Source organism: Eptesicus fuscus, chromosome 4 (genome assembly GCF_027574615.1).
Source record: "Eptesicus fuscus isolate TK198812 chromosome 4, DD_ASM_mEF_20220401, whole genome shotgun sequence".
Classification (NCBI taxonomy): Eukaryota; Metazoa; Chordata; class Mammalia; order Chiroptera; family Vespertilionidae; genus Eptesicus; species Eptesicus fuscus.
In genome coordinates this window covers 95,750,857-95,895,035 of record NC_072476.1, presented here as the reverse complement: position 1 = coordinate 95,895,035, position 144,179 = coordinate 95,750,857, and positions in this window count along the sequence as shown.

Below are 144,179 nucleotides of genomic sequence, written 5' to 3'. Positions count from 1 at the left end.
ACAGAGCCTTGCTTTGTGCTCACAGTAGGCTAGGGTGCATTTTCATGGAACAGCACAGGTAAGAACCTTAGAAGTCACTTACATAAAGTGCATTCTGTCTCTAGGACCTCAAGATGCTAAGGATATTGCCCAAGACACATGAGGATTAGGACCTGGATGTCCTACAAGATTATTAAATGTTTTCCCTTGTGTTATATAGTTTTATGAAAGTGGAATTGGCTAGTCAGGAATGGGAGTGGGGAATAAAAATGTATGTTTTTACAAACTGGTTTACTAAGCTCAGGTGCTGATGACAGTATGACGAAAGAACTCAACACAACATGAATAAATTGTGCTAAAAACTATAAATCCACCTGAAGTGCACTTTTAGGGAAACTGATACTTTAGTAAGCAATCTTTTCAAGCTTTTCAGAAAAAATTGCATCCATTCTTGCCCTGGCTAGTTTGGCTCAGTGGATGGAGCGTCAGCCTGTGGACTGAAGGGTCCTGGGTTCGATTGTAGTCGAGGGCACATGCCGGTTGCAGGCTTGTGCGGCAGGCGGCCAATCGATGATTCTTTCTCATCATTGATGTCTCTTTTTCTCTCCTTTCCTCTCTGAAATCAATAAAAATATAAAGAAAGTATCCATTCTTTATAATCATGCAAGCAGCATTAGCGACTATACATACTTTAGAGCTTCTTATAAAAATTTTGAAAGTTATTTTCACAAAATATTTCATCAAGAAATATTCACTTAAAATCAGGACACACAGGACACTGAAAAAATGTTTAGTCTTTTATTAAAAAGATGACAGCACAAATGTCAAATAATCATGTAAAAGAAAATAATGAAGGCTCTGAGCAGTTTGTTTCATATGAAAGTCATAGCTCTGCATAAGGATAAAAATGGAAACTGGGACATATTAAAGAATTGAATTCAAAACCTTGGGAAAAATCAGTGCATAATTTGAGCAACTCTTTCTATTTTGAGTTAGCTGATGTATCTCAACAATCATCTGTGGTGGTTGTGTTTAAGTTAAAAGGCATACCCATTCTCAGCTATCACTACAAAAATGCCAAATTATGAAATAACATTGATCCTGACCTGAATAAATGTCACACAGAAAATCTCTGCAATTGGAAATTAAAGGATTCAGCTTTAAAACTTGAGATTTGCTAAATGACTCTTCAACCGAGCGCAGCAGCAGCCGAATGGCTTTCCTCTCTCTGGAACAATCTGTGAGTGTACCTGTCGGCCATGCTTTCTTTTATCAGATACTGTTGCTAGGGCAACCACCTCCTTTGTGCAGGCCCAGGATAGCTGCTTCTTTTTGGAAACGGACTCTGGGCTGGTTGCCAGATTTTCAATGCTCAAATTCAAGACTCTTCTGTAACGTACTTAACCCTTTCCTTGGCCTGAGAAAAGATAGAGTATAAAAGCTTTTTCTTTCTTTCTTTTTTTATCCCCCAAAGGAAGCAGAAACTATCACATGGTTAAAATCTAAAATTATTCTTTCTCTGGGACATATGTTGTGTCCACAAGGCAAATAAATATGATTGATTTTTAAAAAAAATAATTAAAAGGGAGACAAACATTATTGATGTTTTTCAGAACATTAGGCTTCAGAACGGCTATGCTTTTAGTTTGGTTTATAGTCCTTGATTCTAATCCAATGCAGGGGAAAAATCAGTTCACACTAATAAGAGGCAATAGCTTTTTAAGATACTGTGTTCTTTACTGTTTTCTACTGAAATGCAAAATGTACCATTATTACAAAAGGAAAAAAATAAAAGCTTCCAAACCCAGTTTCCTTATAATCATTTGAACAAACCATATTTCTTAATAGTTTAAATTCCTCCTATCCTTTCTGCCGTTTTTTTTTTTAATGTTTTTATTGATTTTAGAGAGGAAGAGAGATATGAAAGTTCAGTGACTCAAGTCTATCAATAAGGTAGGCTCTCCCAGCAGGTCTTTGGAAGGCACACCTCCATTGGGGACTTTCTGTAGGTTTCTTAATTTTCGGAATAATAGATGTAAAGTTGTAAAGCATTTTGGTGGGAGTGTTGTCTGTAGAGTGTCTTAAAGGAACGTTGGTGATCATTCTCCTTTGTTATTTTCAGAAGTCCTAGACTGTTCTTATGTTCTTGAATTTAATAATTATTATTCACCAATTTCATTTCTTTATTCTTGAGAATGTTTGCAAGAAAGTCTTTATTTTATTAGTATTTTTAAAAATTTGTTTGTATCTGATAAGGGGTTAATATCCAAGATTAATGAAGAACTTATACAACTTAATACCAAGAAGACAAACAATCCAATTAAAAAAGGGGCAAAGGATCTGAATAGACATTTCTCCAAAGAGGCCATTCAGATGGCCAATAGACATATGAAAAGATGCTCAATGTCACTAATTAGAGAAATGCAAATTAAAACCACAATGAGATATCACCTCACGCCTGTCAAAATGGCTATTATTAATCAATCAACAAACAACAAATATTGACAAGGATGTACACTATTGGTGGGAATGCAGACTGATACAGCCACTGTGAAAAACAGTATAGAGTGTCCTCAAAAAATTAAAAATGGGACTACCTTTTGACCCAGCAATCCCACCTCTGGGAATATACCCAAAGAAACCTGAAACACTGATTCAAAAGAATACATGTACCCCTATGTTCATTGAAGCATTATTTATAATAGCCAAGATCTGGAAACAGCCCAAGTGCCCATCAGTAAATGAGTGGATACAAAAGCTATGGTACATTTACACAATGGGATACTATGCAGCTATAAAAAAGAAGGATCTCTTACCCTTTGTGACAGCATGGATGGACCTGGAAATTATTATGCTAAGTGAAATAATCCAGTCAGAGAAAGACAAATACCCTATAAGCTCACTTATATGTGGAACCTAATCAACAAATAATTTAACAACAACAACAAAAAAGAAACAGAAGCATAAATACATAGAACAGACTGACAGCTCTCAGGAATTGAGGAGCTGGTGAATAAAGTGAAGGGATTAAGAAAAAAATATATGTGACACATAGACACTAATCATAGTATCTTGATAGCCAGAGGGAAAGGGGGTGAGGGAGTTGGAAGTGGGTAAATGGGGACAGAAAGATGATTGACTTTGGTGATGAGCACAAGCTACAGTATGCAGGTGATGTTTTATTGAGTTGTACACTTGAAACCTGTATGGTTTTATTAACCAATGTCACTCAATAAATTCCATTAAAAAATAGGTAGCCCTGGCCGGGTGGCTCAGTTGGTTGGAGCATCATCCTATACACCAAAAGGCTGCAGATTCAATTCCAGGTAGGGCACATAACTAGGTCAGGTTTCATCTCTGGTCAGGGTGCCTAAGGGAGGTAACTAATTGATGTTTCTCACATCAGTGTTTCTCTCTTTCTCCCTCCCTCTCTCTCCACAAAATCAATAAAAAAATACCTTTGGGTGAGGATTAAAAAACATAAAAAATAAAAATAATAAAGGTTTTATAAATACTATTATCATGTTAGAATAAAAATAATGGTGACACCTAAGAATCCATTTGTGGATTTCATCTATGAATACTTATGTAAAACTAGAGGCCCAGTTCACTAAATTCGTGAACTTGGGGGGCGAAGGGAAGGTGTCTCTCAGCCTGGATTGCGAGAGGGTGCAGATCAGGCCGAGGGACCCACTGGTGCACGATTGGGGGCGGGGAGGGATGCTGGAGGTTGGCCAGCTGGGGAGGGACCGCAGGAGGGCTCCAAGGAGTGTCCAGACCATCTCGCTCAGTCCCAATCGGCCAGACCCCAACTGCAAGCTAACCTACCAGTCGGAGCGTCTGCTCCCTGGTGGTCAGTGCACATCATAGAGAGCAGTTGAGAGGCCTTAGCATATCATTAGCATATTACGCTTTGATTGGTTGAATGGACAAACGGACGACTGGGCACTTAGCATATTAGGCTTTTATTATATAGGATATTAATTTATATTTCACTTTTATTGTTGTGCCATTCAACTTTCTTTGGGAGAAGACGGACTACATGTGCTTGAATAGTTTTTTTTTTTCCCATTCAATAAGAGACTAACAATATATCGCAGAAGAAAGAAAGAAATGTATGCATTTATTATGTATTTTATTACTTAAATGGAATGTTTTAATACTTCAGCACTTACATTTTTAAATTCTTTGAATTTTTTTAATCCCTTTGTCAGAGTATATTGCTTTTGATTTATGGATGCAATTTGTTCTCAACTTCCTCTGAAAATACTAACATTCTCTCTACTTTCCTGTATTAACCCTATTTCATTAGAATAATTTATTGTCTTTGAGCTTCTTTTCAGGATATTGAGTGTTGTCCAACATCACATAATCTGACAATTGTACCAATTTTTGAAATCCCTGACATAGATCCATATGTTGCAGCTGGTGTGGACTTCTTCCATACAGCCCTGAGCTAAGAGTCTGTGTAGCTGTGTCAACAGGTAAATATGTGTGTCTTCTCTCTATTACAAATGCAACTTGCATTGCTACAGGCATATCTTTTAGCTCTACCAATACTTTGTGTTTGCCATTCATTTTGGTTTTCTTCACTATGGGAAAATCAGACACAATACATTGAGAAGCCATTCCCTTCCTGGCTGTGAGAGCATTGTCAAGGTTCTTCGGCTTGCTCCCAGTGTCTTCTTTCTACACCAACCAAACATCCATCTTCTGAGGGTGAGGAGATGTGTCTGTTTCTGGCCTAAGTTTTAGTTGTCAGTGGTAAGAGCTGTAGGGAAGGATTTACTACATAAATTAAAGTTTCTGGAGATTTTACAGCTGTGTTGAGTCATTTTATCCTGCATGTGTAGTGTGGCTGGAGGTTAGCTGGAGAGCTATTTATTTTTCTCTCTCTCCTAACACCAATAATTGAAGTCTGCTTTGGCAAAATTCCCACATTTCTTTAGTGATCAGCCCAACCAAAATTCAAACATGGTGTGAATGCGATAGTCAGGGGTGTCTAGAATTGAGACAGTTCTTGAAATTACTCTGTAGTCTTACCCATGGCCTCCCTGTCACCTCCTTTGCCAGCCTTGATTTGGGTTATTTTGTTGAAAGACATATTACACTCAATCTTTAGGATAATTTTGTTCCACTTGAGTGCAGTAATGAGTAATATCCACTTGCTATCATCAAGTAATTCTGTAATTTCTTGTCCATTGTTAGTATCTGTCTCTGTACAATGTCTTTTTTTATTCCATGTAATCATTTGTTGAAATCTAAAATTAGAAAAGAAAAAAAGTATCTATACCAACATGTCATCAAGAAAGTATGTCTAAGATCTGTGGGTTCACAGTGATAGGGAGCAAGTGATTTGTTAGGCATCTCACTGAAATGGGTGGGATTAGTGGTCCTATTGTTCTGAGGCCTTGTTGTTGTTGTTGTTTATTAGTCTCATAAATGGAATTATATGTAAATATATTCTATATTTTCTACAGTTACACAACTCCATACTGGAAGATTCCAATTTATCCAAAAACTAATGTATTTCTCTTTTATTGTTCCAAAAAGTCTTTTCCATCTTTTTGATTATCAGGTAATAACTTGGTCTTATCTTCTATGTTTGGGTAGCTGAAATTTTACTTAGCTGTATTTTGCAGAATGTGGAAATTGAGGCTCATAATATTTAAGGAATTCTTAAGATACATAGTGAGAAAATGCTAGAATCCAAATAGTCTTTCTCTGATAAAGTCATGCTTCTTCCACATATAATTACCTGTTTAAATATGAATGAAAATAATTTAACAAAGACTTTAATGACTATCTAATCTTGCAATATACCAATTTGACCAGAGAGACTTGCAAAAGTAAACATGTCATGCATCTGAAATGTATACAATTATAGGGTTGAAAAAAGAAGCGATGAAGATATAAATTATCTATATCATTGAACTCATTGACAGAGATGATAATTATTATAAACAACAAAGACAACAACAGAAATATCCACAGCAAGACCAATGTTTTACAATTAAGGTAGTGTCTTTCCTATGTTATAGAATAGAAGTTGGCTCAGGCATGACAACCTACAAAGATTTCCTGGAGCATTCTGCAGAATTTAATCTCTAGAAATTATCTCTTGTCTTGTGTCCTTATGGATGCTTCCTGGGCTCCTGATGGCTCCTTGGCTCCCGTTCTTGCTGATGGCATTTGGCATCTGCCCTCCTTGGCTCTGGATTTCCTTGACCTCTGGCTGCTCCTGCCTAACCCTGTGAACTGGGTCTTTACCAGGAACTGAGGCTGCTGCTCACTTGCTGCTTTTTAGTACTGACTCTGCAAATTCCTGGTCTAAATTCCACTTAACCTGGCAATAGGTGTCAGTGGGGAAATATGTAGGCAAAGCAAATGGAGGGTTACATAACTACCCAAACAACTCTGGTCAAATTCAGTTCAGGCAGAAATATTCATTTTGTTTTGGGTGAGGTACATAAAAATGAATCTTTTGATCAGAGCTCTTACTTTAATACTTTCAGGGTTTGATATGCCATGCAATAAAGGGGCCCCAGTTTTGCCTTTTTGAGCATGCAATTATTATTATTTTTATTATTATCTCAATTTTATTTATTTATTTATTTATTGTCTAAAATTTTACGTATGTCTCCTTCCTCCCCTCCCCCCAGCCATTCCCACACCAGACAAGCCCCCACTGCCCCAGTGTCTGTGTCCATTGGTTATGCTAATATGCATGCATACAAGCCCTTTGGTTGCTCTCTAGCCCCCCCTCCCCTGCCATTTGGAGCATGCGATTATTGTCTAATGCACTGAGTAGAGACAATTAAAATATAATCTGAAACCAAAATATTCAGGAAAGAGCTAAAAAATAGTAAGTTTCAATTGGTATCATTCTGGACATAAGGCCATCTACAACAGTGATGTAGTTTCAAAATTTTAAAATTTCCCTGTTGTATTTAGATGGTTCCGGGACACAGATTCAAAATTCGAGTGGACACATTTAGCTCCATGTTATTCAAGCCTCTGGGTTAGAGTAAGATTTTTTTTCCTCTCTCTCTCTCTCTCTCTGCCTCTCTTTCTACTTTTCTCCATCCTTCACTCTCTTCCTCCTTCCTTTCCTCTCTTTCTGTTTCTCTGTCTCTGTTTCTCTTTTAAGCTGAGCATATTTATTGTAGACAGTTGTTAGGAGGAACTTGATTTACAATGGCTACCTATAATGAATGTCTTCAGAGAAGTGTCTTATGTAAAACAGGGTTGCTAAAATGGGAGGATTTTGTCTACTAATTTCTTTTTCCCCCACTACCCCCACCCCCTTCCCTCAGTAACCACCCTCCCTACACCCTACTATTGTCTGTGTCTGAGTTTGAGTTTTGTATCCCATTTATGAGTGAAATCATATGCTTTTCAGGTTTTTTTTTCTGACTTAGTTCACTTAGCATAATATTCCCAAGGTCTACCCATGTTGTCAGAAATGGTAGTATTTCATCCTTTCTTATGGGAGTAGTATTCCATTGTGTAGATGTACCACATCTTCTTTATATAATCCTCTTCCAAAGGACACTTTGGTTGTCTCCATGTCTTGGCCACCATGAATAATGCTGCAATGAACATAGGGGTGCATATATCTTTGCAAATAAATGTTTTTGAATAAATATTTTCTACCAAAAAGACTCAAATACTGATTTCTCAAAGATGGTTCTAGAGCAATATTATGGAGAAAAAGATCCTGTCTCTGAAATGAAGACTATTATATCACAAAGTATAAGTTTCCATGAGAAACAAAATATAAAGAACTCAAGAAACCTTATAAAGGTTCCTGTTGCTCTTTACAATCACGTGCACTTTTTTTAAAAAAAAGTACATTCTAAAAGGTGAATACTAGTATTGAATTACAGTTTTAATTTGTATTTTTGTAATGACCAAATAGGAAAACATTAATGACTAATTAGTTGAATATTTTTTTTCATGTTATTTGCCATCTTTATTTTTTTCTCTGGTGTTTATTCAAATCTTTTGCCTAAATTCTTTATATAATCTGTACACACAGGCCTTATCAGATATTTGTTTTGCAAATAATTCCCCCCAGTTTTTGCCTTGTCTTTTCATTTCTTAGTAGTATCATTCAAAGAGCAAGTTTTGACTGACTCCAATTTATATATATATTTTTAATGATTGGTGCTTTGCTTTTCAGATTTAAAAAAATCATTGCTTAACCTAAAGTTATGTGGATTTTCTTCCATGTTCTCTTTTAGATGTTTTATAATTTTAGAATTAGGTTTATAAAATATTTCAATCACTTTAGAAAACAATCTTGCAGTTTCTGATAAGTCAAACATATCTTTACCATGTGATCAAGCAGTTTCACTTCTAGGCATTTACTCAAAAGAAATGAAAACACATGTCTGTAAAAAGCCCAATGCATGAATGTTTATAGCAGCTTTTTTCATAATTACCAAAAATTGGAAACAGCCCCAATACCCATCAATTGATGAAGAGATGAATTATGGTGTACTTATATAAGGCAATAAAAGGGAAAACTACTAATGCCTGCAATGACAGGAGGTAGGTCAAAAGCACTATGTTAAGGGAAAGGGGCACAGAAGCTACATGGTTTATCATTCTATTTACATGACATTGTAGAAAATGCAAAAACTATAGGGAGCATAATTATATCATCAGAAACCAAGGACTAAGGAGGGGGGAAAGGGTTTGATTACAAAGTGGTATAAAAGAAATTTTTGGAGATATGGAAATGACCTCTATTTTAATTTTGTCAGAGGTTATGTGACTATGTTGTTCAAAACCCTTTGAGCTGCATATCTAAAAAAAGTGAACTTTAGTAAATGTAAATTATACTTGGAAAAACCCGAGAAAGTAAAATTTCTTTCATGGTTCAAACTTTTACATAATTATTTTCAAATGAAAAATTTTGAGTCTGTTTATGAATCCATTCTTCCCCCCCCCCCCTTTTATTTATTTATTTATTATGAATGAACTAGTTTTCCCCAGGAAGTGATAGAACCCAGCCATCAATTCCTGGCTCTTGTCGAGGTGTTAATAGGTTATTACAGGAATTTTCTACATTCTTATTAAAAACAGTGTTTTTGTCAGTGTCTCAGGCTAGAAAAATCAGACACCTGTTAGCCTTTTTATGTATTCCTAACAAGTTATCTGTGTAATTATTGCTGCCTCTGTGGTCATTGAATTAATTTGAGTTCTTTCTTTTCCCCTTCCTCTCATTGTCCTAGCCTAGGTTTTCATACTATTCATCTTGGAACAATGCATTTGGCTTTCAATTGCTTTTCCAGTCCTTAGGCACCAGCTCTTCCAATTCATATTGAATACAATGACCCGATAAATCTTAAAATGAAGACTTTATCAAACGGACTAAACATCATTATTACTTCTTCCATTTGTCTTTAAATGTTTTTGGTAATAGGGCTCACTTTGTACCAAGGTTGCAAACAGAATGTTCTCCAAAGAACAGGAGCTAATATGGCTCATGTTCATTTTTTAAATTTTTATTTTGAAAAAGAATTGGGATTAAGAAGGATGTTTTACAATCATTCTTCTCTTGATCACCAACCATGACCAAGACCCATCTCATATCAGGGAAGCCTGAAGAAAGAAGGTAATCATTATGGGGAAGATTTAGATTATTTTGCACCTTTTCAGAAATAAGGAATAAGTGAAAATCTTTAAACTTTCTTCACCTGCAGAATTTGACCTGCCTTTCTGACACGTCACTGTGGTTCAGTGTTTGAGGTGCCACTGTTGAAACCTATACTTTAGCTAATACATTATTTTCTCCTTTCTGGGAAAGCAAGCCTATAATGTGTTTAATGGCTCAGGTGCAATAGCAGGAGAAGTTTACTAATAAGAATTTGGAAAAAAGTCCAGCCTGTGTGTCTCAGTGGTTGCACATCGACCTATAAACGAGGAAGTCATGGTTAGATTCCCAGTCAGGGCACATGCCTGGGTTGTTGGTTCTATCCCTACTGTGGGGTGTGCAGGAGGTAGCCGATCAATGATTCTCTCATCATTGATGTTTCTCTTTCTCCCTCTCTCTTCATCTCTGAAATCAATAAAAATATATTTCAAAAAATAATTTGGAAAAAGAAGTAGGAGAGAGAGGCTGGCATCGTTTTCAGTGCCAGCATGTAAACTGTCTACCTGGAGGGCATTCTGTCTCCTGCCAATCACGCGAATTCTCCCACCTGTCAATCACCCAAATACCTAGACTTTGCCAAATCAAGGAACTCATATAATCCATGCTAGAGGCATGTCTTGTTCTTGTTTTTAGCAGTATGAAGCTCCACAAAGTATTGTTGGAGTGATTGAAATATAGCAACATGCTGCTTGAAGACACTAAAACCAAATAAGCATTTTCTTGTTTGTTTTTTTTCCTAATGGCTAACCAAATTCTTTCTAGTGTATTAATTTGTATATAGGAGACTCTGAGGTAAGGTGATGTTTTTATTATTTAGGAATCCTGTAGAAAATAAAATAATCATTAGACTTTACTTAATACCATGATTTTTCTTTCATCGACCTTAGGTACTTTCACAAACTCACACACACACATACAATGTGTGTTTTGTTCATGGGAAAACTTTTACATCTTGAATTTCTTAAATACAGAATATTTGAGCTATAAAGAATTTATTCAGCTTTAAATATTCCAGTCTAAGTTTTTAATAAACTTTAATCATTTACAAGGTAATATTTCATGGTCTTCCTTTTTTACAGTTTAATAGGTACAAGGGAGGTATCTACTTTCTTATTTCACACATAGACTTTTGAAGAATAACCAGTAAATGTTTAAGTACAGAGACCTGTAGGTAATGGCTAAGTTCTGAGTGGCTTTTCTATTTACACGGAGATTTAAGATATTATGGGGCTGAAAACTGGTAGAATGGCCAAGAAAGAACATGCTATCAGAGGTAAATGGAACTTGGAGAACAAGAGAGACCAACAGAGCCATGAGCCTCATGCTTCCTACATGCTATCCTATATAATAAAGAGGGAATATGCAAATTGACCATCACTCCACCACAAAGATAGTGGTGCCCACAGTGAAGCGGGGGGGTGGGTTTCCATAACACAAGATGGCTGTGCCCACAGTGGAGGCCGAGTTCCCGTAACAAGCCTTAATGAGCAATCAGCAGGGACCTGAGGCTGCATCCCCCTGGCCCCATGCGGCTTGACAGGGGACCTCAGGCTGGGCCCCACACCCAGCAGGGCTTGACAGAGGACCCACACTGGTGCTGGGCTGAAGGACCTCAGGCTGCTCCCCCCACCCCGCTGCCAGGACGGGGGACCTCAGACCATGCCCCCCTGCCTGGCAAGGCTTGACAGGGTGTCTCAAGGTACACCCCACAGCCCCAGTGCTGGGCTGGTGGACCTCAGGCCGTGCCCCCCGCCCAGCCCTGAAGCTGTGCCCCTTCCCAATGGGGCTTGACAGGGGACCTGAGGCTGTGCCCCCTTCCCGGTGCTGGGCTGGGGAACCTGAGGCTGCACCCCCCCCGCCCGGCGGGGCTTGATGGGGGACCTCAAGGTGTGCCCCTGCCCCGGCCCAGGCTGGGGGACCTCAGGCCATGCCCTCTGCCCCAGCACTGGGCCAGGATACCTGAGGCTGCGTCCCCGCCCTCACCCAGCAAGGCTTGACAAGGGTGGGACCGGCTGGGTCTGGATCTAGCCCAATGGGGGGGGGCGGCCGGGTCTGGGTCTTGTATGATTTTGAGGCACACGTGGGTGGGCGGGGACTTGACTCTGGGTTCCATGGTGTGCCCCAGACTCTGACAGGAGAAAGATTTTCATATACATTTTACTAATTTTCTTTCATCGCTGACACTTCTATTATAGAGAAAGAGCAAATAGCAATATTAAAATATTTAGTCAAATTAATCCCCTTTTAATGTGCACGAATTTTGTGCACCGGGCCACTAGTGAGTAATAAAGTCCTTGGTTTTGGTCCCAGGAGTTTCCTGCCTTTGGTCAGCTTCCATGACACTGTAGCTGCTAACTTGTTGTAAGGCAGGTAGAGTAAATCTCAGGCCCTTCACAGTTCTTGGCAGACTTTTGATGGGATAAACAGGACCACAGAATGTGGCATTATATCAGGGAAAAGAAAGTTTAAGGAACCTATGACAAAGTCTCTTTAGTCAGTTTCTTTGTAACCCAACACCCAATCACTTATTTTTCTACTTCCTGTTTTTTAAATGGCCAAGAAAATTTGGTCTAAAGAAGATCCAGGCAAATAAAAAAACAGAGAGTGTTTGTGTAGGTTCAGAAGGTTTTCCTAGGGTGGGACAACTCCCAAGCATAGATAGAATGCCAAACATGAAAATTCCTAATGGAAAGAGATGTGGGCTTTTGTTTAATAAACTCCTTGCCCATATTCTATTATTAGCCCTCTTTTTAAATGGAGAGGCAAATATAGCTTTGTAAATAATTTATCTTTATATGGTAATCATCAGTGCATTTGATATAGTCTCCTTTAAAGTTAAGTAGTATATTTTGTTTATTTGTCCTTTCAAGTTTGGCTTAATTAACCTTCAATAATTGATTTCTTCCATACAATGTTTATTCTATCCATCCTGTTTTGGATTGATCAGTGAGTCTCCATAGACTTTAGAGCAATTATACTATTTACAATGAAGTGGAATTATTTGGACTGGGTTTCATTGTTGAAGTTACAAAAATGATTTACTTACAAGGTGGAGTCTATGCTCAATTCTTCTGACCCTGTTATATTCTACCAACTTCCTTCTTCCAAGAGTTTGACTCTCAGTAATTTTCTTTAATTACATGACTCATGACACACATCACACTTTGAAAAGAATTGGTTGAATTCATAATCTATTGTTTAAGAAAGAATAGCTTTTTATACATACTCCCTTGATATAAAATATTTACTTTAATTTTAAATGAAATGAAATATTAGCCACTTTAAAATTTTAATACTTTTGTTGTTATTGTTTAAATTCTTTGCTGTCATCATAGTCCACCAACTTTTTATACAACTCTCTTACCTCCTTTTCACTACTCTAATTATTATAAGCACTGTTTGCAATAGATTAGTAACATTTTGTGCTAAAACAAAAGGTCTAATTGAAATGAATTTTACAAAACTCATCAGGATTCTAAAAACAGAGGTCATAGTATTCGTTGGAACATTTAATTTGCACTCGGATGTCGAGTGTGACTCGACAAGGTTAGCATTAGAATAAAGGAATCGAGAAAAAAGCAAGCGAATGCAAAGGGTTATAATTCCTTGAGTGATCAGGTGCATAATGTTCTGGAAAGATTTTCTAAAATCCCTAATCAATAAAATGGTTCCTCGGTCATTCTTTGAATGAACATTTTAGAATTCTCAACTAAGACCTCTTTATAGTATATGTTAATATTTGTCATTCATTGAAAATGATAAGAATGTTTACTCTGCTATGCAACATGTTACCTATCACATCCTATAATCAGGTTTCATCAATACCTTAAATGACAGTGAAATGTGGTTATGAAATCATTTCATTACCCAATTAATTTTAAGGGGAAATTTTGTTAGTTGATTCTGAAACTCCGCTGGTGAGGTTTGTACCTTTTCTCTCAGCACTCAGTGATTTCATTACCATGTATAAAGATGTAGGTATAAATATTTTATGTAGCTGTATCCCTTGGTTCTATTATTGCAATGGCCAATATTTATTATTTATTTAGTCGATTGTATTTTTTATTAATGTGCTTGCATATTGGCTCCAGGGATATGCTGTGAAGAAACAAAATAAGCTAGTAATTCTGAGAACTATCTTATTTCAGAGTTGCCTAATTAAAACCAATTTTGAATACAGAAACAGAAATTAGTGATTACAACAGGATGTAATGTGTGTGACCTTGGTGGGCACTCAAGATTGCTGGGGAACAGAAGAGGGCCAAGGACTCAGAGAAGATTTCTAGATAGTACCATTTCAGCCTTTGTTAACACTGCTGAAGTTGTTGATGAACTTTGAAAAAGAAATATAAATAATGCAGAGTCATATAAAGTCAGAAAGGAAAGAATGAAATGTGATGTGGTTCCCTGGATTGGATCTTAGAGAGGAAAAGGAATATTAACAAAAAAGATGAAATTTATATAAACTTTGGAGTTTAGTTAATATTAGTTATACTAGAGGCCCGGTGCACAAAATTCGTGCACAGGGGTGTGTGTTCCTCAGCCCAGCCTGCACTGGGACCCTTCAAGGGATGTTTAAACGGGCAGTCGGACATTCCTCTCATAATCCAGGACTGCTGGCTCTCAACTGCTCACCTGCCTGCCTTCCTGATTGCCCCTAACCACTTCTGCCTGCCTGCCTGATCACCCCCTAACCACTGCCCTGCCAGCCTGATTGATGCCTAACTGCTCCCCTGCCAGCCTGATTGCCCCTAACTTCCCTCCCTTGCCAGCCTGGTCACCCCTAACTGCCCTCCCCTGCCGGCCTGGTCAACCCCAACTGCCCTCCTCTGCAGGCCTGGTCATCCCTAACTGCCCTCCCCTGCCAACCTCATCACCCCTAACTGCTCTCCCCTGCTGGTCTGGCCCCCCCCAACTTCCCTCCCCTGCAGGCCTGGTCACCCCTAACTGCCCTGTCCTGCAGGACTGGTCACCCCCAACTGCCCTTTCCTGCAGGCCTGGTCCCCCGCAACTGCCCTCCCTTGCAGGCTTGGTCCCCCCCACAACTGCTCTCCCCTGCAGGCCTGGGTCCCCCCCAACTTCCCTTCCCTGCAGGCTTGATTGCCCCAACTGCCCTCCCTTGCAGGTCTGGTCCCTCCCAACTGCCCTCCCCTGCTGGCCATCTTGTGGTGGCCATCTTGTGTCCACATGGGGACAGCCATCTTTGACCACATGGGGGCAGCCATCTTGTGTGTTGGAGTGATAGTCAATTTGCATATTACCCTTTTATTAGATAGGATATCAATGTTGGTTATTTTAGTTCTGATAAACGTATTAGGAAAATTTAAGATGTTAACAATGGAGGAAATGGGTAAGGGGTGTCCAGAAACTTTCTGTATTACTTTTATAAATTTTCTAAAAATTTAAAATTATTCCAAACTAAAACACTTATTTTTAAAAAAGTGAAAAACCCCTCTTTTCTTTTGCTGATAGTATGATCATACTAACATACTTCCCTCCTTCCCTCCAACAATATAGGATAGACTTTCAGGTCAATACACATAAATCTACTTCATTTTAAAAATGCCTACAAGTCATTCCATAATGCTGACTTACATATTTTAAAGTTATTTTATTGAGTTAACTCCATCTTTTTATCTTAACAAATAATGCTGCAAAGGTCATCTTTTCAAATATATTCTTGTATGCAAACCTTGTGTATAAAATGAATGTTTAAAATTGCCAAAAGTAAGAATATTAACATTTTAAATGTCAAACTATTCTTCAAATGGTTGTTCAAATTTACAAATCTAACAATAGTGTATAAAATGTTTTTTTAGTCATACTTTTACCAACTGAATATTATTTTTTTAAAAAGATTGTCATTCTATTAAAAAACAGGTGGTATTTCTATTATGTCATGATAGATGAATAAATGTTAGCCATGCAGCTGGAGGCCAGGGAGGTGGGGAATGGGTTAGATGAAATCATGGGCAAATGTATGGAAGCACAGAGCAAATACTGTTCTCAAGAAATGTTTTATATATAAATATATCTATATATATATCTATAGATATATATCTATCTATCTATATATATATAGATATATATGTTTTTTAAAATTAATTAATTAATTAATTTATTTTTTTTTTCAGAAAAGCCGGAGTTTTAGCATGGAGTTGAGGGTCAATGTGAGGTTTGGCATTATAAACTGTTTGTATCCATATAAAGGTGACTACATTTTGAAAGGTTGGAAATCATTAAAGATCATCATAAAGGAAGAAAACACTCAGATTTTCAATTTAGAAAGACATCTGTGAATGCAGTTTAGGAGTCTGGCTTTAATAGGGCTAGCTAGAAAAGGGGTAATCAGTTAAGAGATTCTTAATATGATATGATAAATATTAGCACTTAGGCCAAGAATGTTCCTTTGAGAGAAGCAGAAACTACATGACTTAGAGGCTGATTAGATATGAAGGTTAAGAGAAATGGAGTAGACTAAGATAAATGTCAGGGTTATTTTTGCTGTCAGTGGCAAAATTAGAGACTGCATGGGGCAAAGCAGATTTTGGAAAGAGATGGTACATTTTGTCTTAAACATGTTCCATGAGAAGCTTGTAGGAATCAAAACTGAAAAATGCAATGGAAAAGGGGAGATTTCAAGCTCAATTCTGGCCAGCAGACACACATTTTAAAGTTGTCAATATGTAGGCGAAAGCTGACATTTGGGCTGGGTAGTTCTTTGTGGGTTGGGGTGAGAGGTTGTCCTATACATTGTAGGATGATTAGCTACATCCCTGGCATCAACCAACTAGGAATCAGTAGCATAGCCCAAGTTGTTACAGCAAAAAAAAAATGTCTTCAGATATTGTCAAATGCCCCTTGGGAGTAAAATAAATTTGCCCAGTTGAGAACCACAGGACTATGTAAAGTGAGAAGAGAAGAAAGGTGATAGTGGATTTCTAGGAAACATTGGCATGAAAATAAGTCAGTGAGGTGCATAGGAGAAGTGGTAGGCAGGCAGAAATAGAATAACAACAAAAATGGCACCATGAAAGACTGGAGACGGGATGCATCAAGAAGAAGGAACTAGACATTGATGTCAAATACTGATGAAATGTCAAGTCAGTTAAAGACTTAAATTGTCAACTATATTTGGTAATTTCAAGGTCACTGGTGACAATAAAAAGAGTAGAATTTTGGATGTCAGCTTTGCCACCTGGAATCAGTTGTTCTCAAAATCCAATAAAATATTAGTTTTTGAGTGATGGCTATCACATTGCTTTTCTTAGGGTTTTACTGACAATGTGTTAACTGTTTTCATCCACACTCAGTCTGGGTATTTTCTTTGGAGAAATACTTAAACTTTTCTACATTTTTCTCTCCTGGCCCTATTTTTGGATTACACTTTTAATAACCAAATATTATTCTTATTTTAAGGCAACAGCTCTCAGTTTTTACTTTTATTGTGATCCCTTCATTCTAAAATGTCCAGGGTTTGTGTATTGGCACTAATTAGAGTGGTAGAATCTTTTGTCCAAGTTGCTATACTCTTATGGAATGTGGTCCTATATTTAAAAGCACTAATCATTTGTTATGGGTTACATTGTATTCCTGCCCCCGCCCCATTCCTATGTTAGAGTTCTAACTCCCAGTACCTCATTCATATTGTGACATGGAAATAGGGTCATTGCAAATGTAATTTGTTAACATGAGATCATACTGAAGTAGGGTGAGACCCTAAACCAAAATGAGTGGTGTCTTTATAAAAAGGAGAAATTTTCACATGTGCATACGTAGACATACAGACATAGACAGACAGACAGACACACACATGTGTCACTAGATGAACATAAAGTTAGGAATGGGGATGATATAGCTTTAATCCAAAAAATAAGATTCCTAGAAACCCACACGAATCTAGGAGAGAATCATGGAACAGATTTTTTTCTTACATTTAAAAGCAGAAAGCAATCCTGCCAATACCTTGATTTCAGACTTCTAGCCTCTAGAACCTTGAGACAATACATTTCTGTTTTTAAGCCATCCAATTTGTAGTCTTTTTAAAATGGCAGTGAGCAAACTAATATATCATTATAAATGATACTAGGGGCCCAGTGCATGAAGATTCGTGAACTGGGGGTTGAGGGGGCAGGGATTGGGGCTGGGGGGGGGGTTCCTCAGCCCGACCTGCACCCACTCCAACCTGGGAGCCCTCAGGGGAGCCTCTCCAATCCAGGAGTTTCTGTCTGTCTTTGCAATCATATGAGCGAATTGTCTGAGACCGCAACCCAGTTTGGTTTGTTGCTCACAGAATAATAGAGGCTTTTTTTTTTTTCTTTGCTTCATTGGTGGAGATTTCCTGGAATTTTTAGGATATCTTCCCTTTAATTTTTCCTAGACACTCTGATTTTACTTATGTCTCTCACCTTTGCTTTTCCTCCATCCCCCACCGCAACAGTAACTTGCTCCAGGCTCACTTTGCTCTAGAGTCTAAGAGATCTGTCTGCCACCAGAACTACGATTCCCAGCATTCCTGGTGCTCCCCGCACTCTGGGTTTTTTCTTCCTGCTCTGTCTCTGTCCCATGGCCTCCCGCTCTGCCAAGTCCTCCAAACCGCCAGCTCCCCCTCTCTGCTCTCCACCTGGTGCCTGTGTATGCAAATTAACCCACCATATTTGTCCTGATTGGCTGGTGAGCGTAGCAGAGGTCCGGTCAATTTACATGTTTCTCTTTTATTATATAGGATGATTATAAATTCACCCCTGTGGTTATTTAATATCTTATTCTGCATATACAAACAAAAGTTTTCTGAGAGCAGAGGTTATATCTGTTTTATTCACAATCATATTCCTTGTGCTTACCACAGTGCATGACATATAATAGACACACAATAAAAAGTGATTAATTGAGCCTTGGCCAGTATGTCTCAGTTGGTTGAGCATCCTCCCATGCACCAGAAGGCCACGGGTTCAATTCCCAGTCAGGACCTATGCGGGAGGCAATCAATGGATGTGCTTCTCTAACATTGATGTTTCTCTCTCTCTCTCTCTCTCTCTCTCTCTCTCTCTCTCTCTCTCTCTTCCCTTCCTTTCTCTCTAAAATCAATAAAAAGTGATTATTTGAATAAAAATTCCATTCCTTAACAAAGATTTACTACTATAATTGATTGGGAGAATTTTATATATCATTTATCCATAAAATTTTCTGGTTGCAAATTTCAGAGTATCCTTGGAGGTGGAACAGGCTGGGTTTCTCACTGTGCTCTGGGACTGCCTAGTTCTTGACTAGGTGTAGGAAAGAATTCAAGAGTGAGAGTGAAATCAAGTTTTATTTAAGTAGAGAAAAAGATGCCAGGACACAGATTCCTGGACACATGATCAGGGGGTGAGCTTGGACAAGCTGCCATTGCCTGATGCCCCCCTGGTTGCAAGTCCCACAGAATGCAGCTGTGAAAGATGTGAAAGTACATGTCCCAGTGAACATGGGCGAACTCATGACTGGGGTGGTCAGTCAGTTCTTGGGATTTTATGTGTTCCCATGGGAGGATGGTTTCTAAACTTTGTGACACCAAATTGTGTCTTTGCCTTCTGATTGAGAGAGGGTCTTGTTAGTAATATGGTCCTTGAGATGCAGAAAGGAAGGAAGACTCTTAGTTGAGTGGGATGGATACATATAATGATAGAGGTCCTTTATTTTCACATAGGCTAAATTTATTCATTTTTAGCCATAGCAACAGAATATGTGCAAAAGTCTGAGATAGTAGTGTGTGGAATGTGATGACAGCACCATATGGGAAATGCGTGGTATCTAGATGAATTGCTGTATTTTAATGTTTAATTTAAGAAGTTCTGATTTCAACAGTAAGAGTAGAAGATTAAAAAAATAGAGCTAAAGGGATAAATATAGAATAGGACTACATGATAATAAAAAATTCTAGTTGTGCGATTACCCATTATTATATATTTATATATAATTCTTTCACATAAAACAATATTTCAACCCTCTCATTCAACTAATCTGTATGATGAATATACATTGTCATTTAACATGTGAGGGATCTGTTCCATTTGTCTCAAATTTCAAAGTATTCATTTTGAATAATTGTCTTATTGTTGAGTTTATTTTAAGGATACCCTTTGTTAGCTATTTTAATCTTATATAGATATATTTAAATAATGATGTAATAGAGTTTGTGCCATAGATTGATTTATATAAATTGAAACATCTGAATTAGCATAAGGAGTAAGGCAAGTCAGAGTTCTGAGGAATATATCTCATTTTTTCCCCTTTTTAATTAAATTTATGGGGGTGATACTGGTTAAAAAAATTATACAGGTTTCAGGTGCACAAGTCCACAACACATGATTTGTACCCTGTATTATATTCACCACCCCAAGTCAAGTCTCCTTCCATCATCATTTACGCCCCCTGTATCCTCCTCCACTTCCCTCCACACCATGTCCCCAGGCAATCACCACAATGTTGTCCTTGTCCATGAGTTTCCTCTCTCTTTTTTCCTTTTTGCTCAATTTCTCCACCCTCCACCCCAATAGCTGTCAATGTTTGGTGCCACTAACATTAAATCGATAAAATAAATTTGATTATAAAATATTTTTTCTAAATACATGCTATCATTTTTTGAAACATAATATTTTATTCAGGAGTGTAGTTCACATGTATTTTCCAGATTTCTGTGTTAAATAAGTGCAATTCTTCCCTCATCATCCCAACACATCTGTGTTATTATGACATCATTTGGTAAAAACACATTTAAGCAATGTCTATAATAACATAGTTTAATTTTCCATTACTATATTATTTCAAATATGGGAAATGCAAATAAATTATATTGTATACATTTAGAAAAAGAATGAGAAAGTAGTTTTAATAAGTACACACACACACACACACACACACACTCACTAACACATACACATACACACACATCAGATCTCATGAAATCATTGAATCAAATCATAGTGCTTTGGAAGCTAATTTTGATCAGTTTAAGTTAACTATAATTTTTGAGTTTACAGAACAATTCTTTAGAGATATCAGTTTATGAAAATTAAAATAATCTCTAATCTTCTAAGAATAATTAAAAACAAATTTAACCACTCAAAGTTTTTTTGAACCTCATAAAACCTTGCATAATAATATATATCTTAAATACACATAAAACTAACCGAGAAGTTAAATTTTCTCTACTTCTAAGTAATAGGTTAAGTATTAATAGGAGATGCTGAAAGATGAAAAATCTTTAAAACACAACACATTTACACTCTTAAGTATTACTAAGTATTTTCTATTATTTTAAGAGTTAGTATGGAAAAATAAACCATTATGTTAAAAAATGTTATCCTGTAATTTTAAAAAGGTGAATATTAGAAAGATGCACAATTACTTAGATAATCAGGTTACACATTTTATGGGCTTAACATATAAAACTACCAGGGAAAAGTAACAAATAAAGTGAAATGTCTCCTTTATAACACCAAACAGTCCATCTTTTATTTGTATCATTTTAGGGCCAGAGACTAATAGTACCAATGAAATGAGCATTACTGATGTTGGTCATCAAAACAAAGAAAACATGCAAACCAAATGAAACCAGATTGCTCTCCGATTGTCTTCCAGTTAACCTTGACCACTTTAAGTTGAAAATTCAGAATTATGGCTTCAGGTTTCACGGAAAGGCCTCAGAAATGGTAAATAAAATTGAACTTTTCTATATTTTTATACTGAATCTGTTGATTACACAGTATAATAATATGCCATAAAACTCACGGTACCAAATTATATCAAATTAATGGCTTTTAAAGAAAAAATTATATCAAATTAATGGAAAACTACAATAATTAGTAAATAAATAATACAAGAATAAACTCTGTGTTTCATGTACTCACAACTGTAAACCTGCGTTTGCCCACCCCATTAGGTAGGAAAGAATATACTGGGACCCTTTGGAACCATCTATTCATCTACTTGGCTTCTCCTGAGCCCATAGCAGATCGTGTCACTTTGCCCAAGTGCCTATCATTTATTGAGAGGACGAGACCAATAGTCTCTAAACAGCTATTCCCAAGATTTATACTTTTGAAAATATTTTTGAAATGGATTTAGGTGGATCCAAGCAAGGCATGGAGGCAAGGAAGTGAATGGAGGCCCTGACGTAAAATTATCAGTATGTTTAAGGGAAAGAGGCATCCAGTGTGTTAGATTAGGTGAGAATATTAGGAGAGAGAAGAAAGGAGTGTTTCTGATCAAGTCCTGCTGGGAATGATTTGCACCTGGGAAACTGTCTTATGTGAGAATTGAAACAGCAGGTAGTCACAGTTGTGATAATACTGGGAGCTCAGTCCAGTTGCCTCATTGCCCTCCTCCATGTCCGGTCTCTGCTATGGACTGGTTCTTTCTTCTCTTAAAGATGGCTCCCAGAAGTTGTCCTTCATACCTTCCTGTATGTGGGATACTCGAAAGAGCTTATCCTCTGGAGCCTGGCTATATTACAAGGAATCTTTTCCATTCTTTTTCAATGAGAAACTGGTCAGCCCACTCTGGGCAGTTGAAGAATTATTAAGATATGCCAGGAGAAGCTGCCACTCAGCACAAGTTAGCTACTGGAGCAGGGGATTTTTCTTTAGCTACAATGCTTATTATAGGAGCTGTTGGTCAACAATAAATAAAGATGTTTAATTTTTAATATACCAGAAACAAGTTATTAATGTAAAACAAGAGAGAATATTTAGAATTGAGAAGGGCAGGAATGGAACAATCATGTCATTAGATGACTATTTAATATAAGTGTAACATAAGATTTTAATCATTTGAAGTTATTCAACTTTGCAAAAGTATAAATAAAATATACTCTCTCTAGTATTAAATGAACGCTTTGGAATTTTGATATCTTCATACTGGGATTTGGTTTGTAATAGTTTAAATTTCATTTATAGCCTTCAAATATTTATCCCTCAATTTGATACCAGCAATTTGTCAATGTTCCAAAACTTACTATGTCCTGAAATGGTTCTTTATTTCCCTTTGAGAAGAAGGTAAACTAAATTCTTTTATTTTAAAAATGTTCCTTATCAATACTAAACAAGAAGTATGATTAACAATCATGATTTTTATCTGATGCATATACTTATAAAAATGTATTAAATTTACATTAAAAATATGAGGAATTTTTAATAAGCTTTCCTTTTTTACATATGAAATTTAGAATGTTAGACAGATCACACTGAAAAAATATATGCAGCAAAAATATTTTCATGGCTAGTCATTACATAATTAGCATTTAGATATATAAAAATTTGTCATCTCCTCATGATGGCTAAATTGATAATGCATTGTCATTGACCTCATGATGAAATGTTTGTTCTCTCAATAAAACTATTAGGCAAAATTGATTCTAAACAATAATAAATACTAAATAGAGGCAAAGAAATGACTTAATAGCATATCAGTAAATAAATACATATATCTATTTTGTATTTTTTTCTAATTCATAGCATTCACTTTCTTTGTAGAAAACTTGCTTACATCTGTTCTATATTTGAGTTGTTTGCTCAGTGTGAGTAACTGTTCTGGGGAGTCTGGTTTGCCATTACCCTAAGGAGTGGGTATGATTAGCCAAGCATGAGAAAACATGAAGGTGGATATTGAGATGAACAAATAAAATGTAGACCGGAAAAGGGGAGGGTCTTTGTCCAGGAAGCAAACACCAGTATTTCATTAATTTGAAAGCTTTGGCTCTTTAAAAGTCTTCAGAGGTTATAAGAAAATAACCTCTTTGGCACAGCTTCTGTCAGATACACCTCTATTTAAAGCAATGCTGCTGAATAATGAACTTGTGTTTCACTTCATCCATTTGAAATTATAGTTGGTCAACAATTTCAGTACCTATTGTAATATTATTTTCCCTTGATCCTTTTCCCTCCCAAATAATCTTAACTAATAATCTGAAATTAACTTATTATTATCAGTTTTTTAAAAATATATTTCTATTTATTACAGAGAGGAAGGGAGAGGGGGAAAGAGATAGAAACATCAAAGATGAGATAGAATCATTGATTGGCTGCCTCCTGCATGTCCCCTACTGGGGATCGAGCTTACAACCCAGACATGTGCCCTTGGCCAGAATTGAACCCAGGACCCTTCAGTCCACAGGCCAACGCTCTATCCCCTGAGCCAAACCGGTTAGGGTTCATTGTCAGTGTTGATAATTATAACCAGTTTCATTTCTCCTAGGGATATTTGAATTTTACAGAAATCAAAACTTATATACTAATACTAATTCATTAATGCTAGTCTAGTGGATTTTCTTTTGAGCAGTGTTCTTTCTTAGTATTATGGGTAGAATGAGGTATGCGTTTTGAATTGTTTATGAAAAAATGATAATAGATTACCCTGGGTATGTTTTCTTTTCTCCTCTTTACTTCCTCTTGCATGTGACTGTACACACAGCTGCGAAGAGTTAGGAGATAGTTTGTAGACCATTTACTAGGTAAATGAGCCTCTGTTGCAGTTAAAGACCTTGGCCTTATAAGACATCTTCTACAGAAACAAATTGGTGGACTTAGACATAAATTGGGACATAGATATTTGGAGAGGTGTTCTTCAGAGGAATGGAGTTCCTCAAAATTAACAAACACTGCACTACTGGGTACAAAATCATACTTTTTTTTACCACTGTATCTCCTGAAATCAATCTCGGGTTCAGTCAAGCCACTGTTGGGTGTGCTTCTTTGATGAAATATTCTTCCTCTGTCCAGAAGGTTTGAGGTGACGTGACAGCTGTGCTCTGTATCAACACTGAGATGGAAGTTGGAAACTCATGTGTCTAGCTGATAGCAGTCACATGTCCATTGGCAAAGTTTAGGAAAGTGCTATTGATTGTAGAGTTCCCCAACACATCTGACAGAAAACCTGCTCATATTGGTACTTTTTGCCTTAAAGATTCTTGAGAATTTTCACAAATGCCTAACTTCATTTACTGATAGAGAGCTATATGGAAACTCAGAATTAATACTTTAGGAACAAAAGGTCAAGATGTGTTCTTTGTTTAAAATTTGTCTGGGCTGTTGAGCAAAGGGTTTTGGTCTTTCTCAATGTTTGAAACCTGTCGTTTAGGAACAAAGCTAGATTTTTGGCTTCTTTGAGGACAAGTTTGCAGTTCTGCTAAGCAATACAGTATTCTGGTTCTATCAGGAGGAGGGCTGATGCATGCTCACCCATCTGATGCTTCTTTTCTAACAGCAATGAAATTGGTATGCAACTTTACCAAAGGACTGATTCCAGGAGAACGTTGGTGGCATGTTGGATGATGAACTGGTTATTGTGATGAATATCTCAGTCTGAATTCCTGGAGCTTTATGTAAGGGTAAATGCCAAGCCAGAACAATGGTAAAGATTAGTCTTCCTAGCTCAGCAACAGCTTCCAAAGGCATAGAGATGTGGGCTCATATCTATATAACTTTGGGGAAACTGTTCTCTGTTTTGTCATCCCTAAACTTAGGTAGAAAGCTCACCTTTTTTGAAGGTAACCAATGATAATATTTAATGAGTTTATGAATGAGAGGTGTGGCTTGCAAATATGTAATGAGGCATATAAATATTAAGTGCAATTAAGGAGTCAGTACAATCCTCAATAAAATTTAGATACTAAAATTAAATCCCTAGTTAGAATTTTTACATTTGAAATACAGTCATGCTGCTATGCATTCCTAAAAAAAACTCTACAGTTGGGCATTACAAAAGAGTATTATAGTTACCAAAGCACAAGGTCTTGAAGCCATGTTCTTATAAACAATTACATTATAAATCGGGAATATGATATGTCAGAATCATGTGGTTTATAATAATATGGCAGTACTGATGTTAGGATTTCATCACAGTTAACCCAGGGAAAGAATATTTTGTTTAGGATCATCAACATGTGGGCAGTTTAAAATAAGAACTTCTCAGTGGCATGCAAATCATGGTTTTGTAACCGGTAACACAATCAGACTAAAATAAGTTTTGATAAAACCGCATTCTGTAAGGGGACTTGTGCTTGATTTTTTCCTCATTCTGGACACTGGAATCTTGATTTCAATGGTTAGTGAGGTTCCACCCATTCTAAAGCAATACAGGAGCAGGATGAATTTAAATTGCTTACATATAATCCAATAGAAATGCTGTATTCAACGTACTTGATTATCAGAAATATGTATGCGATTGGTATGACACACATTACCACATCACAGTGCAAGTATGAACATACCTCTGTGTTTTCAAAATTAAAAGAGGTTATTTTTCAGATTAGGAGGCAGCCTGGCATCTTTCTAGATAAATTCCCTCACTGGCTGGATTGTTAGGGTACCACAGAGACTTATTCAGTATCATTCCAGCTTCTCAATTGCATTTAAAGTCAAACTAGAGAGTTCCCTCAGTGCACAAGGGAGACCAGGTGTTTGCCTGTCTGTGCTTTTATTGCTGCCATGACCTGTCTCTCCTGCAGGCTGTCCCCATGCCATCCAGGATTGGGACAACATGCTCAGGCTGGCACAGACCCTGCCTGCCTGGAAGGTGGAGAGGCTCATGCTTGGGTTTCTCGGGTCTGTTCATTGGTTAATACTCACATGTTCAGACATTTTCCCACAGCATGGTTTCTTAGCCAGGATGGCCCATGCAGCCTGCGCTCCCAACCACAGCTGCTCCTGTTCCCAGAGCAGCCTTGGCGTGCGACTTGAGTCACCAGCCCTGACCTCTCCTCCCTCACGCCAAAGTTCCCTTTGGGGGAACTTTGATGTCCCTTTCTGCCACCGTGGATGGGGCAATCTCAATCTATCAGAGGGAGTTCTCATTTTGAATGATATGTTATTAAATCTTGGCCTTCATTCAGGAGCCATAACAAAACCCTCAGTTCTTTATAAAAACCGAATTTTCCATTTCTAAGTCTAATTTTTAAGCATAAATTAAAGATGTAACTCTTGGCTATTTTTATCTCTTGGATCCCATTAAGAAGATTTTGAGAGATGGGGTGGTGGTGGTGACAGGGATAGAAGATCATGAGGGGAAATTTCCTGGCATATAAGGAAAGCCACGATCACTTGAATCATTAGTGATACAATTTTCTAAGGGTAGAAAAGGAAAAGATTCTGTTTTAAAATAACAGAAGCCCAGGAAATCTCAGCTAAGAAACTGGAAATAACTTGTCAATATTTTTTTCTTCTTTATGCTCTAAATTCATTTTTAGTAACAGTGGAAATCATTTGAAATGAAATACAAGACTTAAAGCAAATGAAACGGCAGTGAGTGCCAGCAGTAAATTGCAAGAAGAAACACAATTCAGTGGGTTCTTCAGAAATCCTGTGTCTTGGGACTGAATGTTGAAAGTTTAATTTTTATTTAAAAAATTTTATAATTATGAAGCTCTCCATTGATATTAAATTTAGTTCCATTGTAATATGTTCATTTGTTCTCTTAATAGCACAAGTTTCACCTCAAACAGACCTGAGCTTAGATCGAATACTTTAATTTCCTGAGATATTTTTCCCTTAGATGTAAAGTGAAAAAAACAAAACCTTATATTTTATGTATGAGAATTAAAGATAGAGTATCTTACGCTGAACCTTTCCTATGTGCTAGGCGTTTAATACATGGCAGCAACCCTGATAATTAGCATAATCATTTGTTTTCATCTTTGAGGTATTTGTTGTTTGTAACATGCTTCTAAACAGAGTTTTAAAGTTAAAGTGTCCAAAGTTTTACAAAACAAAATGTTTTCCAATAACATAATCCTAATCACAATGGAGAATTCATGGGGCAATAAATAAAGATGTTTTTAGTCTATGTGATAGGCTAGAGGGTGAATTGAAGTGGGATCACTTTGGGAGTCAGTGTTTATAATGAAGCTGAGGAGTTGGTCATAGGGAAATGTTGAGGGAGACAGAGTTTGCTAGGAAAGTGCCAACAATTAGGGAGAACTTTGGTGTCTGTCATCTTCTTTAGTTTCTTTGAGATCTCTATTGCCTGCCGTCCAGACCTCTCCTTGTGTCTTTTTTCTTGAAGCTAAATATAAACACTTTTTCTTGAAGTCTATCCTTGGTCAATTGTACTTTCATCTAATGGACTTCTATTCAATCTCCCCTGTTGGGCATTTTAACAACCATTTTGCAAATGTTTATTTGACACCTTCTGAATAATCAACATTGTTCAGAGTCCTAGGAATACACACGCAAATAAAACTTGGTTCTTGATCTCAAAGAAGTTTACCCGGTAGAAGAGACATCAAGGCAACAAGTAATCTTACCATAATGACATAATTTCTTAGGGTGACAATGATTGGGGGAGGGAGTCAGAAAATGTTTCCTAGAGGAAAGTGAGGTTATGCTTAGACTTTATGAATGAAAACTTTGCAAGTAGAACAAATGTACAGCTGAAGTTCCTAAAATAAGGAACACATGAACAAAATTACATTAGCAGATGTGTATGGAAAACTGTAAATAATTTGTAAAGTACAGGGTTGTGAGTGGCAGAAGTTAAAGCTAGAGAGATGCACAGATGCTAGATGAGGAGAATCTTGGGTATAAGCTAAACATTACTTTGATTTTTGTCTTAAAGACAATGGGAAGCTCCTGGAAGAACAGAGTGAGGAATGGTATTTTATTTTAGAGTTCATAAGAAGTGAGTGGCAGTCATTTACAATAGAAACTTTGATCTATACTACAGACACTGAGAATTCAGAAAGACCTTGACAAATATAGAAAGAATTATTCAAAGTTTGGATTAAATCTATCACGTGTATCTCATCCAAGAGAGAAGAGCCTATGGCAAGTGTTGAAATTAGGGAATGCAAAACCAAGAAAGTAAGGGGAAGGCAGACAAGGGGAAGAACAAATATCAGGGTCTGACAGCAAACTGGCCATTGTTTGGTATCAAGTAAAACTGACAACTGGATGCCCTATCTAGTTTGGCTCAGTGAATAGAGCGTTGGCCTGTGGACTGAAGGGTCCCGGGTTTGATTCTGGTCAAGGGCATGTACCTTGGTTGTAGGCTTCTCCCTGGCCTGGGCCCTGATTGGGGCTTGTGCAGGAGGCAACCAATGGATGTGTTTCTCTCACATCTATATTTCTCTCTGTCTTTCCTTCTCTCTTCCACTCTCTCTAAAAATCAATGGGAAAAATATCCTCAGGTGAGGATTACAAACAACAACTAAAAAAATCCCTGACAATTGAATCCTGTGGAAGTATCTTAGGAACCACATCTCAGGTCAGTCCACCTAGAGGTCAAGGGAGAAGAATTTATTCAGTCACTACTGTCTCTCTTGCAGTCTTTCATTTTGCATTTGAAGTCAAGACTCTATGGATGCTTTTACATCTGCAAACCACAGGGAAGACCTTGGGCAGGAAGTGGGATGTTGGTATGAGGTAATGCACTCTTAGGTTATACTTACACGAAGTTAGTCAGAGCTCATACTGACTGGGTCACTTCTGTTGTGGCCTGCTGGAGGTGGTTGTGGTCAACATCCCTAGAGACTGCTGAGATTGAGAAGAATCTGTGGACTCTGACACAGTCACCCTGTAGTCAATGAGTTTGGGACAATCACACTGAGGCAGAGATGTGAAGGAGCACATTTGCCATCAAAGGCTACGTGGATGTGATTTTCATAAGAGAAGGTGGGACTGACATAAACATATCTCTGAGATTTGTATTATCTGCTGAGTTCTTTCAAATTGGCTAATTGTTGGTAGGCTTATCTAGGAGTGATACTGATGGTCAACTCATGATGCTCTTTCATCAGATGTTTTAAATGTATTTTTTAATTGATTTCAGGGAGGAAGGGAGAGGGAGAGAGAGATAGAAACATCAGTGATGAGAAACATTGATTGGCTGCCTCCTGTATACTCCCCACTGGGGATCAAGCCTGCAACCCTGGCATGTACCCTGACCTGGAAATTGAACCATGACCTCTTGGTTCATGTGTTGATTCTCAACTACTGAGCTATGATGGCAGGGCTCATCAGATGTTTTAATACAAGAATTTCAACACTCTTGAATAGAGATTGGCTTGAGTAAGCATGATTTATATTATTTAGTCCTCTCACAGTATCAGATAAAGCCTCAGTGTGTTCAGAGAAGGAGGAAGAAAACAATTGGGAAGGACCCTATAACATAACAAGAATATTCAAGAAACTTTCTCCTTACCTTCCCCACAAGTCTTGTGGTCATTTGCATAGATGATGGGTAGTAGTAGAATTCATAGAGTACCAAAGTTTTAAAAATTATTACTAAGTAGAGGGAATTGATTAAAGATGAGAAAACAATTAATAAATTTACAGTAAAGGGTTAGATTAGAATATGAACACATTGTGGACCAGTAGTTTTATTGCTAGCTTTACCCAGTGGCCAGATAAGTTTCTATTGAATGAGTACAAAAAATGTTTTGCATAAATGTTAAAGGCACTCTTTAAAATTAAATGCCCATTGCATTTTGAAGTTATTTATTACAAGTTCTTACAATCTAATATATTTTTAAAGTATGATACTTTGTAAAACATTGTGTAATATAAAGTGAGCATTCTCGTGATCTGTCCACAATGTGTTAAAATCTATCCTAACATCTTTGCTTTTCTCTTTTTCTGTAGAGTACTTGGTAGCCTAAATTCAGAAGTAGAGTCAGTATTACGCTGTTAATGGTTATAACATCAACAAACATAAATCAAAACACCTGCAAGTTTGATGAGATTCCTTGTAGGAAGAAATCAAGGTAATCATCAATGGGGTCTAAGCTCAGTGAGGCATGAGGTGATGGCAGAAGGGAAATGGTAGAAGAGATAAAAAGGAAGAATAAATTTAAAATCTCTCTCCCTCACATTTAAATCCAAACTGTGTTTTGAAGGTGGGCATTTTTCCCTTCCATAGCCTGAAGAATTATCTAAAAATCCAGCACTGGTCCTGGTTAATTGACTCAGAGATTTATTCCAGGTGGCTACAGCTCTCACCATCTGCTTTGAATACTCTCTCCAGTCTGGTCTCCCGGATTCCTCTGCCACTGGCATCATTACTTGGAAGCTTTCTCTCTGCCGGGGCCAACAGATTGATTACCTATTTGGACAGTCTTCTGTTCTTTGGACAATAGCCATAACGTGCTGCTTCTCAAATTACTCTGACGGCAAGTATGACCAATGGTGAGTGGTGGCCTTCCTTCCAACTTCCCTCTCAGGACATTGACTGTACCTGAGTGGGGGGTGGTGATATAGAGAAATCATGGCATGTTCTTATGTTAAGCACATTTTGTGTCCAAATTTCTCATGAAAACAAGACATAATTAAAGCATTGGCAATACTTTATAATACCCAGGTATATATAAGGTTAAAGTATGAATGCTAGAAGCAATAACATTAAGCATTTATGATACTTTATAATCAACACAGTTATTTGGTGCTATGAAAATGTAGCTGTTTTTAGAAGATAACTTACAGGCCTTTAATATTCCATATTTTTAAAAATTTGGGCTATTTTCTTGAGTTTTTCTACTTATTAAATTATCATTATACCTTCTATAATGTAGGAGCATGCCTGGATAGAATCATCATTATTTGGGAAATCTGTTGGTTTTGGGGTAAATTTGAAAGTAGAAAACAATTACACTTTGATCGCTGTAGTTTCTTTGAGGGGCCAGTTGCAGACCTGGTTCTGGCTACTTTTTAGGGAAAAATAATTTATTTGTATTACCAGAACTTTCATCCAATAAAGAAATTCCATGAGCATGTTAGTACTTTTATTGCAATTTAATTCATACTGTGGATACCATTCTTCATTTATCACAGATGTTTGAATAACCATTATTTTATGATGGAAGCAGTACTGCACTTGGAGCCAGTCAGAAACATCTGGAATTTGTTTCTTCCTCTGCCAATAATTCATGCCATCACCTTGAGAGATTATGTCGTCATCAGGCCTTTAGTTTCTACCTCTGCAAATCTGGTCTATTGCTCTCATTCTTAAAGTAGACATAGTCATTTGCATTAGATGCAGTCTAAAGTTAATTGACTTTATTTTAGTTTCACAACAATGTTAAATATACATAACATTTACATAGTAATTCTTCTCCTGTAGCTTTTCTTCAAGGATGTTTAAGCAAAGAGAAACTTTTAATAGCTACATGCATGCCAACACTTATATTTCAAAGTGATTTCTGGCTTTTGTTATATGTGTAAAAGTGATGAAAATTTTATATGTTACCAGCATGTATTAGAAGCAAATGGTGAAACAAATTCCAGTGCTATTTATCATTATTTATAAAAAAATTAGGATTGAACACAGAACTTTTCAAACTATATTCTTTCAAATTCCATTCAGATGTGGCCATTGCCTCATAAATGAGAGGACAACTTTCATTAAGCCAGCATTGTTGTTGAAATCTATTTTAAGACAACATTTATTTATTTCCATTTCATCAATAATTTCCATTTTGCAATAACTTTTGCAAAAAGACAAAATCATCCTCTTTAGTTAAAATGCTTGAATTTTTATTTTTGGGAACTACATTATGAAATGAAATAGTACAGTTACTCTTCTCAAATTGCTTTATCCTCATTGAAAATTTTCTAATAAAACACTGGTCATTACTATGGTAATCCCAGTAATATGTGGGTTCATTTAGGTGTTCTGGTATTTCTATGCTATCTGATGGGCTGAAGATAAACTGTCCTTTTAAATCACCACATAAATTCTGTCTTTGGTTATAACTCAACAAGAAAAAGACAAACAACCCAATTAAAAAATGGGCAAAGAATGTGAATAGACCTTTCTCTACAGAAGATGCTCAACATCATTAGTCACAAGGGAAATGTGAATTAAAACCACAATGTGATGCCATTTGACATCCACTGGGGTGACTAAAATGAAAAAGACAGAAAAATAACAAATGTTAGCAAGAATGTGAAAAAGTTGAAATCCTCATAAATGCTGATGAAATTTTAAAATGATGCACCACTTTAGAAAGCATTTTAACAATTCTCTAAAATGTTTAAATTTAGCATGGAGTCACCATATGACTCAGCAATTCTACTCCTAGGTACATTCCCAAGAACAATGAAAATATGTGTTCACAAAAACTTGGGCATTAATGATCCGAGTGGTATTACTCATAATGACCAAAAGGTGGGGGCAACTAAAATATCCATTAACTGATGTATAAATGAACAAAATGTGGTATACAATGAAATATTATTCAGCAATAAGAAAAAATGATGTCCTGATATATATTACAACATGGATGAACATCAAAAAACATTATGCTACAAGTAAGAAGCTGGTTATAAAACACCACATATGATCCCATTTATATGAATAGTACAAGCAAATCTGTAGAGCAGAAAATAGATTAGTGGTTTCTCAGGGCAAAGAACAGGGAGGAATGTAGACTTATTACTAATGGCTACTATATTTCTTTTTGGGGGTGATGAAACATTCTAAAATTAGATATCCATGATGATTGAACAACCTTGAGAATATACTAAAAAACATAAACATGTATATTGTGGAAGGATACATTTTATGTTTGCAAATTATTATAGTTCATAAACAACAATAGAGTAGAATGAAAGCAGAGGAATCTTAAATCATGTCCATGACTTTGTGGGAGAATTGTTGTCAGTGATGAGGGAGTCTCAGAATTCATGGCTAACCTGGGATTTCCATGGTTACATAATGAGAAGAATTTTGAAGTTGTTCTATGTAATGTTTTGAGTGTCCTGAGAAGATAGAGGGTGGTTTTTCAGAAGGAAAGCGAGACTGAATAAAAGCTGGCAGTTTTCAATTTTCTAAGTGACAGTTCTGAGAACACTTAAACAAGAAGATCTCTAGGAAGTGATTTTAAAGTCTATATCCTAAAATAGAAATTTCTAAAATAATCGAATCTTTTCCAGGAGAGATAAAGAAAAATACTAATGATTAGCTGCCAAACAAGGTGAAAGCAACCAAACTAGTAGTAAGGGTAATGGATCGTATACGAGTAGAATGTCCTCTCCCTCTTTCCTTCCCCCTTGTCAAAGGGAGCGAGGACCCTTTCTGTGTCCAGCTTTGCTTACCTAACCATGAAACTCAGAATACATATGTTTGTATCTGTGTGTGTCAGGGTTGGAGTGGAGCAAATGGTATCTATAGAACTCCATGCTGATGTACATATCAGTGTTAATCTTTTGAAGAAATGGGTTCAGAACATATTTCAGAATATAGTATCAGTTCCCACAATCCTACAAAAAATACCTGTCATTGTGTAATGGACATTATATCGGGAGAAGTATAATGTGAATAAACAAGCAAATTACTAAAGAATAAATTCATAATAAAAATAGTCTATTAAACAGTCTAAAGCATTCCCGGTAACATTTTGTCTGTGGTTAAGACCAATGGCTAAAACAACATATTGGGTTAACACATCTTCTAGAAAAAAAATGACTAAATTTATCTCAGTATTAAAAATCTACCTACTCTTTGTTCATGCATCCCTGGACTCTGATGTCATTATTGTGCAAGAGAGGGAGAGGGAAAAAGGAAAATAATGGGTAGATGGAGTGAAGACTCCTTTAATAAGTTCCTCTCTATGGCTATCTATCTAAGTAAAGCATTCTCTAAATCTATCTTGAAAGAAATTTCTCTGGTTTTGAAGAAGTAGAACAGAGGAGGAAACATTGCTAGTCTGGATATAAAGATTCTGTTATTATGTACCCAGTGTTTCCTTTCCTAGCATATTAAGTAAGCAATGAAGCAGAGTCACAAAATTTTGGACTAGATAAACCTACAACAACTTAGAATACATTTGTTTTAGGAATATGATTAAATTATTTCATGAAGTTCTGATAACTCTAGGACAAAAATCCTTATATATGTTATGTGTTTTTATGAGAACAGTAAGATTCATTAATCGTGTTAATTTTATGAGGCCAGATTTGTTCTAACTTTGCAAGGTTTTTGTTAAAAAATACTAATTTGCCCTAGTCAGTTTGACTATGTGGAGAGAGCACAGGCCTGCAGACCAAAGGGTCCCAGGTTCGATTCCGGTCAAAGGCACATACCTTGGTTGCAGGCTCCTTCCCTGACCTGGCCTTGGTTGGGGCTCATGTAGGAGGCAACCAATCAATGTGTTTCTCTCACTTCGATGTTTCTTTCTGACTTTCCCTCTCCCACTCTCCTTAAAAAAATCAATGGAAAAATATCCTCGGGTGAGGATTAAAAAAAAAAAAAAAGCTAATTTGTCAAATTTTCTGGGCCCTTGGTTTTAAATAAAAACTAAATAGTGGGTTTTCCTGCCAGCCTTAAAATAGCATAGTGCATGATGTCTTCTGGTATCAAGCTCATTTGATACTATTATAATTTTCTACCACTGAGCATAAACTCAATTGAACAAAAATGGAAATGAGTTGTTTAGGACATTCAGTAGTGACATGAAATCACATTTCATCCATTGTCCTTGATTAACTTTATGTAAAGTGTTCAGGCAGAGGTCTTGAAACGTCTCTTTTAGAACTGTGGCAAACCTTTCTAGGGGAGGCAAAGAAACAATTTCCATTTGGGTCATCAATCAATGAATAAGCAGCTTGGTTCCAATTGGAAAGCTGCTACTGCATTGTCGAGCAGAAGCAGTTATTAACCAGTCTCTGAGCAGCATATGTTATTTCCATTACTTTTCTCTCTCCTGATGAGCAGATAAATGGATGGGAAAAAATGAGATGACCAATATAGACAGAGCTGAAGATGATGTATTTGCAAGGCACTAAGGTGTAAATGAAATTCCTAACAGCTTCCATTGTGTTACACAGTAGAGTAAAAACCAAGTCAAATGAACAGAGACTGCTTATGTGTGAATATATGGCACAGTTCATGCTCACTTTGAATTCAGGAAGATTAAGCACAATAGAAAAAGAAGACATAGACCCTAGCCTCAGAGCTCACAGCTGTGAAAAGAGAGTCAACTGAAGGTGAAAGATCGTGGTAGGTATAGTAATAAAAGTAAACCCAGGGTGTTCTGAAGTATCTTAGCAAGGAACCTAACCTGTGATATTAGGGCCAGTGAGATTTCTTAGATTGAGTTTTTAAGACTGCAGGAGGTTGGACAAATGAATAAGAGGAAAATAATATATTTTGTATTTTTATTGATTTCAGAGAGGAAGGGAGAGGAAGAGAGAGATAGAAACATTAATGATGAGAGATAATCACTGATTGGCTGCCCTCCAGCATGTCCCACAATGGGGACTGAGCCCACAACTCAGCATGTGTCCTGACCTGGAATTGAACTGTGAAGTCTTGGTTCATAGGTAGATGCTCAACCACTGAGCTACACCGGCTGGGCTTAAATCTCACACAATTAAAATTGAACTTCTTTTCTTTCCCTGAGAAACTCCTTTTGGTATTTCTCAACAATGAACATTGTCAGCATAAAATAAAGATGGCTGCATTAGTTTAGAGGATGAATATGGCAGAAAACCCAAACTGATGTTGGTTTACCCACCCTAGATTTAACTCTGTCATATACAAAGCCCAGTCAGTAGTTCTGGGCTTGTGTGACAGGTTCATACATTTTTAGAAATAATTCTCTTCCATTTAATTTCTCTGCCACTCCTTAGTTATTTCCCTGGTTAGTATTGTGACAGGTAGTCAGTGAAGTTCCCGATAACACACTGATACCAGGCTCCAGACAGAAGGAAAATAAAGAAGACTACACCCGCTCCTTTAAGATGCTTCCAGTGTGTTGCACATACCACTTCTGTCTGCAGCCCGCTGGCCAGAACTTGGTCACATGCGCATAGTAAGTTTGAAGAAAGCTGGTTAATGTAGCCAGTTTTCTAGTTAGCCATGAGCCAGCTGAACATATGGCTCTAGAGTCATAGAATGAATGCTGGGACACTAGCAGTCCCTACTATGTAGTCCAAGAGCTAGAAATCTGCAAACAATTCTATGTTATTCTCCCACTTTTACTTCTCATCTCCACTCAGTCCCACATATATTGATTCAACTTTCAAATCCTCACATACGTTTATTTTTCTTCTATCCTTACTACAATAGGCTCTTAACCAGATTCTCTATTTATAGATTTGGATCTAACTAATCTATTCACAATATTGAAGATAGATTATTAAAACAAACAACTCCAAAATTTAATGTTAATCTGCTTTAACAAATTGCCATTAACTGTTGGATAATGTCTAAATTTATTAATGCCATTAACCTTTCTCTCCTCTATGATACCCTTGCTCCTTAAAATAAAAACACTCTGTTTCTAGAATGGTAGACTATGACCTGTTAAAAGCCTAATACATTCCTAAGAGGTCAGTGTATTTCCAAAATACTTCTCCAGACCAACTCTGGCTCAATGCTTCTGCTTTTTGGTAGTGGCTTATTTTAAGAATGGATGATCTTCCATTTTGGTGCTGGGTCTAAAACCATACGTGGGACTCCACTATTTTCCTTGATTGAGAGATAAAAAGTAGTTACTAAATGATGGCTGTGTGGGCAAATAAAATCTGGTTTTGGTCAATCATTACTAGTCTAACTCACCAGGCACTGTTTTTGCCCCTTTGACACTAATTCCCCAGGTTTAGCTTATTTCTCTCAGGTTTGGGTTTGGAATTTCCTTCACTTGCTAACCATCCGGATTCCTTCCTCTGGCATGCTGACCCGAGCTCCTTGCCCATATCTACAGTTTTCATTCTGCTACTGTGACACCATGTTCAGTTGTAATAAGAAACTTGCTCTCCCTGTTCCATACCAGTTGAAATTCTGAATGTCTCTCTGACAAGCTTGATGTGAATCCCTTGTTTGCTGCACTCGTGTATAGAGGGCATCAGTGGTTTGAGGAATAGAGTAAGTTACACATTAGTATTAGGAGTAAAAGTAAGCACTATCCTAGCAAGACTTTATTTGAAATGTTGGATTCAAAGTCCATAAAGACACCCGGACATTTTGATTCTTATTACTTTTTCTCAATACATGACTTTCCATTTACCAGCATAAAAAAGTTTCTATAGCCTATTTCTCTGATATCTGAGGAATTAGTGCCTACTTGTTATTCCATTCTTTCAAAATTCTGAATTCTATCTAAGAAACATTGGAATGTATATGGCACCAATATTCTGGCCAATGGTTTTAGTCTCAAATGGCTTGGTTATTAATATGGACATATTTCTTACAGATTGTTACTGAGAATCTAGACCTTAGGAATTTGTACTACTAGTATTTATAAAGAACAGATAAAATTACCTTATATATTATTTCATTACCTAGTATATCTTTAATAAATACTACCATTTCTGTAAACTTTATAAAACATCCAGTAGTTAATGTAGTTAACAACTATGATTTTGATGATTTCAAAGAAAAGGAATTGCTTTATATTCTTAAGTGGCTATCACATTTCTTGGCTATATAAAGTCTCACATTCATTCTCATGTTTTAAAAATAACTTTAAAAATTAAAACAGAATGAAAAATGTTTAGAAAGGTTTTGCCATTTATGTTTTTCTTTAAAAAATATATTTGGCATCTTGTACCCATAAGAAATGGAAAATATGTAATGAGAGAAGAATAAGCAACACCATTTTATGAGAAATTAGATGAAAAAGCAAAATTCACAATGCAATGATTAATTTCTTTGAAACGACATATTATAAATTTGTAAAAATAGGATTTTCCATTAATCTTTTTTTACAAAGTTAATCCTTTTGTGTAAGCAGTCCATTACCAGTTTTTTGTTTTGTTTTGTTTTGTTTTTTTGTTTTTTTTTTTTGCTTCCATAGTGGGTTGAGGCTGGTCACCTCTCTCTATGAAAGACCTGATTTTAAGACATTGAAGTTATTTACAATGATGGGGAGAAAATATTTGTTTTAGTATTTCAGAAGGAAACATTTTAAAGGCATTGAGAATAAAGTAATTCTGAATTAGCTAAAAAAGCACTTGAATTTTTAAATAACATTGGCAATTTTTAAAGAACATATGCTATTGTACAATAGTCTCCAATCTATACAGTTAAAGTGCTTATTCATTTTACCAAGTAAAATTGAAATGGATGCCTGATGTTTTCAAATGCTTTAGTCAAGTATAACAAAATATAAATAATATATACACACGATATATATTATACATATGTATACTATGTCTGTAATGAATATACACACTATAATGTCATAGATTAGGTATATACATATATGATATATTTTATTCAGGAATAAGACAAATTTATATTTTATGAGTAGCAAATATCTAAACTGGACATTATAATCTCTGAGCTAAAGCCTAGTACAATTTCTCTAGATAGATTTTGGGTAGCCTAGTTTTACTTGAAATTTAGCCTATTACACACTAAATTTAATTTTTATTCTTCCTAAGTCTATCACTGTCTACATTGTTCTTTGTTTATTGGTTTGACCCAGTCTCTGTCTCTATCATTTTAAATCCCCTTTTCTATTGCAGCCATCATCATCTAAACTCACACTTCCTTACCCCTGGGTATAACCTCCTGCCTGGATTTCTTGCACCCTGCACACCTCCAGCAGTTCAATCATACTTAAATGCACTATTTGCCATTGGGCTCAACTGCCTAAAACTGTCAGTTGACTCCTTTTTTCAATCAGGATGAAATCAGAATTTCTCAGACTAATTTTTGATGCCATCCATAATATCTCAATCATGCGATAATTCTCATCTATGAGGAAATTTGGGCACTGCAAGGTTAAGTAACCTGTCCATGGTCACACAGCTGGTAAGTTCTTAGACAGGATTCAAACTCCAGCAGTTTAATTGCTGAATCATGGTATTACAGTTGTGTTGTGCGCCTCTGTCCTGCTAGGATTGGCTGAGATTCCTCTGGAACGGAGGAAACAGAAAGAATTAGGTTTCTTAAAGCTATTCACAGAGAACTGATCTTTATTATAATTATTCCATATTAATAATGGAATGCAGCAGTTTTTGTTTCTTCTTTTTTCCGCCTTCATTTGGCCACATCACAGACATAATCTTCATCTTGACACTCCATTCTCATCTGCCTCTTAATGCATAACAAATTCTACATAATTATTTGGATGTAGAATCGGTTAGAAAGAGAGTTCCGGTGTTTAAAGAAACCTAAGACACTGAAAGGTCATGGGAAAACAACATATAAAGTCTCCAAACTTTCAAAATAGAAGACAATTTGGTTCTAATCATTGTGGTTTTAGTTCCTTAAACTATTGTGGTTTAAGATTATTTTGCACTAGAGGCCCTTGTAGGAAGATTCCTGCAAGAATAGGGCTTCCTCAGGCCTATTCCTGCAAGAATAGGGCTTCCTGTGGCCGTCTCTGCCGCCCCACCTGCTTCCCTCTCGTCTCTGCTGCCCCGCTTGCTTCTCTGCAGCTTTGCTCCCTTCTGGAGTGCTTGGCTTCCTTCTACGCTGTCTTCAATCTTCACTCTGCGCTTGGATATGCAAATTAACCTTGGTTGGGTTAATTTGCATACTCGCTCCTGATTGGCTGGTGGGCGTGGCTGGTGGGTGTAGCAGAGGTGCGGTCAATTTGCATGTTTCTCTTTTATTATATAGGATTGCTATGCTAATTGAAGAGTTCAAGTGAATTCTGGAATTACTCATTTCTCTTTAATTACTATGGAATATCACAATACTATTTAATTTGGCAATTATATACAATATTTGGGGAGAAAATCTTTTATGGGTATTTAGCACACAGAATGGAATTTATACTTTCACAGGGTGGGGCAAAAGTAGATTTATAGTTGTGAATACACAAAACAGTCAGCTTATTCTTATATTTGTTAATTATTTTATTATTTTCCATACAAACAACTGTAAACCTGCTTTTGCCCCGCCCTGTATATAGCTCTATCTTGAGAATTTATAGTATGTGGATATTATATGGAGTATTTATTTTTTGTTTGTTTGTTTGTTTTAATCCTTACCCCAGCAAATTTTTTCCCACTGATTTCCAGAGAGAGTGAAAGGGAAGCAGGAAAGGGGAGAGAGAGAGAGGACAAACATCTATGTGAGAGAGACACATCCATTGGTTTCTTTTTGCATGTGCTCCCGACAGGGGTCCGGAAGCAAACCTGTAACCCAGGAAGGGACCTTGATCAGGAATCAAACCCATGACCCTTTGGTGCATGGGACAACATTCTACTTCTGAGCCATGCCGGCCAGGATGGATTATTTATTTTTTATGGAATAAATATTACATGGGTTTGGATAAATTTTCTTTCTCCACAGCTATGTAGCTGTGTTTAGAGTGAATATGTTGTTTTCAAATATGAAAAAATTAATATAGAAAAACTAGAAGCCCATTGCATGCCATTTGTGCAGCAGTGGGGGGGGGGGGGTCTCCTCAGCCCGACCTGCACCCTCTCCAATCTGGGAGCCCTCAGGCGATGTCCTGCTGATGGCATAGGCCCGCTCCTTGCAGTCTGGCCTTCCTTTGCAGGAGACGACAGGGCTGATCAGGGGAAGTCGCTGCCCCCATCACCCTGCCGCTGCTGCCTCTACAGGCCGCTGCAGCTGCCAAGGTTTTTTCATCAACACAGACTCCAGTCCCTTCACCACAAAAAAAAAGAGATAATTTTCTTTAGGCATTTTCAAGATGTCTCTTTCATAGGATATGACATTTCTTTCTTTTTTTTTTATCCTCGCCTGAGGATATTTTTCCCATTGATTTTTAGAGAGCATGGAAGAGAGAAGGAAAGACAGAGAGAAACATCAATGTGAGAGGGACACTTCGATTGGTTGCCTCCTGCATGAGCCCTGACCTGGGCCCTGGCCAGGGATGAGCCTGCAACCTAGGTACATGCCCTTGACCAGAATTGAATGTGGACCCTGTGGTTGGCAGGCTGAGGCTCTATCCACTGAGCCAAACCGGCTAAAGCAGGATATGACATTTCTTAGCCCCTCTAGTAGCAGACCTTTGTTTTTCCCTCCAGGAGTGAGGTGGAAAAACCCTAGATCACCTTCTTGGATTCTTATTATGCAAGTTACCAAGAACACTGCAAGTGGTGTACCCGGAGCTAGCTTAGCCAATGAGCTGTCAGAAAAGGTGTTTCCTCTGCATCTCACGCGCAGAGGCAGGACTGCTGGTGTGCCACGGGTGTCCGCTCCAGGCCTGCTCCAGCCGCACCACAGTGGTTGGGGCAGGCCCCCCCTGTGTGTGTGTCTACTCCGAGCCTGCGCCATTTGTGGCTTGCCTCACCGCACACACAGTCCCTTCTAGCCCATCTGCGTGCATAGCCTCCTCTTGAGCTGGTCATGACTGTTATGGTGTCCCAGCTAATTTGCATATTACCTCTTTTTATATATATGGATAGTTTATAATCTTAAGCTTGCTTTTTATTTTGTTCAATGTTCTGGGTACATGACAATTCCTGTGTAATATCTTAAAATACATCCTAAGTCATGTCTGGAATTAGCCCTTTAACCATTTCACTCCCTATTTTTTATTAATGTCATATGGCAGTGATGATGATAGAAGATAAAAACTACAAAACAATTTTGAGCATGCAAAATAGGAGAAAAACAAGGGCTTTTGAAGAATACTGTTCCAAGGACGGGAAAATCTGTAAAATGCTATAATATGTTATAACATTTGAGAATGCCCAAATTAAATATCTTGTTATAACATTGCACTCGTAGTATATAGTCTTCCCCATTTGAACATAAATTTCCCAGGGCAATGGCATGTATTACTACCACCCAGCACAGCAGTTGACACCAAGTGTATACCACATGTTATGGAGTGGACAAATAGGTGAATATTGCTTAAGAAAAGTAACAAATTTGCTATAGTAAGTAGAAATTAAATTTAAATTACTATGGAGCTATTTGTAATTAACTGCATATAATATTTATCATTTATTAGAGATTATTTTATTAATGGTAAAATAATTTGTCAATTTGAGATACAAATTACAATGACAAAGAACTTATACTTTAAAATTAATTTTAAGAGGGACTTTAAAATTAATTTTAAGGTCATGAACTCCAAAAGTTACTTTGAGGTATTTCTTATTTTTGTACTTAATTTGGCTGCTAGTGCATTGAAAGTTTTACAACTCACTCTGGAGTAATAAATGGTCATGATTTCTGGTTACAGGAGATTAGCAGTGCTATAGACTCTGCTACACTTTCCAGGCTCTGGGTTTGGATTTCTACAGTCACAGAATGTCTGGTTGGAGAATAGATTTGGCTTTCTTAAATATTTGCTTTTAATTTATGACACTCTCACTTCCAGGTCATTTCTCATTCACATTATTTTCATTGGAAATAAGTTCATTGAAGAACAAATTAAACTTATGCATTCCAGGTTATTTTCTGATGCATTTATCAGATTGCTTCAAAGTATTTAGTTCATTTGGGGCAGTGGTCGGCAAACTCATTAGTCAACAGAGCCAAATATCAATAGTACAACGACTGAAATTTCTTTTGTGAGCCAAATTTTTTAAACTTAAACTTCTTCTAATGCCACTTCTTCAAAATAGACTTGCCCAGGCCGTGGTATTTTGTGGAAGAGCCACACTCAAGGGGCCAAAGAGCCGCATGTGGCTCACAAGCTGCAGTTTGCCGACCACTGATTTGGGGAGATCAATATGCATTTTTATAATAAAATTAAACAAGGCTCAATGTTAAAGTAATAGTTAATCATTGTTTGGACTGATAACTTCATAAGACTTAAAAATATTTAAAAAATGTGTTAGCTATAGAGTTCCCTATCATTTGTTTCCATATGTGTGATATCAAGCTGGGTTTATTAACTATATATTTTTACATAATGTTATACATTTGCATAAGAACTAGTCCTTGTTTTATAATCTGGACTGCATATGTTCAAAGGGCCTTGGTGATTCAATAAGTCAGTATTGTAAAACCAAATAGTACTATTTTAAATTGTAATTTTTATAATATTTCATTTTTTTTTCATGTGATTCCCTCAACAATATATAGTGTAAGCAAAATATTTGTTAACTTAAAAAGACTAAAACTTAGAGAGGTATAATTACCACTAAAGTTCAAAAAGTTAATAAAAACAAGACTTCCAAATTTAATTCTATCTTCTTTTCAGAATGACTCGTGATCACTGACAATGTGCAATCCATTCAGCTATTGGCTTCCTTAGGACAGAGATGGAATTCCAGCTTGGAGTTGTTAACAGTTATAACTTTCTTTCTTATGCTACATTTTAAAAATTCTGAAATACTAATTTCCCTATAATACAATTCATTAATTCACTTATTGTTCAGAATAAATCCTAATCCTTAAAACTCCAGGGTATTCTGAGTTTGATATTAACCTTTTCTTCCTCTTGCTTTATTTCTGCGTGTAGCCAGACAGGAGTAATTCTTTGTTATTTTCCTGATTGCTTATCTTGGTCCAACCTTTTCTCTTAAGTGCATTTCCTTTTGTTTTATCTCATTGATTTCCTATAAGTTGAAGCATAACTCAAATGTCACTTCCTATAACAAAGCTTTTTCTTATTTTCCAACTCTTGTTCTCATCCACCCCCTCACCCAAGTTATCTTTTCATACTGTGAATTCTGGTAAATTTTTTTTATCTATAGTCTTATGACACTTTCTTGTCCTATCTAATAAAAAGGTAATATGAAAATTGACCATACCTCCGCTACACCCACAAACCACGCCCACAAGCCATGCCCATCATCCAATCAGGAATGAATATGCAAATAAACCCAACCAAGATGGCTGCTGGCCACAGAGAGCAGGAGGTAGGCTTGGGTTTCCCCAGCAATGGAGGAAGCCAAGCTTTCCGCCTGCCCTTGCCGGCCTAGGCCTCCACTCAATGCTACAAAGTTTCAAAGATAGAAGATAAATAAATCCCAACAAAAATGGCAGCAGTCACAGAGCTGGAGAGAGCAGGAGGCTAGGGTTGCCCCCGGCGATGGAGGAAGCCAAGCTTCTGCAGCCCTGGCCAGCCTAGGCTACACTCCAGGCTACAAAGTTTCAATTATAGAATCTAAATAAATCCCAGATACCAGGTCCTCCACTTGGGTTGCCAGGGGGCGTGGCCAGCCTGCAAACCACCACAGGCCCCTTGCCCAGGCTGCCCCACACCCCAAAGGAACCCCTACCCTGATCCAGGACACCCCCACCCTTCAGGGCTAATCAGCTGGCCCCCACCCATGCACCAGGCCTCTATCCTATCTAATAAAAGAGTAATATGAAGATTGACCATTAATCCAACACACAAGACAGCTGCCCCCATGTGGTCAAAGATCCTGCCCCCATGTGGACACAAGATGGCCACCACAAGATGGCCAGCAGGGGAAGGCAGTTGGGAGGGACCAGGCCTGCAAGGGTGGGCAGTTGTGGGTGATCAGGCCAGCAGGAGAGGGCAGTTGGGAGGGACCAGGCCTACAAGGGAGGGCAGTTGGGGGCGATCAAGCCTGCAAGGGAGGGCAGTTAGAGGTGACCAGGCCAACAGAGGAGGGAAGTTGGGGGTGACCCAGCCTGCAGGAAAGGGCAGTTGGGGGGGACCCAGGACTGCAGGGGAGAGCAGTTGTGGGGGGGGGACCAGGCCTGCAGGGGAGGGCAGTTAGGGGCAAACAGGCTGTCAGGGGAGCAGTGAGGCATCAATCAGGCTGACAGGGTAGTGGTTAGGGGGTGATCAGACTGTCAGGCAGAAGCTGTTAGGGGCAATTAGGAAGGCAGGCAGGCGAGTAGTTGGGAGCCAGCAGTCCTGGATTGTGAGAAGGATATCTGACTGCCAATTTTGTCCCGGATCAGGCAGTCAGACATTCCTCGAGGGGTACCAGATTGGAGAGAGAGTGCAGGCTGGGCTGAGGGACACCCCCCTGCCCCATGCATGAATTTCGTGCACCGGGCCTCTAGTTTTTAAATAATAGGCACCTACTTTATGGTTGCCATTTTCTTGCAACCCAAGGTGCCTGCAGGGGTAAGAAAATACAATTTTGATCTCTGAATTTAAGATGATTTAGATCTAATGAGAAGAATGACAAACAAATAAAAGGCTAACATGCAGTGTGGTAGATGCAATAGGATGCTAATAGTAAGAAATGCCAGAGACTATGGGTACTTTGGCATACAATTAGAGATTGAAATATAGACTGGAAAAGGGAGAAAGTTAGAGGTGCAGGAGTTGAGAAGAGAGGGGTCAGTTTCAAGTTACTGATGTGCTACATGTGCCATGATTTAGAGTTGGAGATGTTTCCCAAAGACTCCCCTACACATCTTACCATGATTACAAATTCTCCCATACTAATTTGTAAAGCAGTTTCTCCCTTATTAATTTGAGAACAGTATTCTTATGTGACGGATTCTCCACTGGATTTAATTCTTAACTAGGCTTACTTTAAAAAATACATCAGCCTGGATGGCATGGCTCAGTGGTTAAGTGTTGACCTGTGAACCAGGAGGTCACAGTTCCATTCCTGGTTAGTGCACATGGGGCCTCCAGGAGACAGCCTATCAATGATTCTCTTTCATCATTGATGTTTCTATTTTTCACTCCCTCTCCCTTTCTCTCTGAAATCAATAAAAATATATTTTAAAAATGTATAAAAATCTGATTAAAGTTTTCATATACTGTGATATGGAATAAAATTTAAAAGAACAAGAGCATTTTCTGCAGCTAAAGTTTATAGTGATACTGAGATATAAGCAGATGAGATAGAAAGATGAGACCAAATTACACAGTTACTTTATCACACTATCGAGGAAGCTTCTTGGTATTGGCTGAGACTGTGGGAAACAATTTTGATTTTCAGCATTGACTCAAACTTGTTAGAAGTCAAATAATTTCAATGTTTTTTTTTTCTTCCAATTGGCAATTTTATTCTGTGCTAAATAAAATTTTTCCTGTCACTTCTCAAAATATCACATCCAGGGAAAACTAAATGAATATGCTTCATGAAATTAATATAGTTATAATATTTTCTCCACAGTAAAAATATTTTAAAAAGTCACACATTCACCATACAAGATGATGATTAAGATTACTTGTGGGGCCCTGACCGGGTTGGTTCAGTGGATAGAGCATCGGCCTGCGGACTCAAGGGTCCCATTCCGGTCAAGGGCATGTATCTTGGTTGCGGGCACATACCCAGTGGAATGTGCAGGAGGCAGCTGATCAATATTTCTCTCTCATCGATGTTTCTGGCTCTCTATCCATCTCCCTTCCTCTCTGTAAAAAATGAATAAAAATATATTAAAAAAAGATTACTTGTAGGATGAAGCATAACAAAATGCTGAATTCAGCAGAAAGTGTAAGTCCAAGTAATATATTTAGATATTAAAAATATACCAATGAGAAATTATTTAAACCTGTAGTTAAAATTATACACAAGGAACTGGGAATTTAAAAAAAAACACACACACCCACAAATTTGATTATAGTTCTTTTTCATTCATCATATTTAGTTAACTTTTCTGGACCAGTGCTCTTATCTATACAACAAAAGGATTGAACCAGGTAGGTCAGTGATTCTTTAAAAAACACACAAAATGTATATATGTGTGCAGTGTGTTGTTTCCATTTGAAAATGGGACACTATCTATCTTGTTAGAATTATACACCCAAATATAGCATTCATTTCCAGACTCTGGTCTATTTGAGAAAAATCTAAAAAGTCTCTTCTATCTCCTTCTTTTAATTTCTATAGTTTTATAAATTAGACCACCACAATTTTAAAGATTTTAGATTGTATGAGTATTTTTAAACATTTTGTAATTTTCTTACTTTTTGAATAAATTACATAAATGTACCTTCAATTAATGAACTCAGTGAACTGAAATGGAATTTGAGGACTAATTCCAAATGATCTCTACTTTCAAGCTCTTTAAAATACTGGAGTTATACTAGTTGTAAAGAATTGATCTTTATGATGTCTCAGACACAAGGAAATCCTCAAAATATTATGTCTCATATTTCAGATAATAAAAACTTAAAGCAAAACTCCTTGAAGTTTTTTACTGAGACTTGAAGCATATTCATTTAGGAACCAGAAAATATTTCTTAGTTACATACTATATTACCATCATATAACTAGATATTTAACATATGAAACAATTTTGACAAGTGGAAGGAATTTTTCAGCTTCTACTGTAAGAGTGTACTCAGCCCTAGAAAGTCAGCTATTGCCCAAAGTTGTGCTCATCTATAATAATACAAAGTGTAATATGCTAATTAGACCAGACAGCCAAACGACCTTCTGGACATCATTCTGGGCATCCTTCCGGACGAAGTTGTGGTGGTGGGGGGCAAGGCAGAGGCGGTTAATGGTGATCAGGCAGGCAGGCAAGTGGTTAGAAGTGATCAGGCGGGTAGGCAGAGTGGTTAGGGGCAATCAGGCAGGCAGGCAGAATGGTTAGGGGCAATCAGGCAGGCAGGCAGGCAGGCCAGTGGTTAGGAGCCAGCGGTCCCCGATTGTGAGAGGGATCCCAGATTGTGAGTGGGTGCCGGCCAGGCTGAGGAATGCTCCTCCCCCTCGTGAATTTCGTGCACCAGGCCTCTAGTTGCATACAATGGGATTTGCAGCTATAAGACAGCTATATTATCCTAAAAATATATATTATCAATTCAAGGATATGGCCATTATCCAAACTATGTAAAGGAAATTAAATAATTTGGCTCTTAGAGAACAAATAAAAAATACATTAATCTCATGAAGACTAAAAGCTATAAATGATCCTAGGTAGCCATTATCTTAGTTTCAAATGTATAAATTATTACATACAATAAAAGATCACAGTATGGCTATCCAGATTACTGTATGGCTATGCTATAATGCAAAACATAAAGAATAATACCATTTCATTTTTCCTAACAGAAGGTATATTTAAAAATCAATGTAAATATATAGTGAAATTCTTCAAAATCAAAGTTGATTACTGAAGCTGAAAATGCTTGTCAGTACAAGTGATAACAGCTATTATAACATTAATCCAAGTATATTGCATTCTAATGACCAAATTGATTTATAAATTAGATGTCAATTTTCAAAGCATATGGGCTTTAAAAGACAACTAAATGTGGTGGTTTGAAGCAGCTTGTAGAGCAAGACCAGCTGATTTTGAATCCTGGTTTCAAAGCTACTGTGGTGACACTTGCTAACTGTGTGGTCCTCACAAGCCACTTAAATGCTCATGTCTTCATCTGCTAAAGGGAATGTTTATGGAGGCTAGTTCCTAAGATTATTGTGAAATGTAGATGGGATAATATGTTTGAAGCTCCCAGAACATTGTCTGGTAGATGGTATCGCTATACAATATTTGCTATCATCATCATCATTATTGTTGTTGTTGTTATTATTATTATTATACTAGAGGCCTGGTGCATGAAATTCATGCATGGGGTTCCCCTTAGCCCAGCCTGAACCCTCTCCAATCCAGGACATTCATCTCACAATTTGGGACCACTGGCTCCTAACTGCTGACCGGTCTGCCTGCCTGATCACCCCTAACTGCCCCCCACCCTGCCAGCCTGATCACCCCTAACCGCCTCTGCCTGCTGGCCTGATTGCCCCTAACTGTCCCCCTTGCCGGCCTGGTCACCCCAACTGTCCCCCCTGCCAGCCTGGTCAACCCACGCAGCCCGCTGTTCAGTCGTTACTGTTACTGTGATGGCGTCCCAAACAATTTGCATATTCCTCTATTATTAGTATAGATTTTATCTTGAATAATGAATAGGTTTAAATTTATATTAAAACCACACTTACAATTTAGTTAATGCTTCAACTTTCTTTAGCACCATGGCACAAAATGCTGATTGATACAAATGAAAATAAGATTTGAAGTGGTTTCTCATTTCATTATTAGAAAATGTCAATTGCCTTACATAGTGATTGTCCATAATGATGTCCCCTCTTTTATTCCTTATATTGGTAATTAGCATCTTTTTTTTACGAACAGATAACTAGAGTTTGCACATTTTATTGATCTTTTCAAAGAAGCAGCTTTAAATTTCATTAATTTTTCTCATTTGATCACTTTCTAATTTACTGATCTTTTGCTCTTATCTGTATTAGTCTTTTTCTCTGCTTACTTAGGGTTTTATTTGATCTATCCTTTTCAATTCCTGATATTGGAATCCTAGATAATTGATTTTAGACTTTTCTCATTGGCACTACAGAGATTAGTTACAGTAGGTCCTCAGGTTACGTCGGAGATCTGTTCCTATGGCGCAATGTAACTGACTTTTGCCATAAGTCAGAACCCACCTACATAAGCACCTATGTCACTCACATGGAGCACATACACAGCAGTAATGAAGTGAAACAGTAAAAAAAATTTAAAAGAAAGATAACAATTCCTGACCTTTACTTGTGTTAAATAAATAATAAAAAACACAAAGCACATATGTACATATGTCAAAATGATGGAACTTTTTTTTTTTTTTATAAATAAATGGGAGATAGCGACGTAATCATGAAACGACATATGTCAAGTCCGACATAACCCGAGGACTGCCTGTATTTATATTTCTTCACTTACTCCTCACAGTAACACTGTAAAACATATATAGTTTACCCCGTATCACAGAGGAGGGGACCAATGATGATAAGTTAAATCACTTGCTCAAGCAAACCAAGCCTCTGGGCCAGAGCAAGAATTGGAATCAGTTTTCTCTGACTCAAAAACCGTCAGCTTAACTGCTCTAAAAGGGAGCCCTGCTTAGCATTTATCCTTTGCATCTAAAATTGGCTTTACTTATTGAAAACCTACTTCATTGTGCTAATTAAGTATGCCAATCTTGTTTACATTACCATACAATTTTGTTTACATTTATTCATTTAAAAATAAACAGCTCAAAGGTAAATTTCAGTTTTGTTCTTGTAAAATGTTCAAGGCCAGAATTTTATATCTATTTTCATTAAATTTGATATATTTAAATAGTACAACAGTATTTTATTGAGAGTAGGTGGTTAATTTAAAAAAAATACGAAGTATTGAATTCTTATGTAATTTTTAGCCAATTATAAGACAACCTGATTTATCTGTTGTTATTTGATTAAATCTTAGCACGTGATTTTAGCAATAAATTAATATTTAATAGACTGATTAGAATGTAATTGATATTGTGCTAAATCTTTGTGTCAGGCCTTGCTAATTATGAGTTCAAATAGATCTAGTGCTGGCTTTGGTGTAGTACATCCATTTCTAAGAAGAAAGGTTTTGTTCAAACTAGTGTTTATTAAGGAATCTGTTTACTTTGGTATATATAGGACTTTGGGTGAGCTGTTTTTAAGAATCTCAAAATGCACTCTGTGTTTATTGCTGTGACAAAAGCAGGTAGAAGGGTCAAAGAAGAATGGTGATGTTGAAGTCATAAAGGGGTTAACAGCTCACTGGTGAAATAGTTCTATTCATTTGTCTGTTCATATACATAAGGAGCAGCCTTGCAGACACACAGTGGGTGAGATGATCGTGGTTCTGCAGAGCTGACACAGCACCGTCTTGTGCTCACAGCGTATGAGCAGGCAGCAGATAATAGACCGTGACCTGTGGCTTTCCAGGAGGGGGCCCCAGGGTCCCAGTCTTTATTGTAGAGGATAAGAAATACAACAAAATGCCTGTGTGTGTGTGTGTGTGTGTGTGTGTGTTTTAATTAGTAATTTTAACTTTCCAGTTGGTAAATAAACAATATTTGTATTATGTTAATTACCTATCACAATCTCATCAGAGTTATGCTGGTGTCTTATACCTAAACCTTTAAGCATATTGTAAATAAAATGATGAATTTTAAAGTATTTCTAACTTTAAACATCAGCTTTTAAGAGAAAATGGTATATATAAGATTCTATTCTCCATCTTTATGTGAAAGTCTATTTAATTTTCTATAATATTCACATTTCATGAGAGTACTTACAAACAAGTAGAAATGTGAAAGGTATAGATATTTGTTTCTCATGCACTATACCTCTCTTATTCACCAAGGAAGGAGTGTGTGTCCGTGTGTGTGTGTGTGTGTGTGTGTGTGTGTGTGTGTGTGTGTCCGTGTGTGTGTTTGGACAAGGAAGAAAAGGATTTCATGTGAATGTTAGGATGTGTAGATTTTGTACTAGGTAGGAGTGATGTTCACCCATCTGGCCACTACCTACCTTGATGGACTCCCACCAGCCTCTGTTTGCGTCTCCTGAGCTCATTTAACCTAAAGCATGATGAAGACAGCAAAAAGGGACCAGCTGAGCCTTAAAGCCTTTGTTTAGCCTAATAGACAAGTTCGCATTTTGCAGATGTTGGTTTTCCAAATCAATAATCCTGTTGATGGCATCTCCCAGCAGTAGCTATTAGATGATGTAATTGGGAATTTGATTTGCTTCTTAGATTAAGACAAATCTCATTTGCAGTGTAAAATATCTAGCATCATGAAAATAATGCCTTCTGTTTTGCTTTCTCACCCAAGGGCATTTTATAGAATAGAAGTCAAGGTTATTGTGACAGTCGTCACACTGCAGAAAATTGCAGTCATAGACTACATTTTGAAAGCCTGCTTTTTTCATTTGTTAGGTTATCACAAGCAATAGCCATGCTGGTAGAGGTATATGTAGCTTTGTATTGTGTTAGGAGAAATAGAATCCCTCGATATTACAGCTGCACTTTTGATTTGTCATTTAGTATTTGGAATAAATAGAGGGTGGTATGCCAGTTGCTATGGAAACTAGTTCTACTTTGGAGCAGTGCAAGACTTTTAAGCACATTTGAAATTGCTTCCTTCTTATTATGTTTCAGTACTGAAGAAGGTGCAGTGTGCAATTAAATAGAAATGAAGGTTTAATTAAAAAATTAAATTACATTTTCTGGATAGTCCTTTTTGTGCAATAAGCTTAAGAGAGAGAGAGCATTGCTACCTGCAAGGCTGACTGGACATGTATTTGGGAAAGAGAAAAGGACCACCTTCTTACTGCTTACTGCTGTGTGTGTGTGTGTGTGTGTGTGTGTGTGCGTGCGTGCGTGCGTGTGTGTGTGTGTGTGTGTGTGTATAAGAGAGAAAGAGAGAGTTGTAATGATCCCTTTCGTAGAAGTTCATTACAAAAATGTCAATTCCACCTAAAAAATCTTGGTAAATGTATGCAAGATTATAAGAATATATGTTTGGATTTATTTGTAGATCATGAATTAAGAAAGTTAAGTATGATGCTGAGACAAAAAGACATTAATTGTGCAGATTTTTAAAAGGAATCTTTTGAGAAAAATAAGAGATTGCTATCGCACAAGGTTCTGAAGTATAGACATTACAAAAATAAAAATATATTCATATGAGGTAGCCAACATATGAGGATTTTACAATATAAAAGCTAAAAGCAGGCTATATTAATCGAAGTTTCTAAAATTGAAAACAATTTTTAAAATGTTGACTTAGTCTTCTGTATATGTAATTTGTCCCAGAAATATATAGATATTCAAAGGTTAGTTACACTCATTTATTAAAACCTTACCTTTTTATAGCTCTTTAGAAGAGCTATAAAAGAACATATTTCAGGGTTCTTTCAACACTCTGAGGTAACAAAACAACTATTATCTCAATTTTACATGGAAGTGACTTGCCTACAGTCACCCAAGTAATCATAGACACACCTAGGAATCAATGTCTCCTGATTTCCAGTCCTATGATCTTTCCATTTCTAGAATTATATTGAATCTCCAACTAAATGTACAAAACCTCCTATTTTCTCATGACTTACTGAGGAAGGTATCATCAAATATTTAGGGATACAATTTAAATGATCTTCAGTTATAGAAAGTGTGCGATGAAGTGTGCTTTAAAAATTAAGATTTTTATGTTCTTATAAGCATCTTAACACATATATTTATTTACAGGTTTAAAATGAATTTTTCTGGTCAATTCACATTGTTCAAGCATAGTGGCCATGATTTGACTTGTATGTAATTGAGCTACTGCTACTAAATGGATATCCAGGATTAATATTTTTGCATATATGATGTGTCCACTTAACTAGTGTTATTTACGTTCAGTAGTTGTGGGTTCAATCAATCCCTTACTGGCAATGAGTCCTTGTGGCAATAGAGCCCCATTCTATAAAAGGGTTGTGTGGAGACCAGGAAGAGAGTGCTCCACAATAACAGGAGTGTCATTGATAGTGAGCAGCTGTTGGCCCAGCAGTCCTGGGACTTGCATGAGGCTGCTAGGAATATGTTCACAGCACGGTGAGGCTGGTTCCATGCTGCTAACATGCTGCCTCGCCAAAACCCATCTGGAGAGTGCTGGCTCCATCTGACCCAACACAGAACCTTTCTTAAAGGAGATAGGTACTTTATGCTTTGGTCAAATAAAAATTATGCTGTTCACTGTGTAATCAATGCCTTCATAATATCCCCCACTGAAATTAGCACTTGGGAAGTACTACATGCATTTTTTTGTTTTTGTTGTTGTTGTCAAGTTTTTCCTTTACCACAAATCTGGCTAAGTAGTTAGATTTCAATGGGGAATAAAATGGGATCTGTTGTTAAATTATATCAAGGCCCATCGTTTAAGCTTTGGAATATAAAAATTTAATAAAACATTAGTTCGTGACTGAGATGACAGTCATGTCAAATGTCAACAAGCTGGAATGCCTAGAGTCTAGGATGAAGGGAGCCTGAGCGAGGCAGTGGGCTTTGCACACTGGCACCGACCTCGTGCTCCTGAATTCTCAAAGCTGGTACTCTGGCCTGCAATGGTGACAGCTTCTTCTCCAAGGTTTCACACTGCTGCTAAAATAAATACCACGGAAGCCAACATAGGAATCTAAGTAGGTTGTACTCATTTTTTTATAGTGAGATTTTAATAGTGTAAAATGTTTACAGAAAAGTATACAAATCATAAGTGTACAGTTCAGTTAATTTTATAAAATGAACAACCTGTGTGACCAGCACCATGAACAACATAAAATATTACCGTTACTCCATAAGCTATCCTAGAGCCCCATTCCTATCACTATTAAGCCCAAACTTAGTCAATGTGCTATCTTCTAGCAACATAGATTTGCCAAATTTTGAGCTTTGTATAAATAGAGCCATACAGTACATATTTATTGTGTTTAGTTTTTTTTCACTCAGTGCTACATTGGTAAGATTTATCCATGTTTTTGTGATTAGTTGTAATTTGTTCATTTTTACTGCTGTACAGATGTGAGTATATCCCAATTTATTTAATCATTCTTCTGTAGATGGCTGTTGCTATTTCCAGCTTTGGAATGCAATGGACATTCTAGTACATGTATTCTGGTGAACATATTTACATATCTGTTGGGTACATATCTAATGGATTGGCTTTTACAGATATTGCTGAATTGTTTTCCAAAGAGATTGGACAAATTTGTACTCTCATCAGTGGTGTACAAGAATACAATTGCTTCACATCTTGTCAAAATGTGATTTTGACTATACTTTAATATTAGCCATTTGAATGGATATGCAGTGTATCTTATTGTAGCTTTCATTTTAACTTTCCTGATCACTAGTAAAATAAAGGAATTTTTCATTTGTGTGTTGGCCAGTCAGGTTTTGTTTTGAAGTGTGTGAAATATTTTTCTATTGACTCAATTGCCTTTGTCTTACTGTTTTGTAGGTATTATTTTTATCATCTCATTTTCTTTCTGATATATGTATGTTTTATTAATGTTTCTTTCCACTAGAAATCCTGCCTTTTTACTTTCATAACGTGGTCTTTTTATTTATGGCTATCACTTTAATATTTTTCTATTTAAGAAATCTTTAACATTACTTAAGAAAACCACCCTGTTTTTTTCTAAAAGATATATTGTTTTAACCTTTCACACTTAGATCTACAATTCATCTGGAATTGATTTAGGGCAGGGTAAGTGGTTTGGTAAAAAATTCAGGAGGTTCTCCATTGCATTGTAGTGTCATCTTTGTCATAAATCGAATAATCATGTATGTATGGGTTTGTTTCCGTACTCTCTATTTGGTCCTAATGGACTATTTGTCATTTCAGCAATACCATCCTGCATTTATTATATAAATATTTTATGGGTCTTTCTATGTCGAAGTGTCAGTTTTTTAAATTGTCTCTTGGTTTTTAAGATTGTCCAGACTATCTTGGCTCTTTTCAGTTTATACAAATTTTAGGATTAGATTGCCAATGTCTACAAACAACCTGCTGGAATATTTATTCAGATTGCTCTAATCAATAAGATGAAATTTTTACAGAATTGATTTTTTTACAACCCTTGAACATTTTAATACTTCATTTATTTAAGTGGTGGTACCTCAAAGGATAATTTTTTAAATAAATGATTTGTCAGTTGGATAACCATATGGATAAAAATGAACTTTGACTTCTACACATTAAAGTCTCATACTATACATTAAAGACGATCTTAGCTGAATTAATAAATCTGAATGTTCAAAATGACCTTGAGATAAAAGTCGAGGACAACAGTATTTCTTAAATATGATACTGAAAACACTAAATAAAAGCAAAGGACTGTTACATGGACAGGGAGTTTCTTAGCCTAAGTGAGTGTGTGTGTTTGTGTATGTGTGCTGATGTGGGAGGATGGTGATGGGAAAGAAATAGTAAATTTGCATTAGACTACTTAGGAACATTACTTGCCAACAGTAAAAATTATTTATTTTTATTTTCTCTATAAATATTAAGGGAAATCTCAACTTGCATAAAGTATAGGACAATCATAATAGAGGAATCCAGGTGCTAAGGATTAATAAGGTTAACAAAATAATCATTAGAATAATTTTAGAATAATATTAGAATAATTTTTTTTACCAAAACCTCTTTGAATTAGATATTTGTGCATGCCTGGAATGATACAAGTTTAAATTATCCAGAGAGGTTTTATCTGTATGTCTGATTTTGAGAGAAATATGGGCAGCAGTAAGGAAGTATTTATCTATGAGTATTTAAAAATATTATGAATATTTTTCCCCTATAATTACTAAAAAAGCCTCAAAAAATGCAAATGAATGAATAAATTAGCAAGACGAAGTGAGCATGAAAACTGGTTTAATAACTGTAGCTAACAAACTAATTGTGAATAACTGAAAATGCTTCATTCAGAACTGTTTTCTAGAGTAATTAAGTGTGATTTGCATAATTTCCTTTTAGTAAAAATAGGTCTAAAATATTATGTAAAATGGAAGCAGAAAAGCCCATCTGAATCAAATATTTCATGGAGCAGTTTGAATTACATTTTCATTTTATTCAATTTTATGGAAACTATATCTGAAATAATTTACTCCATTTATTTATCCAGCTAGTCATTAAATTATTCATTCATTCAACAAATATTTTGAACTAGCTCTCTTTCAGATTCCAGCATGTATATTCTTACATAATTGCTAAAATTCAAATTGGCCCTGTTAAAAGGGGTAATAAACAAACATTCTACATGTAACCAACGAATGATTTATTTTATAGTTGGAATTTCAAAGCCTTTAATAGATTAACAGATGTCTACAAATGGTAGGGTTTTTTTGTTTGCTTGTTTGTTATGTAAAATCACAAACACTGAAGAGACAATAAATGGCACAAAAGTATAAGAAATATTTTTCAGAATCTTTTCAGCTTTGACCTCATCTCAGCCAGGAAAAATGAATGAGCGAATCTATTTCTATAGCCAATTTTATTAACAAAAGGCATTTCCTTTTAGACTAACTAGAGCAGAACAATATTCTTAGGATATTAGTTGGAACAGATGACACTTTTTACATTTCCAGGAAAATAGGTTTGTCCTGGCTCCGCATTAGGTGGGACTCTAAAGTATTTTTTCTGATAATATCACTCACTTAATCTAGCGCTGAGCAGAAATGATTAAACTTAGTGCACAGGAAAATGGATGGTTCTTTTTAGACTTTTGTAGAAATCATGGCGTAGTGGGAAATCCTAAAAAGTATCAAGGATGCAATATAATAGTGGATGATTTAACTAGTCTCTAAGTATCTGACCTCTCTTCTCATTCCTGATATGACCTTTTCAGCTGCAGGCAGACAAACTAGTGAAAAAACACAAGCTTGGAATCAGTCACCACATGTACTAGTATTGTCTTTGCTTAGCAATCCATAGTTAATTAAACTCCAATTTTTAAGTTGCCCCATATTTCAAGGCATTATCTGGGCATTTAAAAAATCTTTAATCCACATAAAAACCCCATCTTGAGGTAATTCAAAATGAGATAATTCAACTCCCATTTTGCAGATGAGAAAATTGAATCTTAGATAAATTACCTTGCCCAGGCTTTTGCAGGAAATACACTACAGAGTTGGATTTGGAATTAAGACTGAACTCAAAATAAGTAGGCCACACTTAAGGATAGTTCCAGGTTTAGTAAAACCTGAAGCTGAGAGAACTTTGAGGCCACCTACGAAGAAAAGAGACTACAAAATTAAAAGCACTGAATTAGCTCTGTCACAATGCATTATGACCTCCAGCCCTGCACTTTCAGGTCATGATTCTGGGTGAGTTGGCACAGTGAGCAGTAGGAGTATTACTAGAAGTCACACTCCCTTTGGATGACTAGCAATTAGGCATACAAAGAAGTCACTGCAAAGCATCTCCATATATTTCACTGTACCTTTTAAAAATTTTTATTTTTATTGATTTCAGAGAGGAAGGGAGAGAGAGAGAGAAACATCAATGATGAGAGAGAATCATCGATTGGCTGCCTCCTGCACGCCCCCTAATGGGGATTGAGCCCACAACCCAGATATGTGCCCTTGACTGCAATCAAACTTGGGACCCTTCAGTCCGCAGGCTGACTATCCACTGAGCCAAACAAGCTAGGGCTATCCCACTGTGCCTTGAATGGTTACATACCTTGGTGTGCCCTGGACAATCCTTGTCCTCATGTACTCCTCCAGTGTGTTTATTAATTCTGCCCACTTTAATGATCACTTTCAAGCTCTGTTGCAATCTTTTGCCATTAGAACATAGAGACAGCTGGGTCCAGGGAGCAATGTGAGCCTCTAGGGATTAGAAGGAAGTGACAAGGTGAGATAAATCTTATCTACTAATTGTTTGCCTTCCTTTTCTAGCAATACTGGTTTGGACAGAAAGTGAGAACGGAGGTAAGGCAAAAAAAAACCAACTGATTTTATGAGTTTTGTTTCAAGATAGCTATTAGAGACTGACACTGATCTTCTTGAGGTAGAAATTAGAGTTCTCATTTCTTCTGTGTATTCTCGGTCCTTTGAAATTGTGACTATTTTTTCTGGAAGTATATAGAAATGGAAAGACAGATTCACAGAGAAATTGAGGAATGAGGAAAATCTGCAACAATTGGATGAAAATAATTGATTGAAAAATAAGAATGAGCTAAGAATGTGAGATCCAGCAGGAGTATGCTTTTTGGAATAAGGGGAGCCTGTTAAAGAGATTTAATGCAATAATAATAACTAGCGTTGGCAATGTGTCAGGCACCCCTCTAAGTATTGCCCTTGAATTAATCAATTTAATTCTTACTAAATTTTATGAGATGGGAACAATTCTATAACCCATTCTACAGATGAGGAAGCTGAGTCACAGAGAAGTTAAGAAGTTAAGAAGGCAAGATCACACAGGCAGTAATTGGTAGATCTAATTGACCAAAGATTCTCTGGTTCCAGAATCTATAGTCTTTACTGCATCCCTAACCCTCAGAAAAGAGGCAGATATCTGAGGCCAGGTTTACATTTTACTGTACAAGAGTAAGGCATGCTTCATTTTTAGTGAACCAATACCGGTGGTGCACATGTCAGTTCATGATTTAACCTTCGGGAGATGAAGAGTCGGAGTCCTGCAAACAGATGGTGGAAGAGAACAAGGGATGACCTCCAGATTGTGGTCGGAGAATCCAACCTCTAGATTGTGAATCTCAAATCCAGGGACAGAATCTGAATGACCTTTAGGTATTTAGGTCCTTTGGCCATTTTTTGATTGGATTGTTTGTCTTCCTTTTGTTAAGAGCAAAGAAGAAAGTGCCCTCTTCATGCAGTGGACCTCTGGGGATACCTTTAAGCTTTTTCTTCTCTCAATTCTCCTTAAACTAAGAGCTCAATCATTTTTTATCCCATCCTCTAGAGATGGTTTTTACTTTCTGGTCTACTTTCATTTGAGTGATATGTCTTTTGTTCTTTTGGTTATCTTCCACAGAGTGCACAAACTATAAATGCAATTAGCTCTGGCTCCCAGTCTAAATAAAAGGTTGTTTGTTTTTGTATCCCATGCCCCCACCTCCCCAGCCCCAAATCTAACATGCTTGAGAGAAGAATACACACCTCTTACTAAGGCTCTTACACCAATTTTTAGATATTTTTTGCAGTTGTTCAATATGAGCCATTAACAGCTTAACTTTAGTTTATGAAAAATTTAAGAATTTAATTGAGCTAAAATCAATTAGATTTTATTCTGTCTTCTAGATTGGCAGCATCCAAAATCTAGAAGTTAGAAAGGAGCACTGAGGAACTGTACAAAATGATTTTTATAGTCCAAAGGGAACAGGAACAAGGAAGTTATACTAGGCAACAAAGCAGCTTGGTTTTTGCAAGGTAACTTTTTCTGTTTTTTTTTTTTAGAAAAAAATATTTTTTTAAAGTAATACATATGTCTCCTTTTTCCCCCATTGACCTCTCTCTGGTTACCCCCACCCCCCAGCATAAGTCCTCCATTCCTGCCTCCAGTGTCTGTGTCCATTGGTTATGCTTATATGCATGCATACAAGTCCTTTGGTTGGTCTTTTTTACCCCCCCCTCCTGCCTTCCCTCTGAAGTTTGACAGTCTGTTCAATGCTTCTCTGTCTCTGGTTCTATTTTTGGTCATCAGTTTATGTTGTTCATTATATTCCATAAGTGAGTGATATCATGTGCTATTTATCTTTCTCTGACTGGCTTATTTTGCTTAGTATAATGCTCTCCAGGATCATCCATGCTGTTGCAAATAGTAAGAGTTCTTTCTTTTTTACAGCAGTGTAGTATTCCATTGTGTAGATGTACCACAGTTTTTCAATCCACTCATCTGCTGATGGGCACTTAGGCTGTTTCCAAATCTTAGCTATGGTAAATTGTGCTGCTATGAACATAGGGGTGCATATATGCTTTCTTATAGGTGTTTCTAGTTTCTTGGGATATAGTCCTGGAAGTGGGATTGCTGGGTCAAATGGGTGTTCCCTTTTTAGTTTTTTGAGGAAACTCCATACTGTTCTCCACAGTGGCTGCACCAGTCTGCATTCCCACCAGCAGTGCAAGAGGGTTCCTTTTTCTCTGCATCCTCGCCAGCACTTGTCGTTTGTTGATTGGTTGATGATAGCCACTCTGACAGGAGTGAGATGGTACCACATTGTCATTTTTGATTTGCATCTCTCGGATGATTAGTGACTTTGAGCATGTTTTCATATGTCTCTTGGCCTTCTGTATGTCCTCTTTCAAAAGTGACTACTAGTATTTAGGTCCTTTGCCCATTTTTTGATTGGATTGTTTATCTTCCTTTTGCTAAGATGTAGGAGTTCCCTATACATTTTGGAGATTAGACCCTTATTGGGTATAACATGGCAAATATGTTCTCCCAATTTCTTCTTTAGCGAATGGATGGGCCTATGGATTCCTGATAGACTAGTTTAAGATTCTATTTCTGGAAGATAAACTGTATTTAAGTCTTGGTTTGGTGACCTTAGGTTTAGCATCAGTGACTCAATTTGGAGTTTTTGTCTTTTTTATTTTTTTAACAACATTTTAATAAATACTGAGTTTAAAAAAAATTCCAAGGAGATTCTCCAAAGTGTTACTTAATAACCTACTCCTACAGACTTTAAACCCAGAAATAGCTTATCCCTGTCCTGTTTTTTGGAATGGCAGCTTTCTGTCTCTCCCTCAGGCACCTACCAAGCTGTGCAATGGGACAGTTTTGTTTTGTTAATTTTTTGGTAGCTAGGACAAGACAACAACCCCTGTCAAAGTGAGCAGAAACATTGGCAAGATGACACTTGGAATGACACTCTGGGCCGCAATAGCTCAACAGTATAAATTTAAGCAATTTATGCCCAATTTTATGTGAGCTACACACATATATCCATTGTCCCACTAATAAACAGAAGGACACGTTTTCATACCTTACTAGCTTTTAATTTTATGCAGATGCATTCCTTAACATCCTTAATTTAAATTTTTAATGGCTTACAATATAATTAAAAGCCCCAGTGAGAAAAGTTGAAACTAGGATATGAAACCAACCATTTCTTATTTTCTATACTTTAGGTAACCTCACTCCTTAAGAGCTGACATTTATTATATCCACTCTCCACACACATTCTGTTTATCCCTTATGTAAATTGTATGATTTAAAGCATTCCATGGAGTTGTCAGTGATACCTGTTTGATGATACATCTAAAATGACACATTGGCAAACATTGATTAGTCTCTATGTATTTTACAAAATGAAACTAATCGTTTAACTGAGTGCGTTAGAATGTTAGACTTCTGGGAGTTCATGTTGAATTGTTTAAATGTCTGTCTAATTTTATCATAATACATTTCCTGCAAATAAGTGGCTTTAAAACAGAGTGCATCTCAACATATAGGCAATGTGAGTATGTCTAGTTTTCCCACATATATGGTAAAACTAAGAAAAAAGACTAAGAAAAGATTCTTACACTTTCTATGGTGTACCTTTTTGCCAGTCATCTATAATAATAAAAGTGTAATATGCTAATTAGACAGGACAACTGAACGACTTTCTGGACGTCATTCCAGACGTTCTTCCAGATGACCTTCCGGACAAAGCCACGGTGGCAGGGGCTGAGGCAGAGGTGGCCACAGCAATGGGCGGCAGCCAAGGCAGAGGTGGTTAGGAGTGATCAGGCAGGCAGGTGAGCAGTTAGGGTTGATCAGGCAGGCAGGCAGGCAGAGGCAGTTAGGGGTGATCAGGCAGGCAGGCAGGTGAGCAGTTAGGAGCCAGTGGTCCCGGATTGTGAGAGGGATATCCGACTGCCAGTTTAGGCCCAATTATACTGGCAGTTGGACATTCCCCAAAGGGTCCCGGATTGCGAGAGGGTGCAGGCCAGGCTGAGGGACCTCCGTCCCCCCCCCCCCGCCGCCCCCTCCCCCCCCCTTCCCCCCGTGCAAGAATATTGTGCACCAGGCCTCTAGTATTAACATAAAACTAGTTTAGGGACTTGCAAATTATTCAAAATTTTATTGAAAAAATTTGCTATAACTATACTCACTATGAGAGTTTGACTTTTTCTCCCCCTATCTCCTGTGACTGTAGCCCAGGGAGAAATTCACTTAGTCACATAGCTATTATGTAGCATTTAATGGTACTCACAGATGGCTCTGCCTTGAATTTTGCAGCAGTGAAACCCATTACATGAGAATAAAAGTTTCATTTTGCTAAGTTTTCTCAATATATTCCTGCTAAGTTTGAATATATTCAATCTGAGTATTTTTACATGTGAATAATTCTTAACATTGATAAGACTTGTAACATATGATTAGTTTTTAAGAAACATGGTCTAGACATTTATGATCTACTAGAGGACCAGTGCATGCTTTTGTGCATGGGTGGGGTCCCTTGGCTTGGCCAGTGATCGAGGCCTATTGGGGGGCTGGTTGGCCAGTGGGGGGGTAGGGGGGAAGGGACCACAGGAAGTTGGCTGGCCAGGGGGAGGGACCATGGGAGGTTGGCTGTGGGAGTGCACTGACCACCATGGGGCAGCTCCTGCATTGAGCGTCTGCCTCCTGGTGGTCAGTGTGCATCATAGTGACTGGTCAACCGGTCGTTCCGGTTATTTGGTCATAATAATCGCTTAGGCATATATATATATATATATATATATATATATATATATATATATACATACACACACACACACACACACACACACACACACACACTACCTGATTATAAGGAAATAGTTATATTTGAAGTCTTGTATGGTACCAGTTATCCCATATTCTGCTTGCCAAACTTCTTTTCATTTTCAATTTTATGTGTTGTTTTGTACTATTTAGGGTAGAGACTAAGCTACAGTAATAAAAAGGTTTTTATAAGGAGAGAGAGGAAAAGCAGAACAAAGAAATCAAGGGGAGAGGATGAAAAGTTCTCTGTGTGCAGCCCAGCGCAGTCTATTCTGACGAGGATTGCTAAACTGGTCAAGTAATGGTCTGGCGAGCGTCATCCTGGTTCTGCGTCATCCTGCTTCTGTAGCTGAAAGTCAGCACATCTCCCAGAACTGGGATGACTGAAGGTCAGAGTCTGCATCTTCTGAAATGAGTTCCTAGGATTCTAATGCAAACATGCTCTTTATCTACAAGCTACATAATGGGGGGGGGGGGGGTTAAAATTCCCCACTGTTACACTCACACAAATATGTGTGTCTAATCTTAATACACATAATCTTCCTACATACACCTTTGCATAATAAGGACTGAAAAGTATGTAAAAAATTTAATGCTGTTGGTTTAAATGGAATAAAATGTTTAAAGTAATTTTCTGTCCTGCCAATTGAGCATTTATGGATATATAGATATTTTCTTGCTTCTTCAAAATTTCTGTGAAAACATGATCTATGTTCTGTGAATAAGTTAAGTAAAATAAGGTGAATTCATGTATATTAGAACACATGGGGTATGCTCACCCACTTGGTTGCTATAGCTAAAGAAATTTCTAATTCTGCTGTTGTCAACAACTGCTGTTGCAACTGTTCCCTGCGAATATTAATAATAGTACTACTAGCTATTGCCTGATACTGTTCTTGAGACTTTGTATGTGATGCCCTCTTTCATTCTCATAACCACCCTATCGGGTAAGTAGTATTATTATCCCTGTTTTACAAATGTAGAAACTGAGGCCAGGATTTCTACTAACATTTGGAGCTTGCTCCCTTACCCATCATGCTGGGCCCCCTCCTAGCCCAGGACAGAATTTGGAACTCAAGGACAACTTGTGATTTGGCTGGATGGTTGGTTGGGAAAAGATCCGGTGGGGGTTAGGGTCAAATATAGTCAGAGACTCTCTCTTTCTGTGTGTGTGTGTGTGTGTGTGTGTGTGTGTGTGTGTACACGCACGCGCACGTGTGTAACTTCAATGGGGGAAATGTCAGGAGAATGAGGCAGTTAGAAGTGGGAGCAGAAACTTCTAAAGGATCCTGGAGAGTCAGGACTGAACTGCTGGGATGCATGCAGTGAAGGGTGTGCAAGCATCCAGGGGCAGAGGAGGAGTAAAGGGCCCAGAGACTCAAGCTGATGGCAGAACCTTAGAGAGCAGGTCCCAGGGGTTTGCTGCTGAGACCCCTGGAACTGCCGTGAGTTCCAAGCAGCTCTCAGTTCTAGTCGCCACGTGATCCATGAGGCTGCTGGTCCACATCCTCTGGCATGTGCTTAAAGCCTGTGGCTGGAGGACACTCCAATGAAACGCTGTTCTCTGCTTTGGGAAGCCTGTGGCTCGCACAATCCTACGCTGTGCCTTTGCTCAGACTGGAGGGAACACAGGTCCGGCCATCCAGCCAGTTTGCTGCAGCTCAGAAATGGGCAGAGCTCATCCTGTCCTGAGTGGGAGGGTCCCAAACTGCACTCCGCCTGCAGCTCAGGGGCCGATGTTCTGGGTTTTAATGTGGGCTGAGGAGGAAGAATGAAATCTAAACTATAAGGGCACTATGAAAGCCAAGGAAATGTTCTTGAGATTGCCTTAATTAAAACAGGAGGCATTTTAAAGAATTTTTCAAGAAGTCTTCTCTGAATAGAACAGGGATGACTGAAGGTCGGAGGTTTTAAAACAAACAGCCAAACAAAACAATTTGCATGTATCAGTTTTGTGGCAATGAGAAATAACCTTTAAATGTTGTAAGTTAACTTTTTGGAAGTATATTAGGACTAAATTTTTTTTTTTTTTAGATAAGGAAATACAGGCAGTCCTCGGGTTACGGCGGACTCGACGTTGGATGTTTCTTGGTTACGTCGCCATCTCCCATTTATTTATTAAAAAAAAAAAGTTCCGTCATTTTAACATATGTCCATATGTGCTTTATGTTTTTTATTAATTATTTACCACAAGTAAAGGTCAGGAATTGTTATCTTTCTTTTAAATTTTTTTTTTTTACCGTTTCACTTCATCACTGCTGTGTCTGTGCTCCATGTGGTTGACGAAAGGTGCGTATGTAGGTGGGTTCTGACTTACGGCAACAATCGCGTTAGTGACGTCGCTTTACGTTGCACTGTTGGAACGGATCTCCGATCTCCGACGTAACCCGAGGACCTACTGTATGTATTTCTGAAGATGCATGCTGCGTTAGTAAAAAAATATAACTCAACTATGTGACATTTGATTTAAAAAAGGAAAGAGAAAAAATAGCTGGGATTCAATCAAGTTTGCATATGCTGCTGTCTAGATAGTGTGGATGTGCAAGTGCCAAATATAGATTAGAAGATATAAATGGGATTTTTTCTCCTGACAACAACATACTTCTAATGCATGATATTTAGAGGAGGATATATACAAACCTTCTAGAACTGGTAAGTGAAGGATTGAAATGATTTTCTTTTGGGAAAATATATTTTGACAAATTATATTAAATGACATTTCAAAATGTGCAGGGGTCAGGTTAATCCATTTTATTCTAAAGTTACTATTAGATGAACTGTGAGAAATACAAAGAGAATCTAAATTTGGAAAATATTAGGTTAAGCAAAGGCTTTTTTTCTTAAATTGTGAGATTTCTCTGTGCTTTTAATATAATAAATAGCAGCTCACACTATTGAGTGCTTGCTCTGGGCCAGGCCACTATGCATAGGATCATCTTATGAGGTGGGTATTATTATTAGTAATCCCATTTTAGGGCTAAAATATTTAGACCTAGCAAGGTTATACAATTTTCCCGAGTTTACAGGGATTAACTGCTAAAGAAGTCGTATGAGCCAAAGCAGACCAAAGTGGAAGTCTTAATTCTGAACTACCGGATAATGTATCACTTTTCCTCAGCCAATGCCAACTGGTGTCTCCAATAATAAACTATAGTGTATTATGCTTTCCAAATTTATTGGATCTCAGACTTATATAGTTTTTCCAGAGAATCTTAGAGCCCTTTTCTGTTGCATAATCCATTTTGTAAGTATTCAATTTTTATTGCCTTACCTACAACCTTCAGCTGTTACAGGGCAGGAGAGAGGCTCGTCTCCCCTGGTTGCTGCTGGGGGTGGGTTTCTTGGGGTTCCTCTGGAATTAGCATTTCCAGAGCCCCCCGTGGGAGGATGAGATAGAGTAGGAAGCTTTATTTACGTGGAATTGCACTCCTGGGTTTCCAAAGTCTCATTTCCCTTAGTCCGGTCATAGAAGAAGTGTAACTGGGGTTTTAGTTGAGTTAAAATCAGAGCCAGTGTCCAGAGTTTCTGTTCCATATTTTCATTGTATAATATAGCATCAGGCTAGCCTTGGGCCATATGGTCAAACACCAGGAAGCCTAGAGCAAGCCAGGGGCATACAGCAAGAAGGGTCCCAAATGACCAAACTCCTTTGTTTAGGGGATTATGTATTCCCAAAGGTTCATGCACTTGCAGTGGCCACACCCATTCTAGCTAACCATCCCTTCCCCCAGGTGTGATTGACAGGCAAGTACCTTCCCTATGTCACCCCAAATTTACTGGGCATCCTTCTATCTTCCTTATGTGGTTCCCTGGGAAGTGTGAAATTTCAGCTTCCTGATAAAGTTGCCCAAATGACATGTCTATAATATCTGGCCTTCCCTTTGGTCCTTTCTTATCCTATATAATGAAAGCCTAATATGCAAATTGACTGAATGGCAGAACAACCGGTTGGTGGGGGGTGAGGCCGGTGAGCAGGCAGCACCAGGCCAGCCAAGGCGGATGCCAGCAGGCAGAGGGAGGGGATGGTGATTGGGGGGCGGTGGTGACCAGCTGTGGCAGAGGGGCGATCGAGGGGCAAGGCCGGCGACTCATCAGCTGGTGCTGTCCCTTGATCGATCCACCCGTCGCCTCCCGCAGAGGGAGGCCAGACTGCAGCTTAGGCCCATTCCCCATGGGGAGTGGGCCTAAGCCATCGGTGGACATCCCCCAAGGGTTCCCAGACTGCTAGAGGGTGCAGGCCAGGCTGAGGAATCCTCCCAAGTGCATGAATTTTCGTGCACCGAGCCTCTAGTTTTTAATAACTAGCTAATTATAACAATATTATAGCTACATTATTAAGCCTTCTTTGTTTGTTTTTGATAGTTTGGGGGTTTGGGTTGTTTTCTTCAAAATGAGAGGGAAGCATGGTATGGAACAAAGAAAACAGGAAGGTAGGACATGGGATAATTAGATATAAAAAAAGAAACATTGTGTTGGGTGGAGGGTAGAATATCAATAATGAGTTTGGGTGACACTATAAATCAAAGTGAGCTCTTTCTTATAACTGTTATTTATAAACATTATTATTTAAAAACTATTTATTTTAATAGTTTGTTGTGTAGTTAAATATTGGGGCCCTGAAGCAATTCACTGAAGAAAATCATTTTAAAAGTCAAATAAACAGAAATAGTCTTAAATGAATCATGCTGTTTTAGTCTGATAATCATAAAATAGCAAGAGGACTACAGAGGGTTTTGAATGAACCTCAGTATGGGGTTTGAATAACATGAAGAAAATATCTTCCTTGACCTATTTAAAACATGTATTTTCAACCCTTTCTTTAATCCTACTGCTTCGTCAATCAATAAGCTAGTATAACTCAGTGGGAGCAGAAGTTTGGTAAAATTTAGTACCAGGTTTGTTTAAACTAGAGCCATTTCTCAATTGGACTTGAGAAGAGCAAGGTGGATCCAGTTCAACATAAAAGACCACATAAAGAACACACTAAATTAGTTATTTAGTAGCAGGATAGCAGAGGATATATGCTTTTCATGTACATTTATTTATTCTCAGGTTAAATTATTCATGGTGAATAATTTTATCAGAAATTTGCAAGGAGATGATTTAGGTCTACTCAGTCTTGCTTTATATAAACAATTGACTTTCACCACCTAGTGATATTTCTTTATGTTGGGAGCTGAGATAGTGGGCTTTGAGGAAAAAGTCCTTAAATATCTTCCATATCAACATGACTGCAGGCAGCGTTTCTGATAGGGTTCTAGGGGCCTCAGGATGGCTCACATGTCAGTGCTTCTACATGTTCTGGCCCTCACAGAGAGGCCAAGTGCGGTCACTGGCTAAGTAGAGAGAAGCCTAGAAAGCTAAAATCCTTGGAGAAGTAATTCTTATAGACACAAGAAAATATCTTGGGTTCAAGTTTTGATTTAGTTAAAAGTAGAATAATGAGAATTTCGTAGAGATAGAGGGAATGAAACAGGGGAAGTAGGAGGTACGTTTTGGCCCAGTGTAGGTATGATTTAGAGATTTAAAGTTATGTGAGTTTTTATTTTCTTTACTATTATGACATATTGATGGTGATTTTTTATTTATTATATACACAAGTGCCAGGCAGGTCCCCTAAGAATCATTTTGATTACCACAAACAATGCAAAATGAAACCCATCCCAAGAAATCCTGATTCAACAGATTTGGGATGGGATTTAAGAAGATGAATAATAATAATAATAATAATAATAATAATAATAATAATAAAAACACCTAGAAGGTTATAGTACACAAGCAATAATATCAGACCACATCAAACTGAAATAAATGAGACATGGTGACATAATATAGGCTAAATAAGTCAGTTGACTAGCATTTAAGTCTTAAAAGTAAAAGTGGGTCAATGAAACAGGGTGATAATTTCCCCTAATATAAATTCTCTAAGCAGACAGACAACAGGAACTAAAATTACATGTCTCAATCTTCCTTGCATCTAGAGGTGGCCATGTGACTGAATTATGGCTAGTGGGATTTCAGAGGAAATGCCATATGGCTGACTAGGCAACTTTTTGCTCCCTTCCTTTATCATTCTTCCTTCTCCTTTGGCTGTTTGGACTGTTGTAGATGCCAAATTAAACCATCAGGAAATGGACCAAACTTGTGGATGGTGGCATGGTGAGCTGGAAGGAGTAAGACTTCCTAAGGACATTATAGAGGAGAACACCACACCAGCACTGGCCCAGGTAGGACTTTAAGTAAAAGAGATTCAGACTTTTAAAAATGTTATTTTTAAAAATTTAATTAAATTTATAAGAGTGACATTGGTTAATAAGATTATATAGGTTCTAAGCATACATTTCCATGATACATGATGTGTACGTTGCATTGTCTGTCCACCACCCAAAGTCAAATCATCTTCCCTCACCATATATTTGACCCCCTTTAGCCTTTACTACCCCCACCTCCTTTCCCTCTGGAAACCATCATACTGTTGTCTGTGCCTATGAGTTTCAGTTTTAAATTCCACATGGGAGTGAAATCATATGGTTCTTAGCATTCTGTGACTTACTTTGCTTAGCATAACATTCTCAAGGTCCATCTAGGTTGTTGCAAAAGGCACACAGACCAATGAAATAGAATTGACAGCCTAGAAATAAAACTACATGTATATGGACAAATAATTTTTGACAACGTAGCCAAAAACATACAACGGAGAAAATACAGCCTCTTCAATAAATGGTGCTGGGAAAATGGGAAAGACACATGCAGAAGAATGAAACAAGACTACAGGTTGTCCCCATGTACAAAAATTAATTCAAAATGGATCAACAACCTAAATATAAGATCTGAAACAATAAATTACACAGAAGAAAGCATAGGTACTAAACTTATAGACCCAAAATTATATATCATAATCTCCTGAACCATTTTGATTTTTGTTATAATACCTGAAATATTATCTCAGTTTCTTACTACTACTGAAAAACTTCCTATTATTCACAACTCAGCTCAAATCTCACCTTTTCCACCCTGACCTCTCCTACCTGATGGGATGACTTTTTAAAATAAATGATTTCATTCTGAATTAGATTTTATCTTCTTCAAGAAGTTTAAGTCACATGCCCACATATTAAGTCCAGAGAAAACTGGAAACCAAGTATCTAAAATTTTCAATATTTATAGGAGAGGCATTTTCTGTCTATTGCCCAGACTAATAAAAGGAGGGAGTTTCTTTAACATACATATATTAAACAGTCTTCCAAAGTGACCATAAAGGGTTATAAAATTAAAAAAAAATGCTGCCCAGTTTTAACATGAAAATGATTCAAATAAGACACATTATTAATCATAATAGTTTTCTCCTTTTAAATAAGATAGCAATTTTCATGGTTATATAGAACCACATAACTTCCAATTAAAGCTGGGTAAAGTGAAACGATAATACACCTACTACAAGTAATTTAAAAATTAATATAAATGAATTATTATTTAGGGCATTCTCTCTATACATACATTTATCTCTTTCTCTGGTTATTTAATCAGAGACATTCAAAGAGTATTGTGTTATTTTAAGTCACATCTTCACGTTTGAAAACATGTAATTGAATTTGACCTGCTTTAACAATGAACTATTCTGTAGGCTGTGAAAGGGAGAGTGTAAAATTGACAACTTCCAGAGTTATTATATCTAGTAATATTTCTATATCTGGGATTAAGTAGGTAAAGAAAGAAAAAGAAAAAACAAATCACTTTCATTTTTTAAGGTTTAAAGTTTGAATAGATTTTGAAGTCAGCGAGTTTTATAAAGTTTATGAGGATCTAAAGGGTCAAGAATACATCTTTTTTAAAAAAATTATCTTTATTTTTGAAAGTATTACAGATGTCCCCTTTGTCCCCGCCCCCCTCCCCCTACTAACCCTCTCCACCCTGCAGCCCCGCTCCCAGGCCTTCACCACTCTATTGCCTGTGTCCATGGGCCATGCATATATGCATATGAGTTCTCCAGTTAATCACTTCCTCCCACCTCCCTACCCCTGCCTTCCCTCTGAGATTCCTCAGTCTGTTCCATGCTTCTATGTCTCTGGATCTATTTTGTTCATCAGCTTATTTTGTTCGTTAGATTCCACATATGACTGAGATTATGTGATACTTACCTTTTTCTGTCTGGCTTATTTCACTTAGCATAATGCTCTCCAGGTCCATCCATGCTGTTGTGAATGGTAAGAGTTCTTTATTTTTTTACAACTGTGTAAATGTACCACAGCTTTTTTAAAGGGTACATCTTAAGCTTGGTGTGCTCTGGGAGGTGTGGTAGTTTTATGGACTAAAGGGCAGTGCCTTACATCTTAAGTGACTCTCAGAAAATATTTCTCTCTGGAGATTAATTTTCTGAAACGAAGAAAATTTCTTTTAAGTTCACTATTACCAGTGGCAGCTTGGAGAACAATTCACATTTAAATAGCTGTTTCATAGCACATCATTCTTTGCCAGCTGCATGATCCTGAAAGTCTAATGTGAACCCGGGAAAGAGACTGGTATTATAACATCAAAACACTAATGCACTTTGGATGCCATATTTGATATTTTTATTGAGATGTCGTCAGTTATTACATAAGCTAGATAAAAATATGACAAAGAATGGCAGAGATTGAAAGCTATTTCTATAAAAATTTTGGACCTGTCTATGAATTATCCAAAGTTTAGTTTTTCTCACATTTTTCTCTATAGTAGCAAATTCTGTCCTTCAGAATACAGCAAATACTCGAGTCAGTGTTATTCTGCATTAGATGTATAGCATATTATCTTCCAGATGACTTTAACCTCAACATATTTGAATCATGAGACTTTGCTTTGAAGTTGTTCTTACTCTGTCATTGACTTGGATGATTTACAAAGTTAACTGCATATAAAACTTACAATATATTCTAAATGCAGTATTTTGGAAAACAGAGCTATAATTTATAAATGGAATTTTATTTATTAAGTTGAACCATATGAGATTTGGTTTGATATGTCAAAAAAATGAACAAAATTGACAGTTTTATGTGGTTTAACCAATAGAAATTGAGCTCTTAATTGGAATTAGTTGAGTGAAAAGATAACTCTTTGCCCTTTCATTTCCCTGGTTTCAATACATTTTGGGGCCTTAGGAGAGGATAGTATCTATTTCAACTTGTGTCTTCACAAAATCAGTGAACTGCTTTATAAATTGCTCTGATGGGACTTAGCACACAATAAGAAAAAATTTTAAAAATCCCTTTAAACACTCCAACTTTTGGTTAAAAATTATGCAGTATAAATTCTAGTATCCCAAAACTCTATAATACCTTTTAAAAAGATGTACAACACCTTAGTTTCCAATTTCAGACCTTCACACAGTAGTAACTCTTTTCTCCAGTGCTGCCTGTGTCTTCCTTGTTCCCAGGCTTCTTACTGATTTCCAGGAATCTCTGGCTAATTCTAAACAACTGTGTGTGTGTGTGTGTGTGTGTGTGTGTGTGTGTGTGTGTGTGTTATTTTGACATTTACACATTGTTTTATATCTTTATGGCACTTATAATGAATTTTAGTAGTTTGTATGATTGCTTTAATTGCAAACCCTGCCTCCTTGAAAAGTGTCTTATTTTCTTGTCTCTCTCTTTTTTTTTTTTTTTGGTTTATGATAATACATAGGAAATGTCTTTGCTCATAAGTCATTCAAATATTGGTGTTCATCCATTGGTGAATGGTTCAAGAAAATGAATGACAGGGATCAAAATGTAAAATAATTCACTTGTACTCATTTATTCATAAAAAAAAAGAAATGAAAACCCCAAACTAGTTCTCAAATTTAAATTAATTGAAAAGGAGCAGGCTGCTCCTTTTAGTGCATAGCATTTCATTATCTGATATTATTCCTCATGTCCTGGTTCCTTCTACCCTCCCTAAACTGACCTAGGTCTGGTCATGCTAGTGTTAGGATAGCAGGAAAGTTGCTGGTAATGTCTTGGCAATGAAGAATGGTGGTGCTTTTATTTCAGATCCCCCATGTCCTCAGTTGGAATGTAGCCTTAGGGGAACACGTGTAGATAGGTGAGGCGAAAGGAGACACCCATTCAGCTGGCCAGAGCTTTTGAACAAACCCTGACAATCAATACAGCAGCAGATGCCTCCGCCAGCTTGCCCTGACATGCTATTCCCAGCTCACACATGATTTCATTGACTTGGCAGGGGAAAGGCCTTTTAGGGTTTCTCCAATGTCGTCTACTTTTGTTGCTGTCCAGAGGCAAGACCTAATCAATCAAAAGAGACAGAAGTGTTACATTTCACAAAGGATGTTCTGATGCTTTGCAAATGGAAAATGAAAAGAAAGAGTGCTTTATTTTAATAAGCTCTGTGGCCCCTACCCTCACACCTTATTATCCTGTCTGTTATTATTATTATTATTATTATTTGCCTTTAAGGCATTAATCAGAGAAAAAGATAACCATACAAAAGCTAAGAGTAGAAAAATTAACGAAGTAAAATTTTAAAAGGTGTATGAACATAAAGTTAAAGGAGGAAAGCAGAGAGGAAGAACCACTTCCATCACCAGTCACGAATATTAACTTCAGATTCAGCTGCAAATTTAAGCATCACTACCTGAGTACATTGTATGTACTTGTTATTCAAGTAGGAAATGGCTGCTCAGTTTTCAGTACATCCAGATACATTAAAAATCGCATTTATAGTTTATAAGTTTTAATCTCATTTCTTGGGACATTTTGTGAACTAAGTTTGAATAATATTAATGATTATTGCATCAGGACTATTATTATTATTACATATTTTTTATTATTACATATTATATGTTTTTTTCTATCTCATCCACTGGGAAGTCAGCTTTGTCAGCCAAGACACCATGCCTCCTTTTTCTCACTCTTGCATCAGCAGTGCCCAGTGGGTTAATCAAAGCCCAGTAATAGTTGCTGAGTCCATGATACATGGTCTCATGTAATGTGGTTTGGATTTCTGTGGAATGAACTGAGATAACTCTCACTGAATATATTTTAGGAAGTTCAGTGCTCAGATCTCAGGACAGATCTCAGCCCAAGCGCTGTTTGATCAGCATATTTGAGAATCTGCTCTCTTTTTAAAGACCAGTGGTTTTCAAATATTTATTTGTGGCAATTATTCTTTCAAATAAATTTGAATGAAAAATCCCAATTGAATAAAATGAAAAAACACAGAATATTCTTGTTAGAGTGAGATTTGAATGCCTTTGGGCAGGCTCATTTGCCCTGCCCCTGGCTGTCCTTGAAGTGTCTTTAGAGAAACAAAGGAACCCAAAGCATGTTTGACAGATGAATTTCTTTTGTGAAGCCTGCGCTTTGTCATTTAATTATTAAGGCAGTGGCATGTAATATAATAAGTACACGTAATTAATGTTAAAACATTAATAGATTTATAAACTTCTTGTGAATTCTTTAATTATGTCACATGCCCGCCATATGTTACCATTTTAAGATAAATGCCAAAGATGGGCCTTTTTGAAAAGTACATTTGATTTTAATTTACTGTATCAGTGAGCTAGTTTTTAGGATCAATTTTTATGTATAAATGTTCTTTCTGAAGTTCTGGGGGAGAGAGAATCTTTCCTTGTCTCTTTCTACCTTCGGTGGTCTTAGCATTCCTTGGCTGGCAGCTGCATCACTTCTGTCTCTTCCTGAATCCAGAGGGCTGTCTTCCCTCTGTGTCTACATTTCTGGGTCCAAATTTTCATCTTCTTATAAGTACAGCAGTCATACTGCATGTAGGGTCCCTTCTAATCCAGTATGACCTCATCTTTATTACATTTGCAAAGAACCTAGTATTTCCAAATGGGGTTACATTCAAAGGTTCTGGTGACATGAATTTTGGCTGGGGGAGCACTATTCAATCCAGTACAGAGGTAGTATATAGTCGAATGTGTTTATGGGGTATAATTATGTTTTATAAACACCAATATGAAGCTGTAATTGACAATTCACCTCTAAATTAAAAGTCACAGACCCTAACCCATGAATTGACATCTGTCCAAACCAAAGTCAGACATAATCCAGAGAAAGTAAAGATGGTTTGGGTAGTTTGAGGAAAGATTTTAATGGAAATTGTGCCATAATCTTTATGGAAACTAGGTTAAAAGTGATATGATTTTTTTTATTGCGGATTAGAATCAAAATTATGTTTTTGAATGGCCTGACTCTAGATCAGAGGAGTTTAGTTTTCTTAATCACTGAATGTATCAGAAGGAACACCCCATCCTAATTCTTTAAAAATAAATGGCTAAAAATTTAGTATACATATTTTTGGGACTAAAATATACCCAAGATGTTATATATATAGTTAATAATATTACAATATGAACATTCCTCTTTTTTTGCTGGTGATATCTATCTTTTTGTTCCTATATATTAAAGCCACCATTGAACGTCAAAATAATTGTGTTTTTACTTATGTTCATTAAATAATTATGAATAATTGATTCACATTTTGGGATGGTACAAAATTACATCTTTGAATCTAAGTATATAAAATAGTTTTTTTATGGATAGGTTAAATAATTTTTCCTTTGCAATCCATTAAGTTTTATATCCATAGTTAGTCTATCTGCTTTCCGTTGGTATCAGAAATTTGCTTTTGAAATGTTAAAATATGATATTTCTCTGGGAAAAGTTGACTAATGATCTCCAAAAAAGTTTAATAATGATCTGCTGTGTCTCGTCAGTAGTTTGGCCAGCGAAGGAAAGCAAAGTACTTTGGAACGTAGTGGGAAATAGAGGAATGGCATATCTGGGTTCATTTCAAAGTTGAAATAAAAAAAAATGCCTCTTAGCAGATTCAAAGGCTTGGATTATACCCAAAATATATAGAACACTGAAACTGGAAATGATCTTATAAATCATTATCCAGTCCTTTCATGTAGGAGATAAGGAACCTGAAACGCAAAGAGAATTAATATCATGCTTAAGGCTTCCCAGTGAGGCAGGCATAGCTCTGCTTTACTGCACCCTCAGGACCCCAAAGCATACCCTTTGGCAGTACACATGCTTTCCCCAGCACTCCATATCTGTCAGTGTCCTTGTCTGAAGCACAAGAAGATCTGCAGTATTAGCACAGTGTGTGACATACCAGCAGCTGCAGGTATTATTCAGAGGGGAACAGGGTATGGCTACGAGTGAGGAATCAGGTTTATACAAATGTTTAACTTTCACCCTGTAGAATACCAATCTGTATCTGCTTAGATTATTCTAAATAGCATACAAACAAGAGCCTAAGAGGTTGAATATTTCAAAAACGTGCTTCTGTATCCCATGAATTAGAGTGAATTTATTTAGAATGAAAGTGAAATACTGAAAATTTACTCTCACTTCATGTTCCGGCGCTTCTCAGCCCAGGTGTCTGCCTGGCTTCATTCATAGGCATTTGTCTCCAAATCTTATTTCCTACCTTTGAGACTTTAGGTCACACAAAACTTATTTTATCTCAATTCTTTTTTACTTGCATATTTATTTTTAAACCTGAGCCAAAATGTTTGAGAGACATTTAACTTATTTGATCTATCAGGCTATATTTGTCTTTTATATATGGATTGGCAGAAAAGTCAATGAGAGATAATATAAACTTTTAAGCCAAAATCCTGAAAAACCATGTTCCCAATTTAGTATTTTGCATAATTAGTGACTATAAGTAGAAACTCTGTTCAAAATATGGGTTTGTTTTTAATTTGTGCCAATTATATACACACTCTGAAGGACTGGGGACATGAATGTGGGGTATAAGTGATGGTCCAATTCATATGCAATCCTTGAGCTTTCAGCAGCTGTAAGACTTGAAAGTCCATTTAAGACACTTTCATGTCCCCAGTCCTTCCTCTTTAAATGCCCAGACTCTGGCTTCTTAGCATCTGGAGAGGAGGAGAGTCCAATCCAGTTTGGACTTCCATTCACTGACTGCTGACGGATATTAATTGCCGAGTAGTGGTTCTCAATGGATCTTGACTTGAAGCTTTAGTTGAATTCCATTTTCCAGATACCACCATGGATTCTAGGAAAAATATTGCGATGCTTACAGTACTTTTGCACGGGTATTACATTTTCAATTTGATGTTCTACTGAAGAATGAGCTTCCTGCTAAATTGGTGAATACCATCAAGGTCAATGCTTATATTTCAGCCACCCACAGATATGTAGTACAAGATCAAGGTAGCATGTGTTGGACATCTGTCTCCTCATGGGATTCTGGCTCTAGCCAAGAAAGACCACTGTGTGACTGTTATCTCTTCCAGTTGCAGCAGTCCATCAAGTGAGACAACCCCCATGTAATTTTTAGTTTGGGGGAATGAATACCCTTGTCAGTTTGAGCACCAAATGTTGATAGCCTCATTAGTTAGCTTTTTCAAGTATCACACAGAACCAATTCCAAGGTTAAAAAAAAGGAACAGTTCCAGCATCAAGCACATCATGTACTTAGATCACTGTCTGCCTTTCCCACCTCCTACTCGATGCCAGGATCCATCTCCGAGTGCCATGGTTAGAGCCATCATGTGGATGTCTTATCACAGGTCTCCTTGCTCTCCTTTTCATGGGCCTCGATGGGAGCTGTGACATTCCAATTCAGTAGGTTTCTGTAGTTATGAACCTCTGAGAAAAAGTGTTTGGAACCTTGATGCCTATTGCACCAACTATCCCCCTTATGTAAATAGTTCATTTCCTCCCGGAAGTACTTCACACCTTGGCTGTGCTGCACTTCCCCAGACTGAACACTATACACCTGTAGCTGCATAATGGAGGAGCTATTCAAGAACAACAAAAGAGACCTTCTTTATCTTTAAAGAGTGAAGCCCACAGCTGTTGGTGGAGATGCAAAGTAGATTAATTTCTATTGGATGCCCTAACAGGCATCCTCAAACTACGTCCTGCGGGCCACATGCGGGTGTTTTTGCCGTTTTGTTTTTTTTACTTCAAAATAAGATATGTGCAGTGTGCATAGGAATTTGTTCATAGTTTTTTTTTAAACTATAGTCCGGCCCTCCAACGGTCTGAGGGACAGTGAACTGGCCCCCTGTTTAAAAAGTTTGAGGACCCCTGCCCTAATATATTTGTTTTATTTATTATAAACGTGAAAGCAAGAAATTATTACAACTTGAATTTAATAAACAGGAATCATATGTGAACAAGATAATATCTTTTGAAGATGTGAAAGGTTATCTTTTTTGTTTTTATTGTGTGTTTTTTAACAGGGAAAATAGCAAACTGTCATGGGATGTTTCCTAGGCTTTATTTTTCAGAGCAGTTTTAGGTTTATAGAAAAATGGGGTAGATAGTACAAAGACTTTTCATATACCTGCTTGCTGTTACACACATGTTCTCTGTTACTAACATGTTGTGTTAGAGTGGCACATTTGTTACAATTGATGAATTATACTGATATATAATTATTAACTGAAGTGCATAGTATACATTAGGGTTTACTCTATGTTGTGCATTCTATGGGCTTTGACAAATGTGTGATGACATCTATTTATTATTATAATATTATACAGAAATGATTCATTGCCCTAAAAATTTCCTGTGCTCCACCAGTTCATCTTTCTCCCATCCCCTAAATTCCTAGTAACCACTGATAATTTACTGTCTTCATAGTTTTGCCTTTTTTAGAATTTCGTATAGTGAGAATCATTCAGTATGTAGCCTTAGAGACTAACTTCTTTCATTTAATAGAATGTATTTAAGGTTTTCCCATATCTTTTCATGAGTTAACAGCTCATTTCTTTTTATAGTTGAAGAATGTTCCATGGTTGGGATTTACTACAGTTTGTTCACCTATTGAAGGATATCTTGGTTGCTTTCAGTTTGGGGCAATTATGAATAAAGCTGTTATAAACATTCATGTGCAGGTTTTGTGTGAACTTAAGTTTTCAACTCATTGTGTGAACTTGTTTAAATTTGGATAAATACCTGGAAATGTGTTTGCTGGATTGTATGATAAGAATATATTTAGCTTTGTAAGAAACTGCCCAAATGTCTTCCTAAATGGCTGCACCATTTTTCATTCCCACCAGCAATAAATGAGAGTTCCTGTTACTTTCATGGCTATATTTCACATTTGCAATTCTAATTTAGTAAGGAAATGTTTAATAAATAGCCAACTGTGTACACAGCTGAAGATGAAACATTTTTAGAGGATAGATATCCTATGTTAGGTTCTATTTATTAGTCACAATTTACCCTGTTTCATTTTGAGGAATAAAATTGTATCTTTATAATTCAGTAAGCCTCCTATAACATGTCTCCTGAAATCCATATTGAAATCGTGACCCCCTCCAGAGCAATGCATGCTTTTGGACATTTGGTCTTTGCTGGTATCTTTTATTTCCTATGTTCCACTGCAAATTTGGCTAAAACTAGTTTAACTTCATTCATAAAGGAGCCTTCAAGTTATTTTTATTATGAAATATCCTATTTTTTAAAGTGAGCTTTAAATAAATATTTTATTAATTGAAATGATTTAATTTTAATCTAACTCCATGATTCATAGTTTTATTCTCATATCTCGTACTCAAATATATTGACACTTTTTCAATAAACTTTGGAATTTTCTAACTCACTAATGCTGTCAAAAATATATTTATAATTTCCATGGCTGGTTTGGCTCAGTGTATGATAGAGCATTGGCCTATGGACTGAATGGTCTTGAGTTCAATTATAGTCAGGGCATGTTCCTTAGTTGCAGGCTCCCGGCCCTGGTAGGGGGCATGTGGGAGGCAACCAGTTGATGTGTCTGATGTGTCTCTCTCATATCAGTGTCTCTCCATCTCCTTCTACTCTCTCTAAAATCAATGGAAAAATATCCTGGGGTGAGGATTTTATATATATAGTTTACCATTGCGCACTTTATAAATTGAATTTTTTATTATTGTTTTCCTCACAGAATGGTATTTAAATATGTATCTGCAACTTTAATTAATTTTAAGTTTGAAGCACAAAACTTTAAGTTTCAAGAAAATATTTTCAAAAATGCAAATCATGTAAAAAATGATATGGCCCTAGCCTGTTTGGCTCAGTGGATAGAGTGTTGGCCTGTGGACTTAAGGGTCCCAGGTTCGATTCTCATCAAGGGCACATGCCCAAGTTGTGGGCTTGATCCCCAGTAGGGGGCATGCAGGAGGCAGCCAATCAATGATTCTTTCTCATCATTGATGTTCCTATTTCTCTCTCCCTCTTCCTTCTTCTCTGAAATAAATAATAATAAAAAATGATATGAATAGCATAGCAATTAGAATGACAATAAATCATTAGTTTTCCTATATTAAAATTTGATCTTCCCACTATTCATCATCTACTTTAGGACATCTCTGATATATTATTGCATGGGTGCTCAGAGATATCTACTTTGGGGTCCAGTGGCTGAGGTATGCTGGGACATCCTCTCTTAATAAAAGACACATTATTGCATTGGACACTTCTGCCACCAAGAAAGAAACCTGATGCTTGGTAAGCATGTCTCAGTTCAGAAGGCACCATATTCTGCATTTCTTCACCCATTTACTTAGTGGCAATGAGGTCTGCCAACTTCAAATTGGACTCAATAGGGAAAGAATTCTGAAGCAAATCCAGGCTGTGAGATAGTCATGACTGCTGCTTGAGCCATAAAATCAGGCCAGCTCTCTAGTATTAGAAATATTCATGATGAAAAAAGAGGCTTCTGTGAATGTTACAGCTGGCCCCACCCCAATAGGAGGATCACAACATAGAACCCCTAGGATTCTCAGACAGAACCATATATAATTGGCAACTTAGAAGAGTACACTGTTTGAGAATCAGCTCTTGGTATGCTAGCACATGCTGATACGGATATCTGGCTTATTTGACTATGGGATATCAGATGACTTTGTGGTCAAAGATAGATTCTGTTAGACCAACTAAGTTCTAAAGATGGGTAACCCAAGCAACAAATCATCATAAATGAAAGTGGCACATTTGGAATTGAGCATGAGCAGGACCAGAGGGAATGAGTAAACTACCAAACAGGTGGGCCAGAACTCCATCTGGCCATCCATCCATGATTAAAGAATAATTACACGAATTCTAGCTTGTGAAGACAGCTCGATGGAAACTCATTAGTGAGTAAGAATGAAGGAACCATGAGTTCAGTTTCGAACATTTAAATTTCAGATTCTTGAAATACATCCAGATAAAAGTGTTTATTAGAATGAGAGCTATGAAGGAAAAAAGAGAGTAGGAAAGTGGTTTTCAGGGACTAGGGTGGAGAGGTGAGAAAAATAGAGAGAGGATGATAAAATAATATAACTTTCAGTTATAAGATGAATAAGTCTGAGGATCTAATATATAACATGATGACTACAGTTGATAACACTGTTATTGTATAATTGAAATTTTCTGAGATTAGAAATTAAGTGTTTTTACCAAATGGGAAAAAAAAAGTTAGTATGCATGGTGGATATGTTAATTGCAATGTGTATGTATATCGAATTATCATGGTGTTTACTTTAAATATCTCACAACTTTGTCAATCTCACCTCAATAAAACTGGATAAAAAGAATGTGAGTTATAAGTAGAAATCTGAATTGGGTATATAAACTTGAAAATCCTTGGTATAAAGGAAGCAATTGAAAGCATAGAAGCAAATGAAACAGAATGAAATAGAACATTTCAGCTTCAAGGAACTCTAGTATTTATTGTCTTGGAGGAACAATATTAGCCTGCAAAAGGGACTCAGAATTGCAACCAGGGATGTAGGTGGAAAACTTGAAAAGTAGGGACTGAGCTAAGGGAAGGGGATTTTGTAATAAAGGAAGTTATTAAAAGGATCATATGTTGCTAAAAGATTAAGATGAGAATGAAAATGCCCATTGCATGTAATTCATTTAATAGTGAAACAATTGAACAGATAACAGACTGAATTGGATTGATGTGTGTGTGTGTGTGTGTGTGTGTGTGTGTGTGTGTGTGTGTGTGTGACATGAAATAGAGACAATGAGGATAGTCAACTCTCAAGATATCTGGCTGTAAAGGAGAGGAAAGATATGAACCTGTGTCTTGAAGATTTATGTGAAATTGAGAAAGCACTGATTATTTTGTTTCTTTGCTTGTTTGGTTTTGTTTTAAAGTGAACTTGCTTAAACATTGCAAAATTGCAGTTCACAGGGACTTCTAGCTTTAGTTCAGGAAACAGAAAGCTGGAGGAAACACTGCTCCCACTCAAACAACAGCCAACAACTGCCAGCCCAATATGCACAATCAGCAGATTTACAACTTTTCTTGAACCCCTCAGGGAATTGAGGATGTAGAGGCACCAACTAATCCACAATCTAAGGAAAGACAGTCACCTTGAAGGAGAGACTGGAAGTGATAATTTCTTACATGGGCAGATGCGATCAGGTACTGATAAGAATTCAACTAAACATTTTAATTAATTACGAAGGGTTGAATGTGACCTTGGATACAGAACCACATGTGGTTCAAAGAAACAAAATGAATTAATTCCTACATATAGCCTCTATTTTTTCTAGGAGACACATAAATAAGAGTAAGACTGGTAGTTAAATCATAAATTCTAATATGAAAATGTTTCATTAAACCACATGAAAGCTCTCAATTCTGTCAATGATACTGGGTTTGCAGTATCATTGAAATAGGAATTTTTAGGGGTGAAAAAGACAGGTTTAGGGAATTTTTAAAATTAAGGGGGTCCATGTAAAAAACACAGGGCTACAGAGCTACCAAAGTTATATTTCCATAAGACAAGCAAGCTGGGAGAGGCAGCAGTTACATTTCCATAAGACAAGGGAACTCGAGTAGTGAAAGGTCTATATTTGCAAAATAAAGAAGGAGGGCCTCACATGTCCCATGTGAAGTTTGACCTTTGAGCTCAGGAGTTGCTGTAGTGACCAAATCAAAGTGTAATATTGGCCAGTCAGAGGGGATATCGAGGCACAAAAACTGTAGCCTTTATAAACCGGGGGGGGGGGGGGGGAAATTCAGTGGGACTCTTTCCCCCTCCCCACGTGGGAGTCTGTAGTTCTTCAATAAATGTTCACCTTTGCTATTCCATCTTCCATCTGTGGATTCATTCTTCCACTCTGGCAGACAAAGGATCCTGGGAAGCCATCCTGCCCAGGGGAACACCATGTGTTCCAGTCCAAAAAAATCCCTTATCATCATTTACAAAACTACATTTGTAACAATGCAAAGAGAGGAAGTGTATCTATTAAAAATAAATAAAATGTAAAGTTTTATATAATGATTCTTTTCTAACAGCTACTTTGGTTATATAATTTAATCATTATTACTTTTTTCTGACTTCATTAATTTTTTCAATTGATTGTTTTCCCCCTTGGTGAAGGCAGAGTATAACAAAACATTTCTTTGTGTTTTCTTTTTGTTAATACTCACCCAAGGCTATTTTTCCCCATTGATTTTTAGAGAGAGTGGAAAGAAGAGGGAAAGACAGAGAAACATCAATGTGAGAGAGACACATTGATTGGTTTGCTCTCACACACACCCCAACCAGGGCTGGGGATCAAGCCTGCAGCCAAGGTACATGCACTTGACCAGAATGAAACCTGGGACCCTTCAGTCCCATGGCCAATGCTCTATCCACTGAGCAACACTGGTTAGATCTATAACAAAACATTTCTAACGTAATATTTACAAATGATGTTTAAAATCTCAGAGCTTGAGGCAGACTGTCAGGATTTGTTTCCTAGAAGGGATTAGAATGTGTCATTGTAGTTTCTGGTGACAATTAGGAATGAAGAGTTCACTAAGATGGCAGCAGAGTCTCCAGAAAGTTTATAGAGAATGAGGTAAACCAGTTCATTAGATGCTTCCATCTATAACAGGAAAAGCTGGACTCCAAGTTAAGAAAAGATAATATTGTGGTCTGTGTCTACAAAAAGTGTATCAGGTACACTAAATTATAAAGTGAGTTGATGTTTTAAAAATTACTTAGGATAAAAGTGACTTAAGGATTGCTGAAAAAAAGTCATTTTAAAGAATTAAAAAATGGACATTCCCAACTAATGCTATGACATGCTGGAGGAGTGAGGAAGTCCTCTTCAGTTCCTGTTATCTTACATCTTCATTCTGAAGGAAACATATTTTCATATTTAAAAGGGGAGGATTAATATTGGTCACTGTGATTCAGAAGCCTGCAAACCTTGAGAAGATTGTGTGAGAAACTGGTCTGTTCTGCTCACCAAGATGAACATACCCTTCTTACTGAGACTCAAAAATATGAATTCCAACCAGTATCAGTCTCTTCAAGATTATATTACAAGGACCCTGGAAAATGCAGATATATAGGAGCTTCCTTTATGAGATTATATTTTTCCTTTAGAAATAAGCTAGAGAGGGAAAATACAATTTCTTTACATATTCTCTTAGAAAACTAAACAAAACCTTATTTTTGTCAATAATTAATACCTGCAAAATGTGTTAGTATTCGATGTTGCCAGAGAGAGAATTCACTTCTGTTTCATCAACGTTTAGGGCAGTGGGTGAGTTAGAAATAAACCCCTACTTCTGATGATGTCATAAAAGGTTGAGCCCTTGTTATAGATCAGGGTGGTTAAAATACACATATTCCTTATGGAAATGATTTAACAAAACTTGACACTCTGACTTTGGTGAAAAAGCTAAGGAGGAAAGATCTAAGAGAAGCCATGATTTGTTGTCTTGCATCGGCCACAAACAATGTGACTGACCATCACAGTAACCTGCATCAAAAATTCAGGGAAAAGTTGGTTAGAGGTGAGGTTCTTGATTCCACTGTTGCTTTTTGACTTCACCCCAATAAAGAGCTTTGCTTTAAATGTCTAGACAGTAAGAGTACGAATTGTAAATGCCATGTGGATAAATTAGGGAGGAAAAAGGTCAATAACCGCTACTGTGATTGGCGTTATAGCAAGTTCTGGATTTCCCTAGCTTGTCTACTAGTCCTTAGTCATTCTCAACAGGGCTTGTATTGCCCACCCTGCATTTATAGCATCTGCAATTCAAGACTTGGATCACTTCTCTTATTATTCTGAATCAGAGCCTTTAAGAACAAGTAACTCTGATTTTCAAAAAGAGCAGGAAGGTGGATTTCATAACATTAGATCAGCTGGTATTTTGTGATCTGGAATAAATTTACTGAAGGCATCATTTACTTCATTGATTTCAACCGACTTTGGGTGAGCACCTACTTTTTTTGCCAGACACTCTTCTAATTATGGTGTCTCAGCTTTGATTCAAACACAAAATACCCCGTAGAGCTTGGATCCTAAGCATTAGTGACAAAATATTTTTTTGGAAGTAAAATAAAAGGACAGTAATCACTGAGAAGCCAAATTTTCTTTTATTAAATCAACAGACCAAGGGACTATCAGAGTAGAAAGCAAGTATTTGACAAGGCTTTTTATACATATCTTGTATATAAAGCAGAGAAATAAAAGACTAAAATGTTGTATAGTTGGGATAATATTCAACAATTGCAATTAAAGAAAATGATTTCTGAATAGCAGCCAGAGAGAGATTTTTAGTGACATTTTTAAAGACCTGTTTTAATCAATATTTTATAGCAATTTTTAATGTATTTTATGTTGAAAAAGGGAATAAAAGTGAAATGGCATAAAGCATAAATATAAAAATTGATTAATATGAATGTGAAGAAATCCCTTAGAAAAATTTGGTTTAAAAATAGGTATGTACATATGAGAACCTTCCCACGAGGGCTTCCATCTCTCCCCTTCCAGGTGTGCTATACACTGGCAACTCCCACTTTCCCACTGCTTACAGAATGATAAGCAAAGCCTAGAGCCGTGGTCGGCAAACTGCGGCTCGAGAGCCACATGCGGCTCTTTGGCCCCTTGAGTGTGGCTCTTGCACAGAATACCACGGCCTGGGCGAGTCTATTTTGAAGAAGTGGTGTTAGAAGAAGTTTAAGTTAAAAAAATTTGGCTCTCAAAAGAAATTTCAATTGTTGTACTCTTGACATTTGTCTCTATTGACTAATGAGTTTTCCGACCACTGGCCTAGAGAAATTGAGGAACCACCTTTGGATTGTGGAAAATCAAGGTTGACATTCTGGCCTCTACTACATATCTCAGATATGTTAGATGCAAGAAATAATAGTTATTATACTAATTTACTTAGGGTTGTTATCATTATTATTAATTTTAACATTTTCTTCTTCTCCTCAATATGTATTTATGGACAGAAGTCATTTTTTATCTCTAGTGCTTTCAGTGTTAAAAAATTTGGGGCTTTTAATACATTTTCTGAGTGAATAAATGAATGTGATGATATCCTATTTATAGATGATATAAAGTTTAGAGAAGAGTAGACAGTTTGAATAAAAGAACCTAGTAATAATATAATACCTAGTAGGGTAGCACCAACAGGGTAAACTGTTGTAGGAATTTATGAGTGTCTAGAAATGTTCAAGATCACATGGACCCAATATAGGACAGAGGGCATGTGAGTGACCTGCACAAATGATATACATCGGCATTGAAGATATGCTTAGTCATTTTAGCCATGTGTAATTCCATTAAGAGAAATAAGTGGATTTAAGTGGGGGGAAAGGGTTAAGTTCTTAGAAATACAAAGCATGAAGCATTAGTCTTGGGTTAAACCCCAGATTTTGAGAAATGTTAACTTGCCAAGGACTACATCAAAGTCAAGCATGAGTTATTAGACACAGATGTGAAACAAGAAAGTAGAAGCAGCTGCTCTTGAGTTTGCCTGGCCCAGTCAAGGCTTTGGCAGGGTGACATTTTCCTTTTGTTGGAATTGTATGAAAGGATTCATAGAAGGCAAATAATCCTAATATGTAACGTCTTTATAGATGATTTCTACAAATGGCTTTTCTGTCCTTGATTAAGAGAGCAGGCTGTACATGGGGCAGCATTTGGGAAGTTTGTGAAAACAAGGCTCATGTCCAAATGCAACTAGGATTCTTGCTGAGATTAATTGAGATCATGGACCATTGTGAAGATATTCTTTAAACAAGCTTTTCTTATTGAATTTATTGAGTTAACATTGGTTAAAATTATATAGGTTTCAGGTGTACATCATTTGTATATTGCATTGTGTGTTCACCACTCACGTCAAATCTCCCATCACCATTTATTCCCCCTTTGCCCTCTTCTACCTCCCCTCACTCCCTTTCCCCTCTGATAATCACCATACTGTTGTCTGTGTCAATGAGGGTTATTCCTCTTAGTTGTTTAACCTTTTTCTGATAAGGGATTAACATCCAAAATTTATAAAGGACTTGTAAAACTCAACCAAAAAAATGCAAACAATTCAATTTAAAAAAACAGGCAAAGGACCTGAATAAACCCTTCTCCAAAGAGGACATACAGGTGGCCAATAGACATATGAGAAGAAGCTCAATGTTACTATCTTAAAGATTTAATCAGATAATGGAGGCAAGAGATTTAGCTCTGTACTTGGCACAAAGAAAGTTCAGAATCTTATCTCTATTACTAGTGGGTTTCTCTTCCCATGCTGTAGGGAAGAGACTCATTCATAAGTGCAAGTTCTTTGATACATCCCTTGGACTAGGAGTATTACTTATAAAAGAAAACTATTTAAAAGTAGAACCAATTGAAGCCTAGTAACCTCCATCTTGTGTAAAAACTGCTTTTTGAAATTTTAACCCTGCTATTTTGGCTTCTGTAAACGCTTGCTTGCTTAAATAATAGGGAAAATAAGACTACTCCCATTCCAGAGAGGCCATAAACTATGTTCCAGATGGAGTTGTTGGTGCTGGCTCCAGGCCAGGCCTTGAGATATGGTTTCATGGCCCCTTCCCAGCACACAGGGCTTCTTTCTCAGAAGGTTCGGAAGTCTCATTCCAAATTTGGAAGACAAAGGACTAAAAAAAAAGTATAGATAGAGAGAGCTTCCTCCATGTTTTGCTTAGACTTTGGATACAATATTCCTCTAAGCCTGCCTGTGTAATAAAGGACTCTAAAATTTGGCTTATTAAGGTGTCTCATGTCGACTCACTGATTTATAATATAACACAATGAAGGTATATAATTTTAACTTTGATAAAAATATTTGGGGAAAAATGATTTTAATGCCAACAAGATGCTTCAAAACTGGGTAGAAATTGAGATTGTAATCAGATGCTGTGAAAAAGGCAAATGATAATATCATTGAATCTTAGAGGAAGAAGCAATTAGAGAGATGAGATTATGATATTTTTCCTTCAAGGAAGGCAATATTGCTTGACAGGAGCAACTGGTTTATAGTATCATTAGCACATTCTTTTCTTTATATAGTCTTTCAGTTGGTTCTAGTTTCTATGTCAATGTAAAAAACCAGTTTTGATTTTTATTCAAATAAAGTTTATTTTTTAAATTTATTTTGAGAATTACCTAAAACTTTTAGATGTCATATCTAAAAGCTCTATATGCTCATTCATATACTCAAATATTATTTTATCCTTCTCAGTACAGTTATCTACTTTGTATACAAACTTCTGGTAATTCTGCTGTGTATACTAAATTTGTTGATTTGTGTGCAACATATCTGAAACTTCTCCTCATTAGTTCTGATAGTTTTTAGGTTGATTCTTTTTTTTAAAAAATCTCTCTCTCTCTCTCTCTCTCTCTCTCTCTCTCTCTCTCTCTCTCTCTCTCTCTCTCCCTCTCTCTTTTCTTTACCAGTATCATTCTAGATACTGAGAATTTAAAAGTGAATACACCAAAAACTGGCAAAGATGTATAACAACAGGAACTTTCATTCATTGCTTGTGGAAATGCGAAACAACTCTGGAAGATGGTAGTGTTTTTCAAAACTAAATGTATTCTTACCATATTTTCCAGCAATTTCACTCCTTGGTATTTACACAAGTAAGTTGAAAACTTATGTTCACACAAAAACTGCATTCAGATGTTTATCGCAGTTTTATTCACAATTACCAAAATGTGGAAACAACTAAAATGTCCTTCAGTAGATGAAGGGATAAAAAAACTGTGGTACATCCATACAATGTAATATTTTTTTCAATGATAAAATAGATGAGGTATCAATTCACCAAAAGACATGAGAGAATCTGAAATTTATATTGATAAATGAAAGAAACTGATCTGAAAAAGGCTGTATACTTATATGATTTCAACTACATGACATTCTGGAAAAGACTAAGTTATAAAAACTGAAAAGAAATCAATGGTTTCCAGGGGGTTGTGGGGAGGAAAGGGGAGATGGGTACATGGAACATAGTGTAGTATAATGATTCTGTATGATACTGTAATGGTGAAAGCATGCCATTATACATACATATGTCAAAACCTGAATATACAGCACCATGAGTCATCATAATGTAAACTTTAGACTTTGGTTAATAATAATGATTCAGGGAGAACATATTTGCCAATGTTATCACTGATAAGGGTTTAATCTCCAACATTTACAGGGAACTCATACAACTTAACAAAAGGAAGATAACCCAATCAAAAAATGGGCAATGGACCTAAATAGATACTTTTCGAAAGAAGACATAAGGAAGGCCAGGAGACATATGAAAACATGCTCAAAGTCACTAATTATCCAAGAAATGCAAATCAAAACCACAATGAGGTACCATCTCACACCTGTCAGAATGACTATCATCAACAAATCAACAAATGACAAGTGCTGGCAAGGATGTGGAGAGAAAGGAACCCTCCTGCACTGCTGGTGAGAATGCAGACTGGTGCAGCCACTGTGGAGAACAGTATGGAGTTTCCTAAAAAAACTGAAAATGGAACCCCCATTTGACCCAGCAATCCCACTTCTAGGAATATATCCCAAGAAACTAGAAATACCTATCAGAAAGCATATATGCATCCCTATGTTCATAGCAGCACAATTTACAATAGCTAAGATTTGGTAACAGCCTAAGTGCCCATCAGCAGATGAGTGGATTAAAAAACTGTGGTACATCTACACAATGGAATACTATGCTGCTGTAAAAAGGAAGGGACTCCTACCATTTGCAGCAGCATGGATGGAACTGGAGAGCATTATGCTAAGTGAAATAAATCAGTCAAAAAAAGATAAATATCACATGATCTCACTCACTTGTGGATTATAATGAACAACATAAACTGATGAACAAAAACAGATCCAGAGACAGAGAAACATTGATCGGATGCTCAAACCTCAGAGGGAAGGTAAGGGAGTGTGGGAGTAAGGGGAGAGATCAACCAAGAGACTTGTATGCATGCATGTAAGCATAACCAATAGACACAGACAACAGAGGGTGAGGGTGAGGGTGAGGGCAGGATTGGGGGTGGGTGGGAGAGCAATGGGGGGATAACCACACATTTGTAATACCTTAATCAATAAAAAAAAGTAAAGACTAATACAAGTATAATTGAAGACAAATGGTATTTAAAATAAAACATTGAGACACATTAAAAAAATAATACACTGAGTGGCAATATTATTATGATCTCTGAATGCATAATAATCTGGCCACTCAGTATATATCCTATATAATAAAATGCTAATATACAAATTGTCCCCTTGACCAGGTGTTAGACCAGCAGGCAGGCCGGCCAACCGCCCATGTCCCCTCCCCATGGCCAGGCTGGCCAGACCCCACCCATCCACAAATTCATGTACCGGGCCTCTAATACACACACACACACACACACACACACACACACACACACACACACACACACAGAGTGGCCAGATTATTATGCATTCAGAAATCATAATAATCTGGCCACTCAGTGTAATGATTCAATAATGGCTCATCATTACAACAAATGTACCAAACACTAGATATCTTCCATTAGTATAGAGTGTGTTCAGGGGGATATGTGGAAACTTTCTGTACTTTATGCCCAATTTTTCTGTAAACTTAAAATTGTTCTAAAAGAAAAAAATCTGATAAGAAAACAGTGAATATGATGGGCCAGTTCCCACCCTCATGGAATTTGCATTATGGTGAAGGGAGGTAAATGATGAATAAGAAAGATGTATAATGGTGATAAATGCTATGATGTTAAGAAAAGTATGTACTCTATCTTGATCAATGATGGGTTGGTGCTGGTTAAAGAAGGCCTCTCGGTATATTTAGATTGGACTAAGATCAGCTCTTTCAGAGAAAAAAAATGTTTATGTCCTTGAATTTTCCTCAAAGCTACATATTCAACATGAGTTTGAGAAAATCTGGCTTAAACAGAACAGTATCTCACTGGTTGTGTTGCTTGTTCATCTACTTATTTCCACTTCCTGAAAGATGAAGAGTAATCTTTTGAAAATCTTAGTTGGGATTATATCACTTCCCTGCTTTAAAATCCTTGCATGACTTCTCATTTAGAATACAATACCATAGTCCAGCAAGACCTCCAAAGCCTTTTGCTATGTGGCCCTTGGTCCCTTCCCCCCCAACTAAATGCCATCCTTACAAGGTCTCCTCTGGATCCCCCTTTTTCCTAAATATATCAAACTCTTTGTGACTTTAGGGCCTTTGAACTTGCTAGTTTCTCTTTTGTTCAAGTGCTCTTTTTTAAATTAAATTTATTGGGGTGACATTGGTTCATATAATTCTATAGGTTTCAAGTGTACAATTCAATGATACATCATCTTTTAAATGGCCGTTTTGAAGAATTTAACAAAATAGGCAGGGATAAATGCATGGTCTTCATTCTGCCAAATATAATGGCTCTCTCCCCCCTTAATTCAGAACTTTAAAAATTAAAAGTTCCATGGCAGAAAAAGGAGACATATGTAATACTTTAAACAATAAAGAATTAAAGGGGGGAAAAAGAGAAGTTCCTTTCACTGAGGTCTTCTTTGGCCTCTTTGTGCCATGTATATCCTTTCTTGTTTTTGATCGCTTAGGACTTAATCATAATCAAACATACTCTTGCTTTCCTTAAAATATTATTAAGTGTTACCTTCTAATTTCTAATCAGAAAGTAATTTTCATGAGGGTAAAGACATTGGTCCCTTTTGTTCACTGCTCTATCTTCAGCACTAAAGCAATATCTGGCCCAATACATACTTTATGAATGAATGACTAAGATCATAAAGTAATATTTATAAAATGCCAACACTTTTTTGTCAAAATTATGTGACTTTAATGAAAATAAGCATTATCTTGTTTTAAATTATCTCTAAATATATCATATAGCTACACTACCTTACAAATTTATACTTTCCTGTAGACTTATAAATATTTTCTAAATATAGATATTATTTTCCATTCATTGGGGCTCAACTGAAGTCTGCAATGTGCCAGACATGCTGTTCACTATTGAGGATGAGTAAATTTTAGCTTTTAGTATTATAAAGGACAAAAAGACACCGAGTGTATACTTTTTTTTTTATTTCAAAGCCAGACTTCTACAATGAGGTTTTATCCTTTAAAACTTAAATAAAGGTTTTTAATTAGTTCTGCATAAGATGCTTAATATAAATAATACATAGGATAAAGTATCTTAAGGTAGCTTAGTGAATATAGAACATTTTCTACCTTGATTATTATGGGGAAGCCGGGGTAATTGTTATTACAACAAAACTTTTTTTTTTCTGCAATAATCAGAAGCAGAACACTGATTATTCTTTGGAGTTCTTTGGCTCAACTCAAATGAAGACTATTCTAGCTAACTTAAGGAAAAAGGTGAATATATTAGAAGAATAATGAGGTGCTTATAGAATTAATGGAAACCATGGCTGAGACAATAATAAGGCAACATCAGAAATTTCTCAGCAGGACTGGGTTTCAACTAAATTCTGTGTTACTCTAACAGAGAATTAGACTGGATTGGGTTGAGGCTCAGGTATATACCCTGGATAAATGTGATTGATCAGCTCGGCCTAATGCCCTGGAATGAGGGAGTTGCTAATGCTACAAAGGAAAACAGAGGAAGTGTGGCAGTCAGATAAAACAAGAGTCCACTACCAGTTGATTAAATAGGGTAAACTAAGTACCTAATGCCAAAAAATCATCGAAAAGGGGAATAAAATATCAATTCTTAGAATTGGTATTATTACGTCTAAAAAGCAGGGTTTTTAAAATTTTGTTTTGTTTAACTTGGTTTATATTTAGATGCTTAATAATTTTTTTTCTGTTCATCAGATTTTTTATTCATTTGATTTTTAGATTCACTTGTTGATAGATATGTATTTGTTGTCACTTTGTTGTTCATATATTTTTTGTTTTGTTTTTTTTTAATTACTTTATTGATTAAGGTATCACATATTTGTCCTAAACCCCCCCCCCCCATTCCAATCCCAAACCCCTCCACACGCATGCCCCACCCCTCTGTTGTCCATGATCACTGGTTAGGCTCATATGCAAGCACACAAGTCCTTTGGTTGATCTAGCTCCCTTGTCCCCACCCTCCCCTACCTTCCCTCTGAGGTCTGACAGTCTGATCAATGCTGTTCTTGTTCTTCAGTCTATGTTGTTCATTATTTCCCCTAGATGAGTGAGCTCATGTGATACTAGGAATACACTTATAGGAACCAAAAATGAGACAAGCAATAATGTTTATGCTGAGAGGCAAATGACTCAGTCTATAGTGAGTTTCTTTCTGGGCCAACAGTTCTTTTGAGTCTCAATTTCTATGTCCAACAGTTCTTTATGTGTACATAACAGCAATGATATTTCAGTTCTGGATGGTGGACAAATGGTGGTAATGCAGGTCCGACCCTCTCTGGTGCCTAATAATTTTTTAAAATTTGTAAATATTTTACTTAATATATGGACTCAAGATCGAATAGAGCCTCAGTTCACTCCATATAGCCAACAAACAAACATTTGAGGATATAACTTCCCCATATTCCCAAGCTTTTTTTTTGATAGGTAATACATTTGCAAAATTTTGCAGGAAAAAACATGATTTTAACTTGTTGTTTCCCCCCCACCCAACCCCCCTGAGTGATAGGTGTAGAAAAGAAATAAAATATAAGGACCCATTTTTGTGAATGTGTGAGGTCTCATTAAAATCCCAATGAAAATAATTTTTCCTGATGCTCATCTCTAAAACTTTGAAAAGTTAGCAATTTTAACAAACTTCTCACTCTTAATTCTCATGTTCTGAGTAAATGAAATATTATTCTACTTAACATCTGACAGGTACAAGTTATTACTCTCATGTTTCTGGATTTTTTTTTTTTTTTTTGGTGCATGTATGGCTATAGGGAGAGTGTTTTTCATAGAAATTAAAAATCAAGTGAACCTGTTCCTATATTTATGGCATTTCCTCCCACTGTCTACAGTTTATTTATGTAAATGTCTATGAAATAGTTTCCTTGGTAACCAAAAGGAGTCTGGATCTGAGGCTATACTGCAGGCTCAGACTTTTAGGCATCAATTGCTTTTAAAAAATAACTGTTTAATGGAATATTCAGTAAAAACATAAAAAACGAATACCAAATGGATTCTAGAACTAAGTCTTGCTAATGTTTTTCATTTGAACATTTTAGCATCTTGCTATACTAGATACTTGTGTACTTAGCTACAATTCAGGAGAATTTTTTATTTATTACAGATGCCATTTTAGGAAGCAGTCCCCCTTTCCAAATTCATTTACAATGAACTGCAAAATTCTATAACTATCGTCTATGCTTAATGATACCAAATCACAGAATAAATAAGACTAGATTTGATGGGTCTTCCTGTGCCAGGCTTCCCCAGGCAAAGTCTAAGATGAATGTTAGAGGTAATGAAAAATTGATTTTCATAGAATCAAATATGTTGTAAACAGCAGCTGGTTGTCATGGTTCATCATGAAGTAGCAGCAGAATGTCTTCATTCTGATTTCTAGCTTATCTATGTGACCCTATTTCATATAAAAAAAATTTAAACAAAATCTCCTGCTGAATTTATCCATTTTTATTCAACTGTGACGTCTATCATCCACCTGTTCCCTTGACTCGCCCTTTTTGTCACACTGTTTGTTATCTGAAATATTTGTTTTTTAATGACATTTTATTTGTCTTGCTACCACTTCAGAAATCAATTGATGTCACATTTATGAGATTATAAAAATACAGTCTGCTACTGGAGCTAACCAGAGGATGAAGCAAGGTTAGTGGGTAGAATCTGATAATGGCAGGTTAAAGATTAACTTCTTTTGAACCTTGACAATCATTTAAATAAATACATTATTTTTTTTTTACCTATTCAACCTCTTACCAATTCCATGCATTTTAGGTAGTAACTCATAAAGCTCCGTCAAGTTTCATATCCTTCTGTTTTTCTGGACAGTTTCTCTAAAACATTATAATCAAATGGACTGTTTCCCTTGCCAGGAACATTAGAAAGACAGCTTGTCTGGTGTTTCTATGACATCATCACTTTCTCTTCCCACCCCCATCCCTTTCATGCCATGAGTTGTTATTGACATGCCTTGAATAGTCTGTCAAAATTAGCAAATCACTAGATCCTAGACTCTTCCTTTACGACTGAATTAAATGCTTTAATGACAAGCACGGCTTTCCTTCTGCAGCATTCATTGTTCTCATAATCTGATACTAGCTTTTGAGGTTAACCACCAGAAATTAAAAGATAGAACAAAACCTCACTCAAATAAACATCTTTCCTCACTATGGTTCTCACTTGCTTTTAAAAAATCTGATATGTTGAAATTATGCTTTATATTGGCAAGGGTATTCTCTCACCTTGCAAACACCTCCTCAGATTTGAAATCCTGTGAAAGAATGTAGCATTTTATTTATTTCTCAAATAATGGCTTTTGGGTTAGTGTACATAAGAGAACATTAATTATTCTTGATTTTGTAAGATCCAATTGTCGAGGTAGATCTTATCTGCCATGATCTGGCAAAAGCTTATCGGCTACATGCTATTCTCCCATTCTTTCACTGATATACCAGGTAGCTAACAATGCAAAATATTGGCATATATTTTGAGAGGTCTGCAAATTCTATGCATTGAATTAAAAACCAGTCATCTATATGATCCAGGTTTCTATTATATAATCACACCTGGAACTGCCTTATATCTGAATCCTGCCAGTGCTAATGCTGACAATGGGGTTTCAAATGATTACATTACCAAGAGATGCCCTGATAGAGGTTATGTATAGTTTCTACCAGGAAACATAGTTGAGTCTTAAGGCAAACAATTGAGAAATATGCTGAAAAAAGAAAGAATCTTGGTTAAGCAATCTGTTCCCTGTTTAGGTTGTGGAACCAATCACTCCAAATAGACCATTGCATAGATGTCTAACAACACATGCCAATTCATTAGCCTGGTTTTCTCTAAAGTAGTAACATCTAAACTGAGACCTGAAGGAGGAGAGAGGATTAGGAGATTTAAGTGGAAGTCCCACATTGGAAAAGAATTGATCATTGATATAAAGCTAATAAAAAGCCAGTGCATCCGGAGTGAAATGAGCTGGTGGATAATATCACCAGATAGGTGGGAATGTAAGCTGCCCCTGTTTATGCAATGTCTTATAAACAGTTTTCATTTTACCCTAGGGGACAAATAAGCTAAAGGAATCTTTTAAATATTAGAATATCCAATATACATTCAAAACGTCACTTTGATATTGGGAGGAAAATTGATTAGAAAGGGAGTGAGAATGGAACCATAGCCACTAATAAGGAGGCTATTCCAGGACCAAGGAACGATAAAATTGTGAGTACAAGATGACAGTGGAGCTATGAAAAAGTGGAGAGAGTCCAGACATATTTTATAGAAAGAATTAATAGAGCTTGCTGATAAATGAGATGTTAGAATAAGGGAAAGAGAGGAACAAGATGAATTTTTAAGGAGAATAAGGAAGAGACACTACTAAAGAAACAACAAAGCATTTCTAGGGAATGTTGAAACACTTTTGATGTGTTTGATCAAGCATTTAAATTGAAACTGCTCAGCTAGCTGTATGATTTTCTTTGAAATATTCTTTAACATTTCTTTGAAATATTATCCTGCAGTAAAGGAAATAATGGTATTTGGTCTCATTTAGGGTTGTGTTCACCCCCCCCACCTGCCCCCGGGTATAAAACAAAAAAGAAGCTAAGGGAATTAAGTAGCAATTGTAATAATTGATCATAAAGTATAATTCTGGCAAGGAGAGACATTAAAATAAGATGAGTTTATTGATAGTAAGAAATTGATGAATTGGGTATCTTGATGAGACAAAAATCATTGGAATCTATAATATTAAAAGTGTAATATGCTAATTAGACTGGACGAACTTCCCCAGACGACACAGCAGGGTGGGGGCCCAGCCCCTTGTACTTTTCGTGCATCGGGCCTCTAGTGTAGATATAAGAACAAGTGAGGTACAAAGATAAGAGTATAGAAATTGGATATTTTACATAAAGATATTTTGGTGATAAAAGTATGTGAGTTATAATTATGGGAGCAGAATCTGAAATGTAAGTTAAATAAGTTTAGGAACCTCATTACCGCTTTTTCCTTAGAGCTTGATATGGACTGTGGCACAGCAAGATTAACCCACCCATCACTGGCAAAAAAAAGGGGCTTCCAATACACCAGTGGACTTTGGTCATGAATTAGATTGAGCCTGCAGATGACACTGAATAGTATTGGAAGAGGAAGGGACACATACTATTATGAGGCATCCATTTTCTTGAGTCCAAATAGACTCTCTAACTCCTGTCAGCTATTTTCTTTCTTCCTATTCCCAGAACTCTCAGCATCTGCCTTATTCCTAAATTATTGGATCATTCCAAAATAATAGCACTTCCAACTTAACCCCGAACATCTCTATTTCTAGAAAGGTCTGTTTAACATTCCACAGCATTATATTGGTCCTATTTGAATGTCAAAGAGTTTAGTAGATGGGTCAATCAATAGTTCTTGAATGAATGAATATTTGCTGTCCAGGTAATGGTTCATAATACAGATTGTTTGAGATAGCATTTTTAAAAAGAATAATCAATTTGCAGTATACATTTCCAATTTTTCTTTTAAAAAAATTTAACTAAATGCCAAACTTATTACTATACTTACCTAAATTTTATTTTTTTTTCAGTGTTTTGGCATTTTACTTTTGAAGTATCATTTTCATTAATATGTTTTTCTGTCAGATTAACTCATTTATTTATTGGATCCACAGTAATACTGTTGTCAACAATATTTACAAATGAGTATAAAGTATTAAAAGATATATTGTATAATAGGTTGATAATGTAATAAAATATTATGCATTAACTGTTGCCCTTTCTTTAAAAGCAGTTAGGTATTTATAATATTTTCACTTAAACCTAATAAGTACTTACGTTTCTTTTGGCTTTTTATTATTTCTTGAACATGAATTTGAGCACAACCCTTCTGTGTTAAACAATGAAGAAAACAAATTATTGAAACTTAGAAAAAAACAGACTCAACAAAATACAAACTAAAATAATATATACACATATATGTATAATGTATATGTGTACAGATATATTTAGTGTTTATTTGTAACTGTATGTACATATACAGGTAGATGAAGAGATAAGATTCAGTATTTCAAAGGCTAATAAAATAGATGACTTTTCATGTTCTTTCCAGCCTTGAAATTCAGAATTTAATGGATTAGATCTATTGTCTAAGAGTGACAATAAATCACTGAGACCAAGTGGGCATTTTCACTTGATTCAATTGAATCTGTTTTGAAAACATATTGAAATTCAACAAACCCACTCAACTGTATGGGTGCCTGCTGCATGCCAGGCTTAGAGCCAGGTAACGAGGATTCCAAGGTGAAGGGAACATATGCCCTACCTTGGGGGCTTTTCATAATCTTGTAACATAATACATGAAAAGATGTCCATGGGGAATTACTCTGCCTGTGAGCTAGAGAAATGTTCTCAAAGAAGTTTACTGAATGCAGCAAACCTAAGTAATATTCTAATTGTACTTTATAAGTAGCTGATAAGTAATTGGTGTTTTACATCTCAATTCAGTTAATGAGATGCTCCATTTTGCATTCAGATCTATCACTCTAGCTATTGTTTTTCTAATGACCTGAGGTTATGACCATGAGGCCCTTCCTTCTCTAGTTCTGTTCAATGTCACCTGTAGGCTCAATCTAATTAATAAACAAAGCCCAATGGTTTATTGGAAGCCTTCTTTACCAATGGTGAATAGGTTAACCTTGCTATGACAATGCAGTACCCTGGACATCTGAGTATAAGCCAAGACATAGTCATTCATTTTAATCTGCCCTGAATTATTTTGATCCATGTGACAACATTTTCTCTTCCTTCTACAGTTCCTACCTTGGAACTAGAGACGTGTTATTATGAGGCATCCATTTTCTTGAGTCTAAATAGACTTTCTAACTCTTGCCAGCTCTTTCCTTAACAAAAACCTTATTCCCAGGACTCTCCACAACTTCCTTATTCCTCCAATTATGGGATCACTCCAAAATAAAACAGCACTTCCAACTTACCCGTATGATACCTATTTCTAGAAAGATTTGTTTAGCACTTCAAAATATCTTATTGGTTTCATTTGAATGTCAGCTACAAACTGCCTACACACAATTTATTGGACCCATGTGGCTATCAAGTTCAAGAGTTCCACACTACCTAGGACTTCAATATGATGTATGGTCTTCATGATGCAAACAGATGAACGCCCCCAACCTTGACTCTTTTATTATTTATTTTCTCTTTTTTTCTATGACCAGCCTCTGAGTTTCCAACACACCCAAGCAGTTGTGTATACGTGAGTAACAACAAACATTCCAAAGGGACTGTTTTGGCCACTATTAGGTAGGAAAAAAATGGAGTATTAGTTAATTACTGTTTTAAAATTCATTCTAATAAATCAAGATTTTAAATGACTCACATGTTTAATATACTTGTAGTTTATCAAATGCAATAATGATGCTTAAACACAAAATACAAGTTGTAGACTTTGCTATTAATTAAAATAATGATTAGACTTGTGGGAAATTTGTAAACCTTCTTGTGGACATAGAAATCAATTGGGTTGTGAACAATGTTTGTTTATTTGTTTATAACCTTCTAAAACTAAAGTGTTGTGAGCACTAATAATGTTTTGAAATTTGCATGAAGATGGATTCTTCTTAGTGAGATTATAACTACCCAAGGACTAGAAAAAGCAGTATAAAATAATAAAAATGGCACCAGGCTATCACTGCTGTCATGAGGTCCTTTTGTTTTTATTAACTACTCAATGATTATTATTTTTTTAATATATTGAGTGAGAAAGAGATAGAAACATCAATGATGAGAGAGAATCATTGATTGGTTGACCCCTGCATGCCCCCTACTGGGGATCAAGCCTGCAATCCCAGGCATGTGCCCTAACTGGAAATGGAACCATGACCTCCTGGTTTATAATCAACACTCAACCACTGAGCAACACTGGCTGGGTGACTACTCAATGATTCTTTTTTTTTTTAATCTACTCTAGTTCATGCTGATCTCACTTTTGACTAACTCACTGATGTCTCTCACCTTGTTTGCTGATTAGTTCTTAAAGCTATTCCTCTGTACATCCTATAGCACTTCACAGTGTTTGGACCATAACTGCTTTGTTCATTTATTCAACAATTTATTAAATATTCACTAAATGCCAGGCACACTGATAGGTCTCCAAGCTGTTATTGGAACACTGGAAGTGAAGATAGACATTGTAATCCTTGCTTTAAGCATTGAAATAAAGGCAATAAAGCCTCTAATTCATTCACCTGCCTATGTGAAGCCATATTTAAGTTTACTCTCTTAATTCTTCTTCTTGGGGTAGGGACTCGGCAGTGGGTGACATGCATCTTGCTGCTCATATATAGGTTGTAGGTAGGTAAGACTACTGATCATCAAGTGCAGTGTTAGGTAAACAGAGAACCTTTGGCCTGCCTGGTGTTAATAACCCATATATTCCCCTCTATCACTTTTGGTTTTCAGTAACCTTCTAGCAAAGACTCTTCCCTGGCACCCTGTCTCCTATTTTTATTTATTTTTAAAAAATTCCTTATTGTTTAAAGTATTACATATGTCTCCTTTTTCCCCCATTGACCTCTCCCTAGCCATTCCCACCCCCAGCACATGCCCTCACACCCGTCTACTGTCTGTGTCCATTGGTTATGCTCATATGCATATATATAAGTCCTTTGCTTGATCGCTTACCCTCCACCCCTGCCTTCCCTCTGAGGTTGGATAGTCTGTTCAATGCTTCTCTGTCTCTGGATCTATTTTTGTTCATCAGTTTACGTTGTTCATTATATTCCACAAATGAGTGAGGTCATGTGATATTTATCTTTCTCCGACTGGCTTATTTTGTTTAGCATAATGCTCTCCAGCTCCATCCATGCTGTTGCAAGATGTTCCTTCTTTTTTTATAGCAGTGTAGTATTCCATTGTGTAGATGTACCACAGGTTTTTCATCCACTCATCTGCTGATGGGCACTTAGGCTGTTTCCAAATCTTACCTATTGTAAGTTGTGCTGCTGTGAACATAGGGGTGCATATATCCTTTCTGATTGGTATTTCTGATTTCCTCAATGATTCTTAATCATTTAAAAGTCACATACTCCTTTAAGAAGCTAATAAAATTTATTCTCTTTACTTAAATTGCCACACACACTGTGGCAATTACTAAACTATTGACTCTTAGCTTCAAATCCACTCCCCACACTCTGCTTGATGATCATGTCTTATAATCGCTACCTCCATGATAGATACCTCAGCATTTTCTTTTTACTCTTTATACTTAGCTAATTGTGCCTTACATTAATTTTCTACATTTGAGTGGCTGGCATGGTTTCAGTTAAATAGCCTCTGACAAATACTCTCACACAAACAAAATTTTTTCTTTAATTTTCATAAAGTTAAATGATCCTAGGTTAAGAAGTGTTTGTCCAATGTATATATAAATCCATGTATGGTCTTAAGATTAGTGATTCTTGGAGCTATATGATTAGAGACATAAGAAAGAGAAAAATGATCAATGAACATATCAATGAGAATGTGAGACATAAATGTGAAGATGTAAGGTAATTATTAAGTCCATTCTGTACCAGTTTTGAATCAGAAGTGGATTATAATAAACAGAATAATAAACATATTATTTATAGGGAAGTGGAAGAGTAAAAAGAAAATTTTATGTGATGAAGGTGGGGGAGTAGCCTTGGCATATGGTCTGTAGGAATAGAGTACAGATTTTGACCAGCTGAAGGCAACAGGAAACAGATGAGTGACAATCATCTTTTCAGAAAGATTTTGTTATAAATGCAAGTAATAGAGCTGCAGAATAAAAATTTTTAAAATAACCAGTCACCTATAAAGTCAATCTTGATATGCCACAGTATTTCTTATCACAGCAATACAGTTGCTTAAATTTAGAACCCTGAATGGATTTCCTGCTAGATTCTGGCAGTAATTCCTGTACTTCCATAACTGTCAGTAGAGTAATTGCATTGTCACTATTAGGAGGCTGTTATTGGCACATTGCTTTTATAGGAGAGGAACTCCCATTTGTGACATCTCAGTTCCCCTAATCCCTTCACCTTCTCTGCCAATAGGAAAAGAATCACCATAGAGGGATAGGGTTAGGGGCCCGCATTTGCAAAACAAATGAAAACTGAAAGACTAGTCCCTTTCCTCTGATAGCCCAACTCCTATTAAGAAAGACAGAATCCAATTTAATGAAACATGAATAAGTCCCTAAGGAAGTAAAGGGAAAAATTAGTGCTAGAACTAAGGATGGTTCAGTCTAGGGCTCACTAATGGCAGCACTGAGCATCATTATTCTTATTCTCTTCCCAAATATGCCTTCCTTTCTGGAGACAAAGTGCAGCTTTGAATCATTTCTCTCACTGCTGCAACTGATTGTGAACCATCTATCTCTTCCAATTATTTAGCTTTCAGCGGGATAAGAGGGAACTAATTGGGAAAGCCTCACTCTGCCCATCGGTCCAGGTCACTGGGGATGGGCTGAGTGATGCAGAGCTCCATGGGACCATCTGTAGAGCTGCATAGTTCAAAGTGACTGTTACTAAACGTTTCTTCTCCCTTAACTATTTATACTGGTAAAAAAAAAAAAAATCTCTGCAAAGGAGAAATTTTAGAAGGAAAATCTAATCAGTTCATATACAACAGTGAGGAAAAAACATCACTCCCGGGAAGGGAAAGGATAATGAGCTAATTTTATTATATCAGAAAGTGATGTGTTTAATTTTGTTTTATTTTCCCCCACTGATTGAGGAGCTGGTGCTATCATCACTTTTTAAAAAAAATCATACTCTGCATCTCTTTCTGCCCTCTTTCTTGAGTCAATTTTCTTGAGCCAGCAGCTTAGTTCCATGCATAGCAAGGTCCATGTGTGGTCCAATATGGTAGCCTCTGGCCAGTTATGATGATTAAAATTTAGGTTGAATTTAATACAGTTTTTTGAAATGTCAGTTTTTCTATTGTACTAACTAACATTCAAGTATGGCTGGTGGCTACATGTTAGACAAAAGACTTCCATAATCTCAGATGGTTCCATTAGACAGTGTAGATTCTAAAGCATCAACCCAATTGCTATTTTACACAAGTTCCTTTCCTCCACTTTTCATCCTATGAATGTAGGGTGATTAAAATTAGTTCTTGTAACAAATTATTACTACTAGTGGCCCAGTGCATGGATTCATGCACATTGAAAGGGAATTAATTAGAGGAAATAGTTGGTTTTCAGACATATTCTGTTGCTGATGCCAGCTGGGGGGAGGGACCTTGAGAAATCGGGCTCCCTCCTCCTTCCTGTCAGGGTCCGGGGTTCGGGTGAACAGGATTCGGGGCTGTCAGGGCGCTGGCAGAAAGCTAACCAGTGTCTGATTATGTGAGGAATTGGGCTCCCTCATCCCTCCTGTCAGGGTTGGGAGTGTGTGTGGGGGGGGACAACTGGGGAGAGTGGCCGGCCAGGGGAGGGGCTGCGGGAGGTTGGGGGAGCCTATAGGCGGGATCCAGCTGGTTGAACTCTGCAGTGCACAGGTAAGGTCCCTAGGCCTGGCCAGCGATCAGGGCCTATCAAGACTTTCCTTCCCCTGGCTGCTGACAGCTGGCCCACCCCTGCTGCTGCTACTGATTGCCATCTGTGCGGCGCCGCCTCCTCGCACCTTCCCCCTCTCCCCCCCCCCACTGGTCACCTTCCTCTGTGGGCAACAGGTCTGGGGTGCAATTGCTTGGCTGGCCTGGGCCTCACTCTGCTGGGTGATTGCTGGCCAGCCCCGCCTACCTGCCTCAGTGTCGATGGCCAGTGGCCTGGGCCTCCCTCTGTGAAGCGATCAATCGCGGGACCCAGATCAATCGCCCCTCAGAGGGAGGCCCCGCCCACCCACCGCAGCCCTCCAGTCAGTGGCCTGGGCCTCCCACTTTGGGGCGATAGATCACCGAGCCCCTCGATGGATCACCCTGCAGAGGGTGGCCTGGGTCTCCCTCTGCAGGGTGATTGCAGGCCCCTCCCAACCCCCCCACATTGATTGTCCCGCCAGCTGGTGGCCTGGGCCTCCCTCTGTGGGGTGATCATGGGGCGATGGCGGGTCCCTCCCTCTGACCAATCGCATTGCCCCCACCCTTGGCTGGTCTGGCACCAGTGTGTGTCATAGCGTGGTTGTCCTATCTGGACGTTCATTCTGCTGTTCAGCTGTTCGGTCTATTTGCATATTACGCTTTTATTATTATAGACTAAAGGCCTGATGCACGAAATTCATGCAAGGAGGCTTGGCCCTCACAGCCATGGTCACTTGCCTCGGCCCTCGCAGCTGTGGCTTCATCTGGAAGGTCATCTGGAAGGACGTCTGGAAGGACGTCCAGAAGGTTGTTTGGCTGTCTGGTCTAATTAGCATATTATGCTTTTATTATTATAGATTTTTTTCAATTGCCACAGCAGTGCTGCCGTGAGAGGACCAGAGGAACATTATCAGTGTCTTGAGTTGCTTATTCAAGCCATCATAGCTGGAGGGTTTATACCGTACAATGGCAGACAAGGTGATTTCAAAGCCTTGGAGAAAATTTGGGAATCTTTTGCAGGGACTTGCCTTATGTAGTAGTAGTGCCACCAAGTGTTGGGTGAAAGAGGTTCCAATTTTTGAAAAACATTTGCTTAAAATTTTGATTTAAAGAATTAACAGAATTAACCACAATGGCAATTAAGCCTGTATAATTTAATTTTTTGAAGCTTTATATGCCATATTCATTTATGAAAGATTTTAGAACATAGTAAAAATATAGAGAGTTACAAATACACTGGACTTAATACCCATTCTATTCTAGCTCAAAGAGAGATACGGCATAGCAATTTGAAGCAGCTTGATAATTTTTTCTCTCTCTTGCCTTGGTTTCAGTGATATTCTAGAATGCACCACCCTAAACTCTTCTCCATCATTCTCACTCTTCCTCATTTCCCCAGTCTCCACACCCTAACTTCCCTTCCTCCCCATCTGGTATCACAGTCGGCCTCTGTGGAGATTTTCACCCAAAGCATCATATGAATGCTATGACTGGAAAAAAACATAAACAGGAAAATGACGGTTTTTATCTGCTGCATTGTGTGGTTCAAAAATTGAGGGAGAAAAAGTCCACTGGTTTTTCCACCTTATTTATAACTGCAGCAAAAATCTATTTTACTTGTCTTCCGTTGCCATGGTTACAAGCTTTCCCATTTTAACAGGTCAATACAAGCTTTCGGTTTACATAAGGTCCTGGGTAATTTATCTCAGCATTGCAAAAACAAAACACAAGTTCTTCTCTCCTGTTTAAAAATAACAGCCCATCAAAACCCTGAAATCACAACTAGTTATGATTTCCATAATCATTCTCATCCTCTTGTTTGACGCTTTGTGTTTATGTTGAAGTAATCCAAAATATTAAAAAAAAAATAGGTTTTGGTAATATAGCAACCTCAACAGTTCTGTGTAGCACTAGTGTTCTAAAATAAAGATTTTGCTTAATATTAGCCTATTTTATATTGAATATATCCACCAAACCTAGCATTTAATGAGACTGCACTTAAAATGTATAATTTAGGTCAGATTGAAGAAACTTGGCTAAGAATTACAAAATCTACTGGCACATGATTCTCATTGTTTACTAGCTATAGGTATATTATTGGTTTTTATTATGCCCAGTAAAAGGGAGTAATGGGAATCATAACGTAACTGCATTGATGTATGGTCAGTTATAATTCTGCTTCTTTGGGGGCCAAAAATATATTTTTAGTCAGAGTGATGGGGAGAAAAAGTGGGAATCCTTGTAATGAGAGGCAGAGGGAAGATTTTCCATTATGTGTGAATAGAATAAAAATTATACACACACATATACATACAACATAAAAACAGATTTTATATTGTATTTTTCCATTGTATAATACAGGGATTAGATAGGTAACAAAGGGGTGAACACTAGGAGTGGTAAGAACTTTGGTGACCTAGAGGGCCTGATTCAAATGAAAGTATTCAGATTGATGTTTTTCAACTTCATGAAGGCTAAATCAATCGTATAACTATACATTCCTGCATGCCTGGGACAGTCATGTTTCATGCCTGTCATCACTCACAAGGTGTCTTTTTTTAGGTAATACATCACAAGGTCCCCTGCAAATTCAACATAGCAGGGAAATCCATTTTTATCTGGGTGCCACTTGGGAAACCCTGGTACTAAGGTTTTCTCAAAAAGTGTGATGAACAATGACAGGTTAGTCAAATTCTCATTCTAAAATGTAAACATGTAGTAAATTTTAGTTAATGTGAGAAATATGATTTATTTGATAAAGAGAAATAGTATTAATAGCATTGCTTCATTAGAAATAATCTATCCAATGTTTCAATTACTCTCATAGTTGATAGGATTTGTAATTTTTTCAATTCTTCATGACTTCCCTAGGTTGGTAAAATAGAGTCTTCACATCCTACCTAATAATAGACAAATATGCAAATTGACCATACCTCCAACACACCCACAAGCCATGCCCACAAGCCACGCCCACCATCCAATCAGAGCGATCATGCAAATTAACCCAAACCAAGATGGCTATAGCCACAGAGAGCAAGGTTTCCTTGGTAACAGAGGAAGCCAAGCTTTCTGCCTGCCCTTGCCAGGCCTAAGCCTCCACTCAAGCTACAAAGTTTCAATTATAGAAGGTAAATAAATTTAAACAAATGGCGGCAGAATGGAGCTTGAGAGAGCAGGCCAGGGTTGCCGCCGGCAACAGGGGAAGCAAAGCTTTCCGCACACCCTGGCGGGGCCCACCTGCTTAAGGCAACAAAGTTTCAATTATAACCCCAACACAAATGGCTGCCAGCCTTGGAGGGAGCCCCAGGCTTGGCTCCGCTCCACGCTACAAAGTTTCAATTGTAGAAGAAAAATAAATTCCAGATACCAGGGCCTCCGCTTGGGTTGCCAGGGGGCATGGCCGGCCTGAAAACCACCACAGGCCCCTCGCTCAGGCCGCCCCTCGCCCCAAGGGAACCCCCACCTGATCCCGGACACCCTCCAGGGCAAACCAGCTGGCCTCCACCCCTGTACCAGGCCTCTATCCTACCTAATAAAAGAGTAATATGCAGATTGATCATCACTGCAACACACAATATAGCTGCCCCCATGTGGTCAGAGATCCTGCCCCCATGTGGACACAAGATGGCCACCACAAGATGACCAGCAGGAGATGGCAGTTGGGAGGCACCCGGCCTGCAAGGGAAGGCAGTTGAGAAGGACCAGGCCTGCAAGAGAGGGCAGTTGGAGGTGATCAACCCTGCAGGAGAGGGCAAGTAGGGGTGACCAGGCCGGCAGAGGAGGGAAGTTGGAGGCAAACAGGCTGGCAGCAGAGTGGTTAGGGGGTGATCAGGCTGGCAGGCAGAAGCGGTTAGGGGCAATCAGGAAGGCAGGCAGGCAAGCAGTTAGGAGCCAGCAATCCTGGATTGTGAGAGGGATGTCTGACTGCCCGTTTAGGCCTGATCCCCCACCGGGATCGGGCCTAAATGGGCAGTCGGACATCCCTTGAGGGGTCCCATATTGGAGAGGGTACAGGCTGGGCTGAGGGACAACCCCCCTCCGTGCACGAATTTCGTGCATCGGGCCTCTAGTATAGTTATAGTGCTAATATCTTCTGATCACCTCTATCTGCTATCCTTACTCTAACTTGGGTTGTTTGGTTTAGTTCAGTACCTTTTACACGCTTTTTAGTCATTGGACCTCCTTTTACATCAAAAGGCCTGTCATACAATGGCAGAGATGCCATGATTGAAATATAAGAAGGTAGTAGATGAATCCTCCAAGCAGTCCTTGACTGCATCTTTTTAATCTACACTGCTTCCCTCTGCTAAGATGACCTCAAGGGCTCTAAAAACACAACCTTAATGAAACACCGGTCTAGTTGGAAAAATATAAACTTTAAAGTAAAATTTTCATTTGAACCTGTCTGAACATTTAGAAGTTGTGTGTCAGTAGATGTAGCTTAAACTCGATTACTCTTTGGTAAACTGGGGATGTAAGGATGGTGTACAGAATTAATGACATAATTTAAACAGTGTTCCTAAAGCCTGTGAGCGATTATCAAGGTTTACACTTCTTCCCTCTCCATTTCCCTTCCTACATTTTTTATTCTCGCCCTGCCTGTGGATCAGAATCACTTGTGGGTCTTCTTTTAAATAGAAATGTCAGTTTCTACTCAAAACCTACTGGTCAAGGATCCTCAGTGTTTGAATCCATGAGTCTGATTTTCAGCTGTAAATTAGCCACTGTTAAGAACAATTTTCCTGTCTTACTTTACACATTTTTCCTTCTTTTTTCTTTTTGTGTAATCTTTACATAAGGATATTTTTTCCATTGATTTTTAGAGAGAGTGGAAGAGACAGGGAAAAACAGAGAGAAATATCAATATGAGAGAAACACATCAATTAGTTACCTCCTGCAGGCACCCTGATCAGGTCCTGGGACAGAGAGGAGCCTGCAACCAAGGTAAGTGTCCTTGACCAGAATCAAACCATGGACCCTTTGGTCTGCAGGCCGACACTCTATCCACTGAACAAAACTGGCTAGGGCCAATTATGCTTCTTCTTTATGTATTCATCAGCTCTGACTCCCTATGCCTTACTAAAGATATTGATCTGTGGATGATAAGTTGAATGAGAACATAATCACTTCTAGACAGAATGGGTTCAAGTCCTGGTTCTACCACTGATGAGCTAACATTTGGACACATTACTTCTTTGGGATCTAGTTGCCTCATCTGAAAAATGGATTTGTGGAAAGCAGCAAATGAGCAATTAGATTAGTGTAAGTAAAAATATTAATGCTCATTATCAAAATTTTGGATGTTCTTCTCTATTGTTTTATATTCAACCTCAAACCCATTTTTTCTTTTCTTAAAAACAAAAGGAGAAAACAACAGAAGCCAAAGACACATCTTTCCTCTTAAATTTACATAATTTTTAATAAACATTAGGGCACTTCTCTTCCACAGAATCCAGGAATTTTACATATAATTTTGACAGCTTAAAGAAATTAATCAAGCTGGAAAGAAAATAAAGCAATAGCATATACTTTGAATCACTTGGTTAAGTGGAAGAATAATATCATGGTAGGAATTTTGGGGTATATAAAAATCTGGAATGTAATTCATTGATAAGTCCTTGCTGGTAACCATTGCTTCTGAAAGCTTAATATGTTTTTTAAGTGATGTAGGCTGATCAGAACAGAGACCAAGTATCTTCTTGAGAACAAAGTAATCTATTGTTAGATTTACTAAGAAATTAAACATAGTTTACCATATGTTTGATGAAATATTTCTTTATATTTCTAAATTGTAATATGACTTGTAAAAGAGGTACATAAATTGTTATTAAATATAATTGGAGGGCATGTGCATTTATCAGCTAATCATGTTTTTATTCTCTTTAATATAGTTAATGTTTTGAATTGTTTAGGAAGCAAAACTTACCTTAAATTCCTGGATAAGCCCAACTTTGTCTTTATTTTTTATCACTTTTATTGGTTGCTAGTAACTTTTAAAAGAGCTTAATTCTACTTGTAGCATAAAAAACACAAATTAAATAAAGAACTACCCAGCAACTAACTAGTGATAAAATAAAAAGTAGTCATGTGTAATTTTTATGAAGAACGTAGCCATTGTGCCTGGCTGGTGTGGCTCAGTGGTTCAGTGTCGACCTATGAACCAGGAGGTCAGGGTACATGCCCGGGTTGCATGCCCAGGTTACAGGGGCTTGCAGGAGGCAGCCAGTCAATGATTCTCTTTCATTATTGATGTTCCTATCTCTCTCTTCCTCTCCCTTTCTATCTGAAGTCAATAAAAATATATTAAAAAGAAAAGAATATAGCCATCATAAAGGTAGATTTAGGGGAGTGCCTTTAACTAAAGAAGCTGGGTGGTATTTCATTATCCCTACAACTACATAGGACTTTCAAATACATAGGATTTTATAAATTCCTACTAATTTTTAAATTTTGTAAAATGTAAATGTGAAGTAACCCAATAATAGGCAAGAAAATGGTAAAATAATTATTTATTCAACTCATATATATATTTTAAAAATTCTTTATTGTTGAAAGTATTACATATCTCTTCTTTTCCCCCCCATTGACCTCTTCCCACCCGTCCATTGGTTATGCTCATATGCATGCATACAAGTCTTTTGGTTGCCGCCGTCCCACCCTTCCCTACTTTTCCTCTGAGGTTGGATGCTCTGCTTGATGCTTCTATGTCTCTGGATCTATTTTTGTTCATCAGTTTATGTTATTCATTATATTCCACAAATGAGTGAGATCATGTGATATTTATCTTTCTCCAACTTGCTTATTTCACTTAGCATAACATATATTTTTATGAGTTTAAACAAAATATATTAGGTTTTATAGTGTGTGTGTTTTTTAAGAGTAACTTTCTGAATGTAAGCATCAGAGAAAAATTATTTTACTTGCTTGAAAATGAACATTTGTCCATTTGGAGATAAGAGAAAAATTTACTAACTTGTAGATACTAGTATTTACATAATGTTATACAATAATCTTTCTAGGCATCTAACATTTTTCACTATTAAGCTCTGTATTTATTTTAATGAAAATTAGTTCATATATCAGCTCTGAAGATAAATCCATTATTTGAAGCAATCCCATCCCATAGTTCTTTCTTTAAAATATTATACCATTTCTGTTGACTTAGCCTAATTTAAAATCTGTGCTTGTTAGTCCTCCACATATTATACAACCAATTCTTAACCCCTTGGGTTTTTACCATTCTTCCCCCACCACCAGACTTTTATGTTATTTTCTCGAGGAGTGAATGAATTGGTGGAAAAGCTTTCCTTTAATTACTGACCTTGAACTGTGGAATGCATTAGAGAATGAGAGAAAAGCTTATGTGTCTGAAATGTTGCACAGCTGTCAATTTCTTTAGGATAAATTAATGGGCATTGCTGTTTAGACACCTGGGTTATGGTTCTTGCTCTGTAACCAACTAGCTGAGTGACATTGATCCAAGCCCACCTGGGACCTCAGTGCCTACATTGCTAACATTAAAGATTTGTACTAAATTATCTCTAAGATCTTTAAATTTTTAATGTTTTAATTATCAACTTCATTTATTTTTTAACGTCCCCTCTTTGGTCTGCCTTGTGGGTATTGACACCTCCAATTCAGTGTAAATAGCAGACAGGATAATAAAACTCAATTTTATCATTTTTGCAGTGTAGGGAGCTAGGGTAAATAGCACCGATTGTGGAGAATATTGAAATTAATGGATAAAGTAGCATTTGTATTATCTGTGGATTTCATTTATCAAAGCTATAATAACTACTTGTAATGCCAAATCTTGACTGTAAAATTATTTTTCTATATTAGGTAAATATTGACTCCATTTAAGATTAGGTCCTTACCATAAAAAGTAAATTAGCAATATGAGGATCAAGGTCTTTGTTTTAAATTTAGGTATTAAGGGAAAAGAAAAATATAACCTTTGCTTCACCTCCTCATATATGTGTTACCTGTGCATTTTATGTACCCATGTTTGTACTTGTCCCAATTTCTTTTTGTTAGAACTTGTCCAATTTCTTCTTATCCCCCTTTACTAGATTGAAAAACTTAGTGGTGGGAATTTTCTTATAAATCTTTGTCTCCTCAATGTCTAGGGGAATGTCTAGCTCAAATTGGGGGCTTAAGAAATGTTTATTGGATGGATGAATAAATATCCACTTCACAAAATAACTCATTGACACAATCCCAATCTTATGTCAAATATAGATAGTGAAAATATATGCGAATGCCAACTTGATTTTTTAATACTTTGCCATATTTGTGTAAATAAGTGCTCTTTATTTAAAAAGTAAATATTAATAATGGTAGTTTTAATAAAAATTAGCAAACCCTTACATAGCCATTTCTAAGTGCCAGTATTGTTCCAAGTGAATATATATAAAATCTTTCTACAAATCCTGAGGTAGGTAGGTGTCTTGTCATCCACATTTAATATATGATAAAAATGAAGCACAGAGATGCTAAGTTACTTACCTAAGGTTATAGATCTTCTAAGTGATGAAACCACAGTTTAATTAAACTTAGTTGTAATATTGTGAACAGCCTGGAGGGAATTAAAGAAAAAAAAAAAAGAAAACCTGTTGTAGGATAAAAATGTTAAGAAAATAAATCACGAGTAGCTGAATTGGGGTAGTTTTAGTGTAGAAAGACAGAAGAAGAGGAAGTTAATACCAATAAAATGGATTTAGTGACATTATATGGGGACAGAAATAGAATAGAAAATGACTTAGTTGTCTTGTCTGGATAATTGGTGGCATCATTAAAGCAGGATAAGAAACACTGGGGTGGGGTTGGGGAGGGGATCATATAGTGAGAATAAAGCAAGTACTCCAAATTTGAGAATGTTCACCTTGAGATGTTCATTAGATATCAATCTGAACTGCAGATAGGGATTTTGAAGGAAACCATTCAAAGAGCTAGGAAGAGATCAAGCAGAGGTCATTGAAGACAGTAAGGGAATACTTCATATGGAAGGAAATTGCTCAGGGTAGTAGTTCTTAAGCATCTTGTTCTCAGGAAAGTTACACTTTTAAAGATTACTGAGAACCCAAAACATCTTTTCTTATATGGTCTATGCACATCTATATTTAACATGTTAGAAATTAAACCAGAAACTTTTATATTTATTAAATAATTTAAAATAACAAACCCAATACTGTTGGCATAAATAATATACTAAAATAACTAGATTATTCAAACAAACACAAGGAGAAGACTGGCACTATTTTACATTTTGCAAATCTCTTCAATACCTGGCTTAATATAAGACAGATTCACATATGCCCTGCCATTCAACTTACTATAACATATTGTTGTTGCTGTTTAGTAAAATCTCACTTTATATAAATATCCTACCTAATAACAGACAAACATGCAAATTGACTGTACCTTTGCTATGCCCGCGATTGGCCAGGAGGCATGGGGGGGCGGGACTCGGGGTGGCCGGGGTGGCTGATTGGCAGCTCAAGCTCAGCGTCTGCGCCATGGCTGTGCTGCGGCACAGAAGGGGCCTTTGGGGCAGCGAGCTCACGTCCCACTGCGGACCATCAAAAGCGGGGGAGCTGGGTGCCTGTCCGCTGGTGCACCAGGCCTTTCAGAAGCCTCCGGCCTGGCGGAGGCTTCTGAAAGGCCTGGTGCCTGAGCGGACAGGCACCCAGCTCTCCCGTGATCGAAAGCGAAAGTGTGTAGGGGACCCTACACGTGCATGACTCAATCATGCACTGGGCCTCTAGTGTAGTTATAAAAAAGATGAGTATTTCATAGCCTTTTTAGGTGATTGTTGGTATTCTTGTTTTGATAATACATCAAAACTTCATAATGGTCACTTCTTGAAGTTTACTTGAAATATGAAATCTAAAGTCACATCAAATAACTTTTTGTTTCCCTTATTAAATTAAAATTGGTTGTTTTGTCATATACTTTGAATCAATCTACCCATGTGTGATTTTGTACTATCATGACCATTTTGAAAATATTGATTCACTGAGATATATAAATATTCCAATTGTCATATTTCATTACACAATACCAAAATATCTCATCAGAGTGGTCCCTTAAGCAAGCATTTGGAAGCTTCAAGCTTTTATGGTGGATACAAGTTTTCAGAAACTAATTTTCACTTGAAAACTTGAATGTTATAATAAGGCAACAAAAAATATGTTTTCCTTGAAGCGACAGCTCATTTCATTAATTTTTCAGAAAATAGCTGCTTTGAAAATACCCAAGTACGAATAACCATAATTTAACTTTTGTTCTTTGAAGGAAAATCATGTGTCATGAAAAAAGCAGCCAGTTCAGCTCACAACTCAGATGTCCAAGTGCTTTGCCTTGAGCCAACCATGTATATCTTCAGCACGCTGCAGAGAGCTTTAGGCATACTTCCCACTTCTTCACACAGAATAGTAGAATTATGTGTACTAAGGTGCAAAGATTTAATTGAACTAAGAACTTTACTACCTCATTGAGGGAATACAGAAGTTTAACTTTTTATTTTCTTACGAACTTGCAGCAGTGGAGAATACAATTACTAAGTTCAGATTGCTTCTTCTGTTTTGATTTGTGATTAAGGTGCCATAAGTTTTATCTGCCATTGCTTTTGCATCATCAGTGCAAATGTCAGTGCAATGACATAGGGAAATGACACGTTAATGTTACTATAAAAATAAGTTGACTGCCCAGCTGGCATTGCTCAGTGGTTGAGCATTGACCTATGAACCAGGAGGTCACGGTTCGATTCCAGTTGCGGGCTTAATACCCAGGGTGGGACGTGCAGGAGGCAGCTGATGGGTGATTCTCTCTCATCATTGATGTTTCTATCTCTCTCCCTTTCCCTTCCTCTCTGAAATCAATAAAAAATATATTTTAAAAAATAGCTAGACTTTGCAGACCCCATAAATGTGTCTTGAGAAACTTCAAGGGTTTGAGTACTGCTTGCCAAGTGATTAATCAAAGATCACATGGAGAATAAAATGCTGGTAAAGAAAAAAATAAACTTGGATTTATACTTCAGAAGAGAACCACTTGCTCTATATCTCAGTAACTGTGTGAACCTGGGTAGATTTCTCCAAGACTCAGATTTTCATTTGAAAAATGAGGATGAGTGCAGAATCTATGTGTGATGGACATATGTCATTCATTTGACTTCCTAAGTCATTTTAATTGAGATATAATTGACATATAACCTTATATTAGTTTCAAGTGTACAGCATGATGATTCAATATTTGAAGGCTCACAGTGTCCATGAGCATGGGGTGTGTGTGATAGATGGTGTGAGCCAGACTCCTGATTGATGAGCCTGGGATGTGGAGCCTCAGGAGCTGGGGCTCCCCCACCAGCAGCAGAACTCCTGAGATCTTGGAAGATCTGGCTCCCTTTGGGAAGAGTGGTCAGGGCTGCAGCACCTAGAACCTGATCCCACCATTGATAATGAGAATATCTCCTTTAGAGATTCCGATATACTTTCTTCTCAAGGCAGATTGCTTCAAATTGAGGGAGTGGCACTCCTAAATTATTTTCATAATTTAATTTCATAATTACTATGTAACAATTTAATAAGTTATACTTTTGAAGTAATATATAACTTGGTAATAAAAAGTAGTAAAGGAGGATATTAAATACAGAGTAAAAATCTCCTTGCCTTTGCTAAAACCAAGTCCCAATCCCAATTTTCCAAGGGTTTCCATTTTAAACATTTCTGTTGTATTTTTCCCAGTGTTTCTCTTCTTAAGTGTAAGTAATATGCTTATGTCTGTCTCTATTTCATGATTTATAACTTTCAACAATATCTGTTGCCTTCATTTTGAAATATGAGGACTCCCACTCAACCTAAGCTGATTTCTGCCACATTCTTGTCTCTCCGCTAGTTAACATGTTTTACTTTTAGTTCTCTTGGTTAAATTTGTTGATCTGCTTAATGTATTTGATCCTGGATCTCTTTTACTCATCAACATTAGACTTTATGTCCTGACTTACTCCCATTTGATATGAAGTATCTCTGTGTCACTTGCTTTTCTCTTTTTCCATCTTCTGTCTTCTGAATCATCTCTGCATTTTCAAGCTTCACAATACTCTGTTCTACAGTTAGAGCCTTCTGTGGCTGATTTATTGAATCAACTTATAGATGAAGCATAGAAGACAATGCATATTAGCCACTTCTTAGTTAGTGCTTCTCATTGACCTCTCATTTTGTCCTGGTTTTATTCCCCATTAGATAGTTTCTTGAGATCAGAAATAATCTACCTTTATTTTAATTTCCATCCCTACTATTTGGCACAGTAATTGCTTCCTACAAAGCACTGAAACAAATTGGCAGGGTGGCAATGAAAATTAATGAAGTCAAACAGTAGGGTGCAAGACACAGATCATGTGATGGTTTAGGTCTTCAATCCTGAATGTATCAGCAAAAGAAAAGCAGAGAACTGGTCTTTAGGGGACTGGGTTATTTAGGAGTTTATTAAGTCAGAGAAGTGTTAACAGACAGTAAGGTAGAGCCAAGTGACTGGAAGTGGTGTGGTTGATGATTCAAAGAGGAAGTTTGTGTCTAAGAAGATATACAGTATCTGGCATTGGAGACACAGCAGCAACAAATCACCATTCTAATTCTTCCTATTCATAGGCGGGAATGACCAAAAGCTCCAGACAGACATGAAAGTCTGCTGGTAGGTTAAGCAACTAACCTGTGAGGGGTGTATAGGGTAAGTAAGTTAGGCAAGTCATTGATGAAAGAGTGATTTTTTTCCCTTTGAAATAGAAGTGCATTCTAATTTAGTAATGATATTTTTCCACAAACTGCATACACAGCAAGGTTTCATTTAAAATATTACTTTAATATAAAAGTTGTTGCAGTGCTACATATGCAGTTATATAAAAATGTTATTTGATTTTGGATGTTTCTTTTCTCTTTCTCTAAAACTGCAGTAAATTGTCAGATAGGCTAAAGTAATAAAAGATTTGGAATGATTTTAGTTTCATTTTTATTGTCTTTCATTTTATTGGGAAATGAGCAAAATTATCTTTCTGTTGCTCCTCATTATAAACCTGTTGTCATAGTAGGAACATCACAACACTAGGATTTGGGTTATAATATTAATTATACTTATAAAGTATAAGAAAATATATTAAAATAGTATTTTCTTAAAGGTAAGCTAATCTTAAAGAATATGCTTATCAGTATGTGTCTCAATGACAATAAATAAATAAAATAATTTCTCTCCAAATAACAATTATGAGAGATATTGGATTATACCATTTTTTGTCTAGTATACAACAAATTAAGCTCACTAGACTTTGTGCTTCATGGCAAGTATGAAAACAGGATTTTTTTATATTAGGTACCGATGCACCTGGTATCAAGTCCTCTGGTCCTGCCTGAAATTACTCTATCCAGGTCTAAGTACAGAACCTGGGGGCTCAGGATTTTCTATTTTTATTTATTTTCTCATATATTCATTTAAAAAGCATTTATTATGTGCATGCTAGATTGCCTGGATTCAGTTTCTCTTCCATTTTTTTTTTTTTACCTCTGATTTCTTCTCCTAATAGTGGTCTCTCAAAGCCACAGCTCACATCTTTTCAGTTTGGCAAAAGCAGATAGAAAAAAAAAATGCATCTCAACAATTTCAACATGTATGGCATCACATCTCACTGCCTGGCTTAAGTCCTGGGCCCACCCCTTCCTTGGTCTATTAATGTGTCAGAGGAGTAGGCTTATGACAATAAGGAGCAGAGGTTGGGATCTCCTGTCTCCTGTGTGGGTCACAGGTCCACTTCTATGTGTAGGATAGGCTCAACCTCAACTACTGTAAATCACATGTGCTCAGAGTGAAGAGGAAGTTGTTCCCTAAAGAAAAGTCAAGAAGCTGCTATCAGAAGGAAGTGGTAAATCTTGGACCATTATCCAAACTCATAGATGTCCTCTGCCTTTAAATATATGTATTGATTTCAGAGATGAAGGGAGAGGGAGAGAGCGATAGAAACATCAATGATGAGAAGGAATCATTGATTGGCTGCCTTCTGTACATTCCACATTGGAGACTGAGCTAGCAACCCAAGCATGTGCCCAGACCAGGAATTGAACTGTAACCTCTTGGTTCATAAGTCAATGCTCAACCACAGAGCCATGCTGGCCAGGCCTTCTGCCTTGATTACTCTGAAGTTAGAATTGTTTAAAACATTTATTAATATGGGCTTTAATAATGCAGAATTGATGATAATATAGGCCTATTGTTCACAAAAGTATATGTTAATCGCATAACAATACTTTTAGATTAAGATATATAACACATAAACATTTACATTATCTTAAACATTCTCAAAGCAGATGATAAAATTGATTAACTAAACACAAATAAATCTATGTATCTATCTTATTTAGTTATCAAACTGATGAACATAAACCATGTTTATCAGGTAATATTTTTTACCTTAAATTAGTTGTGATTAATATATGAAGCTTTATTCAAATATTAAGCTAATAAAATTGATTAAGCAGTTTTTAAAATTTGACTAGTGGTTAAAGGTACAGACTGTTTCCAAATCCTGACTTTACTACTTATTAGCTGTGTGATCTTGGGCAAGTTACTTAACATCTCTGTTCTTCACTTCCCTAACTTAAAAAAGGGGGCTTATTTCTAAGAGTACCTGCATCATAGAAATGTGAGAATTAATAGAGGTAATACAATATGTAAAGTGCTTAGAACAGTACTGTCACCTGGTAAGTGCTAAGCCAGTATTTGGTTTTCTTATGATTATTGCTCTGATAAAAATATATACTGAGCACATTTTTAGTCTTGGGATTTATAATATAAAATTTATAAGTATTATGATAAAAATGAGAAGAAATATACATTTTCTTCTCATCAATGTGGAAATTAGTTAGTAAAGTTAAGCAATTTGCCCAAAGTCAGAATACTCTAATTGGCAAAGCCAGAATTTGAAGCCAATATTCTTTGATTCCAAAGTCTGTGCCTTAACAATTATGATATTCTGCCTCGGAAGTAAATGATATAGTGTGGCTTAACCTCTATCAAGTCCCCTCAGGTATACAAGTGTATATATATTCACATTCTAGCCATATCTTGGGTATTGCATTCATCAATGTGATTTCATCACAGAACTATTTTTTTCTTGAAACAATAGAAATAATTCCAAATTAAAAGAATTTCAAAAAAGGTCAGATATTTGATGACACAAAAGCTAAAAACTGAGCATATGATAATGCATCATCATTTTAAAAGCACACTGAAACAGTACCTGTGTTTACCTCTAGTGATGATATTACTTCTTCTTTGTAAGTGTAGGTCTCCAATCATAAAGAAAGCAACACATGGCTGAAAGGACAGCAAGTGGAAGGAAGTCAGGCCATGCGTGACCAGGCCTAATGTTACAACTTTGGCAGCAGCACCAGGGCAAGACTTTCCCTTGGGGGCCAGTGAATTCCCCCAAATTAGCCACAGTCAGGGGTGCATTAAACTTTTAGGACCCCATGAACAACTTTAGAAAACACCTTTTTGCCTACTTAATGTAAAAATGTCCTTCAAACACAAAGATATTATTTATATTAACTTTGTATTCACTGACAGCTTTCTCCTTTTGGAGCTTCTAAGTCCTCCATGGCTATTTAATCTTTCAATCGGAAGAATGTGGTGAATTTCTATTGCCAGGATATGTAAATACCACACGCACAATCACACACTCGCACACTCAGTGGTAGGGTAGAGAGTGGGCGCATGGCAGATCAGAACAGCTTGTCTGGGGGTGGCCTTACATTTCGAGTCAAGGCTGCTCAAGTGGTGGAGATGACAAATGGGGAAAACAGATTGTGAAATTTAAGCTCAAGGGAGAGGACTTTTTTATAAGAAGAATAAATCAATTATCCAGCTTTTGGTTTTCTGGCTTAGAAAGAACATTAAAGATTATCTCAGGATTTTCATTTTAGAAATAAGAAAGAAAGGATGAAGTTAGATGACCTCTTCAGGGTCACACTGAATAGGAAGAGCTACAGCCTGGATCTCTAGCACTGCCGACTCTGTTAGAAAGTGATAGCAATTCTCAGGGGAAAAGGGGTGCGGGGGTGCGGGAAGAGACTGGACAAAAATCATACACCTATGGATGAGGACAGTGTGGCGGGGGTAAGGGCAGAGGGTGGGGTGGGAACCGGGTGGAGAGGAGCTATGGGGGAAAAAAGAGGAACAATTGTAATAATCTGAACAATAAAGATTTATTAAATAAAAAAAAAGAAAGTGATAGTTATTTAATTTAGTAGGTGGGATTAGAGGGAATAAAATATTTGTGACTTAAAATGCTTAAATAGAAGAATATTTAAATTCCAAGATTCTTATCAGAAAGAATAAAAGTTTTAAAAATTGTGATACCTATTATTATTTGTACTTTGACTATCCTGATGGCAACCAAGTGTGATGCATCATTGCTTTTTTTTTTTTATAAACATTTTAAAATCAAGAATATTTTGTCTAATTTTGAATAGAATTAAAAACCTTCTAGTGAACAATGAAGATACCTTCTTCTTTTCAATGGTATAAATACTACAGTGTTAGTAGATAATATAGTGTCAGTAGATACGGTAGTGTTAGTATCCTGTAGTGTTGGCAAATACTGCAGTGTTAGTAAATACAGTACTGTTAGTAAATACTGTGATGTTTTGTAAAGTAGGTTTTTTCCTCCAGAGCCTCCAGGTATAAACACTATAGTGTTCTGCCTTATCAGCCCCTGCTGGCTACTAGCTGACATCTCATTGGGAATCTCTCACTTCTGCGAGCAATTGCCTCTCAGGACTGGATGATGTGGGGGTGCAGAGATCCAAGCATCGTGCCTTGAAGGGCCACCTCTGCTCTAGAACTTACTCTAGCTTCACTTGTGACCTTGTTTGCTTCTGCATTGAAGCTTGTCTTTTGCCTAGTTCTACCTTCCTTAGTTCCTGGTAGGTGTAGCTCTTGAGAACTCCCTCCAACAAAATCTGTCTTCAGTGCCCTTCTCAGTCTGTTTCCACTGAAGCCCTTCTAAGACTGTTGATACCATCAATGGTTCTAAGAAGCTGACCATAAAATGGGATTTTATGGCTTAAACACTCACTATCCAACCAGCAATGAGGAGTCTATCCCTGATGGTAGACAAACACTAGATATCTCTATGGATATAAAGAGATATCGCTTTCATAATTATATTATGTTATATGGCACAGTTGACCCTAAATGGGGAGATTATCAGAATGGACCTGATCTAATCACATGAGCCCTTAAAAGCAGCTGATGGCAGGAGTCAGGGGGATTTGAAGCTTGAGAAGGACTTGATGTGCTATTACCAGCATTGAATATGGAGGGGCCCACATGGGAAAGAATGTAAGCAGTCTACAGAGCTTAGAGGCATCTGGCTGACAGCCAGCAGGGAAATAAGAACCTTTGTTCTGTAATTGCAAGGAGCTGAATGCTGCCAAAGGTCCAAATAGGTTTTATTATTCTGGGACCAACTGGATGTCCTACAGTTCAACTCCATTCTGAAACTATCTACCTGGAGATAGTGTGAGATCCCACTGATTAAGGACTTAGTCCCACAAGACTGTTCCCCCCTAGACTCCCACCTCCATGTGCCAATTGCAAATCCAGGTTGTCACCGTGCTTCTGACCTACTGACAATAGATGGTAGGTTCCAACAACCTCCTACTTGGGTTCAATGAATTTGCAAGAGAGGCTCCAGAGCTCAGAGAAACAGATCACTAGATTACTGGTCTTTGTTAAGGAACAGCCAGATGTAAGAGATGTCTAGGGCAGGGTGTGGGGAAAGGGCTTGGACCTTCCATGCCCTCTCTTAGCTTGCCACTCTCCCTAAATCTCCACGTGTTCACCAACCTGGAAGCTCTCTTAACAGAACTCGTTGTGTTGAGTTTTTTTTTTTATGGATGCTTCATTATACAGATATGATCAACGAAAGCATTGGCCATTGGTGAATGTTTCACCCTCCAGCCCCATTCCCCTCCCAGAGGTGCAGGGGTGGAAATGAAAGTTTCAACCCTCTAATCACAAGGTTGGGTCCCTGGCAATCAGCTCCCATCTTTAGGCTACCAAGGGACTTTCTCCACCACCTTATTAGCTTAAAAATACAACTTTATTACTGTCCTCACTGAGGAAATTCCAATGGTTTTAGGAGCTCTGTGACAGAAACGGGACAAAGACCAAACATATATTTCCTATTATAAAAACAATATTGCAAGCTTAGAAGCAGAGTCCCCCCACCTCACCTCCCACCTCAGAGCCTCCAGGAACAAGCCCAGCCAAGCTACCCAGCTAAGAGAGTGATTTGGCACTGTGAGGTCCTTAGCTAAGAACCCAGTCAGGTCCACCCAGACTCTGGACCTACAGAGCTGAGATAAATCTGTGTTGCTTTAAGCTGCAATTTGTGATCATTTACTATAGCAGTGATAGAAAACTAATACAAGAGATAACATCAGGTTCAGGGTGATTAAGCATGAATTTACTTTAGGCAAATGTGTCAGCTTTCTCCATATTTTTGATAATAAGTAATTCAGACACATAAACTCACAGACTCCTTTGTGTCTATAATACATAAGTGATTTAAAATATCTAATATTATAAATAACTTTAGAAATAAGACTACCATAAATGTTAAATCCTGCTCCCTGTTCTCTATTGCTCCCCTTTCCACACCCAGTTAGATCAGAGCAATAAGGATACTCACTGTGAAATAAACCCAAATGAAATCTTCCTGTATTAGCATTTTAGGCTTTTAGATCAGAATTCCCTCTTTTCTAGACTGTGCTGTGTGCTTCTCGGTTAGTTACAAAAATGCAAAATAGGATAATTGTTCCCTAGCGTTGATGGATGTGTGTTCCATTGCTCCCATAAACTTGACAGAGTTGACCTTGCCCACACAATGACACAATTCTGCTTTTAAGCTCTTCCGCATGCTAATCCTGAGCACCAGGGACATATTCTGATGGGAAGTGCCCAGGGTCTTTCTGGAGTAGCTAGCTCCTTAAGTGTTTCAGAGACAGATGTCTGAAGATCATTTCCAAACCCTGTAACATAGCCTGCATCTTAATGACACATTTGAATGAGAAGGCATGTGTAAATTCTGCATCACGTAAAGAAATATGACTTAAAATGAAAGTGAATAAATGGTCTAACACAGCTAAAATGATAGGGCTCACATTATGAAGTCTGCTAAACCTTATATTTGGCAGTAAGTCTATTTTATTTTTTTGACGGGATCATGCTATCTCTAAAACTTTATTTTACATGCGTGCTATCAATTAGGCATTTCTAACTCTTCTCTAACTTTTTTTCTTTTGCTTATTTGTTCTATATATTGAAAAGTCCTTTGTGACCCATGATTTATAATTCATTGGTTATATTCAGGCCAATCAATTTCCTTTGCTGTGACAAGCATTGCTCTTGATCCTACATAGTATGCAGGGTCGCTCTGTTAGAGCAGGATGTAACAATTTAAAAATGAGTATTCAGTATGAAAGGCAGAAACATTGCTTCTAATCATATGCAAACTGCTACTGGAGTGTCAGAGATGAGTTCTTGCCATTACCAGGAAATTCAGCTAAGGTTATTAAAAGAAGACCTACCAATATTTTTTTAAAAAACTGTTTGGCATATATTACAGAAGGACTACATATATAACTGGAACATTTAAAACTCTGATAGGATGCAAAATCTGCTTTCTGAGTAGATGTAAGCTTTTATGTCCCTCACCAAAAACCAGTTATGCAGAAGACACCAAGTAACAATCAACTTTTTTTTTTTTTACTTTTTCCATTTAAGTTTATAGTAAATAAATGTATCATTTTGGAAAAATTGCAGTCTAAGAAAACTTTCTTGTTTTTCTAGGTCATTTAGCATGATGAAGTAGATTACCATATAAAAGCAATTCCTCAAGTTTTTAACCCTTATGCAAACTGCTGAATATATAGGGTCAATATTTTTCATTCATATTACTCATGTGATGTGTTAATTTTCACAAGAAGGTCTTATGTGATAGGCAGAACTTTAAGAAGGTTCCTAGGATTCCCTTCCCCAGTATACATGTCCTATATAACTCTCTGTTTAACTCTTTCCTTGCCATTTGAGTGTGGACAGGTACAGTGGAGATGATAGAAATCACTTTTATGTGGGTAGCATAATATGGCAAAGGTAAAGACTTTAAGCCAGTTAGAAAAAGACAAGTATCACATGATTTCACTTGTATTTTGGAATCTAATCAACAAAATAACTGAAAAACAAAATAGGTCCAGAGATATAGAAGCATGGAATAGAATAGACTGACAGATATCAGAGGGAAGAGGGGAGTAATGGAAAGAGATTAACCAAATAATTTATATGGATACATGGACACAGACAATAGTGCAGTGAAGGCCTGGGGTGGAATAGGAGCCTGGTGGAGGGGATAAAGGGGTAAAAATGGGGAACATCTGTAATATTCCCAACAATAAAACTAAATTTTTAAAAAGATGCAATTAAGGTCCCTAATCAGTAGATTTTAAAGTTAATCAAAGGAGAGATTATTCTGGGTCCAGCATCAGAAATATCCTTTTCCTCCTGGCCTTGAAGAAGCAATCCACCACGAGTTCTACAGCTGTGCTTCTTGTGAGTGAATTCTGCTGTCAATTTTATGAGCTTAAGAGAGAGCAGCATAGCAGCCATGGACCAAATTATTCCTCATACAATCAAGACTCATCTCAACAGGGGACTTAATTTCTTTAATTAGGTCATTAGGTTCCCTTAACTATATTCTGTGTCTTCCACATTTTGGGAGATTACCTTACCTAAGGTTCTAATTTACCTTTGTTTGTTTTTAGTTTTGATTTTAGTGTATTTTTTCCTCTATTAATGCAAACAAAGTTCCCTCTCTGTTTCTTGAATATTTTCCCTATAATTTAAAATTTAAGCCTTAGCTAAGTCTTCACTCTGCAACTTAATGTACTTTTTTTCATCATTATTCTTTACTAATTTCTGTATTTTCAGTGGGCTTCTTCAAGGGAAGCAATCCCTTCATGTCCATAGTTAATGGGTTAATTGGGATTGAGAAAAGTAAACAAGTTAACCTGTCAGTTGTTAATTTTCTGAGCTAATTATATATATTTTTGGCTTTTAAAAGTTCTTTCCAAATTTGCTAATAATTCTGGCATTACAAAACATAATATTTCTTTTAAATTTTTTTCATATATACTTTAAGATAAGCTATAACTTGCAAGAGAGATATGATCAGTTTCTCTTACAATTTTTATTTTAAATTTCAGTATAACAGAAATACGTTTGTAGCTCTAGGTTTTCCCTTACATACATGTGATGGACACACTTTTAAGGTGGCTGCTATGTTGTTTGCCTCCTACTGCTAGACCATTGTTTAATCCATTTCCCTTGGTGGTAGGCAAGAACTGCACCTTGCTTCTAACCAATCTATAATAATAAAAGCGTAATATGCTAATTAGACTGGACAGCTGAACGACTTTCTGGATGTCCTTCCAGACTACCTTCCAGACAAAGCCAGGGCTGTGAGGGCCGAGCCCCTTACACAAATTTTGTGCATCAGGCCTCTAGTAGAATATAACAGATGATGGAATATTTGGATTATGTGTATGTAATTATCTATATATATAACGTCCCAGGGACCGTCACATCCAAAACAACTGAACGGATGACTGAACAGACTGAGTGGGACAACAACGCCAACAGGGGGGTTAGTGAGGGACGACCAAACTACTGAACACCAGGCTGCATGGGGCGACCAGGCTGGCAGGGGAGGACAGTTGGGGGAAACCAGGCCGGCAGGTGGGGCACTTAGGGGTGATCAGGTTGGCAGGCAGAGGCAGTTAGGAATGATCAGGCTGGCAGAGGGGCCAGTTAGGAGTGATCAGGCAGGCAAGCAGGTGAGCAGTTAAGAGCCAGTGGTCCTGGATTGTGAGAGGGATGTCCCCTGAGGGGTCCCGGATTGGAGAGGGTGCAGGCTGGGCTGAGGGGACCCCACCCTGTGCACGAATTTTGTGCACCAGGCCTCTAGTATAATATAAGGTTGTAGTGCTGGTCTTGCTGTAGTTTCTCTCTTGCAGCTGGAAAGAAGCAAATAAACATGTTGTGGAACCCCATAGGGCAAGGGACTCTAGGAGCTGAGTGTGTGCAAACATTCAGCAAAGTAGCTCTTAGTCCAACATCCAGAAAATGAAATGCCTCCAACAACTATGTGAGCAAGGAAGAATACCCAAACCCAGAGGAACCTCCAGATAGAGAATCCAGTCCTAGTTGGCCCCATGACTGCAGCCTCCTGAGCCCACTGGCAGAGGACACACATAAGGCATACTAGTAAATGTGTGTCACTTTAATCCATTAGGTTTGTGGTGATAAGGTTATATAGCTAGATATAATGAATAGAATGCACCTCATGAAAACAGAAAAAATTGTAATTACAGGCCAGCAATGCCTTATAAATTTTGGTGTATTTGCATCTCATTGAAGTATTTTATGCCTTTTGGGGGATAATCTGCATAATTTAGTAGAAAATTTATTTCAATGTCACATCCTCACTGTGCCAAATGTATTTATTGAACTGACATGATAAATCCATCAACTTATTCAACCAGTATTCATTGAGTACAAACTGTATGCCAAGCACTCTCCCAGGTGTTGATGATATAGCATAACAAGACATTTTCGGCCCATATTGTTTATATACTAGTAATTGAACTAATTCATTTAGCATATTTTTAGTAATGTTGATAACTATTTGACAATTAAAGGCCTGCCTATTGTCCTAATTTACTATGAATAGAATAATATGACCCAGGAACCATTTTTTTTTCCTCCACCATTCAATTGATAAAAATCCCATTTATAGAAAATGGTAGTAAAAGAATAGCTGGTTTTTTTTTTCCTTTATTGATTAAGTTATTTCAAATGTATCCTTATCCCCCCATTGCCCCTGACCCCACTCATGCCCTCACCCCCCTGGTGTCTGTGTCCATTGGTTAGGCTTATATGCATGCATACAAGTCCTTTGGTTCTCTCCCTGTTACCCCCACCCTCCTCACCTTCCCTCTGAGATTTGATGGTCTGATCTATGTTCCTCTGTCTCTGGATCTGTTTTTGTTCATCAGTTTGTAATTCATTATATTCCACAAATGAGTGAGATCATGTGATATTTATCTTTCTCTGACTGGTTTATTTCACTTAGCATAATGCTCTCCAGTTCCATCAATGCTGTTGCAAATGGTAAGAATTCCTTCTTTTTTATAACAGCATAGTATTCCATTGTGTAGATGTATCACAGGTTTTTAATCTACTCATCTGCTGATGGGCACTTAGGCTGTTTCCAAATCTTAGCTATTGTAAATTGTGCTGCTATGAACATAGGGGTGCATATATCCTTTCTGATTGGTGTTTCTAGTTTCCTGGGATATATTTCTAGAAGTGGGATCACTGGCTCAAAAAGGAGTTCCATTTTTAGTTTTTTGAGGAAACTCCATACTGTTCTCCACAGTGGCTGCACCAGTCTGCATTCCCACCAGCAGTGCACGAGGGTTCTTTTTTCTCCGCATCCTCGCCAGCACTTGTCTTTTGTTGATTTGTTGATGATTGCCATTCTGGCAGGTGTGAGATGGTACCACATTGTCGTTTTGATTTGCATCTCTCGGATGATTAGTGACTTTGAGCATGTTTTCATATGTCTCCTGGCCTTCCTTATGTCCTCTTTCGAAAAATATCTATTAAGGTCCATTGCCCATTTTTTGATTGGATTGTTTATCTTTCTTTTGTTAAGTTGTGTGAGTTCCCTGTAAATGTTGGAGATTAAACCCTTATTGGTGATAACATTAGCAAGTATGTTCTCCCATGCAGTGGGCTTTCTTATTGTTTTGTTGATGGTTTCTTTTGCTGTACAGAAGCTTTTTATTTTTATGTAGTCCCATTTGTTTATTTTCTCTTTAGTTTCCATTGTCCTAGGAACTGTATCAGTGAAGATATTGCTTCGGCATATGTCTGAGATTTTGCTGCTTATGGATTCCTCTAATATTTTTATGGTTTCCTGTCTTATGTTTAAGTCCTTTATCCATTGTGAGTTTATTTTTGTGTATGGTGTAAGTTGGTGGACTAGTTAAAAAATAAAAAAGAATAGCTGTAATAATATGCTTGTTTAATGGAAAAATAACCAATATTTCAGGAAAAATAACCCTTGTTCAGATTTGTTAGCCAGACACCTATGGTAAATTTTGGAAATTTTATTTCTTTTACCTCTTAGCTTTTGTGCAATCCAGCAATGTCCATTTGCATAGCCCATACCACATTACTGCCTCTAGCTACAAGAAGGCACACATAGATCTGTACCAAAAACTAATTCCTTCCCTTAGGAATTGTTTTACATATTTAGAATAAATTTATTCTTGTGACTTTGGTCCTAAACATATCAATAAATCCAGTCCACCCAAAATGTTTTTTCATTTTCTATATTTGCACTGCCATAAATTTACTCTGCCATATGCTTTCAAGAGTACCAGCTACTGGGTCAAATGGGAGTTCCATTTTCAGTTTTTTGAGGAAGCTCCATACTGTTCTCCACAGTGGCTGCACCAGTCTGCATTCCCACCAGCAGTGCACGAGGGTTCCTTTTTCTCCGCATCCTCGCCAACACTTGTCGTTTGTTGATTTGTTGATGATTGCCATTCTGACAGGTGTGAGATGGTACCGCATTGTTGTTTTGATTTGCATCTCTCGGATAATTAGTGACGTTGAGCATGTTTTCATGTGTCTCTTGGCCTTCCTTCTGTCTTCTTTTGAAAAGCTTCTATTTAGGTCTGTTGCCCATTTCTTTATTGGATCATTTATCTTCCTTTTATTAAGTTGTATAAGCTGCATGTAGATGTTGGAGATCAAACCTTTATCAGTGATGCCATTTGCAAATATGTTCTCCCATGCAGTAGGCCTTCTTGTTGTTTTGTTAATGGTTTCTTTTGCTGTGAAAAGCTTTTTATTTTGATGTAGTCCCATTTGTTAATTTTCTCTTTAGCTTCCATTGCCCTAGGGGCAGTATCAGTGAAGAATTTCTTTTGGCATATGTCTGAGATTTTGCTACCTGTGGATTCCTCTAGTATTTTTATGGTTTCCCGTCTTATGTTTAAGTCCTGTATCCATTTTGAGTTTATTTTTGTGTATGGCGTAAGTTGGTGATATCCGAAGAAACTAGAAACACCAATCAGAAAGGATATATGCACCCCTATGTTCATAGCAGCACAATTCACCATAGCTAAGATTTGGAAACAGCCTAGGTGCCCGTCAGCAGATGACTGGATCAGAAAACTGTGGTACATCTACACAATGGAATACTATGCTGCCATAAAAAAGAAGGAATTCTCATCATTTGCAGCAACCTGGATGGAATTGGAGAACATTATGCTAAGTGAAATAAGCCAGTCAATGAAAGAAAAATACCACATGATCCCACTCATTTAGGGATAGTAAAGATCAGTATAAAGTGACGAACAAAAAGATAGATACAGAGACAGTAAAGCATCAAACAGACTTTCAAATTACAGGGGGAAAGTTAGGGAGAGGTGGGGGAGTTATGAAATCAAATGAAGGACTTGTATGCATGCATATAAGCATAAACAATGGACGCAAAACTCTGGGGGGGGAGGGCATGTGTGGGTGTGGGGTGGGGGGGGTAATGGTAAGATATGTACACATATAATACCTCAATAAAAAATATTAAAAAAAAAAAAAAAAAAAAGAGTACCAGCTAGCTCCAAATTCAAGAACATAATTTCCCACCTGCTAGCTCACACATATAATTTTGAACAGGAAATTAGAGAGTTTATTCTTCAATTAAAATGAAGTTTAAAATGCAAAGTTCATTGTTAAGCTTTTCAGAGTCAACTTTTGGGATATATTTATATTCTCTATTGTTTTAATTTTCTATTTTATTTATTTCCTCTCCAATCAGTATTATTTATTTCCTTTTGCTTACTTTAAGTTTAGGTTGCTCTTCTTTTTCTGGTTTCATAGAGTAGAAAGCCAGGTTATTGGTTAGAGGTATATATATCCTATCTAATAAAAGGGTAATATGCAAATTGACATCACTCCAACACACTAGATGGCTGCCCCCATGTGGTCAAAGATGGCCACCCCATGTGGACACAAGATGACCACCATAAGATGGCCAGCAGTGGAGGGCAGCTGTGGGTGATCAGGCCAGCAGGGGAGGGCTATTGGGAGAGACCAGGCCACAGGGGACGGCAGTTGGGGGGACCAGGCCTGCAGGTGAGGGTAGTTGGGGGGGACAAGGCCTGCAGGGGAAGGCAGTTGGGAGGGATCAGACCTGCAGGGGAGGGCAATTAGGGGATACCAGGCTGGTAAGGGAGGGCAGTTAGGGGTGACCAGGCTGGCAGGGGAGGGCAGTTAGGGGTGACCAGGCTGGCAGGGGAGGGCAATTAGGGGCAATTGGGCCGACAGGGGAGCAGATAGGCATTGATTAGGCTGGCAGGGAGTGGTTAAGGAGTGATCAGGCTGGCAGGCAGAAGCAGTTAGGGGCAATCAGGCAGGCAGGCAGGTGAGCGGTTGGAAGCCAGCAGTCCTGGATTGTGAGAGGGATGTCCAACTGCCCATTTAGGCTCGATCCCACCTGAGCCTAAGTGGGCAGTCAGACATCCTTCGAGGGGTCCCAGATTGGAGAGGGTTCAGGCTGGGCTGAGGGACACATACATTCCCCCACCCCCGTGCACGAATTTCATGCACTGGGCCCTTCTAGTATATATATATATGGGCTATTATGGTTTTGTCATACTCTACAGGAAATAAACACAGAATATGGTCTTATTGATCAATTCTGCACTATACCTTCCATGATTTATTGCTAGATATAAACTGTATATATGCATACTAATGTAAATTATTTAAATTATAAGGTTGTTTGGAGAAAATAATAAATAGTTGCAAATAGGTAAGTGCTTCCTCCTACTCCAAATTCTTGGGTATATAAAACATTTTTTTTATTTTGCTTAAATGAGAATCAATATATATTTTCTGTATATTTTTAATTATACAAATTATTCAAGTTTACATTGCTCAATTGTCAATAAATTATTCATTAGCATAACAAAAATATAGGTTAATAAGATGAAAAATAAATAGTATTTGCATTTATTGTCATATAAAGCTCAAGACTCTGAAACTTCCATGGGCCTTTATAAGTTTTTGCTTTCATTGCTATAAATATAATAGGTGTCCATAACATATCATTGAATAAGGCTGCCATGGTATAGAACTTGATGGTGGTAAGGAGCACCATGAAATCATAATAAATATTGTCATAATGGAATTGTGCAGTGTTCAAAATGTGTAACAGTTTGTTATCATATGGTATATTTCCAACTTATTATTTAATTTGTGTCCAGGATGTCCTGAAGTTGTTCCAAATTTGCTTTTAATTTTAGTTGCTTTGGCTTGCATCATTGATTACAGTTAATTGAACACTTTTCATTTTGACTGTAGTCTAAAATGTCATTTTTTATTATGAAAAAGACTTTGGACTTGTTATAATTTATGTCCCTTCTACTTGTTTTGGAAGTGTTGGCAAGAATTTGACACATAGTTAAGAAGAAAATTAGAGTGCCTTGGTTATACATAATGAAAATGTAAAGTTTGGCTATTTTATCATTACCTTCCTATCTACAGGAACACAAAATGGAAAGTAAATAAATGAAAAGTGAATCCAAAAGGAAAAAAAAAAGTTACTTATATCTGTGCATGTTATTTTAACAGACAATGTAATAGCACATATTATTACAGTTTTAAACTGATTCTTAGATGGAAACACATAAAAATATATTTTACCAACATATAAGCAGTAATTAAATTAGGAATTCATGAAACAAAAATTGAAGTGATTTCACATAGTCCCTACCCCATCTCACATATAACTCTGTACATACATTTGTGCATGTTCGTTCACTAAAGACGTGTGACAGATGGGGAGGTAAAATGTGATGAATGGTGGTAATAACAGACATGGAAGGCAGTACTCCCTTGGGTTCCCTTTAGAACCCAGAATGAGTCATAGTCACTGTTTCTGTTTGTATTCATAATCCCATAGATAAAATGTTGTAGTTCTAAGTCTCTTGCTATGGCAAGGTCATACAGTAAGTGTGTGTATATGTATATAAGCCTGTATGCATATTTTATATGATAATATTCTATTATATATATATACATATACATAACTTTCTATTGCAAATATTATATTATAGACTTATACAATTTTTTTATTTGTAAGGAAATTCTTTTTCCCTAATTTTATAGCTTGCCTTGGGATTTCACTCATAAAATCTAATTATTTCTTTCTAAATAATTCTTTCTTTCCATGCATTTAAAGAACATTTGACCATACTATCATGTTTATATAACCAGCTGGCTCATAAATAAATCATTATAGTATTTAAGATCCTGGGTTCTTAAATATTAGTTTTTTTCATCGACCTACATTTTAATTGCTTGGGTATGACTGTGATAAGATAAACTCATGTAATATTAATGAAACTTTAAAATTAAAAATCTTCCTTAAAAGTAATACAATTTACTAGTTAAGTTGAGATCTTATGCATTATAATTTGAAAGCAAACCTATTTAAAATAACTACTTATCTTTTAAAAATATGTGGGTAATTTTCTTACTTGATACTCAAATTGGTAAACAAGTAAATAAATTAAGAACTTTATTACTGACTGATAATAGTCTATTGGAAAAAAAATTAAATAATTATGGGAAAGGAGAAGCAAACTTAAAATCTTGTGTCAAAATAAAAGGGAAACTAAGCAACACAATTTATTTAAGATTTTTTCAAGGCCTTTCTGCCTCTATTAAGATACTTTATTACAATCCAACTAATATAAAATATTCTGATATTATAAAGACAAAGAGAACAATTTTAATGAAGTTGTTAAGTTGAATTTATTGCTTTAGATCATATGCGACTGGAAAGAGAACTTGGGTCTTAATGCTTTATCCCATTTGAACTTTGACCTTCACAAAGAGAATGAAAGTGAAATACAGTTCAGATTCTTTCATCAAAATTAAAAATGAAAACATACCTTTGCTCCCTAGAATAGCACAAAATTATATAAAATAGATACAAAATGTCAAGTAGAACTGGAACCTTGTATTTCATTACATTAACCAATGTAAAGTAAAATTATGTGTAAGGATCAAAGGCAGAAGACATGCATGGCTGACCTGCCTCTGTGGTGGTTAGTTGCTGAGGGCATTGACATCTACTTAAAACTGCTATGGGCAGATGGCCATGAAATGCTAAGAAAGTACATTTCTCACATGGTTAGATAAATAAATCAACTATCTTTTCCATAACTATGTAAAGCATTCTTTATCTTTTTATCTTTATACATATAGTTCTATTATGTAAATATAATTAGGTCAGTTTTGGAATGGTGATGGTTCAGATTATTCTCTGACTAGAGTATATGTGTTATTCAAATAGATTTTGCTCCCTGAACTGTGGCAGCCATGGCAGAAAGAAACATGACAAAGAGATGGAGTGGGAGAATGGAGACTATCTGAAGCTTGAGCATATATTTAAGCTCAAATGGAATTTCCTGTTGGATTTAGCAATGGTTCATTGGTTCTGCTTGTGTATTGTTTATGTGACACTGGAGCTAAATAAACCAATCCATGACCTGATTTATCTGCCAAATGAATTGAACATTTACTCTCTCTGCCTCAAAAGCTTGTCACTTCAGTTTAGCCTTGCAGATGGTCCTTCCATTTCCCTGAAACAGCGCCACTATATACCAGCTTGCCAACATTTTCTGTTATTTAAAGTTCACTCTCAAAGTACACACAGCCACACCTCACTTTCTCAGCCGCGTTCCACAGCTTCAATCTGACATCTCTTTGTCCTTCAGGTCACTCTAGCAGAGCTGGTTGCCTAGTTATCAACCATTTCTCTGAAGTGTACTATGGAGAAAATTATAGTGTCAACAAATCTATTTCTATTTTTGATAAATGACTGTATCCCAGAAACCCAGAGAATCTCTGTGACTGTGTTTTACTGTAAGAATGGATGGGAGTTTGTTGGCATCTTTCTAAAATTGTTTATGTGTTCAATGTCATATGAAAGGAGCTTTAGCTTCACTCAGATGTTTTCAGTTGGAATTTTTCTATTATAAAACAGAATTATATGGCTTAAAACATAAGCAAGTAAGGCATATTTTCATTGATGTCAAATTCCTGAAAGAGCATCTGGGGCTGGGTGGTATTTTATTATATGTGGAGTAAGAATATATTTTGAAAAGGATGAAACAAGATTGGTTTCATAAGCAGAGGAAGAAATTTATGTGACACCATAGAACTTAAATCTATTACATTTATATGGCTCTCATTTTCAAAACCTTCAACTCTTACAATTTTATTAGTCAAATTTGTATTCCAATATTAAAATGAGAATAATATTTCATGCTGAAATCTTAGCAATCAAATATTTATTTAGACAGTTTAGGAATGGAGTATCTTTTTCAATCTGCTTTATTGAGAGTAACGTGATATTAATAAAAACTACAAAAGTAAAAGTACTTAAATGCGAGACATTTAACATCAGGGAGCCCAAGTAATACAGGGGGAAAAAACAAGCACCACATATTAAAAGGATAGTCTTGGTTAATGAAAATAAACATCATGATTCAACCTAGACCAGCACTAGTCAAAAGTGTTAAGAACAAGAGGGTGGCTCTTGTTGCTATGGCATCACCTATAATTTCTATGGGACAAAACATGGTTGTGAATTCTATGAACTTTAATTTGAATAATAATATAAGCACTGCCTATGTATTATTCAAGGTATTATTCAAGGGAAATTTAAAAAAAAATAGAAAAGAAAGTGAGAAAAACCTTATAAAGAAATATAGGATGAAAGTAATATAGTGTTGCATGCAATGTGCTTAAATACACTGTGCTATAGTTTGTATATTCCTAAAAAAGCTCATTAACCCAGTATTTAATGCTCTGTATGTGTGTTAGGTTGTCTCAGAAATTGTCTGTACTTTGCTTATTTAACTTCCAAACCAAAAGAGAAGTGTTTCATATTCTCTGGTTATATAAAACTAGTGGCCTGGTACACAAAATTCATGCATGGAGGGTGTCCCTCAGCCTGGCCTGCACCCTCTCCAATCCAGAACCCCTTGGGGGATGTCCTAAACTGGCAGTCAGAAATCCCTCTCACAATCTGGGACCACTGGCTCCTAACTGCTCACCTGCCTGCCTGCCTGATCGCCCCTAACTGCCCCCCCTGCTGGCCTGGTCACTCCCAACTGCCCCCCTGCTGGCCTAGTTGCCCCCAACTGCCCACCCCTCACTGGCTGGGTCACCCCCAACTGCCCCCCCACCATGCTGGCCTGGTCACCCCTCTCTGCCCCCCCCTCTGCCGGCCTGGTCGCCCCAACTTCCCCCACTGTGGGCCTGGTTGCCCCACACAGCCTGCTGCTCGGTCATTTGGTCACCCCTCACTAACCCCCCTGCCAGCCTGGTTGCCCCACGCAGCCTGTTCGGTCATCCATTCAGTTGCGATGGTCACTTAGGTTTTTATATATACAGATAAGAAAACACCATTTAATGAAAGGTAGCATGCCATAGGATAAAAAGAATATAAAGTAATAAATCTATTGTTTCCAATGCTCAAGTGAAGGCACTTCCATATTTAAGGTAAAGACTTGCTTACAAACACTATTCATTATTAACTTCCCCCTCTCCCTAAGATTGGTATAATTGGACTTTTTTGCATTTACAGTGTAGGAGGGAAAAGAAAAGACTCTAGCATTTTATTAATTTTCATTCAAACCTACAATCTATCATGGGTATTTTTTTTTTTTACTAAAAATATATTAGAGATATATACATGGGGATTTCATTTTTAAAAAATGGCTTTTAGGATCTAGAGAGCAGAAAGAGAAGGACCTTTTCATTCAAACAAAGAGAAAATTGCAGAACAACTACAACATCATAATTTTTCTTTAATCTGTCAAAGAAACTGCTATTACTAGTCAACCAAGTAAAGAGAATTTCACGTGTGGCAAGCCTCTTGGAAGAGAGATAGTATACTCTAGTGGAGTAGAGAGAAAGAGATATTCACCATTGCAGTGTGGGAGAAAATATCAGCTAGCATACCTGTGAATTTCTGGAGGCCAAGTATATTAGTTTTCATTGTAACAAATGATCACAAACTGAGTGGAAAGGTTAGAAGTATAACCAAACCAATTTTACATAGGTTACTTGATATAAACAAGAGTTAATTTCTGACTAGAGAAACTAGCACAGAGAAAAGACATAAAACTTTCCAAATAATAATTTATTTAATGTAATTTACATAACTTCCAATTTCAAACTCAAAACATTTTATGTTTCCAAAGAAAAGAGAGCTTTGACAAATAGAAAATGTGGATGACATTTATTTTGCAATACTATCTCCAACCCATTAGAGTACAGAAATCTGTTACTAGAAGCACAACAAGAAACAACTTGGAATTAATTATGAAATGTTCTTATCTCCTAAAAGTACTTGGCAAAAATATATTGTTTTCAGGTAATAGCCATAATTTGAAACACTAATACCCCCCCCTTTCCCTAAATGGAAGTAACATTATCCTGTAGTCTTCTAATATTATCCAATTTCTTTGTATATTTCTAAATGTAACCATTAGAAGACTTAGGAAACCACTGTTATTTATGACTAGAGGCCTGATGCACAGAATTCGTGCAAGGAGCTTGGCCCTCGCAGGCCAGGCTGCCTCTGCCTTCGCGGCCCCGTGGCCCTACCCACTGGTTGTCTAGAAGGTCATCTGGAAGGTCATTCCACCATCCAGTCTAATTAGCATATTAGCTCTTTATTATATAGGATAGGATAAAAGCTAGCATCACTTCTCATAATACTATTTCTATACTCGTGAGATAAATAGAAACTTTGTTGTTAAATATATTAAATCTATTGCCTTAAGCTAAAGTACAAATTTCATTCATTTTCATATCAATTTTTAATTTCAAAATTGTGAATATTTTATTGTTTGCAAAAAAAAATGACCTCTGATATAAGCTAGTGATTTGCATTTCAGGTTAGATCAAAGAGGACCTAGTCAATTGCTGGCAACAGATTTATGGGAGTAAGGAACCATGGCTAGCACCAACTGAGTGAGATGGCTTTTGTATTCCCATCATTTTTATTTACCTGTGAGCACATTTGGTAAGCCAATAACATTATATCCAACTCTAAATATTCTTTTCTGAAACTCATACATTACCCTCTATCTGAATAATTCCTTGATACATATGCATATTTAAAACCTTCTCCATTCTGCACAATATCTTTCTTCCTCTCATCAACCTCAGTCAAATATATATCCTCAGAACTTACCACACAATCTTTCTATGAGCCAAGAAACTCACTTTCTAACAAAACAATAAGAAGAGTTCTCATACTCATGGCATTACCCATTGATTCTATAAATAGAAGTAATTCCCCTTACCCAAAATAGTGAGATGCCTCAAAAAGATTTAGGTGCAAGTCCGACTAGATGATCTTTTTTTTAAATATAATTTTATTGAGTTCAGAGAGAAAGAGAGAGATAGAAAAATCAATGATGAGAGAGAATCATTGATCAGCTGCCTCCTGCATGCCCCACGCTGGTGATTGAGCCCACAACCCAGGCATGTGTCCTGACTGGGAATCGAACTGTGGCTTTCTGGTGCATAAGTCAACCATCAACCACTGAACAACACTGGCCAGGCCAGGTGGATGATCTTTATAAAATTGGGTTGCCATCATATAGGGTGTAGTGTATCCTTGGAATCAGTGAACACTATTTCTCATGAATCCATCTATTGATCCACTTGACAATATGTTTTTTTCTTCTTCTCATTACCCTAGGTACTTCTTAATTAGAGATTTCAACCCCAAAGGGGGTGGGGTGGGGAATGTTTCTACCTAGTTTCACAATAGTGGTTTTGTTAAATTCAGTTAACATTGCAACCTGACAAATTTAAGCCCCTAATTCAACTAAACAAAGAAGAAAAAGTGTGTTATTGTGAAGATTTGGTGTACAGTTCTGCCCATCAAAGGGAAGTAGAATTGCTGATGCAAAAATAGAGTTTGTGCAAACATGTGCTGAAAGGAACTACATATAAGTGAATCTTCTGAAATGCAACTGGGACACAAGCAAAGTAACAAAACAGTAAATGGCAAAAATCCTGTAGCTGTGTTTCTTACAATAGGCAAAAGGTTCATGAAGTGGGTCATGCAGGAGCAAAAGCATAGATACTGTCTACAGCCCTCAACCCAGCTACAGTTGCACGGACTATATACATAAAGTTAACTTTATAATTGAGCTCAGAGATGACAGAATACAGAGACAGAATGAAGAGTTCAAGAAAAATATCGATAAGACAAGATTTAAGCTTTGGAGGTGAATTTAGTCACTGATGATACTTGAATTGTCTGCTCTAAGTGAAACTGTGTTTTTTGGTTACATAAGGGTTACATGAATTTTGGTTATATGAATTATGATAGACAGGACATTTTTTTTTTTTGAGAAGCAGAAATGTAAGAAGTGGGTATATGTGAGTGGAATAATCAAAGGCTATTCTCATATCCTTGAGGTAAATTTTATCTTAGCAGATATTGTACCCACTTTTTAAATTTAGGGACCACAACATTGTTTGAATTTTCATGACAATCAGTCCTCATTTCCCATTAGGAATCTAAAGATGCTAGACATCTGCTTTCCATGAACAAGGGCAATAGAACATTATAAGATAATCACTTACCCGATCTTGACCAATTGGATAATTCCACCTGAAAGGTTTATTCTAATCTAAGTGACACAAAGGAGCAACATTTTGTTGTTAACTCATTACCTTCATAAAAGCATTGCATTTCCAGCTCTGGCACTCAATGATGCATTGCCATCATGACTGGGCAGTGCTTATGCTTGTGGTCAGACAATCTGTCCTGTGTTCTTTTCCTTTTATTACTCTTACTAGAGGCCCGGTGCATGAAAATTCATGCACTTGGGGAGGGGTGTCCCTAAGCCTGGCCTGTGCCCTCTCACAGTCTGGGAGCTCTGAGGTGATGTCATACTGATGGCTCAGGCCCGCTCCCTGAGGGGAGCAGGCCTAAGCTGCAGTCTGGCCTCCTTCTGTGGGAGAAGACCTGGGGATCAGGGGAAGACACTGCCCCCATCATCCTGCCGCTGCTGCTGCGGCTAGCCTCCCTCTGTGGGAGGCTACCGGGCGGCCAATTAGGGAATGGCGCCAGCTGGCGAGGCCCCCCCCCCCCCCCCCCATCGCCCCTCCACCATGGCTGGTTGCTGCTGCCTCCCCTCCCCCCCATTGCCGTCCCCTCCCTCTGCCCACTGGCACGCGCCTTGGCTGGCCTGGCACCGCCTGCTCACCAGCCCTGCCCCCCACCAACTGGTCATTCTGCCATTTGGTCAATTTGCATATTACGCTTTTATTATATAGGATTCTCCAGCCTGTTAATTCTGGTGCCTACCTGGCAATTTCAAAGGTACCCATTTTATGATTTATGTTGTATTTTTAAATAAGTATATATATACATGTACATGTATATGTACTTATACAAACATGTACATATATACACATAAATACATTCTGAAAGTATATAGTATATGTATATATAATATTTTAAAATGTAACATCAGTACACAATTAAATTAGGGAATTTGAAACACATTCATGAATTATACTGTTAAAGTTGGATAGATCAATTAACTCATCTTGATTTCTTATCTATAAAATAATATGCTGTCTTATGATATTTCAGGAATTCTTTCTATATTCCATGCATATCTCAGGTTGATGAAATTTATGGTAGAAGTAGCTGAAAATAGTATGTAGTTAGAAACTCTTTTGATAGAAGAACAATTTATTAGCATTAAGGTAACTAAAATTCCTGATTTGAATGGTTACTTTCTATGTACGTAGTTTATTATCATAAACTGAGTATTAAATTGACAGTAGTTAATGGCATTCATTCAGGGGAAAAGAATCTTTAGCAGCAACATTGAGAAACTAACCTTCTTGAAATGCATCTGGAAATCTTCCCAGACTTTGGAATCTATCATCCAACAAGATGTGTTTTGTTCATGTTGGTATTGCTAAACACTTGAAAAAAAAAAATCAGTGTGCATTACCTGCTATGTTACAAAACACAACTAATGTGTATATATTTTGAGTTTATGTTCAACTTAAGTCAAGATAAGATATGGGCGGAGGGGGTTTAATGTTTTCCTGTAGAAAAACAGTGGCACAGAATGCTGACAAATATATGAGAGTGTTGCTCATTTATGCTCTTATACCAATCCTGAATATCTGATACCTTAGAACCTTACTTTATGTCCCATTTTCACATTCCAGAGTCTGTCACTTATGCCAGAGTCTGTCACTTACTTTATGTCCCATTTTCACATTCCAGAGTCTGTCATTTATGACGTCCCAGTTCTATTGATAGTTTCTCTGTTGATCAGGTCTCTTTTGATTTTTAAAGATACACCACTCAATCCAAGCATAAAAGGAAACTAACTAGGAAGTTGCTAGTGCTATTCATTAAAGGGATAACTAGGGCACTCAAGTATAGGGAAGACAGGGACAAAGCAACTCCAGCAGCTGTAGGCTCTGTAATCAGTGACATGATCTTGGTCACGACTCTTTTCATCCTTCCTGTTTGTCTCTCCTTGATATTGGCTTTATTCTCTGTAACAGAAAGTTGTGATTTTGGATGCAAATTGATCAGCTCCACAGACATATTTGAATAGGTAAGCAAATGGTTGGCCTAGTTTTAAGAATAAGATAAAGAAATTAAGCTTTGTACAGAAACTCTGGACCCTCTTTTCCCTGAGGAAATAGTGGCCAGGGGATTTGGATAAGATCTCAGGACCCTTGACTGGTTGGTAGAGTCATGGAGGAGACCTGGTTAGCTCAGAAAGTCTGAGGAGTCACTCACCAGCCACATCCCCTTTAGCAGGTCATTGTAGATAAAGCATAGAAAAGACACAAAAATTAATATGTTCATATCTCAGGAGAAATGTCCTCAGAGGACTTATGATCAATTTCCCCTTTCTATAGGGAACCTTCCTACACTGATTACTGCAATATCAAATCTGTTTTCTCCAAAGTGTCAGAACACTAGTTGTCAGAAACTTGGCGTTTGCCTATTTCCAACTTCATCTTCTGGAAAATAAGTTTCTTCATGTCAAAAATTCCAGGAAACCATCATGATAGACTGACTTCTTTTGGATGCTTACTCTTAGACCAATCAATCTTTTCAGAAAAGGTCAGATTTTTGCATGAAGATAACAATTCCTTACGAGACCATAAGTAAAACGAGTAATGAGGAAAAAAATAGCTCCTCAAAGCAGAAGAGCTAATTTCTCAATAGATGGGAGAGAGTCTAGGCAGAAAATCAAGACCAGCTACAGAAGACGGGCTTAAAATAAACAGTGAGAGCTCAAAACACATAGAAAAGTTATATAATAAAATAATAGTCATGGACAGAAATTTCAATTACATCTGAAAAGACCCATTTCTACTTATATAATCACAACACCTTAGTTTAGGGTCACTCAAAGTCATGTATATATAGCATGAACAAGTCTCATAATAAACTGTTTAATTTTAGTATCCCCCCAAATGAATTAAAATACATTATCCATGAACCTATTTATTAACTCTGGGAGAATTTTACATGACTTATTGCATTAGTTCACTTAAAAAGGTAAAATTAATTTCCTAGTATTTATTGCACTGTGTATTATGGGTAAAAAGAGTTTTTAATTTGTCTACTGAAATAATTTAAGCATGAGTTTATAAATATTCATGCATAAATGTCTTTTTCTGCATTCATGCATGAATATTTACAGTGAAGAGAAAAAAAATTATCTCTAGAGCCTTTATTGTACTACTAGAGGCCCGGTGCACGGATTTGTTCACTGGTGGGGTCCTTTGGTGTTGCCTGCGGGGATCGGCCGAAACCAGCAGTCCAACACAGCCTGCTGCTTCTGTCTGCCACTCCCGCTCATCCCAGCCTGCTGTGCCTGCTGCAGGCTCTTGCCCAGTTAGTCCCCATCAGAAGAGGCTCGTGCAGCCACAGTAGCTCTTGCCAGCCATGAGTCCTGCGTTTCTCACCCGTCAGTCAGCTGAGCGGCTCTCTTGCTGTGGGAGTGCACTAACCACTAGAGGGCAGCTCCTGCATTGAATGTCTGCCCCCTGGTGGTCAGTGCATGTCATAGCAACTGGTCAACTGGTCATTTGGTCATTCAGTAGTTCGGTTGCTTAGGCTTTTATATGTATAGATTCATATCAAATACTAACCTCACTTAGAAATCAGATAATGGTAATTTTAGTTAGGAGAGATTGTGAGGCACTTTCAAAAACACTTATACTTATGTCCTTAAATCTTTATAATCATCAGACATCACTTTAGGGAAAACACACAAAAACTAACAAAACAAAATAAAAACAAAAGTGTTTTGTTTTGTTTGTAATCTTCACCTGAGGATAATTTTCCATTGATTTTCAGAGAGAGTGGAAGAGAGAGGGAAAGATAGAGAGAAATATCTATTGATGTGAGAGAAACACATTGATTGGTTGCCTCCTGCATGCACCCCTGACCAGGGCCAGGGCCAGGGAAGAGCCTGCAAAAAGAGGAAAGTGCCCTTGCCCAGAATCGAACATGGGACCCTTCTGTCTGCAGGCCAACGCTCTATCCATTGAGCCAAACCAGCTAGGGCAAACATGTTTTGAAGAGTTATTTGGCACTATTTACAAAATATTAATGCACTTAGAACACTGTTAGCTTTGAAACGAATGGCTTCTCTTAATTTTCTTCTCAAACAGATAGAAAAGCCTCTTGCCTGGGGCAAAGATAGCAGAAAAAGAATTTCCTCAAAGTACCATCTTTAGCTGGTTTTTGACGCAGTAATGACAGCTTGGCATTGCTTGTAGATTTGAAGTTCACAGTTACTCAATATCTACTAAGTTGATAAAGGGCAAGAGAAAATATGTGAACAGAGATGACTAGAAGTGTAAAAGCATTTTACTTAGGTCATTTAAAAATGCTAATATTAAGCATCCTTATCTTTCAAGCTAAATTTTAACCTCTTTCTGTCTGCCTCTGTGGACAAGAAAGTGGGAAACCACATAAAGACAACTAGAGTCATATGAACCTGTAGCCACTTTGTATTTCAGGGGCTGACAAAACCAAATCCCTTCCTTCCACTCCTCTCCCCTGGAGAAAAGGCATGGAGAGAAGATAAGAACTGCCAATGATAAAATATTACAGTGTTTGGTTTTCTGGCGCCAGGGATTTAAATGCCAAGTTAATTGGAATATTTCATGAAATTCTTTCAAGACAAATACATGATGAATCCATTTTGATTTATAGACAGCAAATTCCGTAAGTCCTGACTTCAAGTGAATAAAACATTCTTGTCAGTGTTGATTACATGAAAATAGAGAAGGAAGAGCAAAACCATTTTTCATGTGTGAGGAAAAAATGGCTCAGCAATAAAATCCAAAATAGAAGTGAGTATGTAGGACATTGGGGTGACACGATAATGCTAGAACTCAGGGAGACCTAAGGAACAGTTTGCCAGGCTCCCAGCATCTTGGGTTTAACCCTCTTCAGCAGATGTGCTGTTGCCTGCAGAGCCTTTATGTCGTGTCTTCAGGGCTGAGAGAGCA